General features: G+C 46.1%; 1 long non-coding RNA gene across 1 annotated transcript; it reads right to left on the reverse strand.

Annotated features, from left to right (window-relative positions):
* Window positions 1–24700: 24700 nt before the first annotated feature.
* Window positions 24701–117910, reverse strand: LOC138481689 (uncharacterized). Its single transcript, XR_011274334.1, has 3 exons — window positions 117846–117910; window positions 105830–105892; window positions 24701–26234 (listed from the first exon to the last, which is right to left on the reverse strand). It is a non-coding gene; the product is annotated as an uncharacterized lncRNA (long non-coding RNA).
* Between the last annotated feature and the right edge of the window lie 26269 nt (window positions 117911–144179).

The following is a 144179-nucleotide window of genomic DNA, read 5'->3' on the forward strand; positions in this document are numbered from 1 at the left end:
GGCCGTTTGTCTCGCCATAGGCGATATTTTTGGGGGGGATAATTTGTGGGAGCGGGGGTTGCGGGGGTGTCCCCCGCAGGGTCCATGGGTCAATATTGCCGCTAAAATATGGTGATATTTTTGTATAGCGATATATTTGCGGGGATATTAACACATGGAACCCCTGCCGTTTCATGCCTTGAAACACTTGTGTATAGGCGCGTTATGAATGCCATATCATATCATGCATCTAGATGTTTTGCCCACCAGACCAATTCTTTTGCAAACCGGGACCCATTCAGCATAACCTGGCCCTTCACGCGATGCCTGAATTTTTAGTCTCTGAAGACCCTTGTAATGCAGGGGCACAGGAAAACATGGTCTGAATGGAGGATGACAGTAGAGAAATCAGGCATGCTAGATGCCTGACGGAAATGACAGTACGACTATAAGCCCTCCTGAAGAATCTCTTAAGGAGATTTCATGGTAGGAAGCCCAAGGGTAAATGCTCTGGAATCTATTGGAAACACCAGAAACTGAATCTTCTGGTACCGGAAACGATCTGATTTCTGAAAATGTTTAACAAATTCCAGGGTCTGAAAGCAGATCCACCATCAAATGAGCATGGGAATAGGTGCTATTCTCTGAAGTTCTCATAATTATAATGTCCTATAATGTAAAAAAAACTAAATCATTTAAAAAAATAAAAATTTTTTTTAAAATGTCCTCCAAATAGATAGTCAGGTCCACCTCACAGGACCTGGGATATTCTGGGATATTCTGCCACTGGCCTGAGCAGCTGGGTAGAGCACCAGGGTGTGGATGACAGCCCAAATGGAAGAACTGAAAACTGGTAAAATCGCCCCTCCAAACAAACAGCAAGGAACATCTGCGAGGCTTGAAGATGGGAACTGTGAGGAAGGCGTTTTTTGGACCAACCTCACAAACCAGACTCCTAGCATCAACACATCTTTCAAAGGGGCAATCATTTCCACCAGGAAATGATGATAAACCACAGTGATTATGCTCTCTGAGATTTGTAACTGGTCGGAAACCCCTTTTCTGTTTATTCAACAAGAAACCCACTGTGGTGGACAAACATCCTCCCCACCACCGTTTTGCCAACAGGTCCCTGATTTCTTGGTGAAGCAGACCCCAATCCTCACTTGATTGAAAAACCACCCATCTTGGATTCCGCTGAACGGGAGGAAAAGCAAATTCCAAATGAAATCTCTGTGTAGTCTGCAAGACCGATGGATCTCCAGAAACAAGCAGCCGGTTTCTTGCAAAGAATCTCAAACGTCCGCCTTCTGGACCCTGCAAAACACATTGGGAATACACTCTTACCATGGGCAAAGGCATCTATTCTGCAACCACCTCTATAACTAAACTCTGCCTCCCTAAGCTCTCCGTGGGAAGAAATTCTGCTTGGGTCTCTGAGGGACGGTCAAGGCCTCAGCCTTTCTGCTGACTGTAGGACCTGCTGACCGGGGAATCTCCGCTTGACACATAGCCCGTGCTCCAACTGACCCAAAGAGAGACCCACCGGGAGAACATTTTCTTTAAGGATGACTGTGCTTTGTCAAGAGACATGAAAGCGCCAATATAGCTACCTAAGCTACCTAATTTCTTCATGACATTGTCTTCAAACAACAAATAGCCCAAGGCCTGAGCCCACTTTGTATTTGCTAGCCCCTATCTCCACTTTGGTACTAATCTTTCTTGTAAGATTGTGGCATTTGCGTCTCCCAAAAAAAGGATCACCCTCTAGGTCTAGCTGCTAACCTCCACCAGAGTCTCTCCCCAGCAGCCTTACCCTCCTCAGCTAGATCAAGGATCTTGTCTAGCAGGCTTAAGTTTTTAATCTGGCCTGGAAAGACAGCCCATCCCTATGCACTCCTTTCGAGATATCCGACCTGTACCTTGAAAGGAAGGACCACCTTGGGCTCTATGATAGGTGTGGACACCCTACTATGGGGAAGGGAGGATTGTGGACTCTATACCTTCATTCTGCTCCTGGCTGCCAGTTTCCATTTATATCTACTACAAAACATGGCATAATCCCCTGCTGATTGTGAAGGGACCTTGTCCGAGAAATTAGGGAGTGAAATGCCACGAAACATCAGGGGAAAACATGGGATTTCCGCCCAGCATTTTAGGAACCTCAAGGACCCTCCCTGGTTCCAGCGGATTATTACCACCTCCACTGCGATCATCCCCAGCAAATCTATATCCATATTCATGGCAGAACCCGATCCTGAGTCTCCTGGTGACGGACCTAGAGCCACAAATGTAGCTCTCTTGGCCTGATTCTGCACCTGTTTCAGGGCTGAGCGTCTTGTGAGTGCCTGCAGAAACTCTACCATGGATGGTCCCAGTACCGTCGCTGCTCATGGATTACCAGGTTGATGAGAGTCATGCTTCCTCAGGGTGTTTCCTTTTACAATAGGCTTTGCCAAGCTTTAACCCCATTTTGCTATGCTCAGTCACTGATGCTTGTACAGTATGGAAAGTACTGGGATTGTCTGAGGTTTAAGCATGAGATACTGATATCTTAATGGCCTGCGAAAGAGAGGATATCTTTTACTATCTTCTTCTTCCGAGAGAAAGTCTAAGAAGGGCACCCCTTTCTCCCTGTCTTCCTGGGATATGCCTGCACAACTGATATTACACTCTTACTGAAGAAAACACACACTTCTGAACTTGAAACACAGACTTCACCATTTCCTGAGAGAATGTGTGCCCGCACCATAGGGTGCCTTCCTCTAACAAAGTGTTCATCGCACTAAAATTACAACGCTCCGTGGCTGGAGCATAACTTGCTGAGTGGGAATAATATTACCAAACATTAGGTATCTCTTTGCTCATCTTGAATGAGCGCAGAGCTCCCCTCATTTACCCCAATCCTCTGTATGGCAACCCAGACTACACCACCCATAAACTGCAAATTCCCGGCAAGATCATTGCCACCCTGCCTTGGAGCAGAGCACAGGTAATTAATTTATGATTACGGGGCAGTAAGAAAGAGAACAGACTTCTTCACGTGAGTGACTTATATCAGAGGACATTTGCGGGACGGAAGTTGGGAGAAAAGTATTATGGTCTTAGTAGTTCTTTTTTCAATTCTATTTCTTACTGCTGTGGGGCAAAATAAAAAGTTTGTAATGCATAATAGGTAGCCCCAGGACATGCCTTAGAATTGCTATATTGCAGCCTATGGTGTTGCGGGCCGTACCAGGGAAAATACTCAAGTTAACACTATAGCATGTTTTCCCCTCAGAATCATGCTCTTGACGATGCCAGGTGGGTCACAAATTACAAAATCGAGATGATGCCCTACTGATCCTGAACGATCCAGCTAACTATAGATTGTTAGCCTTTTTGGACATCCGCAGTAAATGTTTTGCTGCGTTCCTGTGACAAACAACTCAAGACCTGGGTGGATAAAGAGAAGCGTCTGAGTCCCATTCAGACAGGCTTTAGGATTGGCTGTTTGACGGTCCATCATGTACTTGGATGAAACACCTTAATTCAGACCGCCCGTCTGAAGGGTTATCCCCCTCTGTATGCCCTGTTCGTCGACTTTTGAGGTGCGTTTGACAGAAGGCAGTTATGGGCAAAGCTTATGCACAAGGGCATTTCTGACCTCTTGTTATATTATTTGGTCCAAAACCACTCTGAAACAAGAGTGCAAGTGGGTGTGAGTAACCATGGCCAAGTATCACAGGAAATTCCAACATTGAAAGGGGTAAAGCAGGGGTGTGTTCTAGCGACCGTGACTGCCTATTGACAGTGGCAAATTTCTCTCCTGGAATTGGGCATTTGGCTCGCTTATGCTGACGATGTAATCATCCTGAATCACACCTATATTGGCAAAAAGCGAACTGCCACTAAATTATGCCAGTTGCACTCGATTTCTTATTATTAAAGTCTGACTTTCTCTTTATCCTTTCATTTGTCTCTTTTCCTAGCTGCAGTTCCACTGATGGCTCCTAGAGGTTGTAGGGGAGGATTGGTCCAAAAGACCCCCCTCGCCTACATCCCCTCCCCCGGTGAGGGCCATGGCTCGTCAGGCGTCCCCTCCTTACCACCAGGGCCCAGGTGGTGGATGGCTCACCTGCTGAAGACATTGCCCAAACCTATTGAATTTAGCTAGGCCTCAGAAACCATTTTGTCTAATAAAGATGGTGTGAGCTCGGCGCACTGCAGCGCGGCCCCCACCTTTAGAGAGTTTCAATTATCCCTGTGGCCGCAGCTCCCTGGCAGATCTGCTGTGAGCCCGTTCCCACGAACAAGACGGACATGAGCTAGTGTAAGATACCAACACTGTAACATTTCACCTTCCGCAGTGTATCGCTGCTCCCAGCATGACCTGGCCAGCAGAGCCTGGGTGGAAAGAGAACTGTAAAATGGCCCTCGGATAAAAGCAAAAGTTCCCAAATACTAATGACAAAACTACCTGCGATGGACGCATTTTCTCCACAAACCTCTTTGACTAAAAAACCTGTAAAATGTATAGATATGGCAGAATGCATGTTCATATGGCATTAGCAATGAAGCACCCACACCACTACAAATAGCAAAAGCGTCCCGGGGGGTTATTTTTTTATGCGTATCATTGAAAAGTTTACACCCCACGGTCCCACGCCATAACCGAACTAATGCTGCTAGAGTGCAGAGAAAGACAAATGCAACCATATTGAGGGCTCATGTAAAGGTTTCACCTAAAATCGGCAACACATGAGGAAGATACCTTTGTGAGTATATGCAAGGCCGTTCCCCCTCCCTCCTAGCAAAGCCTGCCAGACGAGAGAGCAGAGGCCTGCGCCGCGCTGCTCTACCTCCCCCAACCAGGCTGGAGCCGCTTCAAAGATTTGTAGTTCCCTCTGCAGCACCCAAGGCCACGGCCCGCCACCTGTATTATTTACTGCCCAGCCGTAAACCTCTGCCTGAAAACACAAATCCAGAGGCACCCTCTCTTAAGCCCCACAACCCACCGGATCACCTTAGGTTAATGGCCCCTGTAAAATTAGGACACCCAATATTATGACAACATTACAGCAACACATTCATAATGACTTCTAACAAGATAGGATGACATGTACCGCCTGTCCCATGCCCTGAGACCCAGCCCCACGACCTATGGTACCCAGTCAACAGGACACTGGTAACCATATACTGATGAATCGCCATCAAACCCCTCTCGAGGTGCATTCCTCCTGTGTTGCATTAACCTGTAGAATAACCTATTGGAAGATTTACTAAAGAAGATAATATTGCAAATGACTGAATGACTGCGGTGTGCATGGCCTAGGGCAAAGAAGTCAGGAAAAGACATTAATCTCTGACACAGGCCACAGTGGCACAACGACACCGCCCGGATGAACCCAGCTGACCTGCCAGGCCCAGCCCAACCCACGAGGCTGACCAGTGACGTCCTCCAGCCAAGGCCAACCACATCACAGCAGCACCTATAGCTAGTCGTCGCCACCCAATCCCATTGAACTTGTGCCCCCTATAGTATGTAGGTTCTGATGACGTTTTTTGTAAATATATACGCCTGTCTTTGCTATTGTCAGACAGAGCGCTCTCGGAGTTTGCAGAGTTCTTTGCATGCCCTATTCTGATTGATAAACTCCCATTTACGCTCACCCGCACTTTGTCTTGGCCTTATTCCCATCCTGGGAGAGTCCATCATTGTCTCTCATTGCGGGGTGGATCGTGCTGGTTGGGGACGCTTGCCTTCAGTGGTGACCCCGAAAGCGTGATTATTATTTTCTCCCAACATATCCCTACCGTCCCCTTTGCAACGAAAAGGGATACGCACGGTGCGCCGGCTCCGGGAGGCTGCCCGCCAACGGCGACCGGTACGCTCAGAAGTGCGCACTCAAAAGAGAGGGGGTACGGGATCCCGGTTGAAAAATCCCCTTTGAGTACCGCTCGCCGGGGCTGACTGTTGAGCGTACGGCAGCACTGCCTGGACAGACCCAGTTTCGGAGTCTCTCGGTTCAAGACGGGCACGTGAGTATTGAGTGCGAGCGATCATAAAGGGAGTAGAGGAGGAAATTTAGGACAGGGAACGAGGCGGGGTGAAAAGGGGCACGTTGGGTCTACTAAGGACCATCTTAAACTTTCTTTGCTTTTTCTTTGCATATGGCCATTAGGATTAAGAGGTGAATAAGAGATAAAAGTGACGGGAACCTAGCTCCGAGAGGGGGTGGAAGGCGGCGCCGCATAGTGCTATCTTGACTAGTACTGGGAATATATGAAGAAGTGGAAAATAAGATAAAGGTGTCTGGCAAAGGGAGACACGGAGAATACATTAGTGACTGCTATTCTTTCTATTCTTTTCTTTTAGGGTTACGGGAAAAATAAAAGTTGGTTAGTACAAAACCAAAGAGATAAACTAAAGAGACAAAGAGTTTTACTCTAAAATTGAAGATCAAACCCATATATATATATACATATATCTGAATAAGACGGACAGGGACAGCCGGCTAGGGAGGAAAGGGAGGACAAACTGAACTGTGAATAGAGTGCTACATAGGGGTGTGTGAACATCGTATGTGTCAGGAGATAATTTGGTATAATGGTTGTGTAAAAGTGGTCAGAAATGTATAGCCATTGAGTGGTCATGGTAAGTGTGACCAGACAAAGTATCATAAAGACAAGAGTAATGTGGTGAAGTGAGTGTGTACCTTTTTGATTTGTGGGGTAACATTGTTGAGATTACTGACGGTTTGCTCTTGTACGTGCCCCCAAAGAGGACAAAATACAGGCTGTGCGCAGCCGTTCTTACGGTGTGCAGGCGGAGGGAGAAACACAAAGGTCCCCACGATTCAGTAAGACATAAAATACGCGAACTCACATGGTGACACGTTTATATTAAGATATCGAGATATATAGAGATACATAAGTACCAGGTGGGCACAAAGTATGGGGGCAGAAACACCCTTATCACATATTTGCAAGAACCTACCTGGGTACGCGGAATGGATTAAGAAATATCATGACCAATGGATCACGGAGTTGAAGGGGGAGGGGTTGCCTCAGATATGGCCCGAAGGGGGTTCATTTGACAAGAGTGTCCTAGATATGGTAGCCACATGCATTTGTTTGAAATACAAGGGGAAGCAGTTGCATAATAGGAGAGAAATATTAGACCTCTGGAGGCTGTTTGAAGAGATACCGCCGCCTAAGGCAACGGAATTAGATCCTGATCTACCATCTACCACTGATAATCCACTAATGATACAAAACGATGATAAGGTATTGCCAGAAGAAGAGCCACCGATAGAGGTAACTAGGTTGTACCCAATACCAAACAAGCCAGTGCCCGCAGAGGGATACAGTGACCCTACTTAGGTGCCCCCACCGACAACTATCACAACTCAAGGGCCAACAGCACCCCCTCCATACGAGAGTCATAGGGAGCGAGCTCAGGTGAGCACACCAAGGGTGGACATAGAAAAATTAACAGATGATCTAGAATCAAGGCTCTCTATAGCCAAAGATGAGCTCTCGAGGATAAAAAGCATATGTGAGCGGACTGCACTTAATGCAGCCAGATCAGAGCATGCGTCCAGGGCGCAGAGCGAGAGTAGAACATTTGAAGAAGGGTGGAAAAAAAGGCGAGATACTGTTCAGAATACAGGAAGAACCAACACGAATAATTGAACTAGAGGAAAGAGAGGGATGTACTGACAATGAAGAGAGGCCCTTAGGAGACAGGGAGGAGCTACTATGTGATATAAGGGATGATTTGGAAGAAAGAGAGAGATTAAGTATGGCAATGGGAGGGGGAAGCGAAGGGTTGGATGGTGCATGCTCAATGAGGACAGTGGATGATGAGTGGACGGGGCGATTAAGGAACCGGGTGGGGAAAATGGCGTCATTAGGAAAATCAGGAATGAAGGTGAGTACAGATACGACGACAAAGGAAAAGTTGCAGCTCCCGCTAATACACAGGGGAGGAGGGAGGCCGAATTACATACCCTGGGCTCAGATGGATAAGGCCAACTTATTAAAGTTATTGCCCCCGTTATCAGGAGGGGCGAGCAAGTGGATATATGCCTTTGAGAAACACACAGCCGGGGTACCCCTAGCAATAGGGGATGTGAAAAGCTTGCTAGTATCAGCAGTCGGGGATCAGGCTGACAGAGTATGGGTCAAAGCTGGTTTCCCGGGAGTAACGTTAGACTGTGATCGCTATGATGGTGATTCCTTCAATACAGTGCGTGCAAGGGTATGGGATGCTTTGCGGGAAACGTTTCCAGATACCCCAGACTTGCAGTCAGTAATGCAATGTACAATGAATGACGGGGAAGATGCTATGGATTACATTTTTCGGGTCCACGAGATGTGGAGAGCAGAAACGGGCACGCCCTGGTATCAATCGACATCGTTATTTTACTTTATTATAAAGAGGGGGCTCCCAAAAGAGGTGCAAAAGGCGCTCGACAAGATAGCAGGTATTGAAGCGAAAGGATGGCCTGAGATTCAGAGCATAATAGTGCACCACTGTAAGCGAATAAAAGAGAGGGAGAAGGAGGTGGTGCAGAGAAGATTGGCAGACGAAGCGAAACTAGTACAAACAAAGTTGGTGAAGGTCGCAGTAGCCGCGCTCCCACACAGCAGGGAGGGAGATGAGGAAGAGGAGGGGCTGGTAGCAATACAAGGAAGGATGGCAACTAATTGGGCAGGAGCAGGACAGCGGCAGTGGAACGAGCAGGAGCAGGGCGGAGGTCCGCAGTGGCAAGAGTGGGCCCCTCGCGGGGGACGAGGTGGGTACAGGGGCAGAAGAGGAGGTGGACAAGGGTACGGGGGAATGGGAGGAAATGGATGGCAGGGTCCCAGAGGTGCGCAAGGGAGTTGTTGGAACTGCGGGAGGTGGGGACATTACTCTAGGGAGTGCAGAAGCAGACAAAACAGCAGATTTCCAGAGGTAGAACACTATGGCCATCCCCATCCGGGGAGCCCATATGGTCTCCCAATGGGACAACAACAAAGGAACCCAGGGCAGGGGTACAATATGCAACAGCAGGGACACCAATGCAGAACACAGAATCACCCACAAAACAATGACACTATGCACTACACGCCAGGCAACCCTTTTGCGACAACAGCAAACGGAGCCCCAGCACCAGCCCCTATAGTGGCGTGTCAGTGGTTTCAGGGAGTGTGTTCAACCAAGGGGGGGCAATGAGACACCCCGCATAGGACAGCCCACAGAGAACACTTGCGTGTCCAGTTCTATCTACCACCTACGATGCAGCAGAGGAACCATTGGTAGGGGCGCAGATAGGAGACAAGCAGTTCATATTCATGGTGGATTCGGGAGCGGAGAAATTATGTATTATGGAGGGCCGGTTCCCATTATCTAACCGGAGGTTAGAGACGCAGGGGTTCTCTGGGGCTGTAATTGAAGTTCCTTACACAGAAGCATTGTATGTGACGGTAGGGGGTAAAACTGTAAAAACACCCTTACTGTATTATGAACATTTGCCAATAAATTTACTAGGGAGGGATCTTCTTAGCAAACTCAACATGACGATATCATTCACTGAGAGAGGTATAGTGTGTTCAACACCAGGAATATGCCCATTGCGTGTAATGCTGGTAGTACAGGCTCACACAACCGCACCAGAAATACGTGGTTTGCCAGTGGGCGAGAGAATGTTTATTGAAGGACTAAAGACGCTGGCCCTCATAGTTCCTGAACTGAAAAGAATGGATTGGAGAATACCGGCAGAGTTCCTCTTCCGCCCAATAGTGCACCCTGACATAGCACCAGGATCAGTGGTATCATTAGACTTGCATGCTGTACAGGTATCCGCAAAAAGGATCTCTGTGATTGGAATGGACATAGACGGATGTGAGTGGCGCACAGTACTGTGTACCAATGCCAATATTGCCCTACGAGACTTAACTGATGAAGATCTCTTTTCAGATTTAGAAGGCGATGACGAAATAGTAATGGAAATAGCAATGCCCTGTGACATTTTGATTCAGGCTAGAGAGATTCCTGTCCAGCTGATGGCGGTGGTGGGAGCACCACCGTCATTTTTCGATGATGACATGAGACTAGTACCAAATAATTTGTGGACAACAGGCCCCCATGACGTAGGATTGTTGCACGGAGTACAACCAGTGATAATAAAGCTCAAACAAGGAGCGATTCTACCCCGAGTGAAACAATATCCATTGTCCCGTGAAGCTGAAGAAGGGATAAAAGAGACAATAAATGCACTACTAGCACAAGGGATAATAGTGCCTTCAAACTCCCCATGTAACACATGCATTAACCCGATTAAAAAAGCAAAGGGAGGGTCTTGGAGGATGATCCAGGATTTACGCCCCCTAAATGATGTAATACAGAAAGAGTTCCCTTTGGTCCCGAACCCTGCATCAATATTATGCAGCATCCCAAAAACGGCATTACATTTCACAGTGGTCGATTTGAAAAACGCATTTTTCTCCATCCCCTTGGCTGAAGAGAGCAGATACCTGACAGCATTTACACTAGGGGGGAAGAGATATGAACATTGTAGATTACCACAGGGATACTGTGAGAGCCCAAGCATATTCAACCGCATACTACATGAAGACTTAGGAAACTTATCAGTTGAAAGCACAATCATTCAGTACGTAGACGATTTACTCGTCTGTGCACAGGATGAAGAAACATGCCAAAAAGATTCGATAACACTCCTGACCCTGTTGGCTAATAAGGGGTACAAAGTAGACAAAGAAAAGCTACAATATTGTCTGACAGAAGTCCTATACTTGGGACAGCTAATATCAAAAGATGGAAAAAGAATAATCCCCGACAGGGTAGAAGCAATAAGATCAGTAAGAGAACCCACAACAGTGAAGGAGATGCAGAAATTCTTGGGAATGTGCAACTATTGTAGAGCATGGATATTAGATTATGCAGCATACACCAGACCCTTACTGCAAGCGCTCAAGGAGGCCCAACAAGAGAACAAGAAAATAGAATGGTCAGAAGAAATGAGCGCCTCATTCAAATCATTAAAAGAGTTGATTTCGAGTGCTCCAGTACTCGCTAACCCTGATTATGAACGCAAATTTTATCTGTTCTCACACTGCAAGGGGACACTCATGACAGCTGTACTGACACAAAAGACGTCCCTAGGACACAAACCATTGGCTTACTAAAGTGGCACTTTGGATGCTGTGATGCAAGGACATTTCGCGTGCGAGCAATCGCTCGCTGCAGCCGCGTTCGCAATTGAGAAAAGTGCCACAATAGTAATGGGATGCCCTGTGACATTGTTTATGGAGCATTTATTATTTGCAATACTCGAGAGGTCAAAGAGTACACTGACCACACAGCGGGCAACAGCCTATGAAATAATATTGTCAAGCGCCAATATCCATGTGGTGCGATGCAGGACAGTGAATCCAGCAACATTCATTACAGAAGCGTGCACACTAGAGGACATGCAGGAACACGATTGTGCAACTTACACAGGAGAAAGAGGGGAGGACACAGTGGTGTGCGAGAATGCCCTGAGCGAGGGGGAAGTGTACTTTGTAGACGGGTCAGCATCAATTGACATGGACACAGAGAAAAACATGTGGGTATGGCAGTGGTGAGATTAGAAGACGGTGAGTATGAGACACTAGTGCAGTACCGCCTTCCATCACATTTCTCAGCACAAGCAGCAGAACTCATTGCCCTAATAAAAGCATTACATGCAGCTAAAGGGTATGCAGTGACAATTTACACAGATTCAGCTTACATGACGACAACAGTACATGGAGGTCTGGCCAGATGGGGGTGGAGGGGGTTTCGACGAGCAGATGGGACTCCAGTGCAACATGCAGACTTACTGAAGGAGTTAATTGAAGCCCTACGAGACCCCACAGTGGTAGCAATAGTGAAATTCCAAGCTCATACGTCAAACACAGACGTTGTGTCTTTAGGAAACGCGGCAGCGGACGGGGCGGCCAAAGAAGCCTCATACTTTGAGAAATATGAAGCAGGTGAGTACATGCTGCAGCACAAGACAAATGAGGAGCTTCCAGAAGGGTACAATACAATGCCTGTATCACAAATACTAGAGTTACAGGAAGGAGCAAGTGCAGATGAAAAGATGATGTGGGTGAAACGAGGGTGCAGCCAATCAGCAACAGACTTACTCTGGCGACAGAATAACTCAGGAAAAGTGGTAATGCCAGTAAAGTTACTAGAAATAGCGTTTCAACAACTACACTTCCCAGCACACAACACGAAACAACACATTGCAGCAGAGATACAGGAAGAGTGGTTCGTGCCCTGTCTTCAGGAGCACTTATCTAGATTGACACTGGAGTGCACAACATGCCAGATATACAGTTCAGGAATGACATTACGTACACTCAGGGGAACAATTCCAAAACCGATTGGGCCATTCAGAGAACTACACATTGACTACGCGGACATGGGAGAAAGGTGTAATGGGGCACGTTACATGATTGTGGTTGTGTGCCCATTTTCAAGATGGGTGGAAGCAGGCCCATGTGCACGACCTGATGCTAAAAGCGCTGCAAAGTTCCTAGTGAGAGAAGTATTTCCGCGCTGGGGAATTTGTGACGTGATTCGCTCATACAACGTCACTCAACTTTTTGAACGAACTCTTCGAGGAAGTAACGACACTGTTGGGAATAAAGCATAAACTGTGCTCGATTTATCATCCTCAAAGTAATGGCGTGGTAGAAAAAATGAACAGCCTGTTAAAAGGAAGATTATCGAAACTATGCTTCTCATTAAAAAATAACTGGATTTACTGTTTGCCCCTTGCGCTGTTTGAGCTGAGAAATCAGCCAAGCCAGGACCACCATTTGTCCCCGCACGAAATTGTGACTGGGAGATGAATGCACACAGCACACTCCCCACTGCGCGAACACTCAGATGCACACAGAAGCGCTGCGATATTGGGAGATGAGTTCACAGACTACTTGAAAAAATTAACAAGGGCAGCGCGCGCAATATCTAAGCAGCTTTCACCACCATTCACGAGAGAAGAGGGGAACACAACAGGGTCCGTTACGGAGCCTGAAACACAGGTACAACTGATGCCGGGTGAATTCATTTATGTCCGGAGCTTTGTGCGCCGGTGGAATGCACCATGGTTGCATGGCCCATACGAAGTTGTGTTTTGCACGCCTACGGCTGTAAAAGTGAAGGGCCTAAAATATTGGATACATCTAACGGATGTACGAAGAGCATATAATAGTGTGCAGGAAGAGGTGGACGAGGGGGCACAGACAACAGCAAACAATGCAAATGAAAATAATGAGTGAATATGAACATGTGTGTGGCGGAAATGCAGCTGATTGAGAAAGTTGTTGATCAGAATAATTACGTTTAAGAAAATAAATAAATAAATAAATGTGAACTTATATGTAAATAATAACGTGATAAAAATGTATAATGTCTGTTCCCTTGTCTGTACATCCCCAACCCTACTGCCCTACCCACTTCCATTCCCTTTCAATATATCTTGGCACTGGTAGTGCCAACAAAATGTTTACATGCATGCACTTAATGCACTTTTATATCTCAAACAGGAGCTACCATGGCATCTAACGGGCAGCCTGTAACGGATAGGTTTATTAGATATAGAGAATTGTTAGCTGAGAGATGTAGATATTCGTATGAGTGTGGTTTATCTGTGTGCATTACATTGTTTTTTACAATCATGTTTTGCCTGGTTACGTATTGGTTCATAGCGCTCATCTCTATTGAGATGAACGAGGGGGGAGGGATTAACAGCACTAATGTGACTAATGCAACAGCAAGTGTAAATACTAAAGAAGGTGATTTTTTGGTATGGGATGGAACTAAACTTGTATGGGGATATTGTACGACACCATCCAATGCTGTCATCTCGAAAAATGAAGGTCTGCGGGAAAAAATGCAAAACAACACAGCGTCCTCGCCAAAAATATCTAATTACAATGCCCGCAGTCTAAATGATCGAAACCCCTCCGCCATATCCTGGTTGTATAACACCCCCACCAGCCAGCCTGCCCCCGTAACCAAGAACACACTGTTAGATAACATAAAGGAAGAAAATGAAAAAATGACATCAACATATGAAATATTATATGATGATTGGGCAAAAGGGGGCGGGAAGGAGAAAGGGGGGCCCACCTTCTCCATCGCCAATGAAGCCGGGAAGTACATTAGGCAAAGAAATAACAGACGAAAAAGGGAGGCGGGGAGGAGGAAGTATGATGAGTATTATGGGTTAGGACTAGACAAAATGGAAGACCCGCGACACCCCCACCAGACAAATAAATGGTATGCGGATATGAGTGCAACAGCCAAGCAAACAACAAATGAGAGCTGTTATGTCTGCTCCCTCATTCCCCATGCTTCAGGCACGCCCAAAGTATTGTTGCCCAAAGAGTTGCCTATTGTAGATGCCCAATGTCTCCTTCATCTCACGTTGTGCAGAATTAAGAACACCTTCCAGGCACATGAAGTGACTTTTAGAATGCTGAAAAACGAGAAAACCTGCTATCCAAAGACAGTAGGAGTGGTATGTCTGGAAGAGCCATTTTCTATAATACAAGGGACACTTTTTTCAGACAACAAGTGGAAGGACGAAGAAGTAACGTGTAAAGCTGAAGCACTGAGGGGTGTGGCACCAGAGAAATTGCAATGGATAGAAGAATCGTGCACAGCAGTATGGAAGGAACACATCTCAAAACTAACTTGGGTAACAGCCATTGAAAAACCCTTCAAGCTGCAGAAGGAAATAGACTATGAACTGTGTTTTAAAGGAGAGGGGAAAGCCTCCATGGGGACAAACAAGAACTGTAACAAGACCCTCACCATCCCAGATTTAAGAAAAGGGACAGCGGCCCTCATGGACACGTATTGGGTATGTTACAACCAGGCATACCTGCACCTCCCACAATCATGGAGTGGCAGCTGCTCGATGGCCACTCTACACTCAGCACTAATGGTAATCCCGGAAAGCCACATTGATGGGAGCAAAAGGACGCGAGAAAACACCCAACATAGTGCGGCCCAGCCAACTGCAGAGTCACAAGTCTATGTCCTGTCTTCCGGGAACAAGGAAGAGGTGCTGTCCCGAAACAGACGATCATCGAACTACATATCAAAGGCATCGTCAGAATTGCTGGCACAGATCCCAGACAGGTATCGATTATTCAGCTCTGCAGAAAGATTCTTCGCCTCACTCATCCCAAGTATCCAGGCGCGAGCAAATGCAAAATGGATCCAAATAACACGTTGGGAGCTGATCCAGCTGGCAAATGACACTGAAGAAGGGTTCAACGTAATAAAAGTGGAACTAAGAGCATTACGGCTGATGACCATGCAAAACAGGTATGTCTTGGACCTGTTGACAGCGATGGATGGAGGTGTTTGCCGAAAAATCGGAAGTGCCTGCTGCACTTTTGTACCTTCCAAAGACGCAGACAACGGCTCCCTGTCCCATGTGATCGAAGCAGTACATAACCTAGGAGAAAGAATGAGAATGGAAGGTGGAGCGGAAGAAAGCACATGGTTCGACAATATCTTCTCCTGGGTTCCATCGTGGCTGAGAATGACTGTGAAATTTTTGATGCCGGCTGTGGTGTTCCTCCTCTTTATTTTTTGCCTAATGGTGCAATGATGATGGTGACAATGGGCAACACCCCTGGTACAATACAAGCCATGCAGGAAGTGCAGGTACAAACAGGAACAGATGACACACCGAGATATCAGCTAGTGTCTAGGTATCACAACAAGGATATAGTAGATAAATTGTGGCATACTACCATTAGAGAGCCTCGTATGCTAGAATGGTACGAGGAGGTATGGGTAGACTTGGATGCAGGGAGCGGATGTATATACCTGACTTGTACCCCAGATGAATATGCTAGGAGAGGTGAGAGCTTGAGGGGGGTGTGCAGAGCATGGATGCCCATAAAAGGCACACCTGCATGGGATGACGCAATAATTGACGAGGAAGAGTGCAGGAGATTGGAGGATTTAAAGAATTCGTTACTTAAGTAACGAAAGGGGGGAAATGTAGGGGAGGATTGGTCCAAAATACCCCCCTCGCCTACATCCCCTCCCCCGGTGAGGGCCATGGCTCGTCAGGCGTCCCCTCCTTACCACCAGGGCCCAGGTGGTGGATGGCTCACCTGCTGAAGACATTGCCCAAACCTATTGAATTTAGCTAGGCTTCAGAAACCATTTTGTCTAATAAAGATGGTGTGAGCTCGGCGCACTGCAGCGCGGCCCCCACCTTTGGAGAGTTTCAATTATCCCTGTGGCCGCAGCTCCCTGGCAGATCCGCTGTGAGCCCGTTCCCACGAACAAGAGCTAGTGTAAGATACCAACACTGTAACATTTCACCTTCCGCAGTGTATCGCTGCTCCCAGCATGACCTGGCCAGCAGAGCCTGGGTGGAAAGAGAACTGTAAAATGGCCCTCGGATAAAAGCAAAAGTTCCCAAATACTAATGACAAAACTACCTGCGATGGACGCATTTTCTCCACAAACCTCTTGGACTAAAAAACCTGTAAAATGTATAGATATGGCAGAATGCATGTTCATATGGCATTAGCAATGAAGCACCCACACCACTACAAATAGCAAAAGCGTCCCGGGGGTTATTTGTTATGCGTATCATTGAAAAGTTTACACCCCACGGTCCCGTGCCATAACCGAACTAATGCTGCTAGAGTGCAGAGAAAGACAAATGCAACCATATTGAGGGCTCATGTAAAGCGTGCACGAAAATGCACCCTTCATGTGTGTATGTCCAAGCCCCTTATGTGCTACTACCGTCACGTACAATGGCGAATCATTTCTATGCGCTCCACCAACCTCACTACTACCTCACTTATTGCAAATGTATATGCATATAACAAAATGTTGTAGTTGTTAAAACATAGTGTACAAATAATGTGCCCGGACTGGCTATATTTGAGAGGCATCAGCAATGTTAAAATGTGAGCTTTGGAATGACTCAATTAGTATTGTATATTATTTGAATGTTTATGATGCTTTCACCTAAAATCGGCAACACACGAGGAAGATACCTTTGTGTGTATATGCAAGGCTGTTCCCCCTCCCTCCCAGCGAAGCCTGCCAGACGAGAGAGCAGAGGCCCGCGCCGCGCTGCTTTACCTCCCCCAACCAGGCTGGAGCCGCTTCAAAGATTTGTAGTTCCCTCTGCTGCACCCAAGGCCACGGCCCGCCACCTGTATTATTTACTGCCCAGCCGTAAACCTCCGCCTGAAAACACAAATCCAGAGGCGCCCTCTCTTAAGCCCCACGACCCACCGGATCACCTTAGGTTAATGGCCCCAGTAAAATTAGGACACCCAATATTATGGCAACATTACAGCAACACATTCATAATGACTTCTAACAAGACAGGATGACATGTACCGCCTGTCCCATGCCCTGAGACCCAGCCCCACGACCTATGGTACCCGGTCAACAGGACACTGGTAACCATGTACTGATGAATCGCCATCAAACCCCTCTCGAGGTGCATTCCTCCTGTGTTGCATTAACCTGTAGAATAACCTATTGGAAGATTTACTAAAGAAGATAATATTGCAAATGACTGAATGTCTGCGGTGTGCATGGCCTAGGGCAAAGAAGTCAGGAAAAGACATTCATCTCTGACACAGGCCACAGTGGCACAACGACACCGCCCGGATAAACCCAGCTGACCTGCCAGGCCCAGCCCAACCCACGAGGCTGACCAGTGACGTCCTCCAGCCAAGGCCAACCACATCACAGCAGCACCTATAGCTAGTCGTCGCCACCCAATCCCATTTAACTTGTGCCCCCTATAGTATGTAGGTTCTGATGACGTTTTTTGTAAATATATACGCCTGTCTTTGCTATTTTCAGACAGAGTGCTCTCGGAGTTTGCAGAGTTCTTTGCATGCCCTATTCTGATTGATAAACTCCCATTTACGCTCACCCGCACTTTGTCTTGGCCTTATTCCCATCCTGGGAGAGTCCATCATTGTCTCTCATTGCGGGGAGGATCGTGCTGGTTGGGGACGCTTGCCTTCAAGGTCCTTGCAGCAGGCTTAACATTAATTATTGGTACCTGCAGTTCCACTGATGGCTCCTAGAGGTCCTCTCAGTAGGCTTAACAGCAATTCTTGGTACCTGCAGTTCCACTGATGGCTCCTAGAGGTTCTCCCTACAGGCTTAACAGCAGTTCTTGGTACCTGCAGTTCCACTGATAGCTTCAAGAGGCCCTCCCAACCCGGGCCTTTCCTTTCTCTACATTTGGGAAGTGAGATCAGCTTTTGCAGCTTCCCGATCTCCCGGTGCTCCTACAAACTCAGCTGTCAGTTATCAGCTGTTCATGGAGTTTCTCCTTTCACGGACCTCACATTTCCGATCAATGTTTCTTCCTCTAACTATTTTTAAAAAACTATTTAACTGAAGATCATTTTCAGGGCTACTTTCTAGTAAGCCCAGGCATAACTGCTCTCTCTTTCTTCCTCTGTAACCTGGAAACCAGAACACACAGAAGACTAGCTTAGATAAAAGCACCTACAAAGTTAATCTCTTTTCCCATTCGCCAGTTAAAATGTCCTTTATCATGTATATGCCTGCCCTCGTCCACTCATTCCTTCATATTCAGAATAATGCTGTGAGGTGCTGTGAGGCCGGATGTTATCAGATAACATCCCCTGGTTTCATATACTTCAACCCCTCACGTGATTGACCCTTTCACAGATCCCCCTCCTGAGCCCTTACGTTCGGGAAGGGCATGAGTGTGTGAAAAGAAGTCAGCCTGTTTTAGCAAGCGACCTGGCCGATGTATAGTTTGAAAAGAGTAAGGGTGCAAAGACAGAAATCATCTTAATGTCCTTGGATTGGTATCCTTATTCCTTGATAGCCATACTAATGGTGCATGATCTGTTAACATCTGCTCTACTCTTCAATTTCTGATACGCTTGATGCTCTTGCCCCTGTCATGAGGATCCGTTTGAAGTCCAAAGCCAAGTGCAAATCCTGGTATGACTCTGACCTAGCTACACTTAAAGTTAGGTGTAGGGCAACTGAGAGGAAATGGAGGACTTCCTGTTCATCCTCTGACAAACTGGCCTGTCACCTGCTACAAAGGCAATACTGACTCTGTCCTCACCAAGAAGAGAGTCCACATTCAAGCTCGTTTCTCTGCGGCATCTAACAACTCAGCCAAACTCTTTAAAATCAGCAAGGAGCTGGCCAACCCTGCTGCAGTCTCTACCCCTCCTGTTGCCTCCCAGGCTCTTTGCAATGCCCTTGCCTCTCACTTCATTTAAGAGAAAACAGGACATCCTGTCCACCCTCTCCACCCACACCCCTCCTCTTCCCTCTCCATCTGTGCTTGCTGACCCTCCTTTAGCCACCCTCCCACCATCCTTCTCGTCCTTTCCTCTTTTCACCCCTGACAAGGTCGCTAGACAAGTCCGATCTATGAAAGCCTCTTCAAAACAGGTTCATCCCTGTTCCTCTAAAACCATCAAGGACCACATTGACACCCTCGCTCTGGCCCTTGTGATTTTTGCAACCACTCCTTTGCCTCCGGATCCTTCCCCTTCCCTCTGAAGCACTCCTTTGTGCATCCTCTTCTCAGGAAATCCACAGCTGATCCTTGTTGTCCAGCTAACTATCGCCCAATTTCCATTACCCCCTTTCTTGGCAAACTCCTGGAAAAGTTGGCCATCTTTCAGCTTAACCTTCATTCCAATTCTGTTGGCTGTCTCCATGACCACCAGTCTGTCTTCAGAGCTGCCAGAAGCACGGAAACTGCTCTCCTGAACATCCGTGAAGATCTGCTCTCCAACCTTGACTCTAACATTCCCTCTGTCCTCATCCTCCTCGATCTCTCTTCTGCCTTCGACATGGTCAACCATACCACCCTTCTCAACCATCTCTGTGAAAACCTGGGTATCACTGATCAGACTCTGGCCTGGCTGACCTCTTTCCTCTCAGATCGACTCTCCCAGGTCCAACTTGGGTCCTTCCTTTCATCTATCTTCCTCTCTACCTGTGGTGTTCCCCAGGGGTCTAACCTCTCGCCCTGGCTTTTCAACCAATACCTGGCAACTCTCGCCCACTGCATTGCCACTTTCTGCTCAAATTTCCAGTGCTATGCTGATGACATTCAACTCATTTTCAGGCTGCCCTCTGCCACCTCATCTCCCTCTCTCATCTCTGATTGCCTAACTGCCATTCAAGATTGGTGTGCCGCCAATGATCTTTGTCTGAATGCCAGCAAGACGGAGATCCTCCTCATCGGCACACCTTCACCATCCTTTCCCCTCACTCTCTGGCCGGCCTCCCTTGGCCCTCCTCCTACCTCCAGCTGTGAGGCTAAGAACCTCGGGGTCATCTTTGACTCCACCCTTTCCTTCTCCGCCCACATCACTGAGGTCTCTAAAAAGTCAAATTTCCAACTGCACCTCCTCAGAGGTACTCTGCCTTTCCTCTCCTTCCCCCAGAAGCTCATGGTATCCCAAGCTCTGGTTCTCTCTAGCTTGGACTATTGTAACAGTCTCTTTCTAAATCTACCTGCCTCTACTCTCCCTCTGCAACTAATCCAGAACAGGACTGCAAGACTTGTCCTTGGCCTCAAGGCCTGGGATCGTATCTCTCCAGCTCTGAAATCTCTCCACTGGCTCCCAGTGGATGCAAGGATTACATTCAAAACCCTCTGCATTGTCCACAAGGCTAAAGCCTTGGGGCTCGGGTCCAAAATACCTTCAGCTATCCCTCCGCAAATACCTCCCCTCTCAAGCTCTTCGCTCCTCTACCTCCAACTCCCTCAGGGTCAGTCGTTATTCAAAGAAACAAGCTGGGGGTAGATCTTTGTCTTCGGCTGGGGCCTCCTTCTGGAACAGCCTCCCTGCCACTCTAAAACTGGAGTAGAACCATCTCCAGTTCCGGGAGCACCTCAAGACCTTCCTCTTTTCTTCTGCCTTCGCTCCCCCTCCCCCTGCTGATCTGTTCTCTCTTGGCACCGTGCACCTGGCCACCCTCTGTCCTTCGGGCCCAGGTACCTGCTCACCCTGCTACCCTACCGCACTGCCTCCGGGCCACCCCTTGCACTGGGGTCTGTATCTGTACCCATAATGCCCCCCCTTTTTCTTCCTGCACTTATCAGACCTACCCTGTCTGCTGCCTTAAACCTAGCACTTGCAAATTGCTGCCTGCATTACCACTGTTTGTTGCCTTTATTATTTATTTATTGTTATTTATCTGTTTCTTCTCTGCTTCCCACTTTCCACTTCTCCCCCCTTCCATGCACTTTTTCCCTCCCCCCTCTCCCATGCACTTGCGCGTTCTCCTAGTAAGATTGCTGTTTTGATCTCCGACTGTTCCCCTCCCTTGCCTTGTCGCGCTCTGAAACACTTGTGTATGAGCGCGATAGAAATAAAATATCAATCAATCAAAAACCAGTGTGAAACTCCTCCCCAGTAGATAATATCTGAGTGCTTCTATAGCCCATTTGACGGCTAAGAATTCCTTTTCAATAGTTGCATAACCTAATTCATGAGGGAGTAACTTCCTGCTGATAAACAATATGAGCCTTTCTTCATCACCCCTACTTTGAAATAATACTGCTCCCAATCCTGTTCCTGAAGCGTCTTTATGTAAAAAGAAAGGTGCTGTAAAATCAGGACATTGAAGCATGGCTTTGTCAGACAGTGCATTCTTGAGGGCATTAAAGGCTCCTTCTGTTTCTTCATTTTTCCATTCCCTTATTGGAGGGGCTGATGATCTTAACAAGTTGGTTAGAGGTGTTTCCATAGTAGAGAAGTGTGGGATGAACCTTCAGTAGTACCCCACAAAGCCTAAGAAAGCTCAAACCTTTCTAGTGTTAGCAGGGAACTGTAACCTTTGTAAGCTTCCATCTTTTCTTTTCGTGGTCTGATAATACCTTACCCCACAAAATATCCTAGGTATTTAGTATGAAAATTGACCACATGTGTTTTTTAGGACTGATATGTAAGCCTGCCTGTTGTAGGGTCATCAATACTCGCTCTAAATGTGTCAGGTGTTCTACCCAAGACTGACTATAAACAACAATATCATCTAAGTAGGCTCCTACATATTGCTCATGTCCTTTGATTAAGGAGTTCATTAACCTTTGAAAGGTAGTTGATGCGCCATGGAGCCCAAAGGGGAGAACTGTGAATTGATAAAGGCCTGTTGGCGTCGCAAAGGCTGTCTTCTCTTTATCCGAAGGCAAAAGACGAATTTGCCAGTATCCCTTCGTAAGGTCGATGGCATTTAAGAATTTTGCTTTCCCCAATTTATCCAACAAGTCTTCAATTCGTGGCATTGGAAATGCGTCAAACTTAGACACTTCATTGAATTTCCTGAAATCCATACAGAATCTTGAACTCCCATCCGGTTTAGGGACTAATCCCATGGGGGAACACCAAGCACTGTGTGAAGGTTCAATGACTCCCAACTTAAGCATTTCTTTTACTTCCACATCAAAGGTTTGTATCCGAGCTTCAGGTATCCTATAAGGTCGAAGACGTACTGTAACTCCTCGAGAAGTATTTATGTGATATGTTAAAGTGGTTCTCCCAGGAATGGATGAAAATATTTCAGCGTATTTGTCAATTAACTTGGAAAGATCTGATTTTTGCAGTAGAGACAATTCTTGGTTGATCTTTAAGGCTTCTTTCCCCACTTCTTCTGATGCTTGTGGTAAGTGTTCAGTTGACACCTCTTCAGTATTAATCATGGAAAATATAGGTAAAGGTTTGATCCACTTCTTTAACAGGTTCATGTGGTAAGTTTGTAGAGGCATTCTCCTAGCTGATTGGCGTATTTTATAGGTCACTGGTCCTAGTACTTCTTCCACCATATAGGGGCCTCTCCATGTGGCCCACATTTTATTCTCAGAAGTTGGAAGAAGAACCAGTACTTTGTCCCCTACTTGAAACTTCTGCATTCGGGAATGCTGATTATAATATCTTTCTTGATTCCCTTGAGCTTGTAACAGGTTATCTTGGGCTATCGAGCAGAGATTTTCTACTCTCTCTCTTAGTTGCGAAGCATATTCAGTCAGACTTATTTCTTGATCTGGTTGTTCCTCCCATCCTTCCTTTAATATATCAAGCAGTGTACGGAGTGGTCTATCAAAAAGAAGTTCAAAAGGGGCAAAGCCTGTTGACGACTGTGGTGTATTTCTGAGAGTCATCAAAATCCAAGGTATTAACCGATCCCAATTTCTTTCTCCTAGAGTGGTAGTTTTTCTTAACATTTGTTTAATTGTTTGATTATATCTCTCAACTAATCTATCCATCTGTGGGTGATAGACGGCGGTCTTGAGATGTTCAATCTAATGTTTCACACACCTGTTTCATCACTGCTGACATAAAATTACTTCCTCTATCAGTCACAATTTCTTTGGGGATTCCCACTCGAGCAATGAAGGGAACTAACACATCACATATCTGTTGTGCGTTGGTAGACCTCAACGGAAAAGCCTCAGGATAGCGGGTGGTCTAGTCAACTAATACTAATATGTATTTGTGCCCTCGACTAGTAGGATACAAAGGGCCAACTATATCCATACCTATTTGATGGAATGGTTCCACAATTAAAGGCATAGTTTGTAGTGGAGCCTTTACGACTACTGTCTTATTCTTCTTCTGGCATTCAGTACATTGTTGACAAAATCTGGTCACTTGTCCGTATACCCCGGGCCAGAAGAATCGTGCTAATATCTTTTGCGTTGTTTTCTCTGTTCCCAAGTGACCTTCTCCCACTTGAGCCACTTCTAATATGGTCCTATAATACTTACTGGGAATTAACAGTTGTCTAAGTGTTTCACCCCCTTCATTTTGTGTGACCCGGTAGTATAGACCTTTGTCCTTAATGAAGCTCGGGCTCTTCCCTTCCTGGCGTCCTCCTACACATTCTCGTGCATTTTTCAAGACCGGATCTGTAGGGTATTTTGTATAGATTTGGGGCCTAGCAGTATTTTCTTACCGCCAAAATGAAAATAATTCAGTAATAATCACTCTTCGCATTCAGATTAGATTTGGTATATAGTACTACAGTATACATACATTATTTCAGCACACTGATACATTTAGTGGTATACATTATGTTGGTATGCGTTATTGGTGGTATATTTCTGGTGAGCATAATTCCTTTGTTTTATATGTGGCCCCAATATCCAGAACCCCTTATTTTTGTTTAGTTTGTTCGTGTGATCACTAGAGAGGCCTCAGGCTTACATTTCAGGAACACCACATTTTCAATTGGAGTGCCACCATGGGCTGTCCTCGCTGTCTTATCTACGGCAGCGAGCTAACATGCGGTATTTATCACCAACTTATCTACATCGGTGAACTATGTCCAGGGCCTCTCTTTCTGCTGACTCATGTACCTCCAGCAGTAGTCTATTTCATTATATTATTATTATGTTCCGTTCAGAAAACATACACTTATATACTGAATGGAATCATGCACACAGCTACCGCTAAGTCTTATTTTTAGCTAGCTTAAAAATGACAATTGCACTGTCTAAACCTCTCCCCATATTATCAGTACTGTAATGGTAGATGCACAAATAAAAGAGAAAAATAAAACACACTATCCGTCTGCTTTCCAATATTTTTGTGTATTATAACAAATTGCATTTCAACACGATCTTACTCTTTTTACAGAAATAAATGGAAATTGCACAGTAACAACCTTATCTGTAACAAAATGAAAAGAGAGCGGCAAGAACATTTTCAATTCGCAACATTAAACCTGTTGATAAAACACTGGAGTTCCCTCTTCCACGCTGACTGAATAGTTTTGCACACATACACACTGCCCCCACACTCTGTAATATAATTACCAGGCCTGTCCAGCATGTGAAGTTCGTCGGCTGGTCGCTTTCTGGAAGTGGTTCAATGAATTCTTCTTAAATCACCCCAGCAAGGACGAGCATCTGCGATCACTCAAACCGGGGCTTATTGACTGGAATTCCCAGTCTCTGGAGCAGTGCACTGGGATCTGCTTTTTCAATCAGGAAAATACCCAGCCACCAGCCAGGTCTTTCTCCCAGCTGTGTAAAAAGTCTTCTCCTCTCCTTTTTCCCGAGATTCATTAGCAAAGCTCTGTTACAGCCTGTCAAACGAGTTCAACCAATGAAATTCTATCATGTCCTACCCTCCTTCTCATTAACAATGGCTTGGCTTACACAGTTGCAACTGTAACCAAACTGATTTCCTGCTTATTCGAGTCTTTGCTTCCTGCAAATACTGTGGACAGAGCGCAGATAGAAGCAAAGAAAAAAAAATCTGGATGCACGTTTAAAATGACTTTCAGAGCCTGTCATTTTCCATTTCATTTTGCACTGGAGAACACATTATATTATTAATGAGTTAGAATCATTAGTATTGTTAATAAGGTTAGTTCATTAATTCTCAAATGTGTCTCCTGCAACAGAGGAATTTAAGGTGGAGAAAAAAAATATATGCTTTTAACTGTGAAAAAACAATTATTTGCATTTTAAATGTAGAAATCGTTTTTGACTGAATAGCCTGTTTTTATTTACATGTCCATGTCACACTGGCAATACATGCCTTGCTGTACCGCATTATAGCAATACACCAAACCCATGCAGTGGTGCTGCATGAAAAAAATGCTAAATACTCTTACATATTTCCTCCTTTTTTCTGAGAATTTGGCAGTCCAAGCCATAATTAGAGGAAAATCAACTTGCTCCCTTCCTTCTTTTAAAATATAGCAATCCAACAAAATGAATATTCACGTGCAAAAACGAAAAAGTTGAAAAACCACTGTCCAATCAACATAATATCAAAATTCATCTTTGGGTCCATATGTTCCTTCCCAATGGAAGTGTCCATAGTTCAGTGCTTCAATTTTATACTTGAAGTCAATCAAAAACAATAAGATAAAACAAATAACTAAAACAAAGAATTAACATAACAGATTAAAATAATTAATTAAAATAATAAATACAAGGAACGCCATACGCCAGGACACTTTTCTGTCACTGATATGTCCCGACCAGCAATGTCACATCATTTGGCTCATTCGGGTGTTCTTCCATCTTGGTACTCTTGGATCCTTTTCTATAGAAGTCATCTTTTCTTTGGCATTCAGGTTATTTTGTCTTCACCTCCACCCGGAGGCAGGCATCATTCGATCTTCATCCAGGGGACTCCAGGACTCCATCATCTCCCGTGACCTCCGGTACAGATATGTTAATATTCTAAATTAAATAGAAAAGAAACAGATTAAGAATATAGCACAATACTAACTTCACCCTTTTGCCAAAAATAAAACATGCTTTGTAAAATATTTCGCCCTTTTTCTTTCGCCTTCTGAAATTAAGCACAGGTTATAGAGAACAAGCATACATAAAACAACATTCAATATTTAATGCATTTTCATTCTGCACACCGGCTCCATAAACTTCAGCTTCTTTTTTATATTAAATATATATTTACATATATTACAGTGTTTATGTGCCATTATAATCAACCATCTTTATTTAACTTCTCTGTCACTGCCTCCTGACTGTACTCATTTATTTTACCTTCTTGTGTTCAAGGGACTTTGTCTGTTTCTACACGCTCCAGATTTTTTATCTCATGTCTTGGATGACATGGCTTGATTTGGTTTACATGCACAAACTGTTCTATTGCTGTTTCACCTTCAGTCTTTAAAATTTTGTAAACTACAGGAGAGACTTTATCTATAATTCGGAATGGCCCCTGCCAGGCTGCTAGGAATTTGGATTTTTTCTGTTTACTTTTTCCAAAATGGAATTTATACACCTGATCCCCTACACAATATTCCTTTACTGTTGACTTTTTATCATAATATGTTTTAGCACCATCAGCAGCCCTTTCCAGATTTCTCTGTACAAAAGCAAATGCATGTTGTAAATGCTTCCTCAGCGCATCAATGTATTCATGAACTGTAGATGCGCTTACAAGTGTTTGCCAATGTGTTCTGTATAGTAGGTGTTGCGGCAACACCATTTTCCTACCTGTCAAGACCTCATGTGGGCTAATACCTGTTGCTTTGGCAGGAGTTGATCTGATTGCCATCAAAACCATCGGTAAACGTAAATCCCAGCTGGAACCTGCTTCAGCTACAAATTTCTTTAAAATGTCCACAACAGACCTATAACCCCGTTCAACTCCACCTGAAGAAGCCGCCCGATATGCAATATGTAGTTTCCTTTTCACACCCAGTATTTGCCATACCTTGCTCATTAGAGCACTTGTGAAATGACTTCCTCTGTCTGACTCAATTCTTTGTGGCAACCCAAACCTTGAGAACACATGATTCACTAGCAATGTGGCTGCTGTTTGCGCACTACAATCTGGTGCAGGAATACATTCAATCCACTTCAACATCAAACATACCACACTCAAAATATAACGGTTTCCTCTGCCCGACCTTTTTAAAGGCCCTACATAGTCTATTTGCAAATCTGACCATGGAAGGGTTAGGCCTCTCTTCATTAGTGGAGCTCTGTGCATTGGTGAAGCAGGTTTAAATTGGGCACATACTAGACATCCTCTAGTATATAATTCTACATCTTGGGACATATGTGGCCAATAAGCATAATCTTTTAGTATTTCCAATGTTTTTTGTGAACCTTTGTGGCCTGCAGTTATGGCATCATGTGCATGGTGTAGCATTAGCCCTCTAAATGAAAGGGGTACCACCCATTGTATCTGTCCTATTATGGACTCTCTAACCATGAGTCCATACTGTAGTCTAATTCATTTTTTATTCTTTAATAGCACCCTCAATTCCTCTTTTCCCACACAATCATCTTCTGTTAAAGGGTTTTGTCCAGGATCTATCAAATGGTTATAATAGATTCCCAAAATTCGATCATTCTTTTGTGCCTCAATCAAATCTTGGTTTGGAGTGTTGTAACTCCATTGTACCACTTATTGTTCTGTCTCCTTTGGTGTTTTAGAACGTGTTACTGCATCAATCTATATTTCACCCAGTAAATGTTCAATAGGTAGCAATTCTCCCATCACAGCCCCAATTTTAGCCAGGTGGTCTGCTTTATCATTCCCCTCTTTATCCTCTCCTGGAGTTTTTAAATGCCCACAACTTTTTCTCCAGTATATTGTCAAATTATTTTCTGACACTAATTTGTCTATGGCTTGTATCATTTTTCCATGTTTAAGTGGCTTTTTGTTGTATGTAATCATGCCTCTCGCTTTCCAGCCAGGTAGATATTCCACAAAGCTGTTTCGTGCATAGTCAGAATCAGTCACCAGGACAATTTCACTGAATTTATTATCAATTGCAGTAGCAATGGCTTTAAAAATGGCTGCCAATTCCGCTACTTGACTGCTCCTAGCTCCAATTCTCATCCCTATGCTGGGGATACCTTCACATTTCAACAAGACATTTCCTATTCCTGACACTAATTGTTTATTACTGTCATTTTCAATGTGAAAAGCACAACCATCGACATATACAGTTGGCAAGTCCTTGCATGTTTTTTCATCAAAAGCTTTGTGTGGTGATTGTTCAAACTCCTGTAAATTAGGTTCTATTTCCATTTCGTTTGATGCTTGTTCAGCTGCACAGTTGTGTAAATCTGCTAAACTTTGAGCAATTGGGCTCTTTTTATTTTGGCCATATCTCACTTCTACAGGAAAACCTTGTAATGCTAGCGTCCATGAAGTGATTCTGGACTGCGCTAGATTACCTGACCTAATTCTTTTACTCTCTAAGAATTGCAAAGGTTGATGATTTGTTTCAATAATCACCTTTTCTCCCTGAACAATAGGGCGGAAATGTTGTAGCGCCCACACAGTGATTAATAGGGCCTTTTCACATTCATTGAATTTCATTTCAACTTGGGAAAATGCTTTACTTGCATAGGCAATGGTTTTGTGATTCACATCATGTTTTTGTGATAACACTGCTGACATACAATGTTCAGAGAAACCTATTTCTATAAAGAAATCCCTATCCTTTATGGGGTATGCTAGACATGGTGCCTTTACAAGACATTCCTTCAATTTGGCTACTGCCTCAGACTGCTCTTTCTCCCATTTCCAGGGCGTATTTAGTTTTAGCAGTTTAGTCAATGGTTGAGTGATCTCAGCATAATTTTCAATGAACTTTCTGTTATAGCCTGTCATTCCTAATAAACTTTTCACCCCTTTCACATTTGTAGGGTCTTTTAGTTTTTGTATGGCCTCTATTTTCTTCTTTTGTGGATTTAGTCCATGTTCAGTTACTTCAGGGCCTAGAAAATTCACTTTTTTCTTGCACCATTGTGCTTTTTGTAAAGACACTTTGGCGCCTGCTTTCTGCAATTGGCCAAGCACATGCCTTATTTCATCAAAATGGTTTTTTAAGCTTTCATTTTTTTATCAGAACATCATCCACATAAACTATGGTTCCTCTTTCCGCTGCATCAGGCATGGCCTTCCTCAAAAATATTCCAAATTCACTCCCGCTATTAACGTACCCGAACGGAGTTCTAACCCATGCATATTGAGTCCTGTCAAATGTAAAGGAAAATAAATTCTGTATCTCCTCTGCCATTGGCACGCACCAATATCCAGAGGTGAGATCTAATGTGGTAAACACTTTTGAACCATGTACCTGAGCTAGGCCCTGATCAATGAATGGCAGTGGCCATCTGGACACTGGTACTCTTTTATTTAACTCCCTCAAATCTGCACAAAGCCGCCATTGACCATTTGGCTTTAACACACCTAAAATGGGCGTGTTGGATGTGCTATGGATAGGCCTGATGATTCCTCACAATTCTAAATTTTTAATAATCTCTGCCAATGATTCTAAACATGCCAGCGGTGGTCTATACTGGCGTACAAATACTGGACTTCTGCTACACCCTTCCGGAAGTGTGGCCACATGTAAATTAGTTAACCCGCAATCATAGGCATCTTTTGCAAATACATCTTTGAATTCCATAAATAGCTTCCTCAATTCGTTTCTATCCTCATCGTTGTCACACGCATCCGCTAAGGAGATCTGCTCTTCTACCATTTTGGAAAATTCCGGAAAATGTTCTGGTAGTGGAATCTTGGCACTTTCCTCTAGCTGTGTGGCTGTGTCTCTTTGAAAAGCTGCCACTTTTAAATGTTTTGTCATGTCAGCTTCCATTTCAATGGGCTGATTTTCCATTTCATTTTCACTTAAATCAAATGTTATACAACTCTCTTCATAACAGCACACTGTCTCACTTGAATCATAAGGGTACACAGAATGAATTTTAAATATTCCTTTGGGCTGAGAGTACAGGTATTCTGGCAACTCACCCTTGGCATCTACATACTTTTCAGGGATATTTCCAATCACCATGTTATTTAGATCTGCAGTATAATGTGATTTTTGTATGGCCATTCCTAATGGGGAGTTTTCCTCTAAGTGAATATCTTGACAACCCTTATTATTTACCATAATTCTTACAGGCCCTTCACCAATATCTACCAATGGAATGTATTCATAATCCAGGCCTTGCTGTTTTATGGATTCATTCAGGCACACAAATGCATCAGAGTCTTTCATCTGTTGTCCATTTTTGCATTTCAGTGTTATTGCAAACTGTTTTGTAAATGCAGGAATAATAGTATCTTTCCTCATTTGTAATTCGATTGCATAAGGAACCAGTTGTGCACAATGATAAACCCGTCTTTTGTCTTCAAATTCAGGTGCCGGCCCACCTAGGCGTGACCATATTTTTTGATTAAGGAAATCTAACACGATACACATTCTGTGCATGATGTCATTGCCCATGTAAAAATCATTTTGTGCTCCACTCACTACCCATACATTGTGGTAAATTGTTTTCTGCCCAATGCTAATTTTAAGCATGCATCTGCCTGCAATTCGGTTTTCAAAGTCTGGACTGTCCAACCCAGAAACATATTGGTTTTTAATCCTAAATTTCGGGATTTCCTCCCTCTCCATTATTTTTTGCAACAATTTCTCATTAATGAAGCTCCTCTCCTGTTCAAGCACTAAAGTGGCTTTTATTGTTTTAAAACAGTCATTTATACCAACATGAACCCATGGTTGCTCATCTTTCATGTGTATTTCAGCAAGAGTGGTAATGTGTTTTTCTGAATCTGCTTTAGGAGTAATATTTTGTTTGCATATCTTTTCTTTTAAATAAAAACGTAATGTGTGCTCATCTATGGCGGTCTGCCAATTTTTCCTTGGGTCCAAGTATATTTGTACAGATAGTTTTTCATTGTCGCGCTGCATTTTGTCTTGACACATTAATATAACAGTGACACTAGGTATGCAACTATTCTGGAGATATACCTCCACAGCATCATTTGTTTTGGCAACAGTGTGACATTCATTTATGTTGCTGTTTTGTGATTTTAGTTTCTTAGGTCTCAATGATTTTTTGGTTAAGGACCACAGCACTCCATTCACCCCATCTATGAGGGGAGACAATCTTTTCAGGCAATCTGTCGCCATCAGAAATGGAATGTCACAAATAGATGTGATCAATACCTCTTGTTTCATTCTGTGCTTTCCTATTTTTATGTCAACCTCGGTTACACCTATGATGGGCACCTCTTCCCCATTAAAGTTATGCACTGGACCTTCATTTTCCTTCACTGTGATATGATTCTGTGGGGATCTCCCTTCATTGATACTCTTTACCAGCTCCTTGGACATAATTGTAGCCTGTGCGCCAGTGTCAATCATTGCAAATGTTTGGCATTTTTCTTCTACATTGATGTGAGCATAATACCTGTCCTCAACTTCCTCTAATACACATAAGAAGTGTGAATTCTTACTGATTTCAGGACTCACCTTTCTCAGGCCTTTTTCACTTTTGGCTAAGCACATTGGTAAATGGAAAGACATTTTTGCCTCCTTTTTACCCATTTCTGCGCGAGAGACTTTATTCATTTCTCCATGTTCAGAGGTTTTTTGGAGTGTGGCCACTGTTCGCCTATCCATCCAGGTATCATCACAGGCCACATTACAACCCTCCAACTGAACATGTGTAACAGCATCATTCAACAATCTGTCATTGTTTAATTCTGTGCATTTGTGATCATTTAGTGTGGTACCAGCCCTTTCAGCCTCTTCAAAAATACGTGGCTCAAAGAATTCTTCAGGTGATTGGCATGTACCCTCACTTGGAGTATTTCCTTTTTCTGCCTGTGTTTGGTCATTGTTTTGACTGCCCAGGGAAGAAATCATAGCATCCCCACTTACTCCCTGTTTACTGGTATTCCCCATGCATGAGTCATTTTTCTTAAATCTGTCTCTTTGTTCTCTTGGAGTTTCAGGTTTTCTTATTTCATTTGTACAAATCTCCAATGTTTGATTTAGCTCTAGGTTAAACCGTACCTCTCTTTTAGAAGTATTTGCACTTTCTGTTACATGTTCATTTACTGGCATTTTCAGTTTTAAATCATTAGACATCTCAGAGTCATTATGCGAAATTACATCAGAGCAATTTGTCTTTTCGGCGCTGTAGGTATCATGAGTACTTAGTCACTTTTCAGAAGAAGCCCCCGGTCATTGCTATGGCCATCAGCCCCCTCCTTTGATGACTGTTTTTGTGATGTACAAAGCTTCCCTATTTGTTCAGCTAACATTTTCACTTGGGCCTCAAGGCACTGGAACCTTTCCATCTCTCTAGAATCCTCCCTCTGTGGCCTAGATCGATATTGGTTGCTTTCTCCCTGATTGGATCTATTCTGATACCTCTCAGGTGAGTGATTTCTATTGGGATAGTTTCTGAACTCTTGATTCATTTGTGGAGGGAAGCGGGGTGCACCCAACCTTTGGTTGTAGTCCCCTGGTGGGGAATCATTGTACTGACGTGGAGTGTAATTCCTGTTCTGTCTCATGTTCTGTCTCTCATGTTGTGGGTACTGACCCCTATGTTGATTCCCATTATCAGCAAATCGATCCACATATCGGGGTCTATCCTGATTACCATATATCATGGTGTTGGGATCAAATTTGCTCTGTGTCCCCAATGTCTGGTAGGGACCATCATTTCTTTGATCTTGATTTTGTCTCTGATTATAGTTCATACCTGACATATCAGGCCGATAGCCTGCCCGGGGCCTATCTCTTAAATACCTAGGACTGATGTAGCTCTCCGTATTACTAGGATCATGTGATTGAAACATTGGTGCAGAGTGTGATGACCTTTGTTGATTAACCCTTTGTTCAGGTGCCGAATTATTTTTACCTGGACTTTGAGCAGACTCAAGGGACATTTTGGCTGACCTGATTTCCATCACTGTTGCTGAGGGTTCTTTAGATTTAGGTCTAGTATCTTTCATTTTATCACTTTCTCTACCCTGACAATAGAGTACCTCATATAGTTTTGTGCTTTGATGCACAATCCACTCAAGGGACTTGTCACGATCAAATTCACGAACCAATTGGGATATGATGTCTTTCTGTAGCCCATAGAAGTAGGCGGTTTTAAATTCATTAGAATTGGGGTCAAAAGATACATCAAAGCGAGAAAATGCTCTTGTTAAGTCTTGTAAAAACTGGCGAGGGGATGTATTAGGCCCAGCAGTAAGTGTGTAAGCAACTTTCTTTGCCTCCTGTAATGACTGGAAAGGAGAAAAATTGCGCCTAATTTCTGTTTCAAACTCCACCCATGTCATATTCTGCTGTTCATTTAGTCCCCTTATGATGCTGGCCGTCGGAGCATCTAAAGTTAAATGAAAATATTGTCTGTACTGTTCCTTAGGTATCTGGAGTGCTTTAAAAATGTCATGAACCGCTTCTAAGTGATCCTCAATGCAGCATTCCCCTCCTTTTTTAAATTGTTTGATCAGAGCTTTAATAGATTTCATTATTTTTATGGGGCTACTTGTTGCAATGCATGGAATTGCACTACTTGGTGACTCAATCCTGGTTCCAGGTGTATGGGATTGGTGGCTGCCCCCTATGGGAGTATCAAATCCCCCAAGGGCGCTGCAACCAAGTTCAGTCACAGGCCCAGTCACTGGAGCACTAGCTCTTTGGGCAGAACTAGAATTCACCTCCACTCCATTGAATGTAGTACCCTGCCGCCTCTCCTGGGACCTGGGAATGCACATTTGTTGTTCTAAGTCTGCACTTTTTAAGGAGCCTGCGTGCTTCATTTTGCAGATAGTTGTTTTCATCACTCCTTTTATTTATTACCTCCTGCATGTCGCACATTTGCATTTGGCATTCATTGAATTCTTTGTTTCTCTTGTCTCTTTCTTGAATCATTTTAACCATTTCTTGCTCTGCACCTTGGAGATCACTTTCTTTTTCAAAATTTTCTTTTTTTGTAAAATCTGCATTTCTGAAACAATCTCATCTTTATCCTGTCTAATGTGATCCACTAAGGCTTTTAAGTGTACCAATTCTTGCTCACTGTCTTCAAACTGTTTCTTGCTTTTGGACAACTGAATATCAAAATCTCTGCATTTTAATTGCATGTCTTTCTGACATCCTTCTAATTCTGTTCTTAACATCTCCTCTTTTTTACTTGCCCCATCTAAGTCAGTCTTTAACCTGTTAATTAGCTGGGTATCATTTTCTTGCATTCGCAGGGACCTATTCAAAATAAACCATATTTTGTTGCATAGCCGTATTAAACAGTCTTTCTATGCACTTTTATCGGCTGCATTCAATAACCTTGTAAAGTAGACCTGAACTATGCTGCCTTCTGCAAAAATATTGTCTAGTTTTTCTTTCTGCAACTCACCCTGAATGCGGTCATGCCATTCTGAGGTACTGTTCGATGACCACGTCCCATGTGCAAACAACTTTGCCTCGAAATATTGCACTAAGTCTGAGAATGTGGTTTCCCTTTGTGACATTCTGAAATTTGTTTTTGGTGACACACTGTTATTATGAAATGGGTTCCCTTTAATGTACAGATGGCAGTGTGAGACACACTTGCCACGCCCAGTAGGTGCTCTATGATCACTTTCCCGGCCTGCAACGCACCATAAATATGTAGGGTATTTTGTTTAAATTTGGGGCCTAGCGGTATTTTCTTACCGCCAAAATGAAAATAATTCAGTAATAATCACTCTTCGCATTCAGATTAGACTTGGTATATAGTACTACAGTATACATACATTATTTCAGCACACTGATACATTTAGTGGTATACATTATGTTGGTATGCGTTATTGGTGGTATTTCTGGTGAGCATAATTCCTTTGTTTTATATGTGGCCCCAATATCCAGAACCCCTTATTTTTGCTTAGTTTGTTCGTGTGATCACTAGAGAGGCCTCAGGCTTACATTTCAGGAACACCACATTTTCAATTGGAGTGCCACCATGGGCTGTCCTCGCTGTCTTATCTATGGCAGCGAGCTAACATGCGGTATTTATCACCAACTTATCTACATCGGTGAACTATGTCCAGGGCCTCTCTTTCTGCTGACTCATGTACCTCCAGCAGTAGTCTATTTAATTATATTATTATTATGTTCCGTTCAGAAAACATACACTTATATACTGAATGGAATCATGCACACAGCTACCGCTAAGTCTTATTTTTAGCTAGCTTAAAAATGACAATTGCACTGTCTAAACCTCTCCCCATATTATCAGTACTGTAATGGTAGATGCACAAATAAAAGAGAAAAATAAAACACACTATCTGTCTGCTTTCCAATATTTTTGTGTATTATAAAAAATTGCATTTCAACACGATCTTACTCTTTTTACAGAAATAAATGGAAAATGCACAGTAACAACCTTATCTGTAACAAAATGAAAAGAGAGCGGCAAGAACATTTTCAATTCGGAACATTAAACTTGTTGATAAAACACTGGAGTTCCCTCTTCCACGCTGACTGAATAGTTTAGCACACAAACACACTGCCCCCACACTCTGTAATATAATTACCAGGCCTGTCCAGCATGTGAAGTTCGTCGGCTGGTCGCCTTCTGGAAGTGGTTCAATGAATTCTTCTTAAATCACCCCAGCAAGGACGAGCATCTGCCGTCACTCAAACCGGGGCTTATTGACTGGCATTCCCAGTCTCTGGAGCAGTGCACTGGGATCTGCTTTTTCAATCAGGAAAATACCCAGCCACCAGCCAGGTCTTTCTCCCAGCTGTGTAAAAAGTCTTCTCCTCTCCTTTTTCCCGAGATTCATTAGCAAAGCTCTGTTACAGCCTGTCAAATGAGTTCAACCAATGAAATTCTATCATGTCCTACCCTCCTTCTCATGTGGACAGAGCGCAGATAGAAGCAAAGAAAAAAAAATCTGGATGCACGTTTAAAATTACTTTCAGAGCCTGTCATTTTCCATTTCATTTTGCACTGGAGAACACATTATATTATTAATGAGTTAGAATCATTAGTATTGTTAATAAGGTTAGTTCATTAATCCTCAAATGTGTCTCCTGCAACAGAGAAATTTCAGGTGGAGAAAAAAAATATATGCTTTTAACTGTGAAAAAAAAATTATTTGCATTTTAAATGTAGAAATCATTGTTGACTGAATAGCCTGTTTTCATTTACATGTCCATGTCACACTGGCAACACATGCCTTGCTGTACCGCATTATAGCAATGCACCAAACCCATGCAGTGGTGCTGCATGAAAAAAATGCTAAATACTCTTACAGATCCAATTCTTGTGTCATCTGGAAACTGTCCCCCTGCTCGTCGAGCCTATTCTGCTCGAGCCACTCTTTCTTTTCGTTCCAACATTTGGTTCTGCCTTTCTGTTCCTTTGTGGAAGTGGTCACAATTTCTTGCTCATAGAAGGAGGCAGTCTTCAACCACTCTTTCTCGATGTTTCGTATTAGTTGTGGCAGATCGGGAAAACCCGATCTAACTAATAGGGGTTCTCGTAACATCGGCATCACATCAGCTCTTACCCCAATTTGCTCCCCCGCCACCTTAATCCTGATCTCCTTAGTGGGATACCTTTTCACATCCCCATGCACACACCTTATAGGGATGCTAACACTTGACTCAGGCACTTCACCTAACAGATCAGCTGTAACTGCTGTTTGCAGGCTCCCGGAATCAATCATTACTCGGGTTGGGCGGCCCTCCACTTCATCTTCACAGGTATAAACATATGACGATTTGATAAGCTGGTGTTCTTCATTATCCTCAGTTTCTTTTGAAATTTCAAAAGTGCCAACGTCCATCGGCTCGGACTTGCTTCGCTTAGGACAGAGTCGTGCTAGATGTCCCCACTCACCACATTCGAAACATTGGGGACCTTTGAAGGATTGACTAGCGGGTCTTGTCATAACAGTTCCTGGAATACCTTCACTGCCAGGTCGGGTTCATGAACCTTCCCACTCAGATCTGCGTATCATTGAATTTGGCCACCTTGACACATTTGTTGACCTATTGACGGTGGTCGAGGGTCCATTGACCATTCTGTTGGGCGCTGCATACTTCATCATTTTACTTTGACCTGCCTTTTAGTATGCCGATGCAATGTTCACTGCTTCCATCAGACTAGGACGGTGGTGCTGTCTAACCCATTGTATCGCAGGTGGTAGCGCATCTATAAATTGTTCTAATACAATCTTCTCGGCCATTTCTTGAGTTCAGGTGGTTGAGGTTTGTAGCCACTTGTCGCCTAATTCTTTAACCCAATAGAATAATTGTCTTGGGGTTTCCTCACTTTGTAATTTGATTTCTCTAAATGTAATCCGGTATGCCTCCTCATCATGTCCCAACCTTTCAAGTAATACTCTTTTCATGTCGACATAATTGGTGTCACCTGTCGGATTGGCAACCTGATATGCACTTTGCATCTCCCCCGTCATCAGGGGAGCAATGAAATTACACCATCGTTCAGCTGGCCACTGGGCATTTCTCGCCACCCTCTCAAAACTTTCAAAGAAATGGGCTGGATCTTCTGCGGGGCTATATTTTTGTAGTACAGAGGCTGGTACCTGAGCATGTCTTCTTAGGTTAGTAGCGTCAATTAGTTGTGCCTGTTGAAGTTGTAGTGCTTGTTGGAATGCCTGGCGGTCTGCTTGTTCCTGTTGACTCTGTAACTGCAGTGCTTGTTGTGAGCTGACCCTCACTTAAAGTCTTTATTAGAGCTTACATTGCATTGTGCCTTATCCCACTGCTGCCACCAAATGTCAAGTTTCAAAATGGGAATAAAGGCAATCACTCTAGATAGTCTGTACAAACTGTCAACTTTTATTCAAACTGAACACAAACTTTTAACTGCAGGAAAGATTCTCTGCAGTTGTTTAGAAAACTAGCTTCTCTTCACTGCTGAAGTGATATTTCTTTAAATTCTTCCAGAAGCTGTGCCAGAATCAGTCTCTCAACTTGTCACTTACACAGAACTTTTCTTATCTACTAAATTTAACTTAACGTTCTCCAGCCACTTTAAATCACATTTTAAAAGGCTTTGCATTCTTTCTTTTCTTGTTTATTGTTCTCTCCTTCCACTTTGCACTCTATTTCCTATTATTAAAGTCTGACTTTCTCTTTATCCTTTCATTCCTCTCTTTTCCTAGCTGCAGTTCCACTGATGGCTCCTAGAGGTCCTTGCAGCAGGCTTAACATTAATTCTTGGTACCTGCAGTTCCACTGGTGGCTCCTAGAGGTCCTTGCAGCAGGCTTAACAGCAATTCTTGGTACCTGCAATTCCACTGATGGCTCCAAGAGGTCCTTGCTACAGGCTTAACAGCAATTCTTAGTACCTGCAGTTCCATTGATGGCTCCAAAAGGTCCTTGCTACAGGCTTAACAGCAATTCTTAGTACCTGCAGTTCCACTGATGGCTCTTAGAGGCCCTTGCAACCCAGGCCTTTCCTTTCTCTACATTAGGGAAGTGAGATCAGCTGTTTCAGCTTCCCTGATCTCAGCTTCACTTCTCTCCACTTCACTTCTCTCAGTGCTCCTGCAAACTCAGCTGTCAGTTATCAGCTGTTCATGGAGCTTCACACTCCGATCAATGTTTCTTCCTCTAACTATTTTTAAAAAACTATTTAACTGAAGATCGTTTTCAGGGCTACTTTCTAGTAAGCCCAGGCATAACTGCTCTCTCTTTCTTCCTGTGTAACCTGGCAACCAGAACACACAGGAGACTAGGTTAGATAAAAGCACCTACAAAGTTAATCTCTTTTCCCATTTGCCAGTTAAAATGTCCTTTATCATGTTTATGTCCCGCCCTTGTTCACTCATTCCTTCATATTCAGAATAATGCTGTGAGGTACTGTGAGGCCAGATGTTATCAGATAACATCCCCTGGTTTCATATACTTCAACCCCTCATGTGATTGACCCTTTCACAGGGAAGTGATGGAACACGACCTTTCACCCCTTGACAAAACAGTAAGTGGCATCACATAGCATTTTTCCTAAGTACACTGCAAAAAAAATGGTTATGATATCAATATAATGTAATATACATTTCATACAAGAATGGATCGTCATATGTATCGATAAGATCAGTGTGTATAGGCCCATATTACCAAATTACTATGAATGCAAGCAGACGTCCATGCCAAAAGATGTTTTATTATATAGCACTTACGCTTAAATGCTTTATATAGAAAAAATATACATACAATATCACCCAACTTGTGTTGGTACTCATTTATCGACTTCAGAAGGATGAAAGGTTAAGTTGAGGTGTTTAAGAACAGACTAAATCAGTGACTCCCACCCTGAAGTGTGCCTGAAATATACCTTTAATGAGTCTAGCAATTATTGTATAGAATTCCAGAAAGACACATTATTTGGTATTGCTATTCTTTCTTATTTAGGTTCACAGCTGAAAGTGTTAGACTTGTGGAAACCCTGTTCTTTTTTTTCTCTTTTTTTAAGAGGCCTGAACAAGAGAGCCAGCCCCTCCAGAAGCAAAGAGCCACATGGCGTTTGCCACAGATCCAGGAACTTGTATTAAAAACATATTTTTAGCAAGGGAGACCAAAGGGGTAGCAAGGGAGACCCCTAAATGACGTCCCTGCCCACACGTGACACATCTTGGCACCATGCCGTGCATGTGAATAACTATATGAACCACATTTGTCTCAGATTCTAAACACAAGAGAACGTATCCAGGAAGATCCATTTTGGATGCGTTGCCTTGAAACATGCACCTGTCTCTCATGCTTGCCCTTTCGAGGCTCTGGGTAATTATAAGTAAAGAGCTGGGTAAACTAGTTTCCAAGGTGGTGGATGGAGTATTACGGTCGTGTCCCCCAGAAGGGAACATCTTAACTATCAATCCACTGTGAACACGTATACGTTAATGTTTGACCAGGTGAACTTACCTTTGTAACATTCGTTGATTTTATTGTTTTTATTATGCTGCTTGATACACACACTTTTGTTTATGATGTAATGAGCAATTTTGTAATATTCAAATTTGCTGTCCATTGTATATAATTAGATGGCATTTAATCGGGTTGCATTATAACAGGCATGTTTAGATGAATTATGGATTTATACAATCTATAATGTATCTTTTTTTGCAAAGTTTGAAAAGGTAATGAACTGTGACACATTGTAATAATAAAACATTGAAAATATGAGATAGTGGCCTCTAGCCAAACCACGCGGTCTCCGCAGATCCTGAGAGGTTGCAAATATGGCTTTACATCGTTTGATTCGTGGTGGTAGCATCCAAAATAGAAGGCACTGGGCCTCATTAGGACCCAGGCGGTAAGGGGTTTACGCCGGCGTAAACCATGGCGCCCCTTACCGCCTGAGTACGAGTTCCCGTAGCGCCATGGTGATTTTTACGCCTGCTTTTTGCAGGCGGAAAAATCCATGGCGCTAAGGGACTTGTTGTTAATTACGCCACCGTAATTTACGGTGGCGTAATTAACGCCTTCCCCACTCCCATTATGCCCTATGGGGCAAAAATGGGAATGGGGAAGGGTAAATGGGGATTGGGGATTTACCGCCCCGCCAAGGTCGGAATGGGGTGGTAAGTCCGCCAACCCCCATGGCGGAGTTGGCAGCTTAGCGCCATGGACCATGGTGCTAATAGCGCCATGGTCCTCCGCCAAGGTCCTAATGAGGGCCACTGTGTGTAAGGGTCATGTGACTGCATCTCCTGTTTGGCCATCTACTACTGGTGTGAAGAGGAAATGGGCTCTGACTGCATTTGCCTGCAGGTTTTAATTGCGGCCAAAGAACACAACCCAACCCTAACAAGCTGACTTACCTTGTGAATGCTGGTGACAGGGCACATACAGGTGAAAGGTCATTTCATTGCTAATGTTCAAGCACATATTCTGCGCTGAGTGTAATGAGACTCGCCAGAAACTTGGTCTCATTCTAAGTGTTGCGGTCTGGAAATAAGGGTGCCGGGCGCACTGTACCGGCACACTTTCCGGACCCCCACACTCCAACTATGCCTTCCAGGGCTGTTGCGCCTGGCAGGTCTGACCTGCCTGCCGCAGTGGCCCACACAGCAGAGTAGTCACGGAAGCACCAGCACCTTTAACAACAGTGCCGGTGCTTCCGTGAACCCATTCCTGTGTGGGGCCTTCTCAAATCCACCGCCTGATATCCCGGGCCGCCGGGACTTGTACTGTCCCGGTGGCACCGGGATATCAGGCGGTGGATTCGGTGTGACGAGGACTGCAGCAACCTGGCAGTAGCATCGGCGGGTTACCACAGTCCACTTAATGAGGCCCACTGTGTTTTTCTCTGTTTGCAATAAATTAAGGTCATGAATGCTGCCTCCTGATTTTGAAGCACCAAAAGACACCAATGGGTGCATTGACATGCTTTATAATTTAGAGCTGGGCTGATCCCTTAGGAGCATGGTCTTACTGCAAGAACCTTTTTACAAAAAAAAAAGAAATATAATTTAACCAATAAGAATCATTTTTTCTTCACAGTCTTTTCTCACGTTAAGCATATCCCTCTCATTATGGGTGTCCAAACATAACGGGCTCAGTAGTTTAGGCTTAATATGTTGGTTTCTTCAGCACAAACAATATAGCTTGCATAGCAATGGAAAAGGGACTGCAGGGTAACCATAAGCACCGCCACCTGTTCACTCTCTGGCAGGGAGTAACTTTAATTCCTGTGGAGTCAGAGGTGCTTCCACTAGATATAGTTTCTGCCAATTATACAAACAGCTGGGTAAAGCTCCCCATAGAAGTAAAATGCCAGATCATATAAATCAGAGAGTGGGGTTTTCCTTGTGTAGAAAGACAATACACTGACCGCCTCCCGAAACAAACACCATGCAGGTTTTTTACGATAAAACCTCTCACCAGTTGCTTTCTTTTAGAAAAGTCATTGATCAATGAATAGTCCTAAATCTGTTCTCTAATCTTAATAGTTCGTTTTTTTGTGGTGGAGTGAGCACCATTAGAATTTCTGCCCCGGCAGCAATGACACAGGGGGATGCAATAGCTCAATGGGTACAACATGGATCCACCATTGGTAAAGTGGAGTGTTCCAGTCCCCAATTCTAAACCAAATAAATGTTGTTGAGAAAACATTGTGCCTAATCACACAATGTCGTCCCTTCTCCCCAAAGGGGAGACCCTTTCCACGAGGACCGGGCGATGAGGCCACTACCCGATAGTAACCCTGTGGGTGGCACTCAGTGGGCAGATCTCATGGGGAGGGATTCCCCCGCTGGGTTACAGGGAGGAGATTGTGGGATAATGTGGTACAATACATACTCACCCCATCTTCTTTACTTTTCCCTGACTATATTCGTTCCCCTATGTATTTATGCTATAGCAGTGATACCAATACTAGTGGGGCAAGGGAGATTAGAGCTGACTCCACTGAGCTGTCCCCTCAAGGTACTGAGACGAGGAAGACCAGGACTTATTCCACTGAGATATCCCCTCAAAGTACTGAGATGAGGAGGATACACAGAGACCTAAACAGCCTCTCAGAGACCCAGATTGAATATTCTAGTTGTCAAATCTCAGGTAGCTTAAAGATGGATGTTAGGAAGAATTTACATTTTTGCGCCAATTCCCTTTAACCTTGGAGACCCTAGCTCTTTTGCTGGGCTCAGACCTTTTTAATTTGTACTCCTGAGTGAGTGGGACGTTTTCTCACTCTCTCATGTGTTTTCCTGACTATGATTTTCTATGTCCCTTACTGTTTTATGGAGTCTGGAAAACTCTGTAGGCATCTGCTTTTGCATTATGACACACAACACCTTTTGTGCAGTGCCACAGAGAAGTCTCTTGGACTTCTCTTATTGTTAACTACATTTTATTGGGAGAACTACTGTTCCCAAGAATAGTAAGATGACCCCTGTCTTACCTTTACTTTATGGGTCTAGCACAAACCACCCTATGTGGAGTGCTGGGGTAGTAACCTAGCAATTCCTTTAACCCATTCCTCATGTAACATGTTGTTATACTAACTTACTTGAATGGCTGGTGGCAGTAGTTTCTTTTTTACTACCTAGTGACATGTATCTGCAGGCTGATATCCCAGCTGCAGTGCTGCACCAAAGGGTGACCATTTTCTCAAAAAGGCCCCAGTCTTCTTTTTTCACCATTTCTTGTTAGTTAGTTTCTTCATGGCTTTTACTCAGTTGTTTGCATCAGGCTTGAGTCCTTTGTGTGAATTGCCTTTGGCGGGCTTCAGCCCTAAAGCCCGCTCTGGCTCCAGTGTGTCTGGAAAGTCAGGCAGTGAAGGATGGTCCCAAAACATCCCTGTCCTTTGTCTCTAGGTGTGCCTAAGTGAAACCAGTTCCAGTTGGCCGTTTTCACTGTTCTGTGTGATTGACAGCCTAGGGCTGTGAATTGATGGGAACTTGCAAAAAAAGCGGGGTTTTTGGGACTAAGATTAGAGTCAACCACTGGAGGACAACATCCGAAGCAGAAGACGTGAGAAGGCGCCAGCAGCACACTCTTGGACCACAACGTCCCTGGTGAAGCCCTGCAGCTGTGCTGACCCCGTTTTTTAATCAACAGGGAAGACCCGTAAAGGATGACTTCCTCCCTTAGGCTGGTGGGACCAACTAGCCTCGAGACAAACTCTATTTTGGCATAACCCCAACTTGTTGCGACTTTCCAAGGCTGCAGAAGCCCAATACATGGGGTACTTTGACCACTTGTGAGTGGATTGTCTTCCAAAGTCCGAATTCGGCCAGGGGACCATACAAAAGCAAGAAATCCGCATTCAGAGTCCCCTCACCAGAGTCCAGAACCGAAGGATCAAGGAAATCCTAACCAGAGCTTTTCATCCTTCTTTGACGCTGAGAAAAAGGCACCAAAACCACAAAGAGCTGCTGAATTGATGGAAATCCATTGCTGCCGAGTCCCTCTCTCGAGTGCTGCTGCAGGAGCCCATCAGACATCCTCCCTTTTGTCACCACAACCAAGGACCAGGAGCAAGGGTCTACTGCATTGCATCGTGAAGGCAACCAGCTGGAACACCTCTTCATTTCAAAGGTACTGTAGGGCTTGGGGTGCTTTATCCTTTTGCCATTTGGAGTGCTTATTGTCTTTGGGAGTGCGATTTAACCCTACACTAAGTTGACCTCAACAAACCTGCACTGGTCTTACAACCTGCGCTTTCAAAAGGTGACTCCTCTTGATTTACTATGATTTCTATTTTGAACTCTGACTATTTAGGAACAATTTTCTAAGAAGACGAGCATCAGTACTTTGACTTTGTCCATTGACTTTGGCTGTGCTGGCTCCCTAAAGGCCTCCTTCTGAACCTATTGGCGTGGGCGGTGCTTGTTCCCTTACAGGTTTTAAATGTTGAACACTTTAATGCTGGGATAATTGACTGTGAGCATTCCTTTGTGAGAATCTCACTGTTCTTGTAGCCTGTCAGTCTGTTCTGATCTAACCCTAATCTTTCCTTCCGAAAAACTCAATAATGCAAAGGTGATACTATATAAATGCTAAACTGACCTCAAATGACATCCCCTCTGGGTGCTGGAACATTTGTAACATTTAATGAATTACTCACTTGCATTATTATTCACTTTTCTAATTGAATCCTACCTTGGGATTAATGTTACAGCTAATTCTGTTTTTTAAGGAATGCTTTAAATATCTTTGTGTATAAATACGTAATTAATTTATTATAACTTTAAGTGTGTAAGTGTTCACTTGGATACTTGCGTTTACTGATTTCATTGTACAGCTCTACAGTTCTCATTACCCCTATTAAGATAAACCTGGCTGCTCAGTCACACTACCAACTTGTGTAGTACAGGGCTATATTAAAAGGTGGGTTACCTAATACCAAGATATAAGTCTTGTGTAGCCCCAAACCAGTTGGACTACAGTAATTCTTACCTAACAATGGAAGAGGGACTAACATTGTTGTCAGTCCCTCCTCTGGGGCACCACAAGCAGAGGTCCTTTCCTGCACCAGGAAGAGCAACGCCTGCAGCTGCTGACCAGGACATAATGGGGAGAGTTCCGGAGTTCCTACCTACTTCACTGAAGACCAAGGTACTGGGAACAGGCAAGCCAGAAGTACCGGGCGCACAACGCAGGCAAGCAGGTACGCGCAGCATGGCTCCATCGAAGTGTTCCATGTAGTCCAGCATGAAAACAGGAAGGAATGAAGGAGAGCTGTCAGAAGATGCACAGAGACCCGAGGAGACAAATGACCAGGAAACAGAAAGGAGCACTGTCAGAAGATAGAGAGAGACCCGAGAAGGAGGCGAACAACCAGGAGGTCCGAAAGAAGGTACAGAGGCTGCCCAGGGACTGTACTAATATCACAGAGGCGTATAATGTGATTACTTATATGTTTATTGGGAGAGCCCTCGGAGTGTATGACCACTAGGCATCTTCACACTACAATGGTTCTGGAATGGCTACATTCCAGAACCATACATACATACGTAACTATTGGAACATAAAGAATACACTATAACGTCCCCCTCCCTTATATTATGAAAATATAACCAATGAATAAAATACAATGAAACATAATAAAACAAAACAAATAACAAAAGAACAGTATGGCATTACTGCTGTAAAAAGGATACATCTGTGTTCCTGAGTATCCGAATGCCTCTCAATAATAAATATAGTCATTGTTAAAGTTCTGGATCATCCTGTGGTTTCTCTTGGATAATACGCCTCCTGAAACATCATTCCTACTTCCCGCTTCATTGTCTCTTCTGTCAGAACTGCTATCCTGTATTCTCCTGTTTGTATGATCAGTCGCCACTAAAGTATTTGACTTACTGGTACTTGGCATATGAGTACTTGACTTACTGGTACTTGGCATATTGGAATCTCTTTCCACCCTTACAACATCATTGCATGACCACTTTTTTGCTTGTTTCTCTTTCACCCTTCTTATAACTTGCTCAGTGTAAAAAAATGTCCTTTATTTGTGTCTATGAACATTCATGCGGGTCTCAAACGGTTGGATGCTACTCTACCACGCATCATGGTAAAGGCTCTACATCTGTGGTGGAATGCGGGGTTGTTCTATAAGTACAAAGAGCTTACTTAAGAGGATCTCTCCATGGAAGTGAGTTGGCTACAGCCAGTTGGATTACACTCTTCACAAATGTGTTAATTCTTTTAACAAGACCGTTTGCCATGGGATGATAGAGTGATATAGTTATATGTTCAATTGCCCTATCCTTTAAGAAGAATTGAAATTCATGTGAGGTAAGCTGAGCTCCATTGTCAGAAACAATTATTTTTGGGATCACCTTCCCTATTAAAAATCTCATTGAAAAATTTAAATATTTTCTCAGTGACGACATTCCCTTCCACAGCTCCCCTCAACCCACTTTGAGGTATAGTCCAATAAAACTACAATGTAGATTTTGACAGTATCTAGGTTTTCGTACAGTCCCATGACATCAATCGCCAGTTTGGACCACACCTTATCAGGAATCTCCACTGGTTGTAGAGGTGTTTTCCTTACAGTTTTCACTTTATTGCTTGCTGCACATGTAATACAGGTATTGACACTTTCTTCCATGCCCCTCCATATTCCTGGCCACCAGTAATTACTCCTCACTCTTCTCTTGGTTAAACTTCTGCCCAAATGTCATTCATGGGCCAACAACATTATCATTCAACTCAAATTTGTGGGAGGGATGAAATGTGTGTGGAGTTCATAGATATCTCATCTTTTATTTGAGCATATGCTCCCAAGCTTTGATAATAGTCTTTCCATTCACTGTTTATGGCTTCTCTGAGGGCTAGCTGTTCCGGGTTGACTCCAGCTGTATCTTTCCACTCTTCTTTTGTTATGCTTGGGTTTATTGTGGCTATGTTGTCATCAGGCTCAGACTGTTACGCTCACCTGGTATCCACGGGGACACCACCTATCCCTGGTTGGATGATTTGCACTCTCGAACCCTCTCCCGGTCCCTTGGTAAGGACTCTGGTTAAAGATGGGTCTGCAACATAGGAGAGCTGGATGCAATACCATATTGTCTTTATGTTTTCCCACCTCCCTTGGCCTCAGCTCCTTCCTCCCCCTTGGGCCCTCTCCTCCCCTTAATATTGTAAAAGGTGGATTCTCCGTCCTGCTCCTCATGGCAGGGGCACGTAGATGTGGGGGGTGAGCAGTGACTAAATTACTTCACTGGTGCAAGCCCCCTGTGGGAATCCAGGCCCGCTGCGACTCCGTAGGTTTGCTTCTTTACAGTCTTTATATGCAGTTCTTATGTTCCTCTTAGTTCAAATAATAATGTCTTGCTGCTTTCCTTTTAGGTATGGAAAGGTATTTTGGTGTTGTCATGCAGTTTGAAGATGAGCATGGGCCGGTAGGCGAAAGCGCAGTGTGCGTGATGCTGTCCGGTGAGTAATGCGCGATGCGCGGCGCTGTTTCGCCTTTTATATTGCTAACCTGTGTCTTATCTCTCCTTGCAGGTTGTGATGTTCCTCGCCGAGCACCGTAATGTTCCAGCAATGATACTGACCAGGAGATGAGTAACCAGGTAAGAATTGGTTGGCTTTCTTAATTCAAGAGGAAACGTGAGTAAATGCTTACTAAAGCTGTCTTTCTTTCTCCTCTTTCCAGGTTATGGTATTCCAGGATGCATGCAGTGCCGGATGATGGAGTTCGTACCTTCAGGTGAGTGGAACTGAAGTCGGCGATGGATTGAAGACAGGATAAAGTTCTAGGTAAGTTTCATAGTGTTCTTTCTCTCTCTGCAGGTCCTTGGTTTCAGGTAAGCTGGCATCAAAGAACTGGACACAGTGAGTGTTACGCTGGCCACAGCAGAATAACACAAAGCATGTTGTGCTGTTTGGGTGGGGTTTAAATAGGTTGGTAAAGTAGTCCAGGTAAAATAGTCCCAGGCCTGCCACACCCAAAGTAGTCCAGGTAAAGTAGTCCCAGGCCTGCCACACCCAAAAGACTAGACCGCATAGCTCAGTTCCTTGTAACTGAGCTATGTGTGTGCCTCCATGTTGGCTGAACCCCCCCCCCCCCCCCCAAGTTAAATAATCCCAAGTAAATAGTCCCTTTCTAATGTTGGTCTTCATGATGGTTATGAGCGTGGCACCAAAGGCGCCAGGACTGACTCCAAGAGAGTCTTGGATGAGGTTTTAAGCCTTTGACCTGGCCCTAACTGGAAGGCTGACTTGCCAGTGAGGGCCAGGGTCATGACAGCACTCCCCCCCAAGGCCCCTCTCACGGTGGCACTTCTCTCCGATCCTGGTTTGGCTGGGTAATTCTGATGGAACTTTTTAATTAAGCGAGGTGCATGGATGTATTCACTAGGTTCTCATGATCTGTCTTGAGGGCCGTATCCCTTCCAATCAACTAAGTAGTATAGTTTGGATCTGGTGTATCTTGAGTCTAGGATATCCTTTACTTGAAACTCTGGTTCTCCATCAACTAATACTGGTTTTGGTGGTGAGTACCGGGTTGTACCGGTTTCAGGAGTGCTACATGAAACACAGGATGAATCTGCATATTGGGTGGTAGGACTAATTTAACTGCCACTGGATTTATTATGGATTCAATAGAATAAGGTCCCAGATATCGGAGACGAAAGGTCCGAGTCCCTTTTATGGGCACATATTTTGATGCTAACCAGACCTTGTCTCTAATTTGATAGTCGGGGGCTTTACTACGATGTTGGTCAGCAAATTTCTTTTGTCTGTTCTTGGCTTGGAGTAAATTTTCTGCTGCTTCTTTGAAGGCCTGGAAAATAGTCGTATGTAGGGTTTTACCCGCTGGCATTTCCAAAGGGGTTGGGAAATCCAATTCTGAAGTACGTGGATGTCTACCATATATAATGTAGAAAGGGGTTTGTCCAGTGCTGGTGTGTAATGAATTATTATAGGCATATTCAGCTAACCATAACGGTCCTTCCAATTTCTTTCCACTTGATGTAACATGCAATGTAAGTATTGCTCGAGGGTTTGGTTTGTTCTTTCTGTTTGGCCATCTGTTTGAGGATGGTGACTTGTGGATAGTCGAATGTCAATTTAGGCCATTGAACAGCATTTCCTCCAGAAGTTGGATACAAACTGACTACCTCGATCTGAGATCAAGACTGATGGAAAGCCATGTACCCATACGATTTCCTCCAGGAATACTTTTGCTAAATTGAATGCATTTGGAAGACCCTTAAAATGAATAAAGTGTGCCATTTTAGAGAACATGTCTACAACTACTAAGATGGTGTTGAATCCTTGACTGGGAGGTAGATCTGTAATGAAATCAAGGGACAGTGTGTGCCATGGTGCGGGGGTAATTTACAATGGTAGGAGAAGACCAGCTGGTTTCTGCTTTTGGGACTTGGTTTGTGCACACACACTGAAAGATTGGATAAATTGTATGATGTCTTTACGCATTTGGGCTACCAATAGTTTCGTTTTACTTTAGCTAGAGTTTTGGCAATTCCTGGATGACCTTCAATCAGGGAGTCGTGATAACCCGAAATAACCTGCTCTTGTAAATCTTTACTTGGCAAGTATAGATGATTCCTAAAATATGGTAACTGGTCTTTAATAGTGTAATGTTCTCCTTGAGTACACCACTCTTGCGAGAAAGTGGGATCCTTTAAGAGTTGGATCTTGTTTTGGAGTTCACCCTGTGTCAATGTTGTCGTAAGACCCAGGAGTTTGTCTTCTGGAATGATGGCTACTGGATCTGAGTTATGTATACCTTTTCATCAACACTCATGCGTGACAAAACATCAGCCTTTCCGTTTCGGACTCCTGGCCGGTAGGTAATCACATAGTCATATTCAGCGAAGAAAAGAGTCCACCGCAGTTGACGGGATGATTGAGCCTTTGCTGTTTTTAGGTATTGCAGGTTTCGATGATCAGTTATGACCGTGACAGTATGTCTAGCACCAAGGAGATAGTGCCGCCATCCCCTGAAAGCTGACTTTATAGCCAAGAGTTCTTTGTATGTGATAGCATAGTTGAGTTTGGGAGGTGAGAATTTTCGTGACCAGAAGGCCACAGGCTGTAAGTGGCCAGTTCCTGGGTCCCTTTGTGAGAGAACAGCTCCCATAGCCATGCTAGAGGCATCTGTTTCAACTATCTAAGGGAGATCTGGGCGAGGATGCCGTAGAACTGGAGCAGAAGTTAATTTTTTCTTAAGTTCTTGAAAGGCCTTCTCTGCTTCTTCGGTCCAGTGGAACTTTTTATTGTTTTTTCTCAATAGTGATGCAATTGGATGCACTATTTGGGAAAAATCTGGGATGAATTGGCAGTAAAAGTTTGCAAAGCCCAACATGTTCTGGATTCCTTTAAATGAAGTTGGTGACGGCCAGTTGAGAATGGCATCTACCTTGTGCCTATCCATTCTGATACCTTTTGGTGTGAGGATAAAACCGAGGAACTCCACTTCGGTGACATGAAAAGAGCATTTCTCAAGTTTTGCATACAGTTTATGTTGGCATAGTTTAGTAAGGACGGAGCGGACATGATTGACATGGGGCGTCATTATGACCCGGGCAGTAAGGGATTACCGGTACCGGTAAGGGCAGTGGTGCCGGTAATCCCTTACCACCTAATTACGAGGTCCCTTTACGGGTACCTACCATAACGGCTGGTTTTACCAGCCGTTACGGAAGGGACCCGCAAAGGGACCTCGGAGGTAATTATGATACCGCAATTTGCGGTGCCGTAATTACCGCCTTTCCCATTTCCATTGAGCCCTATGTGGGCAAGAATGGGAATGGGGAAGGGCCAATGGTGAATGGGGAATTATCGCCCCGCCAACCTTGGAATGGGGCGGTAATTCCGCCATTCACCATGGCGGAATCTGGCGTCAACCATGGCGCTAATAGGGCCATGGTTAACGCCTGGGTCGTAATGAGGCCCATGGTCTTCTTTTGTAGCAGAATACACTAAGATGTCGTCAATGTAAACCAGGGCGCAAACGTCGATTAACCCCCGCAAAACATAATTCATAAAGTACTGGAATGCAGCAGGAACGTTGCTAAGTCCAAAAGGCATTACCTGGTATTCATACAAGCCATATTTGGTACAAAAGGCGGTTTTCCATTCGTCTCCTTTCTTCACTCGAACAAGATGGTACACCCCCCTAAGGTCCAGTTCGGTATAGATTTGGGCATCTTTGAGTTGATCCAATAATTCAGAAATAAGGGGCAGTGGATAACATTTTTTTACTGTGATCTGGTTTAATGAGCGATAGTCGATGCAAGTCCTCAAATCTCCTTCCTTCTTTGGTATGAAGAATAAGAGACTGGCTGCCGGTGATTTAGATGGGCGGATAAATCCATTTGCCAGGTACTGATCAAGATAAGATTTCAAATGGAGGTTTTCTGCTTCAGTAAGTGCATAGAATTGACCACAAGGAATTTGCGCGCCAGGTATGAGATCGATCTGACAATCGTAGGGCCTGTGCGGTGGTAGAGTATTGGCTTGTTCTTTCTGGAACACGTCTTGAAAATCTTGGTATTCATTTGGTAGAGTACTAGTCACACCTAGTACAATCGCCACCGTACTGGGAGTAGCAGATGTACATAAGTCTGTTTTCCCCTTTTCTTGGGAATAACAGGTGCGAGCACAGTCATCGGAAAAGGCCAACTTCTTGGCACGCCAATCTATTAGAGGGTTGTGAGTTACCAACCATGGCATCCCTAAGATTAGTCGAAACTGAGGAGCTTTGATGAGATCGAATGTAATAGATTTTCGGTGTCCATCCTGGCACAGTAGGGTTAGTGCTGCTGTGCATTGGGTTACTGGTCGAGAAGCTATTTCTGTCCCATCAACAGTAGTAAACTTTTCAGTAGTCAACTTAGAGCATAAGGGAAACCCCATCTCTGCTGCTAGATCTTGGTCTACATAATTCCAAACTGCTCCACTGTCTATGTATGCTTCGACAGCATGCATCCAAGACGGTTGTTGGTGATTGATCAAAATTACTGGTAATGCAAAGTGTGAGGTCTGTGGCTCATCCTTCTCGCTCGACAAGCAGACCTCTACGCTTGCTGGGCTTGGTAGTTTTCCGACTCCTAGTTATTATCTTCCTTCTCTGTGGCTCCAACAGTTCTCCTTGGTGGTTTCACTGGACATTCTTTGAGGAAGTGGCCTGATTTTCCACAATATAAGCATAATTGATGTTGCCTTCTCTTGTCTCTTTCAGTTTTAGTTAAAGGGGGCCGTACACCTCCGATTTGCATGGGTTCTACCATGTTTCTCCAATGTACGTGGAACATTATCCTTTGACCGGACATACACAGTTCGAGTGTCTAATCTTATCCGGTCCGCTTTTCGGTCTTGTAATCTGTGATCTAATTGCACCACAAGGTTGATGAATTCTCCACAGTATTTAGGTGGGTTAACCACTTGAGCAAGGACTTAGTTCTCTCGTAGACCCTGATGAAATAGTGTGGTCCTTTTTTCCTCAGGCCACCCAGCTTCAAAGACTAGTCTGTTAAATGTTGCTATATATGTAAGTAAGTCTTGACTTCCTTGACGCAGTGACAAAAGTTTGTTGTCTAATACTTGGCCTTGGGTATGACGAGCAAAGAGTTTTTCCATTTCCTTCTGGAAACCCCCAAAGTGATGTAACAACGGGTTATCCTGACTTACCAATGGTACCGACCAATCCGCAGCACTGCCACTCAGATACGACAAGACAAAAGCAACCCGCGCTTGGTCGTTAGGAAAAGCCAAAGTCTGCAAAGGAAATGAAGACGACACTGGTTCATGAACGTTGTGTACTTCTTGGGGGGCCCCTGTAAATCGTTCAGGTGGAGCTAAAGGAATTGCCCCAGGAAGGGTTATTTGTACTGGATTGGTGGAAGAAGTTGGTACTGGTGCTGGCAGAATGTTACCAGGCAATGGGGTCTGTCCTGCCTGTGATTGGAGCAATTGCCTACTTATTTCATCGGTACGATCCTTAGTAACAATCAAATCCCTCCTTAGAGCGTTGGTTTCTTGCCTGGCTGAATGTACTTCAGCACGTAATTGTCCCAACAACTGAACTAACTGGTCAGTCTCTGAACTCTCCATGACGCCTAGGTGGATAATATTATTGAGGCTTTGTGGTCTGTTACGCTCACTTGGTATCCACGGGGACGCCACCCAGCCCTGGTTGGATGATTTGCACTCTCGAACCCTCTCCCGGTCCCTTGGTAAGGCTTCTGGTTAAAGATGGGTCTGCAATATAGGAGAGCTGGATTCAATACCAGATTGTCTTTATGTTTTCCCACCTCCCTTGGCCTCAACTCCTTCCTGCCCTCTCCTCACCTTAATATTGTAAAAGGTGGATTCTCCATCCTGCTCCTCGTGGCAGGGGTGTGTAGATGTGAGGGGGGGGGCGAGCAGCGATCAACTTACTTCACAGTTGCAAGCCTCCCTGTGGGAATCCAGGCCTGCTGCGACTCCGTAGGTTTGCTGCTTTACAGTCTTTATATGCAGTTCTTATGTTCCTCTTAGTTCGAATAATAATGTCTTGCTGCTTTCCTTTTAGGTATGGAAAGGTATTTTGGTGCTGTCATGCAGTTTGAAGATGAGCCTGGGCCGGTAGGCGAAAGCACAGTGTGTGCGATGCTGTCCGGTGAGTAATGCGCGGTGCTGTTTCACCTTTTATATTGCTAACCTGTGTCTTTTCTCTCCTTGCAAGTTGCGATGCTCCTTGCCGATCACCGTAATGTTCCAGCAATGATACTGACCAGGAGATGACTAACCAGGTAAGAATTGTGTGGCTTTCTTCACTCGGGAGGAAACGTGAGTAAACGCTTACTAATGCTGTCTTTCTTTCTCCTCTTTCCAGGTTATGGTATTCCAGGATGCATGCGGTGCCGGATGATGGAGTTCGTACCTTCAGGTGAGTGGAACTGAAGTCGGCAATGGATTGAAGACAGGATACTGTTCTAGGTAAGTTTCGTAGTGTTCTTTCTCTCGCTGCAGGTCTTTGGTTCAGGTAAACTGGCATCAAAGAACTGGACACGGTGAGCGTCACGCTGCCCTCTGCAGAATAACACAAAGCATGTTCTGCTGTTTGGGTGCGGTTTAAATAGTCTCAGGTAAAGTAGTCTAGGTAAAATAGTGCCAGGCCTGCCACACCCAAAGTAGTCCAGGTAAAGTAGTCCCAGGCCTGCCACACCCAAAAGACTAGACCGCATAGCTCAGTTTCTTGTAACTGAGCTATGTGTGTGCCTCCATGTTGGCTGATCTCCCCCGCCCCCCAAAATTAAATAATCCCAAGTAAATAGTCCCATTCTAATGTTGGTCTTCATGATGGTTATGAGCCTGGCGCCAAAGGTGCCAGGACTGACTCCAAGAGAGTCCTGGATGAGGTTTTAAGTCCTTTGACCTGGCCCTAACTGGAAGGCTGATTTGCCAGTGAGGGCCAGGGGCAAGGGTCATGACACAGACATCCTCCTTGACTCAGTGTCTGCGTTCTCACAATCCCATGGCAATCTGGAGAAACAGTCGGCAACTAAATTTAGTTTACCTGGAGTATAGCATATGCATATTTTGTATTGCATTATCTCTAGAATCCAACACCTAATCCTTGGTGATATTAAATGTGGAGCTTTGGATTGTAACATGTGTACTAATGGTTTATGATCAGTTTTGAGAAGGATGGGCACCCCCCACACTAGATTACTAAATTGTTCCAAAATCCATTTCACTCCCAAAGCTTCTCTCTCGATTGTGGAATAGTTTAGTTCTGCACCCTTCAGGATTCTTGATGCAAACGCAATCATCACTAATCCTTTGTCTTGAAATTGCTCTAATACTCCCCCTAAACCAATCTTGCTGGCATCCACAGATATCATAGTTTTTGCCTTGCAGTCAAACATTCCTAAAGTAGGGGCATCATTGATTGCAGTTGTTATCTGTTTGAATTCCTGTTTGCAACATCTGAGCAAAGAAATGTTGTGAATTTTTTCATTAATTCTCTCATATATTTGGTCTTGTTTGTGTAATCCCCCACAAATTTAGAGTAGTACTCTGTCATACCCGGAAAACCTCTGAATTTGTCCTTGTTGTCTGGCTCAGGAATGTTCATAATAGAGTTCATCAACTCTTTCCTGGGGCTAATACCATCAGCATTAATGGAATGGCCCAAATATGATACTTTGTCACACTTAATCTTACACTGTTCCAACTTTAAGGTGAGTCCACTTTTTTGAATCACTTGTAATACTCCTGTCAGTTTAGCATTGTGCTCCTCTTCCGTTTCAGCAGATATTAAAATGTCATCTTGGAAGCAATATACTCCTTCGAGGCATCCAAACAAATGCAACATTAGTATCTGGAAGACTGCAGCAGCCGAAGCAAGTTCAAATGGTATCCTCTTAAACATAAAAGCAATGAGTGGAGTGATAAACAATGTCAAAAACTTGGATTCTTCTTCCAGCACTATCTGATGGTATGACGAGAATAGGTCTAATGTGGTGAAATATTTGGCTGGCTTCATGGTTGTCAATAATTCCCCTATGTTTGGAAGGAGATATCTATCTATCCAGATATTTTTGTTAAGATCTCTCAAATCTACGCACATTCTTATGGCCCCATCTGGTTTCTTCACTAATATTATAGGGGCTAACCATTCCGAGCTTTCTATAGGCTCAATTATACGTTGTTCACACAATCGAGAGAGTTATTTTTCTAATGCCTCTTTCATGCCGATAGGAACACACCTTACTCTATGTGTTATAGGTATTGCTCCTTTTTTAAGAATTATCTTATGATGAAACCCTTTCAGAAGTCCAATCTTTTCATTAAACACTTTGGGAAACTATTTGGCAAGCACACCTTTAATGCCATTATTATCTTTCAAAACACTTAAGATGGGAACTTCCTCACCAGGGTGAATCCTACTGCGCAGAGTGGCTTGTTCTTCCCATCCCACTACAGATGAACCATTCTTGGCTACATATAGCTTGCAGTATGTTTCTCTGTCACGGAAACGCAACTTCATCCAAGTGCATCCAATAATATCTATGGTGGTTTTACCGTATCCTGTTGCTCTCACTCCAGTGCATCGTATCTCCTGAAGGTTGCCAGATAGTACTTTGACAAATGTGTCGACATCCACCATGGTGTATAGGGACCCAGTGTCAACCATGATAGGTATGGATACTCCTTTATTTGCATATTCACCCAAGGTCCTTTATTCTCTTCTATCGAAGTGACTGTGACGATTTGTACATGTTGCGTGTTTTCACTGCTGATGGCTAACATGTTGTCTGGTCCATAGTTTTCTTCAACAACTCTTGCCTCGCCATGTTTTGTGATGGTCTGTTCATGGAATATCTACTGAATCTGCCCCCTCTTCCTCGAACATTCTTACACACTTTAGCACAGTGTCCTATGTGTCCACATTTGTAGCATTCGACAGCTGCTGCAGGGCATTCCTTTTCAATATCACTGTGTTTATACCAGCCACACTTTTGGCAATGGCCTTGACTCTGATTCCTGTAGCTTATTTCTCTTTCTCTTATGGAGTTTGCCCTAGAATTACTAGTGGTCATTCTTCTCACTATTGCTACTAAAGACTCATCTTTCATACAACGATCGCCCAGCTCCATCGTTCTAGCGATCTCTAGTGCTTGTTCAAGCGATGGGTCTCTGGCTTGCCACAGTCTCTGTTGTATACGTGAATCTGCCACATTCAACACCAACTGATCTCTCAGATACTCCTCATCAACACCAGTGAATTTACATGTGGACATCAGTCCTCTTAGAGTTCAATGTACTGATTCACCCTTTAACTGACGTCTTGAAATAAATGTGTATCTTTCTAGCACTACATTGGTTTTGTTACCAAAGTGTTTGGCCAACTTTCCTAGGGCGCACTCAAATTTGAGATTGTTGTCGCCTGAACCATCTCCAGCACCATCCAGGTCAGGGAGTGCCCTAAAAATCCTCAAAGCTCCTGCTCACATGTAGTTTAGCAAAGTGGCCTCCTTCAAATCATCATTGTATTTGTTTCCACCAACCGCCCTTAAGTATACCTGGAATCCGTCAATCCACTGTTCGCATGGGCATGTGGGATTTCCAGGCTGCAGAAGAAACTGTATTGGTGCTATAACATGCTGCATGATGACAGGTAAGTGTCTTAAGTTTGCAGAGAAACGTCTGTATGCTTTAACTTTCCTTTTTATTTTGAGTAAGTGTTCAATGCAGCCTTTTTGTTATCACGTGACTGCTAGAGATTACTGTTCCTTAATTTACATATACAGTTGTATGACATCCTTTTTAAACGTGTTTGCAACTCTTTTCTTTTCACAGTTGTGGCTTATAATTGCCCCGTAATGATGTTGCCTTGGAAACAGTACTTAAAAACAATTAGTCCTGTAAAATGGCTGCCACGTTTTGGCACGCCTTTGGGTTCCTTCTTCTAATTGCTGTGCCATCGTTGCAGGAGCATTTGTAAAATGCGTGCACCCGCGCGGCACTAAACTAATATGGTCCCTTATATAAATGAGAATTTGTCCAAAATCAGCTCACTGCGGTATGCCAAAACGTGGGGCGTTGCTGTAATTTATCCAGTGTACAGCAGCTTTTTCCTTCAATGCAGGTGCTGGCAGGTTCCTTCACCCTCTCAGCGGGTCGCACAACTGCTTTCTGGTATTCTGCAAATTTTTGTTTCTCTGGGGGTTCTATAGAGAGGTAAGTTACTGCTTCTCCTCGTTGCTATATGTAGTAATATCACAGAGACGTATAATGTGATTATTTATAGGTTTATTGGGAGAGCCCCCGGAGTGTATGACCACTGGGCATCTTCACACTACAATGGTTCTGGAATGACTACATTCCAGAACCATACAGACATATGTAACTATTGGAACATAAAAAATACACTAGAACCGGGACCTCTGGGACTCATAAGAAACCTGTACAAGGGGATCTGGGAACCCCATTTAAGAAACCAATATGAAGGGGTCTGGGACCCACATTTAAGAAACCTGTACAAGGGGTTCTGGGACCCCCATTTAAGAAACCAATACAAGGAGGTCTGGGACCCACATAAGAGAAAGGCAGTTCATAGAAGGGGATTACACCAGGGCTGTCCATTGACTGCCAAAAGATGCCTGAGAAAGGCCTGGGGAAGGGAGAGATTCCACCAAACCACAGTGAATCGCCAAGAGAAACCTGAGAAAGGCCTGGGGGAGGGAGACATTCCAACAATCACAGTGAATCGCTAAGAGAAGCCTGAGAAAGGCCTGGGGAAGGGAGACATTCACCCAACCACAGTGGATCGCCAAGAGAAGCCTGAGAAAAGTCTGGGGAATGAAGACATTTCTCCAACCACAGTGAATCGCCAAGAGAAGCCCAGGAAAGGCCTGGGGAAGGGAGACATTCCCCTTACTCTGCAAACCATACCATCCCGAAGAAGGGAGTCATTCTTCTGGACCTTGAAGAGATGAATCCAGTTTAGTTTTGTTATAAGTATGAGGGTTACATGTAGGATTCTGATACAGAACAGTGGACTTCTTAGTTACAGACATTATGACATTTCCTTAGTTTTAGTTGATACAGGGAAAACCCTCTTAGAATTAGGGATAGCTAGGTTTGTTTCTTTCTTTTCGTATAAATAAAAGTCTATACGGAGTTCGGTGCAGAGTTCAGTCTGCCCCAGTCCCCGCTTGACGTGTGTATCCAGAGAGGAGCTGCAGCAACGTTATCATCTGGTGCTGGTGACTGCTGGAGACTGTGCCTTTAATTCTAAAGCCAGCCCATAAAAGTGAACTTCCTACACGGAGCGTGGCGCGGAGTTCGGTGCAGAGTTCAGTCTGCCCCAGTCCGCCCAACAAAGCAATCTGGCGATGAAGCGGTCCACTGCAGGAAGCGTGGGCTCTCAAGGTCCCCAAACGCGAAATAAAGCACTTCAATACTGCCAAAAATTGGAAAATGGAATGCGATTAGAGGTAAGCACACATCTGATGCACTCTGACAGACACGTTGTTGGTTCTGGCGGCAGTGACCGCAGTGTGCCCTCACTAGCCTCATTAGCGTTAATAACCCTAAATATACGGACAGAGGGCAACGAGAAAAGTTGTGATGACACGCCAACAATAAACGTAGAATGTGTCAGTATTCTTACCGATTCATCAGCTGTGCTAAATGAACAAAGACCACTGCCATCCTCAGTTTATTTAGATGCATGCAATGCGCACTTTGATTTTGACATAATAGACAGTACAGATTCAGTTTTGTTAGAGATACAGCTACCACTTGATACAGAGCCGTTGGAAAACAAGTCTCCAGCAGATGTCACCACAGCTGAAACAAATATTCCTCAAGTGCCAGTGGGAGTGAAAATGAAACAACAGATAACACTTAAAATCACCCCCTCTCCCTCCCTGGCGCAGATTGTAATTTCACCATGTAAAAAGATTCATCCATGCACACCAAAGTAGGTGGACCACAGAAATAAAATACTACGCCTAGGGGCTGATGAAAATTCAGAATGGGTGGATATTCATGATCAGTTCCAAGAAATTGAATTAATTAATTCTGTGGAAGTTGCGAATGATGAAGCAAAAGAAACAAAAGAAATAAAACAAAAAAACACTACGTGTGAAAGAGGGGCCGGTTTGCCTACAGCTGACAGGATACCTAGTTATTCCACAGTAATTGATGTAGCGGCCCGGAAGCCCGCTTGACAGAAAGACTGAAAGCTGACTTTCTTTCAATGTGAGAGCGTTTAAACGCCATCTACACACAAAAATATGCAAATACGCCAGAAAAAGGAAACAAAGACATTTCAGCAAAATTAGACAAACATCCAGCAAACAGAAGTATGCCACTGATAAATGCCAGGCCATCACTTGCAGTGCATGTAAATTTAGGTTCACCAAACTGCAGACAAAATGAGAAAACGAGAGTTGAAACAAATCGATGCCAACCTGAAAAAGCACATGTTAAGAGTGTTAAAGAACATAAAATAATGAGCCCACAAACTTCTTCAAATCAAGGTGAGGCTGAAAACGAGCCAAACAACAAAGGAAATCTGTCAATAGCTGCTGGATTACAGATCCCTAATAATGTACTAGCATCTACTTCCATCGCCCTTTTACCCTTTATGAAGCTTTATGAGTCGATTAACGACTCAGTACGTGATCAAGGGTCCCTACTGGTAACAGCAAATAACAAGCTCCTGGTGCTGGAAAATTTCACTGAATACCTAATTCAAAGGCTAGATAACGAAGCCGAAATATCACGAAAATGGCAATCTCTGCTTTTTGAGGTTACAAGATACAAAGAAAGTGTAAAATCAGACCTGATTGACGCAGTGTTGGAATGCACAAAGTGGATGAGACACAACGTGTCAACAAGTCAGCGTTGTAGTCTTTGCATAAGGCAAACAAAACCCGGAACGGTTGGATGCCCAGTATCAGCACAGACACACAAACACCTTCGCCTACCTCTGATAATGCCCCTGAATCTCAAGGTCCTACATGCGACGGAGTTGCAAAAGTGCAGACAACCACTAGTTCAACAGTGCCGGTAGCAAATTTAGCAAGTGCTTCTGCTGTCAAAGGCATTTCCGTCATAAGTGAGATCATAACACTTCAGAAAGACCAAAAATTGTGTTTGACGGCAGAAATGAGAATCAAGCCAGCATGCCTAGGAAAGATGATAATCACAAAGCAACACTTAAAATCTCAAAATTAAATCCTAAACTAACGGAAGCACAAACATTTAAAAAAGAACATTTAACAGACGACTTTGAGAAAAAGTCGACATTGGAAGCCAGAAAGGGGCTGTGGAAATTGGAACTAGAAAATATTCTAGAGGAAAAGAATGACATGAATCTAAATAGGAACAATGTAATGAAGCTGTTGCATAGTATTCCGGTGCTACGTACAATTAGATCAGATGATATCGCAACTGTGGAATACAAGTCTGAAAGTCACTCAGATTGGTTGCTTTTGCACATGAAATCTAAGTTCATTGCTAAATCCTTAATTGAGGCAGAAGAAGACCTGATATTCTTTGGTTTTGACCTGGCTCCATATGATGAGTCACCTGTACGCCAAGAGTCATTACACAATTCGCAAATTGAACAAGCTGCAAACGAGCAAAGAAGATCGGAGCTATGGGAGCAATTTAAAGCAAATTCAGATTCTGCTCTGGCTAATCACCAAAAGGGAACAAAGCCCTACAAGGCTCAGCCAACACTAAACCAGCAAAAATATTACAACTAGCATAGAAATGGCGATATTGAAGCCACCCATTTGCTGACTTCATGGAACACTCGAGGCTTCGTCCATTTATTTCAAGACGATTGTCAATTAAATAAGAACTTTATAATTTGTCTCCAAGAAACCTGGCTTCGGGAAATTCCAATACGTGATGGCTATTCAATTTACTTAAATTCTGCTGGAAAAAATCTATTTGGATGACCGTTTTCAGGATTAATCACGATGATCAAACATAACTGTTGCTGGAAGGTAATAAGTTATTTAAATCCAAATCTGTTTGTACAGGCGACCATCTTACAATACAGTCATAAAAACCTCCTGATACGGAAACAGTTAATGATCATAAATACATATTGGAACCCTGCAATGATTTCTCAATCAAAATGTATTTCATCAGAAACATTACAAATCGACAACTGCTTATTAGCCTTCGATGACCCATTCATCTTAGTGTGTGGGGACCTAAATTATTCCTGATTTAATGAGTCAAAGGATCTCATTACTTTAAATGATCAAAATAATCCTGTTCTTCGGTCTGACCGTGGTTGGCTATGGGCAAACGAGCTGGTTCTGAGACAATGCGAAATGCGAAATGTTAAATGGTTGTACTAAGGGTGACATGCTGGCAGCAGACACTTGGCACCAAGTTTCAAGTAAGAAGACGCCGGATTACATCTGGGCCTCAAGGAACCTGCTAAGCAAAATCTCTGAACTTACAACGCCGAAGACGACAAAGAGCGATCATGATGTGTTGGTGTTGTCCTGGCTTTGGGTATATGAAGTCATTTACGCAAGTTACAACACAAGCTTTTCCATTAACAGCGGAAAAACAGACTTCGGATAAATGCAAACCAAAAGTAAATTAACATAAAATTTCATCCAAGCAGAGGATTCTGATGTTCAGGTCAACTATACTCCACTGCTGATGCAATTCAAAACGCGACAACATGGTGACAAAATTGAAATAATAGGATACAAACATCCCTAGAGCATGTCAGTAGGAGAAGTGAAGAAGTCACTACTAAGAGACTTGCGGCTTATAAAGAATTCTCAAACCAAAAACTGTGTGGAGTTGGCAAAAAAACGGCGCCAGCGTTATTGAAATTGGCAAAAATCCTTTAAATCAATTTGTGATCAAGAACAGGCCGAAAAAATGTTAAGTTTGATTATGCGAATTACGCTATTTAAACTCTTTATTTCAGATTTACCCATGGCATTAAAACAACCCAGGACCTTCCCGCCAAGAGCAAACTGTCGGCTGCTTAGCTGGGTCATCTATGTCGATGACATTGTGCTCTGGGACTCCACACAAATAGGTTTACAATTATTACTCACAGCCCTACATGGATATCTCGAGCAAAATGAACTGGAAATAAATGTAAAAAAATCAAAGATAATATCCTTGGGTCCAACATCTCATAAACATAACAAGAACTTTACCTGGCAGGTGAATAATGAATGTCTCGAACTCTCAGACAGAATACGTTATCTAGGTGTTATGTTTAACACCTCAATACCCAAATGGAGTTGGATGCAGGATCTTTCTTCACGAATGCAGATGTTTGCACCACAAGGGGAAAAATTACACGCCATGAATGGTAAATTTACACTAATACCGGGTCTCACATTTTATCTGCAAGAAGTGGTGCCTGCAATAACTTTTGGTAGCGAAGCAGGGTGGAATATTGATGCAAGATTTTGGTGCCAACTTGAAGGGAAGTTCAGGCGAAAGGTGCTTAAACTCCCTCAAAATGTGTCTATAACTGCAATTCGCTATGAATTATGCATAGAATCTTTATATGGCACAGTTTTGTGGAAATCAATAACAGCATTGCACAAAATGCGCTTGGTTCCAACTGTGAAACCATACAAGATACTAAGCGTACAGAGTAATCACACTTCTGCTGAACTATTTGCAATCTTGGAGGCAAAATTAATAACGATACTAAATGCTGCAGATACATCATTTGAACAAGTACGGCAAATGCTGCAGATTGCAAAAAACAATTTCGTTGGTGGAACTGGATATTAAACAATGAAAAACGCAAGAAACTGGCCACAGGTTAGATTTTGGAACCCCCATGCATGAAGTTGGTGTACTTCCAAAACATCTATCAAAATTTCCATCACGATACCATTGTGATCAGTTCATAAGACTACGTTTGAATCTTTACAAGACCAAAGAGAGTCTGATGATGAAGCATGACAGTAAAACTCTAAATAATCATTGCCGCTATTATACGAAAGCAGTTCAATCGGTAAAACATCTAGTAACTGAATGTACAGAAATGTCATCTTTGCGTTCGCTACACTTAGCAAAATTTGCTCCGAAAAATGGCAACATGGAGGAATGGTGGAACTATTTAATCTCTGGCATAAATTTGCAATTGACCTGCCGAGTGATATATTTTATGGCCAGAACAGTGATCGATTCATAATGTTTGTATTTGATCATTTTAGTTTGATGGGTGGATGAACTTGTAGAGATACAATGATGTGACAAAAAGTTTGTTTTCATTCTCCAAACTAATGTTACAATAAAAAAATAAAAATAAAATGTCTACACACAAAACATTGTTAATTATTAATAATGCCTAATTGAATAACTGCTGGAAATCCTAGGTCCCCTGTACAGCATGGGCTTCTTTCCTAGACTAGTGTTTTTCCACGATTGTTGAGATGGATTTCTGAACTCTGACCTGGTGGGCAGAGGTTCAGAACCCCAGCCTAGTTTCTTGGAACAGGGTAACCTTCTGGACAAGCCAGACCAATCAAGGCAGCATTGGTGGCTGTCAATACTAGGTCTCAGAAGGGGTGGGGGTGATCGAAAAGCCCACAATGAGCACACAAAGTAAATGGCACTAAAATTCCTCTCAGTCAGGTGTATATATCAAAAATAAATGTACATTTATTAAAGGCCTTTTAAATCATACACAAAGAAAATCCCAGCTGTAATAACTAAACCAACACAACACTACTATTAAACACATATACAGTCACCAATGGCCTAAAGGAATTGTACACAGTAAGGGTCCACAACCTGTAAAGAAAGGGAGCATACAGTGCAAATATCATTTAGGCAGTCCTTCACTATTTAAACCCTAACTGAGAAGCAGTCCAATTCCTAAAATGGGTGGAGTCTTGTGCTCAAAAGTACTTTTGATGATGGTGCATGCGATCGTGCGGTTGCACCAAAACGGGGTCGCTTGCAGGGGCTGTAGCGACACAGGAAGGTGGGTGAGGCAGTGAATAATAAGTTCCCACTATTCAAGGAGGGTCTCCCCAAGAGGCCATAACAGGATCCAAGAGTTGGGAATAGCTCGGTAGCACAGGCTCGATAAAGAAGAGTGGCCCTCGGGGGACACTCATGCGTAAAAATGGATAGATGCGTCAGGGGCCACCGGTAAGGGTTGCAATTACTCACTGACCCTCGGCACACTCTGGACCAAACTTTGGCAGTCGAGTCCACTTTGGTCACAGGTTCAAATCCTGCAGTTGCATGGCTCTGCGGCTTTCAGGGGATGCATTCCAGGAATTATTCTGTGGCGGGACAGTGGTGATTCTCTGCTCCTGGTGAAGGGATCAGGCCAATTCAGCTGCAGCGAGTCTGAGAGCAGAGGGGGGCACAGCAGCAAGGCACCAACGAAGTTCCTCACCACGGCTAGGTGACACAGTGAGTGCGTATGCCCGAGTTCAGGTGTACTCTCCTAATTCCAGACTTAGGAATTCTAGATGTACGAAACTCAGCGGGAGAGTGCCTCATACCCAGAGTTTACAGTCTCCAAATGCTCAAGTGTCAAATGACGGTTCCGGGGCAAAGGTCCTGTGCAAGCTGGTCAGTTCACTTGTTGGCCCCGGATCACTAGAGAGAAGGCTCGCTTACAGTATAAGTTGGAGGTGCAAGGAATGATTAGTCCCACTATTCCAATGTGTCAAAGCGCCTTTGCCGACCTTCTAGGTTTCGATCATCAGAAACAGGGGTCCAACGGGATGACAGCATCCTCAGGGTGCCAAACCTTCCTGTGGGTCACCAGCGGTTCCTCGGCTCTGCTTCTTGGTTTCAGGATAGTTGGCTCCTTTCCTAAGTTCAGTGTGAACTCAACAGATCAACCTGGAATCGGTGTAAGATGCCCTCTCTTATCCAGAATCTCCTTCACACCAAAACAAAGAGGACCCAGTGAGAGATCTGCTCACATACAGCCATCCCAGACGTGGACCAATCACAGACCACAGTGGTCACAGTCATTCTCAGCAAACCCGACATCCTGGCACCCAGGATGTGTATTGGAACAAGACATTCCGCCCCCATCCTGGGCGCACACAAACAAGGCATGCATAAGCCTGCGAAGCTTTGTTTTGCGTGGGGGTCTGCATGACCAAATAAGTTATTTCCCGGGTCTGCTCGACCTGGGGGAGGAAAAGGGAAAAGATGGCCAAAGGACAAAACAAAGGACCTCGTGGCATGGCCATTTCAAGCACCGGCCACTGTCCTGGGCCAAATGGGGTAAATGCGGTATGGACCATAGAAAAGGGTTAAAAATACATGAAAAGTAACAGCTGCCATCAGCTCTGTCCAAGGCACATCTGTACATTCACCGAAAAATCCTTTGAGGGTGTCTAGGGCCTTACAAATGCAAGGAAGACCCCAGCGCACCGTACTGTAAGGTACTTTGTGCACTGATAACATGTTGCTAAAGAATAGCATCATAGTTAAAGACTAAGGGAAACAAAGTCTACCAGCACTGTCTGTCTTAAGGGCATGTAAGTTTTCCCATAACAAAATGAGTAAAAGCCCAGCGGAGTACAGCAGAAGACTGGGCTCCACAGGAAAGAGTCAGGCTATGATGGGCAGACAAGAGCAAAAAGTTGGGGGGTTCACAACTGGAGGGAAAATGACACATAAATGGAAATCTTTCCTAACACCGATCATACAGGAATTCCTGCTCCGGGAAACAAGCCTTGCCCTAGGATATGCTGCTATGAGTAATTGTTCCTCCTATCAGAGATTTCCAGGTTAGGACTCATTACGACTCCAAGTATAAGAACTCTTATATTTCAGTAGTGCTCTGTATGATCTACACTGGCTACCTACTCAACAAGTACACCTGGTACATCAAGAGTCGGTGTAATGTGAGAAACCTAAGGGTGTTCTCACTCCTATTCCCCATAGATCTTCTGCGCAGGTGGCCAGGAAAAGGCCATCACTTTTGGATCCTGACCCTGGGGGTGGACAAGTGAAGGAGGATCACCTGGGTGGAGGGTCCTTGGGGACGGGGAGCGGGGTGCCCTTGGCTGAGACATGGTATCCCCTATTCCTAATAACAACCCACCCAATCCTTCTCCAACCTTTATGAGTTATTGTAAACCAGCTTCCCTTATTTTGTCTCATGCCATTCAAGTTCTGAGTCGAGGAAGAGACGACTAGGAGTCATACACACCAACATACAACCACACCACTCTGGTATTGAGATGAGGAAGAGACAACTAGGAGTCATACACACCAACATACAACCTCACTGTCTCTAGAGCTTTGGTTCTCTCTAGGCTGGACTATTGCAACAGCCTCTTTCTAAATCTGCCTGCTTCTACTCTCCGCCCTCTGCAACTTATCCAGAACAGGACTGCAAGACTTGTCCTTGGCCTCAAGCCCAGGGATCGTATCTCTCCAGGACTGAAACCTCTGCACTGGCTCCCAGTGGCTGCGAGGATTAAGTTCAAAACCCTGTGCATCATCCACAAGGCCTTCTGGGGCCTGTGGCCTCAATACCTTCAACTCTCTCTTCCTAAATATCTTCCTTCTCGAGCTTTCCGCTCATCCACCTCCAACTCCCTCAGGATTAGTCGCTTCTACAAGCAACAAGTTGATGGTAGATCTCTTTCTTCGGCCGGGGCCTCCCTCTGGGACAGCCTCCCTGCCCCCCTCAAACTCGAGGAAAACCATCTCCGGTTCCGGAAGCACCTCAAAACCTTTCTCTTTGCTTCCGCTTTTTCTACTCCTCTTCTCTGCTGACCTCCTCGCTGTTACCGGAACTGCACTGGCGTCCTGGACACCCTCTGATCTCGGGCCCAGGTATCCCCCACCCCCCACCAGCGTCACATACCTGCACTTCCCACCTGGCAACCCTCGCACTAGGGGACTGTTTCTGTATCCCAACAGTTCCCCTACCAGCCCTTGACACCTGATGTATGCACTTACCATTGCACTTGCCACTTGTTGGCTGTACTTATTATTTTTATCATCTTTCTCATGTACTGCACTGTCCCTGCCCCCTTCAATGACTTGCGCAATCTGAATGACACATGGCCTAGTAGGATTGTTGTCCGTCCTCCCTTTGTTCTCCTCCCTTGCCTCGTCGCGCCTTGAAACACTTGTGTATAGGCACGTTATAAATGCCATATCATATCATCATAACCACACCACTCTGGCACTGAGACAAGGAAGAGATCCGTAGAGGAATACCACTACAAAGGCTAGTCATGCCTCACTATTAAGCCTAACTATATTCAGGCAATTGATAGAGAGGACTCACAGCTGCGGCTCATTAACGCACCACGGATGTATAAAAGGTGGGAAGCCAAAAGAGCACAGAGCGGAGGGAGAGAAAAGGTGAGACACTGCTGTGAGCCGTTGGATGCAGAGCTGCCATTTGACAAGGGTCGGAATACCAGGGACTGCAGAGGCTGCCGGTCCGAACTAGGACGGCGTGAGAACAGGAGTTCTCTGGCGTAACTGCAAGGCAAGAGAAGGCAGCATGCTGAGGGGCCAGCCTTCTTTTTTTAAAACTTTTGTTTATTGGCAGAAAGAGAAGACAGGTACAGTACATCTTACACAGAGGAAAACAGAAATCACATTGTTACATTTGGGCATTACATCATGCCTATAGCTCAGGACGTTTCGGAATGGGGGAGTCTTGACCACATTAGGGGGGCCAGGCGTTCAGTACTTATGGAGATGGGTTGGGCAGGCCCGACGGAGGGGTGGAGCTCCAATCAACCTCATCTTTATTGTTCAAATAGCTGCAAAAATCTGTACACACATTTTTGGGCGGGACGACGCGGGCAGGGATCCAATATACTCCTCCTCACACATTTGTACCCAAGTGAGGGCCCTCAGCCACATCTCGAGGGTAGGCGGGGAGCGGCGCTTCCAAGTCTGTAATATACATCTTTTAGCAACGATTGCACTTACATTTAAAAATTTCGACATTTTTTTCGCATTTTCTCCAGACCACATTCCAAACAGCAGGGCCAGCGGGTCAGGGTCTATTGGAGACCCAAGTATTTCTGAGAGTGCCTTTGTCACCTCTAGCCAGAACGTATTCAGTGCAGCACAGGACCAAAACATATGCACGTGATCTGACTCCCTAGAGTTACATTTTGGGCAAGTGTGGGACGGGGTGTGTGTGAATTTCACTACTCTGTGTGGCGTGTAGTAGAGTCTGTTGAGAAATTTATATTCTATACATCGGAATCTAGCGCTGAGGGAGACTTTTCGCGTGTGCGCACACATTTTGTTCCACAACTCTTCAGTGATTTCCATTTCTAGCTCCCTAGCCCAAGCCTCCCGTGGTTTATGGGATGTATTCACCCGTTTTTCCAGTTGCATTTTGTACAAGGAGGATATTATGCCCCTGCCACCTGTAGAGTTTGCTATATATTGGAGTTTGGGTGCGTCTGGGGGCTCGTCTGGGTAGGAGGGCCACCTTGCACGGATCGCAGCCCCCAGCCTGAAGTATTGCAGTAGCTCAAGCGCTGAGTTGGAGTGTCCGGGCCTCCACGTTTGGGGGGTAAGGAATTTACCGTCTGGGTATAGATCGGTTAGTGCTCGATATCCCAGAGCCTCCCAGTGTCGCACAAGATGATGGTCATGCGTGGGGGAAAGTCCCGGGAATTGCCCTATGGGAAGCCATTTATAATATGGATGTTGGCCACAGGGTCTGCCGGGGCGTTTGTCTGAAATGTGTGATGTAATACTAGGGTCATGATGTTGGTCCCATCCCCTGCCAGCTTCTCTAATTTGACGTGAGGGGGCGGGTTCAAATGTGCGTACCAGTGCGTAGCATGTTGGGCCTGTGCCGCTATCCAATACAGGGTCAGATCTGGGGCCGCGAAGCCCCCTTTATCGTAGGGAGGGGTCATGTGTTGCCAATTCTTGCGGACGGCTCCGGAATGCAAGAGGAATTGGGCACACGCCAAGTGGAGTTTATTGAAATATTGCTTTCCGGGCCACACTGTCACATTGGCAAAAATGTAGAGAAGCTTGGGGACCGCGATCATCTTTACTAGGGACAGTCTGCCCGCCAGGGATAGAGGGAGGTTGCGCCATTTAAGCATCTTGGATTCAATGAGCTGCGCCGTTATCTCGTAGTTGTCGGCCAGTAAAGAGGCTTTTGAGAGCGACACCTGTACCCCCAAGTACTTGATGCCTCCTGGGGACCAGCGTAGGGGGTATTCGCATGATGATTGTTGGGTTGCCGCAGTTAGGGGGAATATTTCAGTATTTAATGGTAAAGCCAGAGTACGTGCCTATTTTAGTTATGTCTCGGATGATCGGGTCCAAGTGTGTGGAAGGGTTCCTGACATAAAGGAGTACATCGTCGGCGTACAGGGAGATGATTTCCGGTGTATCCTGTAGGTGAATACCTGACATGGTCCGCCATGGGCTCAATAGTGAGCGCAAAGAGGATGGGGGAGAACGGACATCCCTGGTGGGTACCCCTGTGTAACTCAAAGGGAGAGGAGGCGATGGAGTTGACTAGTACTCTGGCCATTGGTCCTGTGTACAGCAGTTTTATATAGGAGATCATGTTTGGTCCCACTCCCATTTTCTCCAACACAGCCCATAAGTATTGCCATGAAACCATGTCAAATGCCTTTTGGACGTCTAAAGTGACCGCCACTGCGTCCGCCTTCGGGTCAATTCTGGACATTACATTGAACAATCGGCGGATATTAAGTGCCGTAGAGCGGCCATGGACAAATCCACTTTGGTCTGCATGGACCAAATGGGGCATGAATGGAAGGAACCTGTTTGCAATTATTTTAGCAAATATTTTCGTGTCCGTGTTGATGAATGATAAGGGCCTGTAGGAGCCACATTCATCTGGAGGTTTCCCAGGTTTGGGGAGGACGGTAGGGAGGGGGGGAGGGTGGCTAAACGGAGTGATTCGGTCCAGACCCCATACAATACTGGAGCTAGGATGGCAACATGTTCCCTGTAGAACTCAGATGTGAGCCCGGGGCTTTGTTCTTCGGAAGGTCGGAAATTACCTGGACTATCTCCTCCAGGGTGAACGGGGCATCGAGTTGCTCCCTAGTGCTTTGGGAGATAAGCGTCATAGGGATGCGTTCTAACAGGTCGTCCAGGTCATGGACATTGTGTTCCAGCTGAGGGCCGTATAGGCTGGCATAAAAGCTAGCAAAAGTGTCAATGATGGCTTGATCAGACCAGTGTCGTAGGCCCTGTTCATCTAGAATGCAATCTATCCGGGATCTACCCCCCTCTGCGCGTACTAATTTGGCCAGGGTTCTACCAGGTCTGTCTCCCTCCCCAGACCTGCGGGCAGCCACGGGGCGAGCAAGGTACCACACCTTGCTCAGGGCGTGGGATTCAAAGAGTTCTAGTTCTGTCCTGATTTTCGCTAGGGTTGCCAGAGCTGATGCGGAGGCATGCTCTTGTTCTAGAGTTTTGAGTTTCATTTCAGAGCTAGTTAGGGCCTGCCTTATGGCTTTGAGGACCCCCGCCTCCCTTGAGATGCACATTCCTCTAATGTATAGTTTGAAAGCCTCCCAGCGGGTCCCCTCGGGTGTGTCTTGCGCGTTATTATTCTCAAAGAAAGTGTTTATGTCAGACAGGATTTCCGCTTTAAAGACAATGGGCCTCATTACAACCTGCCAGTCCGGGACCGTGCAAAATCCGTGACGGCGGTAAAAACGTTTCCGTGTCCGCAAGGTTGCGGAAAAACCGTCCGATTACACGCTGTCGGTCGCGCGCACCACACAGACTCAGAAACGTTGTTACCGCCGTCACGGAAAACCCCACGGAAATGGAAATAACGAAGCCACAAGTGGCGCAAAACCCGTTTCCGCCTCCGCCACCACGGACACGGAACCGGAAATACCATGATCGCCAAAACAGGAAACAGAGAGGCGGCCATCATATAAAAGCACAATCCATTGCCATCCAGAGCCAGCACAAGCACAATCCTAACTCTGAGAAGCCAAAAGGGACCACCAGCATGTCTGCCAGGATTCCTGCTCAGAGGCAGCGCAAACAGCGCTTCAGCGAGGCAGAGCTAACCGTCTTGGTGGAGCACATTGTGGACAATGCTGAGATGCTGTTCAGCGCCGACCAACGGCGTGCCACACAGCAGCGGAGGAAGGAGGTGGGGGCCGAAGCTGCACGCAAGTGCACCGCCGTGGGCGTGGCAGTGATTAGCGTGAAGGACTGCCACAAGCGTTGGGACGACCTGAGGCTGAGGGTACGCAACCTCATTTCCACGCACCGCCAACGCAGCAGTGGGACAGGCGGAGGACCCCCTTCCCCACTGAGGCTGCAAGCATGGGAGGAGCGTTGCAGCAGCGTCCTCCACCTAGAGGGAATCCATGGGATCGGGCAGGCTGAGGCAGGAGTGAGCCCACCTGCAGATGCCGGTAAGTGCCCAAATATGAATGCCACATGTAAATATGCAGTTGTGAGTACTGGGCCAAAGGACCCATTAACAACCCCCCCCCCCCCAGGCAGTGTGTGTGTGGGCCAAAGGACCCATTAACAACCCCCCCAAGGCAGTGCATGTGTGGGCCAAAGGACCCATTAACAACCCCCCCCCCAGGCAGTGCATGTGTGGGCCAAAGGACCCATTAACAACCCCCCCAGGCAGTGCATGTGTGGGCCAAAGGACCCATTAACAACCCCCCCCCCCCAGGCAGTGCATGTGTGGGCCAAAGGACCCATTAACAACCCCTCCCCCCCAGGCAGTACATGTGTGGGCCAAAGGACCCATTAACAACCCCCTCTCCCCCAGGCAGTGCATGTGTGGGCCAAAGGACCCATCATGATCCGTATGGCAACCAATATCACTGAATGCAGACACCAGCAATCAAATGCATGTGACAAACACTATTCAATGTACAATCTTAATGACGCATGTGATGCACCCATCTGCCACCACAACAACACTAATTGCATGCCCTTTGTGTCCCCACAGCCGTTTCAAGTGACAGTGATACTGCACAACAGGCCAGCCAATCTGCATCGGCAAGTACACTAGCCACCGCCACCACACAGGAGGATGCTGCCGGCAGTTCTGCACCTCTGGCCACATTACCAGCCACTACAGATGTGCGGCACACCACCACCACCGACATCCCCACCGTCTCCACACTGGCTGAGTCTAGACAGGTGCCACGGGAACCTATCATGGACACCCAACACAACGCCGAAGGCAGCAGCACTGCAGAGGGGGCGGCCTGCAGTGATAACAGTGCCCCGCAAGAGCACTCGGAAACGGGGCCACAGGGGGAGATGCCCACATTGGAAGACCTGGGCTCCTTCCATGAGCTGGGGTTCAGCCCCACTTCACTGGGGAGTCCCATGAGGTCGCCCACCCCATCCATGGCCGAACTGAATGCCCGCATGCAGCGGATGGAGGACCAGCAGGCTACCCTCACCCAGCTGGTGGAGAGGCAGCTAGAGGAATCCAGGCTGCAGAGGGAGAGCTACAGCGCCTCAGTGCGTCGCCTGTCGAGGTCCATTGGACGCTTTGCGAGCACCATAGTGACCCTTGCACGCCATGTGCGGGAGGGCAACGACCACACCTCCAGGCTTGTAGAGGCCATGTTGGTTGGCCAACAGGCAAATCTGGCACGGATGCCCTCAATCCCAGATTCTGGCCCATCAAACACTACCACCCCATCCAGCTCCACTACTGCCAGTCCAAGGAGGCGCTCGAGTAGGCTAACGGGTCCTTCGGGCAAGGTTGCACAGGCACAGAAGCGCACACGGAATGATGGCATGTGTGTGGGGCAGTGCAGGACACATGTGGACTACAAGGGTGTGAGAGGGGTGGGCACGTTTGGGTGGTGGGGTAGGTAGTTTTGGGGGTTTGGACAATGGGCTCTGGGTGGGGGTGGGCACGTTTGGGTGGTGGGGTAGGTAGTTTTGGGGGTTTGGACAATGGGCTCTGGGTGGGGGTGGGCACGTTTGGGTGGTGGGTGGCCCCGGGTGTACAGCTTCCCTAACCAATGCACCTTCTTCCCTGTTGTTATCACATCAATACATCACCATTTCAAATCAAGACATACATGTGTGGACATTGATCATTTATTTTGCAGTGCAACTATTAATTCATTGTCGTCACCATGTTTGTGCATTTCTGTGAATGTGCTGTGACTCAAAAGTAAATGCGAATCAGGGCATCCCGTGCTCTCTGGCCATCATGTGGACCCATCTCTGGCCATCCCATCCCCATCTCCATCCCCATCCCCATCCCCATCTCCATCCCCACCCCCATCTTCCTCATCTGCGTCTGGTGGCATTGGGATGTTCCTGCGCAGGCATATATTGTGCAGCATGGCACATACGAGCGTGATTTTGCCCGTCTTCACTGGGCTGTACAGCGGTGATCCGCCAGATCTGCTCAGACAGCGGAAACGGGCCTTCAGCAGTCCAAATGTCCTCTCAATCATTCCACGTGTGCGTATATGTGCCCTATTGTATGCCTCTTCATGCCTGTTCCTTGGTCTCCGTACAGGTGTCATCATCCATGGCGTGAGTGCATATCCCGCATCACCTACATGGGATGTAGATGGGGGAACATGTCAGTGTTTGTGGCATCATGTCATCTGCTGCTGTGCATTCGTGTATCATCATTCATTCATGCATATGTACCATGCAGTGTATGGAGGTATGTCCTGGGCATCACGAGGTATGTCGCTGACTGCATATGGGCCTACACATTAACTTGCATGTTTACTGTGCCCTGCGGGTGACATTTGATTGTGTGCATGTCATGGTGCAGTGCTGTCCACACATGGCAGAGTGACTCCACTGTACGGAAGTAGTAAATACACGTCGTCTCATTTACACGCCTCTCATGCTTTTTGGGGCAGTGTTTCAATTGAGGGTGGGTGTCTGCAGTGGCACAGGGTTCATGGGACAGTGACGGGATTGGCTGTGGCAGCGTGTGCACGGGCACATTGTGGTGCCCTGTCATGTCTTCCTTCATGATGTTTGGCATCCGCTGTGCATTTGGTAGATGGAAGGGGGGTGATGCATGTGCGGTCACAGCGGCACACTCACAATGCTCATTGGCCTGGACACACACACACCACTCAGACAGGGTTGTAGCATCGTCAGCTGTACTCACCCAATAGCCATGTGCTTTGTCCGGCATAGCGTTCCATGTACCGTGGCAACGTGGAATTCCGCAGTACCATTGAGTCATGTGATGAGCCTGGGAAACGTGCGCAGCAGTGTGTAATCAGTTGCATGGCATCACAAACCATCTGGACATTCAAAGAGTGATACTGTTTCCTATTGCGGAACACCGCCTCAATTGCATGTGGTACTGTCAGCTCGACGTGGGTGCAGTCAACTGCGCCTATGCAATTTGGCATGCCTGCTATGGCATGAAGGCCAACTTGGTGGCAATGACCTCGGGGAGGGTGCGGGGTAGGGCTATGTGTTCCGACACATGGCGCAACAGGGCATCCAGTACCTGTACCAGGATTTTTGAGAAACACGGTTGTGATATGCTGTGCAGCTCACCAACCGTGTGTTGATAGGTGCCAGTGCCAAGGAAATGCAGAACTGAGACAACCTTCAAGAGGGGGGGATGGCGGTGGGGGTGTCAATTAGGCTGCTGATGTTGTCCACAATCATGGCGGTGATGTGCAGGATTGTTGCGCGGTCCAGCCGGTATAGGGTGTGGATCTGTCCTGGGGTGAGGTTCCAGGGTGAGGCCCTGATGCGTGGTATTGGTGGCTGGCGGCGGGGTCGGGCTGGCTGGGCAATGGGGTTTGCCATAGCTGCAGGGTTGGCTGGTTGCCGCCTGCGCCTCCTCCGCCTACGCCTCCTCCTCTGCGCCATTACTGCCACCATGTGCAGTGCTGCCTGTTGGTTGAGTAGGCCCAGTCCCAGTGCTACTAGACCTGCTGCCTGCATGGTTCTGTGTTGTGTTGGGCTGGGTGTGGCCCTTTTGTAGTCTCCCAGTGGCCTGCTAGGTCCAGCTGGGCTGATTTGGTGCACCTGTGCCCTGATTCAGTTCAGCAGGCAGTGTATAACGCCATGTTCACGGTGGCGGCGGTTCCGCCACCGTGATCACGGTATTTACGCCATTTTTTTGCCGGTATTTCCGTGTCCGCGCTAGTTGTGATGCTCACGGTGTTTCGTGTTGACGGTAACGGAGGGGTTTCCGTGCAGACGGACTTAACGGGAACCCTATTTCCGCAGTGGCGGTTTAGGGTGGTGCTATTACCGGGGCCGCGGGTCATGATTGCGCGGACATGGAAACGGTGCCGGTATGGTTTTACCGGCAGTGTTAATTCCGGACCGGAGTACTTGTAATGAGGCCCAATGTCGGACAGGGCCTCGGATTTAAAGCGCCAGGCGAGACGGGGGGTCAGAGTGTTTCCAAGTTGGATCTGTAGTAGCACGGGGGAGTGGTCAGAGAGCATGCACAGGAGTATCTTGACATCTGTAACCCTACCCACCAGGCACCCAGACAGGAGAAACACATCTATTCTTGAAGAGCTGTCATGTACCGAGGAATAGAAGGTGTAATCTCTATCTTGGGGGTGGAGCGTTCTTCACACGTCATGTAGATTAAGGGAGTTCATGTGTGCGAGGAGTCTTTTGGCGGCTTGAAGCGTGACCCTACTGGTCATGGACGTTCTGTCCAAGACATTTTCAAGTATGAGATTCATGTCTCCCCCCATAAAATGGGAACCTCCACATATCTCATTAGGATAGCGGCCACAGCATCAATGAATTCAGGGGAGTCAGTGTTGGAGCCGTATGAGTTCACGAGCAAACATTCCTCGTTAGCTAGAGTGCAATGGAGAATAACATATCTGCCCTCTGTGTCAATGTGGGATGTGTGGAGTGCAAATTTCACCGATTTGTGGATGAGGGTCAAGACCCCTCTGGATTGAGTGGAGAATTGGGTGTAGAATCTGTTAGGGCCCCAGGACTGTGCAAGGTTGGATGATAGGTGTTTCAGAGCATGTGTCTCTTGCAATAGGAGTATATTAGTCTTTGTGCATATGCCGTAATCCTGCGGGACTTTGTAAAATTTGTCAATCCCCGAATATTCCATGTCATCATTTTAATAGCCAACTGACAATTATGGGACATCCCAACTAAAGAATCTGTCTCTGTTCAAACACCTGTGTACAGCGGTGGCGTGGGTGCACCTCTCAACAAAACCAGTCATTCCCTTCCTGCCGATTTTTTGATAACATTCCCCAACTTACCCACCCCCCACCCTCACCGCCCAAACCAAACTAGCAGTGTAGAGGTTCCCACCCCTGGAGTGACCAACTGCGTGCCATACCCAATTTGGCATCGCTTGACTCATAGCCCAACAGGGGCTTAACCGTAAACCCTCCGCCTTCGAAGGCATTGCAGCTGCAGTGGGGGCTACCGCTGCCGTTGACCCACATTTGTTGATACATATCAGATAGTACATCATTCATCTTTGAAGGGCTAACATGTCTGAGGCTTACGAGATAGCAAATACGTTCTTAGGTAATGAGGACTGAACAAACATTGGCCCAGGCCGGCGCCTAACAGTAAGGCTTAGGTATCGAGGTATGGGCCCAGTGTGTGCCATTCTGGTCAGGGTATTGAGGAATGTACCCCCTCCAAAGAAAACACTCTTGAATACAGTCGTTGGGGCTATATTGGGCCCAGGATAGAGTAGAGGAGATGGGACAGGGGGGGGGGCAAACCTTAGGTGTAGCACAGCTGGCGGGGGCACCCATAGAACCATGAAATCCCTGATCCTAGTCGTCGTTTACTGGTTCATCCGTGGGATCCACTAGTGGGATCTGTGCCTCAATGAATTTGACTGCTTCATCTGGGACCGTGAAGAAGTACAGCTTGTGGCGGTGTGTACATTTCAGGCGGGCTGGGAAGAGCATCGCATACTCGATTTTCCTTTCCCTCAGCATCTTTTTAACGCCTCCAAATTGGCGTTGTTCCATCTGTACCCCTACAGAAAAGTCAGGGAAAATCCTAATGATTTGTGAGTCTAGCCTTAGCTCCCCTTTCTCTCTGGCCAGGCGAAGTATATGGTCTCTGTCTTTGTAGCTGAGCAGTTTTGCAATTATTGGTCTGGGGAAGTCTCCTGGTTTAGGCCGGGGCGCAAGTGAGCGATGTGCTCTCTCCACTGTGAAGAACAGCGACAGCTCAAGGTTATCCAGGAGGTCTCTAAGAAGTTGTTAGACTGCGAGTTCCATGTGACCCTTTAGAGCAGATTCAGGAACCCCCACTATGCGAATGTTGTTTCTTCGCAACCTCGATTCGAGGTCGTCGCACTTAGCTTTAACCTGTTTCATGTCGCGGACGAATTCTGTGACTGTGTTTTGCAGGGTATGGACGTTGTCCTCGTTAGTGCCAATTCTCTGTTCTGCCTCTATGATTCTGGCTCCATGTTGGTCTAGTTTAGCTCTCAGGGAGGCCACATTCGCGTTGATATCATCTAATTTTTCATGGAAGGCTGCAAAGTTTTTGGCCAAGGACTCCATCATCGTAGATAAGTCAGGCTGGGGGGTTTCGGGGAGGATATCACCCTCCTCCCCTTGTACTGTGGAGGAGGATGCTTGGTCCGCTCTGGGCGCTGCCCTGGTAAACTTATCCATGGCACCCACATTGTTGGCTCCACGTGCTCTGTTGTTCATTGCTGTGATGGGAAGGAGCCCCTAGGTAGGCGGTGGAGATGATGACCGTGGGACAGGAGCCCTATAGTGGGAATGGTAGCTGGCCGGTTGTTCGGCATGCGGCAATTCTCGCCTGGTAATGTTAGCTACAACAGGTCAAGAGCGGGCCGATCCAGGCCAGGGAGCGGCGCTGGGCGCGCCGCAGAGCAAGAATATCCAGGTGGCTGGATGCTGGTGGGCTTAGCAGGTGCTGGCCTCAGGAACTGCGGGTGAAGGCAGTTGCAGGAAATCAGGAGGGTCCCGGTGTAGCCCGCCTCACTTCAGGTTGCATTTAAGCTCACTGGGCAGAAGTACAGCTGGTGGGTATGGGGGGTCCACTGGGCTAAGAAGCGTGGTTGCTTTAGAGCGGAAGCGCTGGTGTGGCGGGGTGCATTCACCCTTTATGGTGCCTTGAGTAGCCCAGTTCCTCAGCGGTAGTTTCCCAGCAAGTGGGGGGAAAAGCAGTCCGTTGTGGGGGCAGCCCCCTGTAGTGACCATAGAACACTATGCAGGATTGTAGCGCTGCCCGCAGTATTCGTTGCACTTTCCCCTTTATTGTTTTCCCTTTTTTCTTAAGGTGCCCAGGATCGGGCTGCCAGTGCCTCCGCACCGCACCAACCGGCGCTCGGATGTAACAATCGTCCCACGGCTGGTCTAAGAACACACCGCCCGCGGAAGGCAGTGAGCGCCGCAGGGGTGGGAGTGCCGGTCGCGGCGAGTGTCCCAAGGAGACGTTGGTCCCAGGAGTGTTGTTTGCGCTGGTGGGGGGCAGGAGGCGAGCCGCAATCACCCGATGGGTGACGCAGGGCCGGGGAGGGCCCGGCGGGGGCACAATGGGGGCGGTAGCACCGCTCGTACACCCCCGGGATGGCACCTACCGTTGCCGCCCGCCGTCGGCAGGGCCCGCGGCGGCAAAGTGTGAGGAGTTCCAGATGGCATCACAGGGCGGCAGTGGGGTCCTCGTCCCCCCACAACGGGGCCACTCCGGCAGCACTTCAGAGGGCCCGCTGTCAGGATTCTCTCTGTCAGCGGCGGCGTTCACATCAGCGCCGCTCCCCTGTCTCAGGAGACATGCCCAGCGGGTGTATACGGCCGGCAGTCCAGACCGGCCGTATCTCGGCCGCAGTTGAACCGCAGCCGGCGGTTTTCGCACAGTGTGTGCTCCGTGCTTAGGGGATCAGCCCAGCGTAGTCTTTGAGGTCAAGAGTAGCAGGATTCCGCCGTTGTTTGCAGATGGTAATCTGTGGGTCATGGAGCTATGAAGCTAAGCGGCCATCTTGCTGGCTGCTCAACAGCGCCCCCGAGGGGCCAGCCTTCTAATGAAGAGGCAAAGTGCTTGTTCTTCCGTCGCGGTGCAAGAGCGCAGGAGTGTCTCAGGGGCAGAAGAGGAAACCCTAGAGGCAACCAAGCTGAAGTGAGTACAGCATGATCTGCAAGAAGCCTGCAAAGGAAGCCAGTGAGTTTCTGAGGCCAGGAAACCCGGTGTGAAACTGACCGCAAGAGCTGTGAAGGAATCAGTGATTGTGCAAGTATACAGTGTAGCAGAGTGGTCGTGTGGGTCTTAAAAGGAGCAAGTTCTCGAAAGTCTCTGTCTGAACTGTCATTGAATTAACTATTACGTAAAGTGTTAAAGGGACCATACACCACCTTGAGAAAAGGGAAGAGGCAGCCCTGAAATTCTCTAAATACTGGATTGAATACAGGTCAACCACCTGGGGCCAGATTACAGAAACTTTGCACTGGTATTAGCAGTGGCGTCGCCAGGAATCAAATTTAGGAGGGGCACAGAGGGGGCCAAAGACAAATGTAGGGGGCGCACAGACAAAAGTAGGGGGAAAACATGGTCACTGCTCGTCTTAGGTAGTGGGGGCACAAGGGGGGGGCACAGGCCTCCCCTAGCTATGCCACTGGGTATTAGCACAAGGGCAAAGTTAGCCCTATTTTTAAAACCACTGGGACACATTAAAAAACCATTGCATCTCAACAAGAGCAGTTAGGCATATTAAAAGCACCATGGCAAAAATTGCCCTAGTGCTAAAAGATCAATTTTTGATGCATTTTGCATCAGGGCAAAGTTAGTGCTAATACCATTCCGCATTAGCACTAGGGAAAACGTTGCCCTGGTGCAAAAATGTAGTGAAAATGCATCTTTTTGACACTAGGGTAATTTTTTCCCTGGTGCTTTTAATATGCCAATCTGCATTTACCGAGGTGCAATGTTTTTTTAATGTGTCTCAGTGTTTTTAAAAATAGGACAAACTTTGCCCTAGTGCTAATACCATGCAAACTTTGCACTTGCACTGGTGAAAACTTTGTGTGATCTGGCCCCAGAATGTAAAAACCAGAAATTGTGAGTCTTTTGAATATACTTCTACTGTGAATTATTTTGAAGTTAGGGAAGGGAACCTCAGTATTTCTACTGTGAATTATTTTGAACTTGGGAAGGAACCCTAGTACATCTACTGCAAATTATTTTTTTACTTGGGTAAGGGAACCCCACTGATTCTACTGTGAACGGTTTTGAACTTGGGGAAGGGAACACCAGTATCTCTACTGTGATCTATTTTGATCTTGGGGAAGGGAACCTCAGTGCTTCTGTTGTGAACTGCCTTAAACCTGGGGAAGGAACCCCTTCAAACTATTTTCCCTTTTTGTCTACAGAGGCTAATTTTGAGACTGTGTTACTAAACTAGTTCACACTTGCAGAAGGGACAGTCTTTTGGGTTAAATACTGTTTTCTTTTGGTTGCTGATATCCCTACACATTTATAGAGTTAGTTGTGATGGCAAGTATAGGTTTTGGACACAGACAGATTCTTCAGTTGAACTCTTTGACTCAGACATTCCTTAGTTTTCTTTAATGTGTTTATCTTGAGATTTGAATCTGTTGTCCGTGTCCTTCTTCATGATGCCTTCACAGTACATATTAATAACCCTCTACTGTGGCCCCCACCCCGTCTTGCCCCGGTAATGCGTGTGCTTTCCCCCATCCTGCTCTTGCCCCCATGATGCACGTGCTTTCCACCACCCCCCTCTTGCCCCCGTAATGCGTGTGCTGTGCCCCACCCCCCCTCTTTCCCCTGTGATGCATATGCTGTGCCCCCACCCCCCTCTTGCCCCCGTGATATGTGTGCTGTGACCCCACCCCCCTCTTGCCCCTGTGATGCATATACTGTGCCCCCACCCCCCACTTGCCCCTGTGATGCATGTGCTGTGCCCCCACTGCCCTCTTGCCCTGTGATGTGTGTACTTTCCCCCCACCCCCCTCTGCCCCATGATGCGTGTACTGTGCCCCCCACGCCCCTCTTGACTCTGTGATGCTTGTGCTTTCCCCCACCCCCTCTTGCCCCTGTGATGTGTGTGCTGTGCCCCCACCCCCTCTTGCCCCTGCAATGTGTGTGCTGTGCCCCCACACCACCTCTTGCCCCTGTGATGCGTGTGCTGTGCCCCCACCCTCTTGCCCCTGCGATGCGTGAGCTGTGCCTCCAACCCCCTCTTGCCCCGCGATGTGTGTGCTTTCCCCCACCCCCCTCTTGCCCCCGTGATGTGTGCTGTGCCCACCACCCCCTCTTGCCCCTGTGATGCGTACGTTGCCCCCACCCCCTCTTCCCCTGTGATGCGTGTGCTGTGCCCCCACCCCCCTCTTGCCCCTGTGATGCGTGTGCTGTGCCCACCACCCCCTCTTGCCCCTGTGATGCGTTCATTGCCCTCCCCACCCCCTCTTGCCCCTGTGATGCATGTGTTGCCCTCCCCACCCCCTCTTGCCCCTGTGATGCGTGTGCTGTGCCCCCCACCCCTCTTTCCCCTGTGAAGCGTGTGCTGTGCACACCACCCCCCTTGCACCCATGATGTGTGTGTTGCCCCCACCCCCTTTTGCCCCTGTGATGCGTGTGCTGTGCCCCCAGCCCCCTCTTGCCCTGTGATGCGTGTGCTGTGCCCCCACCCCCTCTTGCCCCGTGATGCGTGTGCTGTGCCCCCACCCCCTATTGCCCCCATGATGCATGTGCTGTGCCCCCTCCCCCACTCCCCTTGAGCCCCTGTGATGTGTGTGCTGTGCCCCCACCCTCTCTTGCCCCTGCAATGGATGTGCTGTGCCACCCACCCCCTCTTGCCCCTGCGATTTCTGTGCTGTGCCCCCCACGCCCCCTCTTGCCCCCGTCATGCGTGTGCTGTGCCCCCACCCTCTCTTGCCCCTGCGATGCATGAGCTGTGCCCCACCCCCCTCTTGCCCCCGCGATGTGTGTGCTGTGCCCCCCACCCCCTCTTGCCCCCATAATGTGTATGCTTTCCCCCACCCCCCTCTTGCCCCCGTGATTTGTGTGCTGTGCCCACCACCCCCTCTTGCCCCTGTGATGCGTACGTTGCCCCCCACCCCCTCTTCCCCTGTGATGCGTGTACTGTGCCCCCACCCCCCTCTTGCCCCTGTGATGCGTGCGTTGCCCCACCACCCCCCTCTTGCCACCGTGATGCATGTGTTGCCCTCCGCACCCCCCTCTTGCCCCTGTGATGCATGTGCTGTGCACACCACCCCCCTCTTGCACCCATGATGTGTGTGTTGCCCCCACCCCCTTTTGCCCCTGTGATGCGTGTGCTGTGCCCCCCAGCTCCCTCTTGCCCCGTGATGCGTGTGATGTGCCCCCACCCCCTCTTGCCCCCGCGATGCGTGGCCTGTGCTCCCCACCTCCCTCTTGCCCCCATGATGCGTGTGCTGTGCCCCCTCCCCCACTCCCCTTGTGCCCCTGTGATGCATGTGCTTGCCCCCTCCCCCCTCATGCCCCCTTGATGCGTGTGTTGCATCCCCCGACCCCTTCCTGGCCCCTTGATGCATGTGCTGTGCCGCAGCCCCTCTCCCTTTGTGCCCTGCTGCCTTGAGATGTCTTCCCACTTAAGTCACTCCTTTCTGTCCCACCCTTCCCGCTCCCCCTCCTTTCACTGTATCCTTTGCATTTAAGCTATTCAGTAAGGTATGATAGCTGCCTGTTTTGTCCGCCCCCCCTGCAATTTGTTTTCTCCTACCTATCCCCCTCCAGCACTATCTGAATTGTCATCAGGCTTAGTACGGTAGTCGCTTGTTTTGTTCTTCTCCTCCTCCCTGTACCCCTGCCCCCCCCCTACATCTTGTTACATTCCAGCACTACCTCAATTGTCATCAGGCATAGTAAAGTAGCCGCTTGTCTGTCTCATTCCCCTGCCTAACTCCTCTACCCTCCTTGTCATTGTCTAATAGCTCTTACTCTATCACTTATGTCTCCCGACCGGTTTGATAGCAGCTTGTTTGTTTTTCCCCTCCCACCTCATCTGTCCCCACCAGCACTATCAGAAATGTCGTCAGGACTAGTACGATTGTCGCTTGTTCTGTTCTTCTCCTTCTCTCCAACCCCTTGCACCCCCCTCCCTCCTTTTGTTAAATTCCGGCACTACCTCAATTGTCGTCAGGCATAGTTATGTAGCCGTTTGTCTGTCTCATTCTCCCTCCCCGCTTCTTATCATTTGTTTATACCACTTGCACTATCTGAAATGTCACCAGGCTGATTATGGTAGTTAATTTCTTTTCACCTTCTGATTGTATCAAGGACTTGTAAGAATGTCACTATTTTCTCCCATGTTCTCTCCTTGCCTTGAAGCGCTTTGAAACACATTGTGTATAGGCGCTATATAAATAAACAATCAATCAATCAATTAGATGTGGTGGTCAGGTACACTGGGGAAATTCTCTTATGTGTGAAGACAAGCTGTATTCCCTCTAAGGATTAAAGTAGGGAATGGGTTACAATCCAGCTAATATTCTCCACCTATAGATTCTTGCCTCATACTATCAAGGTTTGGTATGCAGTAGATATGGAGGAAGCATTTGGAGGTACTGTGGTCTATTGAATCAGAGGTTGGGACCTCAATATGGTATTTGTTCTGAATGAGCAAGACACTGTTTCAATGATATGAATGGATCAGATGGCTCCTTCTTAGCAATGCATTTTATAGCAGGGTGATGTCACTTGTTTTGTTAAATATGAATTTCCTGACGCTGAGCCATCTCCAGTCGCGTACTTTGTTGATCTATTGGACAGACACATATCATTCATCTTCCAGATGATGCCAAAATTAACACTGTTTCTTTAACAAGATTGCTTTAGCGTAGATAACATTGACTGTTCCTCGCATAGTTGGGACTGAATATCAGTGCTGTACACAAATGGGTTGGCAAGGTATGTGTGATCCTTGCATTGTGTGTGCTTGGGTCCCATCTAAAGTATGGATGGATTCCCAACTAGTGTCCCTCCTTCGTGGGGGTGAAGCAAGATTTCCAGTATGGCTAGTAATGGTTGATGTTCCCTAGTCCAGCTTCCATGCAATAAAAGAGGGCACTCTCTCTTGGTACTTTTTCCACCCTGTAAGGAGTATTGTAGGGTTCTTTTATGGCTGGAGGCTGCCTTCTGTCATATCTCCCAACATGGTATATGTTACTTCTATTTATATGTTGTGCTGTGTTGCTGTCCTTTGGTGCTGAGCCAATTAACGATCATTGTGGGTCAAAGCAACAATTCAGTGTCCATACAACATTTTCTGATAAGAGGTCCCAATCTATGGTACCCCATTTTCAAGCAGAGTGTGACATGTTCACCTTCAGAGAGGTTTTGTGCATTACGTTTGTTGTCTTTTGTTATACATAGTCCTTGAGTACTGGCAAGCGCAGCATGGATCAGCAAGCGACAACCTTTCCTCTCGCAGTGTTTGCTTCTCTCTTTCAGGTCTACTTGATGCAGGCAGAAGGTGTTGCTATACCAGGCTTGGTTGTTCAAGGCGTGTTGACATGCCTCAACTCGTAAGCTGTCAAGATAAGTACTGTCCATGTTGTGTCTATGCTTTGTCCAGGGCCGGTTAGATTATCTATATGAATGTGCTACTTTCTCTCCTCCTCCCTCCTGCACATTTAGCTGACCCACAACCTGACACAGCCCTCTCTAACCTTCATCTCTCTTCCTCTCGCACTCTGGATGTCCTTGCTCCTGTCATAAGGATCCACTTGAAGCCCAAATCCAAGTGCAACTCTTGGTACAATTCTGACCTTGCCGCCCTTAAACGCAAGGGTATGGCGGTGGAGAAGAAGTGGAGGTACTCAGGTGCACCCCTGACAAACTGGCCTGCCGCCTGCTCCAAAGGCAGTACAGACTCTCTGTCCTCTCTAAGAAGAGAGCCTACATCCAAGCCCACATCTCTGCGGCACCCAGCAAATCGGACGAATGTTTCAAAATCTGCAAGGAGCTAGCCAATCCTGCTGCAGTCTCTACCTCTCCGGTTCCCTCCCAGGCCCTGTGCATGGCCTTGGCCTCTCATTTCACTACTAAAACTCAGGACATCCTGCCCCCCCCTCTCTTCCTCTACCTCCTCTTCCTCCTCCTCTACCACTCCTGGACCATCTGGAGCTGTCAATCCTCTTCCTTTCTCCTCCTTTCCCTCTTTCACCCCTGACAATGGTGCTAGACAAGTCTGATCTATGAAAGTCTCATCAAAGCAGGTTTTCCTCTGCTCATCCAGAACTATCAAGGACCACATTGGCACCCTTTCTCCAGCCTTGGCCGATTTCTGCAATCACTCCTTTGCCACTGGAACTTTCCTCTCCCTTCCTTAAACACTTTCTTGTGCACCCCTTCTATAGAAGCCATCGGCCGATCCTTCCACTCCGGCTAACTATCGCCTGATCTCCATCACTCCTTTCCTAGGAAAACTCTTGGAAAAGCTGGCCATCTGCCAGCTTAATTAACATACTGAATCTGTTGGTTGCCTCCATGCCCACCAGCCTGGCTTCAGAGCTGAAAAGGGAAAAGGCTCCCCTGAACACCCATGAAGACTTGCTCTCCAATCTTGACTCTAATCTCCCTTCTGTCCTCATTCTCCTTGATCTATCCTCTGCTTTTGACACGGTCAATCATGCCATCCTGCTCAATCGTCTCTGGGACAACCTTGGTATTACTGATCAGACCCTGGCCTGGTTGACCTCCTTTCTCACCGACTGACACTCTCAGGTCAAACTGGGGTCTTTCCTCTCTTCTATCCCTCTCTCTACTTGTGGTGTTCCCCAAGGGTCTAACCTCTCTCCCCGGCTCTTCAACCACTACCTGGCACCTCTTGCGCACCACATTGCTTCTTTCTGCTCCAATTTTCTATGTTATGTGGATGACACTCAGCTCTCTGCCTTAATGCCAGTAAGACTGAGATCCTCAGGGGGTGGGGGGGGGGGTGGCCAACTGCGCAATGCAGTAGATGTGTGCCTCTGGAGCTCCCGCTGCTGCGGCTTAACATCCTGTTATAAACGACTACTGAAGGACATCTGGTGACCCCAAAAATACGCTCTCCGGTGCATGATACCCCAGGGCACATCTGGGGCGAATTCCAGCCTGAAAAGTGCCGGGGTTGCAGAGGTGGGAGCCCAGGAAGGAGATGCCGGTGCGGCCCGATGACGAACCAAGATGGCCGCCGGAGTGCTGGGCGCGCTTTGAGCGGGGACCAGACCATCCACACACCCTGCGGTGGCTGCCAGCTTGAGTCGGGGACGGAGGGCCAGAGAACTGGTGGGGGCCGGGAGTGGAGGCGAGGCCCTGTGGGACCCCGACTGGAGGAATCAGTGTGCCGGACTCTGAGGCGCCCCGCCCAGATGAGGAGAGACGGGCCCGGCCAGTTGGTCGCCACGGCGAAGACCCGTACACAGCGGTGAGTGCCCGGCAAAGGACATGGGGAAAGACAAAACTAGAAGGCCCACCATGCAAAACAGAATCCAACAGTACACGATTCCTCCATCGCAACCCCCCCGATTCCCAACCGTTGCCGTCGGTAGAGGAGGACTCGGCACCCGGACTCTCCTTGAGGGACATCATGGCGGCTATAGCAGACTCCCACACATCGATGGAGCAGAAGATGGACGGAATCAGCCTGGATGTGTCCCTCATCCGACACGACTTGCAGAAATTGTCAGCATGAACGGGTGAGGCGGAACAGCGTATTTCCAAAACGGAGGACGGGTTGCACGCGGTGCAACAACAGCTTCAAGGAGTCTCTGCCAAACTCTGGAAGCCAGAGTCGAAGAAGGGGTGGGCAGGTCCAGGCGCAGCAACATTCGAATTCTAGTTATTCCAGAGAAGGCTGAAGGCACCTGTATAGGGCTCTTCTTGGAGCAGTGGCTGATGGACCTGTTCGACCAGCAATCCTTTTCCAAATTATTTTCTATAGAGAGGGCACACTGAATGCCCACTGGTAGACCAGTGCCTGGTGCTCCCCCGTGAACGGTGATAGCAAGACTATTGAACTATTGGGATCGAGACACACTGTTGCACCTTGCATGAACCAAAGGCACAATCACCTTCAACGGCTCCAAGACAGCCTTCTTCCCAGACTACACGTGGGAGGTCCAGAAGGCAAGGCAATCCTTTGAAAAACTTAAGACAGTTGCAAGCGATGGGAGTCAAATACGGCCTGCTCTTCCCGGCTCAGCTGAAAATCTATCACAAGGGCACAACGGTCCACTTCAATGACCCAAGGGAGGCCTGGCAATGGGCAGAGCAGCATATTGAGGGAGACTGGTCGGCATCTCGAACCAACAGGGACAGAAATCCCAGACCACCGGAGGCTGGGGACTGACTCTGGCGGGCCCCCCGCTGTGGGGTCTGATCCCACAAGCGGGTGTAAGACCGAATTGATACTACTGACTATGCTGGGTGGTGCCAAGAAAATGTTGTAAATCGTTTACGTCATTAATACTGTGGCTAGCGGTGGCGTACCTCCATCGCACCTGGGAGAAGGCTACGGGGGCCCCCCCCACCCCCTCACTTCTTTAGTTTTAACCTAAACTAGGGTTCACAAGGTTGACACCCTACCTTTTTTGAGTGTCAGCGATGTTGGGGCTACAGGTACTTCGTGTTGGGGTGGAGTATGTGGAGGGGGAGGGAAGGGAAAGTAATAGGGAGTTTTTTGTTACCCTGGGAGCAACGCGTCACTGCAAACTCCAAGGTTTGTTAAGGTTCATGGTAAGACAAGGCTACAGATGGTCCAGAAAGTTTAATACTCTTTACTCCGGGCAAGCACCGCAATACATCACCATTGATGGGGATACCCTCCTCGTGAAACACCCGCCCAACCCTTTATCCCGATTCTTGGATGGCATCCGTACAACCCCAGTCGATCCCGACTGAACGCCCCAAGTCTTTTAAGGTGCTCACCTGGAATGTAAATGGGATGGGCTCCGTGATCAAAAGGCGCTTGATTAAGCAACTACTCGGTAGACACTCCCCCGACGTGGCCCTGCTATCCGTAACACACCTAGCGGGATCAAAATGTGCTCATTTCCAACGCACAAACTACAGGGCTGCCTTCTATGCGAGATACACAATGGGATCCAGGGGTACTCATTCTTATACACAAGCGCATTCCTTTTGCCATTCAAAGCCTGGAACAGGATCCTAGGGGCCGTTATGTGCTGATCCTGGGAACGCTTTGGAGTGAGAGGGTCGCTTTTGCTTCAGTGTACTCCCCACCGGTACTGGGGTAGGAACTGCTGGAGGATTTGACTGCACTCATAGGTAAACACAAACCTGATAGGCTGTTTCTGGGGGGAGATTTTAATGATGTCATGTGCAATACCACTGACCGTACACATCTCAGACAACGCAACCCGGACACTCCTACGAAGCTGTTTAACTTTGCATCCGCCTTGGGTTTGGGTGATGTATGGCGAGAGTTACACCCAGACACCAAGGGGTACTCCTTCCACTCTGGAGCCCACAGCTCCCTCTCCAGGATTGACTATCTTTTGTCCCACACACAGATCTCTACAGAGCACGGGCGGCCGACTTCCTTCCCCGGGGCATCTCAGACCACTCACCTCTACTTGTGGAAATTTGCACATAGGGTCCCCCCCCCCCATAGAACATGGAGATTAAACAATTACTACCTGGGTTTCCCCGAGCTAGTTGACCATCTTACGGAAGTCTCCACCGAGTACTTTAATGACAACGGAGAACAGGACCCGGTGGTGGTCTGGGAGGCCTATAAGACAGTCTTACGGGGCGCTTTAATCTCCTGGGTGGCGAACAGGAGGCGGAAGAGACTCCAAGACATAGCAAAAGCGGAGGGCAAACTGACCCAACGCGAGAACAAACACATCCTTGACCCATCCCCACAGACCCAGCTCTCCCTTAAACGAGCCACTGAGCGACTCCGAAACCTCTTATTGGACAATGCTAAACAAGCCCATTGGGACTCTCGAGCCAGAATCTATGAACATGGGGATAAAGCCGGCAGAATGCTAGCTTGGCTGGAAAAAAGGGATGAGGGACAACGCTGCGTTCGTGAGATTGTCACCTCACGGGGTGAAAGGTGCACATCGGATGCAGAGATAGCCGAGGCCTTTGCCCAATTCTATGAAACACTCTATCGGGCTCCGACCCAACGGCTGGACCCAACCCTCCTTAATGACATACTATTCCCAACTCTCTCAGTACAGCAAAGGTCGAGTCTGGACTCTGCCCTCTCGGAGACCGAGGTGGCCGAAGCACTAGCCCAACTGCAGACTGGGAAAACACCGGGTCCGAATGGGTTCCCAGTTGAAACCTGGCGGAAGCTGGGGGGGCAACATTACATCTTCCCTCGATAAAATCATCTTCTTGGCCTGGCTGGGAACAGGGCACCCTCCCGCAGGACCTCTGTAAGGCCACCATCGTGGTCATCCCTAAATCTGATAAGCCCCAGGAGCAATGTGCCTCCTATAGGCCAATCTCGCTAATCAATGGCGGGGCTAAGGTCCTCGCCAAACTCCTAGCCAACAGGTTACAACCGGTAGCTGATGCCCTAATACACCCGGATCAATGTGGCTTTATGCCACACAAATCGACCCGTATGAATCTGCGTCGACTTCACTTGGCGCTAGAGAGGGCACCCACCATTAACAACCCGCTTGCTCTTCTAGCGATCGACTTTGAGAAGGCCTTCGATTTGGTCCGATGGGATGGCCTCTGGGAGATCATGGAATGCATGGGCTTCGGGGAGGGTTTCCTGGGATGGGTGAAACTGCTGTACACAAATATCCAGGCGGAGGGCAGGTTGAATGGGTGGACCTCTCGCTCTTTCCGATTGGGCAGGGGTACACGGCAGGAGTGCCCTCTTTCCCCCCTTCTCTTCGCTCTCGCGATAGAGCCGTTGACAATATGGCTTCACCAGAGGACATCCTGGATGGGATTCAGATGGCCAGAGGGACACGAAGACCGGATATCCCTATACGCGGACGACCTCCTGATATACCTGGTAGAGCCTGTCCAAACCTGCCCCATAGTGACCCGGATGCTTGTCCAATACGGGGAATTTAGCGGTCTAAAGATCAATTGGAAGAAATCCGTTTTCTTCCCGGTGAAAGGAGGGGGTTAGCCCGACCCATCTGATTGCCCATAACACATAGAACAGTTTGGCTTCTGATACCTTGGGATCTGGATAACAACAGATCTTACCAGTTATACCATGCACAATCTTAAACCGATCATGGACCGATTCTCCAATGATGTACAACATTGGAAGCTTCTCCCCCTAACCCTCATGGGTAGAGCCGCCCTTTTCAAAATGTTAGCTCTCCCGCGATTCCTTTATGTCCTTCAAAACACCCCATTGCAGATCCTGGGGGCTGAATTTGGCCGGGTGGAAACCCTCCTTAGAGAGCTCCTATGGGGCAGAGGACAAACACGTATAGCCCTGGTCACACTTCAGAGGTCGTTCTGGGAGGGTGGGATTGGATTGCCCTGCCTTCGGACCTACTATTGGGCCTCCCAACTGGTGGTGGTCAATGACCTACTGCATGGAGACCGGGAACTACCCCAAATCAAAGCCGAGGTGGGAACTATGCATGACACTGATCCATTGCAGCTATTGTACCAAACCCCCCCATAGATCCTCCCCACTAACCATGAAGGCACAGATTATTACCACCTAAAGGAACGTACACAGGTTGTGGGGTGGGGGAACAAAATATCAGCGGCGCAACCCCTATGGCGAAACGCCAATCTGAAGGAAATTGCGAAACTCAAGCCTTGGCCTTGCTGGGCGACGGCTGGGATCCAGAAGGTGGGGGATGTCTTGAAAGATGGGAATCTTGCCCTGTTTGCGGACCTACAACGCAGGTTCCAGTTCCCAGACACTGAGAGATACCATCACATGCAAATGTCCCACGCCCTGAGAGTCCACATATCGACAGAGGAAAATGTCCCGGAATGCTCACTTATTGAACGCAACATTTTGCCTGAATATATCCCCTCCAAATGCACATCCATTCTCTATAATGCCATCACTTCCTTCGCGACCCCTGTGTTTACCAGTCTAAAGGCCAAGTGGGAAATAGATGTAGGGGAGATCGACCCTGAGGACTGGATCCGGGTACTAATGCACCCACGGGAAGCGCCATCTCCTCGAGACTCAGACTGATGCAACTTAAAATACTGCATAGAGTGTACTATCCTAGATATGCACTTTTTGGGTGGGGGAAAGCAACGGACCGAACTGTCTCGGATGTGGGGATGAGATGGGGACCTTCCTTCACATTCTGTGGTCCGGTCCCCGCATCTGAACCTTCTGGGAGGCCTGTTGTCGGGAACTGGCCCAGATACTCTCCAAAACAATAGAAATGGACCCGAAGGTCCTAATCCTGGGAGCACCGGGGGAGCACGAATTGAATAAATGGGAAGAACTGCTATTGCATGTGGCGGCCGCCCTAATCAAGCACAATATTGCACAAAAATGGGGAGCCCCGGACTCTCCGACACTGGAGCAATGGGCATTGGATATGGACACATGTGCTATGATCGAAAGAAGGATCTATAACGCAAGAGGCTGTCCCAACAAAGCCTCTAAAATATGGGCGGCATGGGAGGAGGAAGGGCCCTGATGTATATGGACTCGGGGGATGTTACTCTGAACACTTATAAGGTGAACTGTAATCGTATTCCACGAGAATGCTGATGCAAGACAAATTACTACTGTAAGACCGGCCGTTTCGGCCCCATTGGATGTAGCTGCCTCGTCTCTCTCTTGTTCCTCCCCCCCTTTGGTTTTGGTTGTTTTGTTTATGTTGTAATCAAATGATAATAAAAAATGTTTTATAAAAATAAAAGACTGAGATCCTCCTCACTGGGACACCCACTCCCTTTTTTTTTCTCTCTCCCCCCCCCCCCCCATCTCCATCCCACACTCTGGGACCTCTTCCTGCTCCTTCCTGTAAGGCTAAGAACCTTGGTGTCATCTTCGACTCCACCCTCTCCTTCTCTCCTCAAATCTCTGCACCCCCTCAGTGGCATTCCTTTTCTCACTTTCCCCCAGAAGCTCACTGTCCCCAGATCTCTGGTCCTCTCTAGGCTGGACTATTGCAACAGCCTCTTTCTGCCTCTACTCTTCGACCTTTACAACTTATCCAGAACAGGACTGCTAGACTTGTTCTTGGCCTCAAGACAGACTCTCCATGGCTGCAAGGATCAACTTGAAGACCCTCCGCATTGTCCTCAAGGCTTTCTGGGGCTTGTGACCACTCTACCTCCAACTTTCTCTTCCAAAACATCTTCCTTCTCAAGCTCTGTGCTCATCCACCTCTAACTCTCAGATGGTCAGACGCTTCTCCAAGCAGAGAGGTGGGGACAGATCTATCTCCTCGGCTGGGGCATGCACCTGGAACAACCTCCTTGACTCTCTCAAACTTGAGAAGAACCACCTTCCTTTTCACTTCCGCTTTCTCTCTTCCTCTCCCCTGCTGATGTACCTGACTGCTCCGCACACTGGTGACCCTCTGAACTTGGTCCCAGGCTCCTGCATGTCCAGTTGCCCTTGCACCGCCTCTGGGATCCCCAGCACTTAAGGGTCTGCATCTGCAACCCTACAGTCCCTTCTCTCTGCACTTATGAGCCACCTGCTGGCTGCACTTGTGAGTTAACTGCACTTCCCCCTTCCCCTCCCCCTGGCACTTCTCCCCTTCTCTCTTCCCCGCACTTGCCCGATCTGAATGACACAAGGCCTATTAAGATTGTTATTTTGTCCTCCCTGTTTCCCCGCCCTTGTCTTGTCGCGCCTAGAAACACTTGTCTACAGGCGTGTTATAATTGCCACATCATATCATATAAATGTGATTTCTAATGCCTGTAACAGGTTCAATTTCCTCCTGTCAACCATTCTGACATTTCTCTCGTCTTATGCTACACGACTTCTGCCACTAATTATATGGAAAGTGTGTGGGTTACCCAGAGTGGCTAATGTCTTATATCCGTTGTTTTTGTTTTCATACTGCTGCGTTAATGATATTCGTTCAGAAATGCATACAGCTGGGATGTTCTGAATGTTTTGCTTGATGACCCATGGTGACTCTTCAAATACATATGCATGTAGTAAGTACTTTCCAACTGTCATGTGTAAACTCATCCTGGGCAATGCTAATTGCATACTCACAAACCCATCTAACAGCATGCATGGGTAGATCCTAAAATGCTAGGGTCGCTCATTCATCGTGCAGACCCTTCATACGTTACTTTTTTCATATATTTATTTATTTATGTCAATTCTTAAAACACGCCACATCACCCAAAGGCCTCAAGGGGCACAAGAAACATAACAAATGTTAAAAAAACAAACAATGAACAAACAAGCAGCAGGGCATCAGAAGGAAGTGAACTAGCCAAAAGCCAATAAGCAGGCTAGGTAGCCTTAAACAACAAGGTTTTTAAATTTATTTTTAAAATCGGCCAGTGATGTGGCAGATTTCAGACCCAATGGAATGGGATTCCAAGTGGCAGGAGCCAAGATATCAAAAATTGTTTTTCCAAACTTGACTGATCGAAACCTGGGTTGGCACAATTGAGCCTGATCTAAGGACCTCAGGGATTGTGTAGCAACGGACCTGTGGATGCGTTCACAGAGATGGCTGGGCGCCGTCTGGGTAAGGCACATGAAGATGAGTGTGAGGATTTTGAAGGAGAAACGCTGTTTGACTGGCAGCCAGTGCAGATTCCCTCTGGCAGCAGTAATAGATTGCCTGTTGGAAATACCCAGTACTGCTCTGACCGCCCCATCCTGCGTCACTTGTAGTGCTGAGAGGTTAGATTGAGCAGATCCTGCCAGCAGGCTGTTGCAATAGTCTAGCCTCGAATTGACTAGCGCGGCAGCTAGAATGGACATATTGTTAACAGTTAGCTATGGGCATAAGTGAGCAATCAGATTATTAATCCAACCACATGAAGCACGCGTCTTGGCAACATGTCATGTGGCCTCATCGTCAACTCAGAGTCCAACGTGACGTCCAAGGTCTTAACAGTCTTAGCCACACGAACCAAGATGTAAGAAATTGCAAAAGAAACATATTCTGGAGAGAGATTTTTTTGCATGTGACTCGAGGCCGCAATGAGTAGCTCGGTCTGTATTAAGGGCCACAGAGTTTTCCACCATCCAAAAATGAGTAAGTACCAGAGAGTTGCAGGATGCCCTGGGTGTCGTCAGCATAATTGGTATACATGATACCCAGGTCATCGAGATGAAGAAGAAGAGGAAGCATATTGATGTTAAAAAGAGTAGGCGACAGAAGAGCCCTGTGGAAACCTTGTGTGAGCAGAGTAGGGCAAGAGGAAGCATCATGAAGTGCAAGTCTAGAGATACGTGGACCCAAAAAGGAGACAAGCCATTGCATTGCTAGATCAGAGCAGCCCACCAAGGATTGTAACCGAGTAGCCAAAAGCTTGTTGTCGACAGCATGAGGAGTGCAGGAAGACTGCGATCGACAATGGCTTTCAGATTTGCCTTCAGATCGAGCATGACAGTCTCGGTCCTGTGACATGCCCGATAGCCCGATTGACGGGGCCCTAGGATAGAATTATCTTGTAGCAGTCCATACGGCCCTGCCTCCTCTTCCCCCTGGGCTTGTCTGCCTGTTTCATAAAAACACAGAGGACAAAAAGGGACAGGGTTTTATACTTCCCCTTGGGAGTAGGGGAACATTCTGGAACGTCATTGTTTCTGTCTGGCAGGGAGCCTACATTTAGTAAGAACTGTGACAAGACAGGTGGACTGGGAATAATGAGGATGCCCATATGCAATTGGCAATTAACAGGCAGGAGCATCACATGGAGCGTGGCAGAGGACAGAAGCCTGACCTGCCCATATCATTCCACCCCCCACCCAGCCCCCATGCTGCAGCCAAAGATTTAGCTGGTGATTTGCACTTCCAGTGGATCACTAGCACTTTCTTTCTTTTTTTTTTTTAACTTATGTTTATTGATTTTACATAAATAACACAAAAGAGATAAACATTGCAACTTAAAACTTTCCCTTCCCCCCCCTCTTCCCTCCCCTTGGATCGGATGAAATCATATTGTCCCGGGTTCCCATTATGCATTGAAAATATCTGAAACTTTAATGTTGTGGGGGCACCACTGTTCCATAAAGTCTGACTGGAGATATTGTAGGATCCCTTCCCACTCTTTTACAAACTTGTCTCCAGTTCCTTGGGTTTTGTGGGTGATTTTCTCCATTGTTATATGGGACCATACCTTCTGTAGCCATGTAAATGTCAATGGGGTATTCTTATTTTTCCAATTTTGTGCTATGGTGGTCCATGCTGCTATAAGTAGTCCCGTAAAGCTTCTCCATTGTGATGTACAATATTGTCTTGCTGTGTCATCTCTGATTCCGCAGAGCCACACCTCCTCCCCCATCAAACCCACATCTGGGAAAATTTTGCCCATTTCGTTTTTCACTTCTTCCCAGAATGGTTGTATGCCTTTACAGTCCCACCATATGTGTCTCCACGTTCCCACTTCATCGCATCCTCTCCAGCATAGGTTTGGTGTGTTTGGGTACATCGAGTGAAGCTTCTCTGGGGTATAATGCCACTGTGTCATGATCTTGACCCACATCTCCCTGGTTTGTGCCGATCTGGTCATTCTGGGGATCTGTTTCCATAGGTCTGCCCATTGTCTGTCCGATGGTTCATTCCCCAGTGTTCTGCCCCATTTTATTCTGTATGCCCATTTAATGTTTTCCCCTTGTGAGTTTATGTATTTGTACAGAGTTGATACCCACTTATTTTCCCCTGTGTTGGAAATGATATGTGTCTCCAACCCTGTAAGATCCCTGGTTGCTGCCTCTGTGATCATCGGGGAGTTCAGCCAGTGTTTTAGCTGCTCGTATCTAAATCTATCCCTTCTGGGTATATTCTCGCCTGCGAAGCAGTATTCAAGGGATATGATTTCTTTATCTGCGAACATCTCACCTATTTTAGTGATACCCACCTTCTCCCAGCTATCATATGCCCCCTGTTCCATCCCTGGTGGAAATAGTGGATTTCTGCAGGTGGGTGTAAAGGGTCCTATCGCTGTGGACAATATGCCTTTTCTTGTTTGGGAATCCCATGCTTCCAGCGTGGTTTTCATAATTTCACTTATTCCTAAGTTCGCATGTCTGTGCTGCCTCTGTTTCCAGAGGAGTTCTACCAGTGGGGTCCTCGCGACTGCTCTGTCTTGTTTGACCCATATCTGCTGTGGGTTCTCCCCCACCCACTCCCTCAGGACTTTCAGCTGTGCTGCCTGATAGAATTTTTTAAAATGGGGGAGCGCCAACCCCCCTTCTCTGGTTGGGGCTGTAAGGACCATCCTGGCTATTCTAGGCGTTTTCCCCTTCCATACAAAGGACGATACCAGTTTTATTAATGATTTAAAGAACGAGTCTGGGACACCCACCGGGAGAGCCTGAAAATAATACAGTACCCTTGGGAGGACGGTCATCTTGACAGCTTGTATTCTACCCCACCAGGAAATCTGCAGTGGGTTCCATCTGCATAGCTCCTTTTGGATGTTTATGAGAAGCGGTGGGTAGTTTTCCCCATAGAATTGCACTATTTTTTGAGGTACAATTATCCCCAGATATTTTATACCTTTCAGTACTATCTTAAGGTCCAGTAGTTTTGCTTCCCTTTCTATATTTGCTCTGTCCCCTGCCAGGATTAGTATCTCTGATTTTTTCCTATTTATTTTTAGGCCTGAGATGGCCCCATAATTTTCTAGTTCTCTGACTGCAGCTGATAACGTGGATTCTGGGTCCTCTAGGGTTATTAACATGTCATCTGCGTAGGCAATCACTTTGTGTTGCTGACCTGCCATTTCTATCCCTTTAATGTGTCCTGATTCACGTATTTTAATTAGGAGGGGTTCTAAGAACAGAGCGTACAGCAACGGTGAAAGGGGGCATCCCTGTTTCGTTCCTCTCGATATCCTCACCGTGTTCGTAACCTCGCCATTAATGACTATTCTACTGGATGGGGAATTGTAGTTTGCTCTTATGCTCGCAATATACTGTTCCCCAAACCCCATGCGCTCCAGTATTTTGAACAGTATTGACCACTCCACCCTATCAAAAGCCTTTTCGGCATCTACCGACAGCAATATCGCTGGGGTGTGATTTATACCAATTTTTTCCACTAAATGGGCTAGCCTCCTAGTGTTGTCATGGGTTTGTCTGCCGGGAAAAAAACCTGATTGATCTTCACTTATCAGTTTAGGGAGAAGCGGGGATAGCCTTGTTGCTAGGATCTTCGTATAGATTTTTGCATCTAGATTAATTAGGGAAATTGGCCTATATGATGCAGGGTTTTTTGGATCTTTACCTTGTTTGTGAAATAGCAGAACCTTCGCTTCATTCATAGTGGGGGTCACATTACCTCTGTCTTTAAAGGAGTTTAGGAGCCTCGTAAGGATCGGGGTCAATATGTCTGCATATTTTTTATAGAATGAGGCCGTAAACCCATCTGGGCCTGGGGCTTTGTTACTTGGGAGTCCTTTTATGGATTTACTGACTTCCTCTTCACTGATAGGTGTCTCTAGTGACTGCTTGTCGTCTTCTGATATTTTCGGGAAGTTTATGGCTTCTAAGTATGAATCTTGGGCGTTTGTGTCAGGGAATTCAGTGGAGTAGAGAGTTTGGTAGTAATGCCTCAAAGTTTCCCCCATGTCTTGTGTGCATGTTTGGGGGTCTCCATTGGTGTCATATATGGCTTTAATCGTTGTTTCTTTCTGTTTTGCCCTCAATTGTCTCGCCAGGAGTCGGTCTGCTTTGTTTGCTCTAATATAATATCTTTGCTTCAGATAGAGTAGGTTCTTCTCTGCGCCTTTCGTGCGGAGCATCTCTAGTTGGCCCTGTGTATGTTTCAGTGATTTTTTTAATATCTTTGTGGGGTGTGTCAGAAGTTTCTCTTGGATATCTTCGATTGTTTTTTCCAGCTCTTTTTCCCACCGAAACCTTTGTTTATCTCTTGTGATTTTGAACGCAATTATTTTCCCCCTCAACACTGCTTTAAACGCGTCCCAGACTGCTTGCAGCGCTACCTCCCCTGTGTCATTTTGTATAAAGTATTCCTCTATCATTTCCCTTATGGACTCCCCTGTAATTGGGTCCTGGATCAGCTCCTGCGGTAGTTTCCACCTCCATAGCCCATTCTTCCTCCCTGGGAGAGTCACATCCAGCCATAGCGGGGCATGGTCCGAGAGGGCTATTGTGCCCTTATCCAGCCCCTGGATTTTTCCCAGTAGTCCCACTGAGACCCAGAAATAGTCAATTCTTGACATGGTATTGTGGACATGTGAGAAATAAGTGTACCCCCTCTGTTCACCCTTCAGTTCCCTCCAAACATCATTCAGGGCCATTTGGTCCATTTGCTGCCTCAGACGTTTTGATGGTGCCCCCTGGCCATGTGCGTTCCCCGTACTCCTATCTATATGTGGATTCCATGCCATATTGAGATCTCCCCCCATGATCACTTCCCCTTTAGCATAGTTTTCCAGTTTCGATAGAACATCTCTAAGAAAGCCGTCCTGTCCCTGATTGGGCGCGTATATTGAGGCGAGTGTCATGTAAAGTCCTTCAATTACCACATTGACGAAGGCAAATCTCCCTTCTCTATCTAGGCATGTATTTAGTAGTTTAGTGTCCATTCCTTCTTTTACTGCAATCAGTACCCCAGCTTTTTTCTCTGTTGTCGTTGCCCGAGCCCATATTTTGTATCCTTTTATCCGCATTTTCTGCTTATCCCTCGTTCTGATATGGGTTTCCTGGAGAAGTAGTATGTCCGCCTTCCCCTTTTAAACTGCTTTTCCAGTTTAGCCCTTTTTGTTGGGTGATTCATGCCCCTTATATTGTATGTCACAATGTGTAACATCCCCATTGTGTTATATTTGTTTGTCGTCGCCTCGTGTACCCTTCTGTTCTTGTTTCATTTCTTTGGTTCCTCCGATCCCTTCCCCTCACTAGCACTTTCTGAAACTAAACATCCCCAGAATTGTTCACCTTGGACCAAGTGGGACAATTTCCCCATAGAGACCCTGGCCAGTTGTGGAGTGTTTGTGGCTTAAGTAGGGCTAAACGTGAAGGGGTAGAGAAGGGAAAATAATGGTAACAAAAATGAATGAGAAGAAAAGGGAAGACAACCACAATGAGAAGATAGGTCTAAAGAAAGCAGGAACATGTAAAATTAAATGATTTTACTTTTGTTTTTTGTTGCTGACGTAAACATAGGGCCCACACACAAGGGGTACTTGAATTTAATCCCTGGTCCTTCAGCTAATCACATATAACAAATGTAACACAACGGGCCACTGGATAGGAGGATGACAATAAACCCTTATTCACCAAATTCTGTCATAACATAATTTATATGTATTTTATTACAACAATTATTTCTAAAAACTACAAAATGACAATCACATAATTCATTACAAAAAATTAGAAAATTCAAAATATGCAATACTTTGAGGTCATGTAGCTGGTGGCAAGGCTCCTTTTCTCTTCCATTAACATATTTAGGGTGATCATAAGAGGGACTCCGGAACATCCAGACCGCACTTCTCCAAAAGTGAGTTTCTTTCCAAAATCATTGCTTTCTGGTACATTGCTCGAATTTAAACCAACAAAGTGGTGTCCTGTGCGTTCAGAGTCAGAATGTTTGGGCAAGTAGGGAAAGCACAATATTTTCGAGCCGGCATGTTTGCCGTTGCTTTTCAAGTTTTAGGCAAAGTGGCCACAATAGAAACTGAAGTGTTTGCGCTAAATGGAATGACTGCCGCTGTTTGGTGGAGTAGGGGGGGGGGGTAGTGTGTGTGTTGTGTGTGTGTGTGTGTGTGTGTGTGTGCGTGCATGCGTGCGTGCCTGCGTGCGTGGGGGGTATGGGTCGCAAAGCTAAGGAACCTCTTGTATTTATTCTCCTCCATTGTATATTAAAATATAGTGTATGTATCAGAGTGTGTCCCTTTAATTCTGCTGATGCAACGTATGGCAAGAAAGGCAGCGAAAGGCAGCGTCTGGACCGTAGAGGCGGCCGGGAGTGTTGGGTTAAGTTGGAAAATTCTTGTTTGCTCCTTACATCAAAATGCTTGTGTTAAGTGCCATTTACTTCTTGTACTAGCTGCAGTTTTATGCTGCTCCGGTTGACAGTGGTGCACCCCTCCTCCCCCAACCCCCAGCTGCTTCACAGTCTCTTTAAAAGTACAAGGGATACACACAGAAAACAAGAATTATTCAGTCGTCCGGCCTCAGAAGAAATCAGTATTTCTTATGTGTGTGGGATCTTTGGGTAAAGTGCAAGCCACACAACCAGTTGCTGGTGAGACACTGGAAACTTTTGCTTGGTATTTTGGGCCTGTAGTCACTTTCTACTGCCTCAAAGTTCCCCAATGACCTACCAAGACAAGCCCCTACACTTTTGTTCATCAATTGTTCTCAGGTCAGTTTGGGGCGGCGAGTCTACATATATATATCAAGGGTTATCCAGACTAGAGTGTACCAACTGATGAAAACCTGTGCATTTTTAAGTAAAGGCACAATTGGGGGTCAGCATGCTGTCACATGGAGGAGTAGTGGGTGACCACTTGTGACCCCACTTGCAGCCCCCCATTTTATAACTGCCCTTCAGCACTCAGAAAATGTTAGGGCATGAATCCACCCTTGGAAAGCAGCTCTGCCCTCCTCTATACCTGATCGCCTGAGTGCAAAATATGTTCTTTCTCCCAAACTGACCATCCCACGGAGCCATCTGCCCCCCACCCCTCTCAATAATCTGTCTCTGTAAACCTCCCAGGCCCCTAGAAGCAGCTTCACAGAGATATCTGAACATTTAAATAAAATAGCTTCTTCCACAGGGTTGCTCATCCTGCAATGCCCTGCCTGCACATGTAGGACTCAAATGAGGCTCCATCATGTTTCTGGAAGGTTTGAGCCCCCATTCCTTCCACTCTTCCTGCATCAGTCGTAGCTTGCTGCTCACTCTTACCCACCACTGTTTTCAGCTTCCACTGGTCCTATTACTCATCCCGCCGGATGGGAGCCTAAACTGCATTAAGAAACTGTTCTGTTCATAGGTACAGTGGGTTTCCCATCCATGCAGTAACAAGGACCCACCCTGCTTAGCTTTAAAGTGAGGAAGGGACCAGCCCTTTCAGGCCATGTTGCCTAATAAATGAGCCCACCTTACAAGACCACTTAGAGCGGCATGGCCTGAGGGGGTTGGATACTTCGTTGCTTTGAAACTAAGCAGGATCTGCCCACGTTACTGCATGGATGAGAGACACTCCACAGATTTGAATGTCGTGTGTTTTCCTAGTTTTAAATATCTCATAACACATGGCATCCACGCCATTTTTTTTATATCGTGCTACTGTCAGTCTTTGAAAGTTCTGCACTCAAGAGACCATTTGCTTACCTTTTGCTGAATTGCATTCTGGTATTTGTAGTCTGCCACTCAAGATGGGGGGAGGGGGGTAATGCCACAATGGTACACATTTTGCCTAACACAGGTCTATAAGGATGTATATATTTGAGTGACACTGTGGTATGTGTCATTTTCAAGTTATCTTTATAAAGCAGTGTATTGTTTAAGGTCAGACATGGGGGTGGGAGGGGAAATGATGAGAGGGCAAGCCTGTCATGAGTATTTGCCCATGGTCCGGCAAGAGGTTTTGCAATTGTGGACATGGATGCAGTTATTTTGCTCTAATTGTGGCTGCTTTTCAGGGCACAAGTAAAGGACATATATGGGTGAAGATCGTAACTTTTCTTCAGAGGGCGGATACAACACCTCAGTTGTTTTGAGGTTGGCAGGTTTGCTCAAGTTTTTGGCTACCAGGATTTTACTCGGGTTGTCATGCTCCAAGTGCAGACGCTTACCCAGAAGACCACAAGCACTTGTTTTGTATTGGGACTTTGTTTACTAGGGAATCTTTCATGACAGATTGCTGGGTTTAAAAAGGTGAGCACCTATTATACTTTTCCAGCATATTTATTGGAACATTTCCTCTCTCAGGTTATTTTTCTGGTGTTCATTTCTTTTTTATAAGGTTTAATGCTTTTTTGTGTGGAGTACTTTCTTGCAAGGGGAAACTCAAATGAACTACATTGGTATATTTCACTTTAATATATATGTTCACTTACTGTCGTATATTCTAGTTATGGGTGCAAATAGTACCTGGGCATATGTTGTTCTTGCAGTCGGTCATTTTGTTTGCTGTTTCAGTGTTGCTTGAATGTGGTTAGTTGGGGTTGTGCGATGTATCACAAGTGTCACCAAGACACCGGCCATAAAACAAGGGGCTTGGAGCACGCTGCTTAACCAAGTGTGTGGCCCATGGCAAATTATTTAATCTCACTGTGCATTGCCTAAAAACATTGTGAGTTCTCAAAGCCTGCAATCTTTTATACATAGCATTACCACTGTCACAACAGGAAAAAATCAGTTTGTGGTTGATGAACGTCTTTGAGCGATGGGTTGCAGGTGTTTTAAAATTTAGAGTGGCCATACCCACCGGCCATGGCCAATGGCCATGGCTAGTGGTCTGGTAGCTTTTTAAAATGCACAATGGGCACGGCCAACTGACCACGGCAGATGACCATGAGGCTAGTGGTTTGGAAGTGTTCTAAACATCTATGGAATAACAAAACCCTTGATATTCAAGGAATAAACTTTTAGTTGCAGGGACGTTAAGGTGAGCAATACATTGTAGCAGAATCATTGAAATTCAAGGAAAAAACTTTAGTTGCAGGCACCTTAAGGTGCGAGCTTAATGCAACAAAACCCCTGAAATTCAGCTAAAACCTCCTTAACTTCGCGCCCCCTGTTGCGCAGCCTATGACCACAATGATGACATCATGGATCACACCGCTATTTACTTGTTGTATGAGAACACTGACGACATTACAAATCACATCACTGATGCCATCACTGGTGACAACACTAATTACATTGTATATAACTGATTACATCAATAATGCAATTAGACATAACATAATTTATAAGTAGCTCATGAAACCTTTTATTACCTTAATAACAATTTAGGCCGATGACTTGGCCATGACAAAGGCTGGGGACACTGGACAGCACCAAAGGCCATAGCTAGTGGTTGGTTAGTGTTCACAAATACCAATGTGCATGGTTAAAAGACATGCTTAATAGTTAATCACTGTTTTAAAATATACAGTGTGCAACGTTGAAAACTGTAGTCAGTGGCCATAGCTAGTGCCCATTCATATGTTAGAATATACAGTCGGCACAGCCAAAGGCTGTGGCCACTGGCTAGTATTGTGTTGAAGACCAAGGGACACCTTTCGACGTGCCCCTCCCCATTTAATCCCATATTTGAGAATTCCCGGGAAAGGGTATATTTAATCAATGGCGAAAACAAGAATGCCTCAAGATAATGGCCCCCAAAATACCTTGCTATATTAAAGCATCCCACAGGAACACTGGGAAGAACTATGCAGGAATATTCCGAAATTGACTAGGTCCAAACAATTAAGAGAGATGTGGTACAAGATGATGACACAATGGCATTACACACCCCAAAGGCTACATAAAATGCACACTACAATAATGCAAAACTGCTGGAGGTGATGCAACCAGAAAGGGGACTGGAGACACATCTGGTGGGACTGCTCAAAGATCAAGGGATTCTGGGATGACGTTGAATCACAAATTAAAAATAGGCATCCAGGAATACGCTCTCTCTCTCATTGGGAGGAAGTCTATGTGGGCTTCTTGGACCACGAATCACGCTTCATCCCGAAACCGCTAAAAATAGCCCCAATGATCCTGCTAATAGCTGCGTAGTTGGGGAGAGCCAGAAACTGGAAACGTATAGACCTTCAGACCCCACCCCCTGATGGTAACACACTGGCTACATAAGCTGTGGGAGATATTATCAATGGAATGGATAACATACATGAGTCAGGGGTAGGCTAAGTTTAGAGGCGACAGGGGGAAATGTTGTACTATCTGAAAAGCAACTTTATGATACAATGGTGTCCGCAAAACATTCGGATATTGGAGATGTGAAGACCTGAGGATATTTACATGGCCAATGTGCTGTCTAGATCATTTGGCTACCTTTGTTGATCTATGCTCAAAGTCACTGTGATCCGGGGGGGAGGGTTTCTTTGTTTTGTATGGATTAAAGAAAATGGCAATAAAAATACTTTAAAAAGAGACATCACATGCAAGTATCATGTTGGTGTGCACACAAACATTGCTGTATTGCACAGTCTATTCAGCTGCATTTGTGTCAGCAAATCTAACTTTTTAAGTACTACTTGGTAGATTCTCTGAAGTACCTCCAAATCAAGTGTTCTAGTTTCTACAAATGTCCAGAAATGTATTCAGTGCTTTCATTTTCCACTTCCTACAAAAAGCAATTTCAAAACAAGATTCTTTTTAAAATTTATGTCAATTTATTTCAGTATAGAGTTTAGGAAATTGTCATTAACTTATGTGCGTACGTGGCCAAGATAACGACACACACAGAATTTAAAAGAAGTGTTTTAGCGCCAATTAAGAGTAACTGCATTTCTGTCTTCTATGAAAAAGGGAATCCACATTCCATTATGGGTCCCTCTGCAGAAGAAATACTGTGTTTTTTGGTACCATGACTCAGCTGACTAAATTGAGCTGCGATTGGCTTTGGAATGAACTGTTTAGGGGTAATCCTTCAATTACTCTTGCTCTCATACGATTTTTAAAATAACATTTATGTTGCATTAGGGACATGTCTATTTATAGTTTTACATGAATTTTGGAAAAGTCTCGGAAGAACTTGGATATGTATGATTTTGTGATGAAGTGAACATGTTATTGTATTGTTGAATAATGTGTTTTTCTAATGTATTAACGTTTTGTATACTAAGGACACAATAAAAAAGATACACAGATACTGTGACATTTTTCCAAATTAACAAGCAATGTAAGTGGTAGTTTAGATTGGATGCAAACAGGTCTATCTGAGATGGCCGTTTTAGCTGCAATAGGGTAAGGAACATTGTGCGGTTCAAGCACCAGTTGGTGGAGTTCCTGAGATACTTACAAATTGCAGTTTATCATTTGGCTGACAAGTTCAGGAAGGTATTCTGTAGTTAAGATGAAGACCCTGTGTAAATGAAGTATTAAAAAAAGCTTAGAATTTAAGAACAACAGTTTGGAAGTTGAAGTATATATTGAAAAATGTTGTCATTAACTTCTTATGTGTGTAGGTGGCCCAAAGAAAGACGCACACAGATTAAACTTTGTACTGAAAAGACATTTCTAAGATAGTCACTGAAGCATGTACTAAATGTCCATAGGTTTAAATGTAAGGTACTCTTTACCGTATCTATTATTTAAATAATAACATGGCTATCTAATAAAAAGGTTTCTACAATGTACAATGTTGGCATGGCACTATATTTGTTTGTAAAACTGATGACATAGTTAGGTTATGTGTCTCGGTTTCCTTGTTAAGGTTGCATAAAGTACTCGGCAAATTTTAAATGTATAATAATAAAAGAAAGTGTGTACAGACATGATGCATTGTCTTTGTGTATATACTTAATTGTATGATGTTCTTACTCTACATCTCTTATGTAAAAATTATGATTTGTTTGTAAAGCGGGGTTTTAAAATTGGGACCACTTTTCATAAGGTTTGTCTATATTATTACCTTTGCCAGGTGTACGAACCAATGACATTGTTGAAAATCTATTTGGAATTTGCTAATGCAAGACCAGGTTCGTAGTGGCCCAAGGGCTTAGAACAGTCACTCTACCCCAAGAGTGTTTTCTTCTTTCTTTTAATGACTCTTGCCCATAAAGGACCCCTTACAAACCACTGCTCATTCTAAATGCAACATTCCTAACATTAACTACAGTTAAATCTAGGGTATATTGGTTTCTCAATCTCTGATATAAAAATGGAAGTAGAGGTACTTTTGAATGCCTAGCCTTCTTTTTCATGGCAACACTGCCTTTCTCAAGTCGCTGCTGTAAACATAGCTGCTCTAGCAAGAGATATTAGAGTTTTTAGAGTTCACTTTAGGATGCCAATTCCAATAATTGCACATTCTGTGTGCTACATTTATCCAGAAGCTGCAGGAAGAACTGAAGTTAGGCTCATCCCTTTGCTTGGGCCTGCAATGTGTGCCCCATGTTTTAAATGGTCAATGCAGCCATATCATGTGGATGTATTACAAAATTAACATCCTCAGAGGATGTGGGATTCACTGTGGTTCCTGCAAACGTCGATTAAAATTAAATGTGGGCGTGTGTGTGCAATATATATATATTGTCTAAGGCAACCAGAAATCCAACCCCCGCCTGTGCAAGAAGCGTTTCTCTGATGAGGAACTTAACATGTTGGCAGACACGCTTGCTGCCCATGCTGAGGAGATAAACACCCATAACCTCAAAAAGGAGGCGCAGCAGAGGAAGAAGGAGATATGGGAGGAGGTAGCCCGCAAGGTATCTGCAGTTGGCACCACCCCACGGACAATCAAAGACTGCAAGAAAAGGTGGGATGACCTCCACCTTAGGGTCCGCAACATCCTGGCCAGCAATCGGAGGGAGGCCATGGCCACAGGCGGGGGTGCCCACTCCCCGACCAAACTGATGCACTGGGAGGAGACATGTAGTACTTTCATCCAGACGGAGTCTATCGAGGGCTTCAGGGAGATGGAGACGGGTACCGCAACATCTGGAGATGGAGGTGCGTGACCCTGCAGGCACTGATGGAGAAGATGGCAGTGAAGATCCAGCCACAAGGGCATCCACGTCCCGGGCCAAAACAACTGCCACTGGCAAAACCACCTCCGGGGCAGCCTCGCAGCCCACACTACAAGCCAGGGCGAGTGCACAGGCCAAGCCGGCACATGAGTGCCCCACAGCTACGGATGACACCAGAACCACAGAGCTGCCAACCCCAGCGGAAGGGGAGGCCAGTGGCCGTTCTGCTGCAACAAGTTCCATGGGCGAGGCAGCAGCCACAGCCCCACTGAGCGATATCGACATTGGAGCGGAGGAGAATGAGGTCCAGGAAGGCCTAATCAATGTGGCATGTCCACACACCCCACACCCCCTGTCCAACCCCAACCCCACATTCAGGCCACAACCTCCAGCACCATTGCGGATCCTGCACTCCACAGTTCTGACCTCAGCACCACCCCCGAGGCCAGCCCCGCAATTGAACGCCTGTTGCATGGCACCCCTGTGAGGGGCCATGGTACCTTCCACGGTGTTGTGTGGTCACATGGTTACCCATGTGACCGACCCAATAAAAGGTCCGAGCCGCTTCCGGCTCGGCAGTCAAGAGTGAACCTGACTCTGCGTGTGTGTGCTGTGCTGGTGCCAGGATGGCGCCTCGCCACGTGTGCTGGGCCCAAGGACGGTGCCCCTGCCTGGCAAAGCCGTCCCAGTGTGTCCCCAACCATGTGAGGCGGGTTGGGAATGCGACCCCGGCCTGGGTGCCCCCAGAGCCGGGGCTGAGGTGGCCAGGTGGACCTGTCCACGTGTGTGGAGCTCCGGTGTCCCCGGAGCGGGTGAGGTGACCCCCACCCATGTGTACTTGCAGTGTGCCCGCTGCACCGAAGTGCGCTGTCAGATGTTCCCCGACAGGAGCACGGGGCTTCCCGGTGATCCGGAGCAGCCCCCAACAATGGCGACGAGGAAGTCGTCCCCGTGTGCCCAAAGAACGCATGCGGTGGCGGGCCCGTCTCCAACTGGGCCTGCAATGGAAGGCTGGCAGGCTGCCCTCCCCGTCCCCCGAGGGAGACGGAACAGGTCGGCGGCTGTGCCGCATGGGGGGATGCGGGCCCATTTCTAACGGGGCCCGCCAAGAGGAGTTTGCTGCCGGGCGACAAAAATGGGAGGTGGCCCCGAGAGGAGAAGCTGTTGTTTCCCCGTGGGGAGGAGGATGTGCGGTGGTGGCCGCGTGAGCTGCCCCCTCCTCCCATCTGGGGGGAGGACTGGCCCAAGGAAGGGAGAGGTCCGCGGCATCGCTGCATATCGAGGAAGGCTGTCTTTTCCCCTCCCCCCAAAAAGGGGAGTGACAGTATCCTGCGGCGTCGGCCGCACAGAGAAGGAGGCGGGCCCAACACCAGCTGGGCCCGCAAGGAAAACATGGTGGGCGAGCGGCCCGCCCGTCCCCTGAGGGAGACGGAAGATGTTCGCGGCATTGGCCGCGTGGGTGGCTGCACCCCTCCCCCACCACCAACAGGAAGGGAATTGCCGGCGGCGTCGGCCGCACCGGGCTGGCGGAGCCAACCGCCTGAGCTGCCCCCTCGCCCATCTGGGGGAGGAATGCCCGCGGCCTGGGAGGAAACAAGGGAGAGGGCGCCCGCGAGCAGTGCAGCGGAGGACCAGCACACGCGGTGTCGGATGGAGAGGTGAGCGGCCCCTCCCCCAGCATGCCAGCTGACCGCCCACCACAGCGCGGCTGCCCCCATCGGCCCACGGTAGAGGGACACATGAGGCGGGCCCAAAACCAACTGGGCCTGCGCGAGGAAAAAAAAAAAAAAGAGATGTTGCAGGCCCGAATCCAACGGGGCCTGCAAATGAAAAGAACAAAGGAAGGCGGCCTGTGTGCGAGCCCCGCACGTTTCCTATCCTGGGGTGGGAGCTGCCTGCCCCCACTCCCCGCGGGGAGGATGAAGATTGCCCCGGCCGCAACTGTGCGGGGGAGAGGGGTGCTGCCCCGTGCCTGCCAGCATCACTTGTGGAGCCACGGAGGGCAGCGGGAGCCGTGCGGCGGAGTCTCTGCCCACATACACCCCCCTGGAAAATGAGACAATGACGTGGGCCCGCCACCATCTGGGCCCGTAGAAAAAAAAGGGGACAAAGGAGGCGGGCCCAGCACCAGCTGGGCTCGCAAGAAAGATGGAGTGCTCGCTCTGAGAAGCGGGCAGAGGAGCTGCCTGCCCCGCCCCTACAGGCAATGAAGCAGCATCTGCCCAAATGGGGGGGTGTCGGCGTCCCCGCTTCCATCTGGGGGGGTGGGGTAGTGGCGGCAGTAGCCGCAACAACGAAGGGGGCTGCCTGCCTTCCCCAACGGCAAATAAAGGGCAGGCATGAAGGAGAGGACTGGGGGCGCAGCAGGTGCTGGTGATGAGTGTGTTGGGAGGGGCCTGCAGCTAGGGCACCCTACCACCGGTGTTTGCCTGCCGCCTGCCCCCAGAGAGGAAAGGAGGCGTACGGAGGGGGCCTCCCCCGAAGACCGTGGACTTGGCCGATGTGGCCCCTGGGCATACCCAGGTGCGGCTTTGCCGGTTTGTTTGCTGTGAACTGTGAATGTCCTGAGCAAACTCTGGTGAGGGTGCGAGCTGGTTTCCGGCGACTCCATGCGCACGGTGGACATCATAATTGCCATTCCCTGGAAGACTGAGCCTGCAGACACGGACTTGCTTAAAATGGCCCGGCTAGTGGGCAATGTTGTGTGGTGCACACCTGTAGACTCGGAGTGCTTTATGTGGTGCCAGTAGCCCTCACTGGTGCCGTTCAGGGACATGAGAGCCACTCACCCACGTTAATAAAGGGTGTGTAAAGTAGTAGAATGGCTCAGGTAGTAGTAGTGGTAGTTATGGTGGGATGTTGGGGTTTTGTGTTTTGCTATGAAAAAGGAGGAGTGTTGCATGGCACCCCTGTGAGGGGCCATGGTACCTTCCATGGTGTTGTGTGGTCACATGGTTACCCATGTGACCGACCCAATAAAAGGTCAGAACCGCTTTCGGCTCGGCAGTCAAGAGTGAACCTGACTCCGCGTGTGTGTGCTGTGCTGGTGCCAGGATGGCGCCTCGCCACGTGTGCTGGGCCCAAGGACGGGGCCCAGCTTGAGGACGGTGCCCCTGCCGGGCAACGCCGTCCGGACGGTGCCCCTGCCGGGCAACGCCATCCCAGTGTGTCCCCAACCATGTGAGGCGGGTTGGGAATGCGACCCCGGCCTGGGTGCCCCCAGAGCCGGGGCCGAGGTGGCCAGGTGGACCTGCCCACGTGTGCGGAGCTCCGGTGTCCCCGGAGCGGGTGAGGTGACCCCCACCCGTGTGTACTTGCAGCGTGCCTGCTGCACCGAAGTGCGCTGTCGGATGTTCCCCGACAGGAGCACGGGGCTGCCCGGTGATCCGGAGCAGCCCCCAACAACGCCCAGCTGCAGCACCCTCAACCTCTGCTACTTCCACTGACTTTGGGGCACGGCTATCAAGGGTGGACGCAAGGCAGGACTCCATGCTGGAATTTGTTTGGCAATATGTAGCTGAGGGAGAGGACACAAGGCGAGAGATTGCGCAGGCCATTGCAGGGAACACTGCCGCCATAAATGCCTCTGCGGTCATGATGAGCGACAGTCTGGGGGCCGTCACGCAGGTCTTGACTGCAATACTACAACACATGCAGCAGCAACAACCGGCACCAGCGATGCCAATCACTACGGCATCCACCACATCTGCATCCTCTGCTCCTCCAGCCTTGTGCGACACACAAGGCGAAGTGCGAGGCAGTCGGAAATGCTGCCCCCGGACACACATAAAGCACGAAAATAGTGTGGGACAACAATGGGAGTGGGGGAGGTGGTGTCGGTGGTGTGTAGGGGAATAAGGGGGTGTTCATGGGGGGCATGGGGAGTTCATTGGGGGTATGGGGAGTTTTGGTGTGTTGGGGGGAGGTGGGAGGGTGGAGGGCATGCGAGTGGTGGAGGGGTGAGGCACTTTTCTGTAGTTTACATTAATACACCCGTTGTGTACAAAATCATTCAATGTCTGGACATTGTTCATTTTGTGTGTATTCATTTTATTCGTGACAGTGCACAGTGCCCAACTCCCCACATTCCCTGTGTGCATGTCCACATGGACCCAGTGTTCAGTGTATTACTGACGCATATCCATCAACGTCCCTGTGGGTCAGAAGTATTTTTCAATCAGTGATTGGCGTACAGCACGGCCATCTTGTTCATCACGTACTGGCAGGGGTGCTGCTTCTCCTCCATCTTCATCCTCATCATCATCATCCTCACCCGGTGCATGCATGTCAATGTCAGGTGGCAGTGGTACATTTCTCCGGACGCACATGTTGTGCAGCATGATATAGGCCATGGTGATCTTTATAACCTTCTCAGGCCTATAAAGGAGTGCTCCACCAGACCTGCTTAGGCAGCGGAATCGCGCCTTCAACAGGCCAAAGGTCTGCTCAATCACAACACTGGTACGGGTATGAACCTGATTGTACTACTCTTCATGGCTTTTACGCGGGTTCCGCACGGGGGTAAGTAGCCACGGCTTCAAGGAATATCCTCCATCACTTGCATGGGAGTACAGAGAGGTCTGAATGAGTCATTCTGAGCTGCCACCTTCAGGATTCACAGCCATGACCGTAGCTATGTGTGTTGACATGCACGTGTCCCTGTACGTATGCACAAAGATTATTTGGATGCATTGTGTACTGCAATATGGTCTGCTAGTCTGGATGGCGTTGTACAGATGATGCAGGGTGTTAACTTGCATGCTGATGCGGATGTACTGTGGATGCGGAATGATGTCTTGCCTCCCATGATTGCAGTGTATGATACACTGTGCCTAATCACACAAGCCTGATTGGCACAGTTGTAATCATGTTCAGTCATACATCGCTTGACATACCCATGGTGGCCTGGTTGTGCATCTTACATGTTGTCATTGATGTACGGCATTGGTCCAATGTGTGGCAGTGATGTGTCATGTTCGGGTTGGGCGGTTCAGGTCAGAAGTGTTTAGCTCTGAGTGCATTGTCCACTCACTGCCCATTCCCACCCAGGGGGAGTATATATCCCCTCGACATTCCCACCCAGGTGGAGTATGCATCCGCCCACATCACGACTCCGATGCACTGCCATGGGCCAGTCAGGCAACTCACCAAGCAGCCAGGCACGCCATGTCGCTCCATTTGACCGGGTAGTGTGGAGTTACGCAGCACCATGGAATGTGTGAAGATCTTGCTGGAGTCACATACCATCTGCACATTGATGGAGTGGTATTGCTTGTGATTGCGGTACACTGCCTCTATGGCACGAGGGACTACCAATTCAACATGGGTGCAGTCGAGAGCACCGACGCAATCGGGCATGCCTGCCAGTGCATGGAAGCCTACTTTGGTGTCCGCAATCTCCTGGGCGGTCCGTGGTAGGGATATGTGGGTGCTAGCATGCTTCAGGACAGCATCCATCACTTGGGTCAGCATGCGTGAAAAGAGTGGTTGTGATATACCATGCAGATGGCCCACTGTGTGCTGGTAGGTGCCTGTGACCAGGAAGTGGAGCACAGACACCACCTTTAGTATCGGGGGGATGGCAGTGCGTATTTCAATGAGGCTGACGATGTCGTCATGTATCATGTCCACAATGGTGGTGATGGTGGCCCGGTCCAACCGGTACAGGGTGTGGATCTGCTCAGGGGTTAGATTGAATGGACTAAGTCTGATGCGAGGGATTGTTGGCTGCCTACAAGGTACTACTGGCTGCACTGGTGGTAATTGCTGGGCCTGTGTCACCCTCCTTCTCCTCCTGCGTCTCCTCTGTGCTGCCTGTTGCTGCTGTAGTTGTTGTAGTTGCTGGTGTTGCTGTGGTTGTAGTAGTACAGGCATTTCCTCCAGCCCCATGATTGCAACAGCTAGTGGTATCATTTTGGTGTGGGAACGGGTGTGGTGTGTGGGTGTACTCCTTTTATGCTGAGGCAGGCTCCATTGACTCCACCTGTGGTGATTGTGTGCACCTTTGGCAGTTGCCTTCACTGCAGGTTGCTATTTACGAGTGGTCCGCAATGCCTGTATTAACGCCGTCATGCAGGCCCTATTTGCCACCTTTGGAATGCCGGTAAGTGCATGCCCGCGTTACTTGTGATGTCCTCCTATTACCGGCATCCCGGTATTTGCTGCGCGAAGGGGCGCGTGTATGTGCACAAGCCGGTATGAAGGGGCACGGTACGGGCAGTGGCGGTTTTGGCAGGTTGTCGGGTCGTAATGGCCTGGACCCGTTAACGATGCTGGTAATACCATTCCGCTTTCCTATTTTCATTACCTCCATTCTCGTAATGAGGCCCATAGACTCCATCTACTTTATATTTCTCAGTAAAGTACATAGACTCAATAAGACTTTCCAACATTTCCATTTGCATTTTGTGTTATGCTAATGGAAATATTGGGGCGTTCATCCTCTGTTCCAGGGACTGGAACGGTGGATACCGGCCCAGCAGCCCAAGTTATAAGCCCAAGTGAAGCGAGGGTGGAAAATGAGGTCTCTGGACCATTAGCCCCCCATGCCAGCCCCTGAAATGGGGGATGAAGGCCATTAGCAGCCTAGGTTCCCAAAGCAGGAACCCCGGGTGCTAAAAAATCGGATTTTTCTTCCTACACCGGGACGCCTACGGCGTCCCAGTGTCGGAAGGAAAATCCTTTTCCAAGATGACCACCATGGAAAGGGAAGGCAGGGGTTCCATACTGGGCCCCTCTTTGCTTTCCATGGCAACTGGCAGAAGGCAAAACGAGAACCCTATGACCATATTACAACAAGCACATTTTTCTTCCCTTTCAAATCTATCCTAATTTCGAATAACTTTACCACAAAGCCAGTCCCAGGTGGACATGGCCACTTTAATCCTATGTTTTGTCCCTTGTGGTCATGGCCAGTAGCCAGATTGTCCAGAGCATGACCTTATTCCATGACCCAGACAATCTGGCCACTGCCCATGGCCAGAGGCTACCCCTCAGCCACTAAAGATATACCGCTATTTTTGTAGCTACATTATGACACTTGTCAAAAATAAAACACTGGCACATTTCCAAAACCATGCTTGTAGGTCCTTGCCAATGCTCCTTACGCAGGTTTGCTGGAAATCCACCCATGTTTTATTTTTCAAAAGTGTCAAATGTATGCACATACAATCGTCATATAACCTAGCCCCACTTGGCAAAATCCATTCAGACTTTACGAAAACATTTATATCTAGATCTATAATCTTTTTGCAAACCTTTGTGTAGATTTGTGAACTTGCACCACATTTACAATATTTTGGGACCCACCCTCTGATTTTGCTCCCTCTCGACAGAATCCCATCAAACTTTGCAAAAACATTTATATCTAGATCTATTATCAGTTTGCCAAATTAAGTGTAGGTTCGTCAAATGGCACCTTATTTATAAGCCATTACATTATTTTGGGAACCCCCCATCTAATTTTGCCCCCTCATGACAGAACCCCACCAAACTTTGTAGACTCATTCGGAATCAGGTCAGAAATATACATGCAAAATTTCATGCAGTTCTATTAAGTGGCGCCAAGGTTATAAGCCATTCAAGAACTGCATTTCACCAACCCTGTAATGCTGTGGTGTCCGCAAACTTTTCAGGACTGTTTGTGAACATCTGTGCAAAAAACACCAGTTTTTTTGCTTCTTGCAGCCATATCCCATCCCATCCTCATCACCCCTCACCTCCCCAGAGATTATTTGATAAGTTTCACAAGTGCAATGTTGTGTTTTTTAATATGTTTTGTACCGCGATGTTCGCGGACACCGGCAGATGTCCGCGAATCCAAGATGGTGGGTGTTTGCAAAAATCTGACGCACTTCACGCTCTTCACCATCCAATCAGAGAACAAGTCGCATGTCTGCGGACATGACGCAAGCCGATGGACCAATCGGTGACCTACCCGCGGATCGAACAGGGAAGTGTGTCCGCGGAGCAGACATAGATATCATTAATTTTTTTAGGCCTACTTTTTGGTAATTTTTTTAAAAACTACTGGACGGATATTTACTAAACTTACAAAAGCTCGCTTTCAGGACCAAGCCGCTGCTCCTGTCGATTTGGTGAAAATCCGTCCAGCGCTTTGGGCTGTAGGCGTGAGCAAAGCTTTTCCCCATTCAGTCTATGGAAAAAAAGACATTTTGGACCCCCCCCCTATAACTTTGCCCTTCCTGGACCAAACCTCACTGAGTGGGCCATATTCATTTTTTGCAATGTTTGGTGAGGATTCGTCCAGGGGGAGCGAAGTTATAAGCCGCCCAAAAAGTGCTCTTCCTATGAGTAAGCAACTTAACCATAACTACATGGCCACTACCGCAGGCCATGTAATATATATATATATATATATATATATATATATTCAGTAAACAACATTTAAAAGGACGTTATGGTTACAAGCAAAATCGAAAAACACCTGAAATTTGCCAGTTATGGTAAGCTAAGCAACCATAACTCGTGCCACCACCGTGCACTCCTAAAACTAACACCCAGGACAAAGATGACATCACAAATATCATTGATGACATCACGGATGACATCACATGTCTAGCGCCTTCTTTTTTGTTCACTGCCATATCTAGGCCAGGTGGGTTTATTTACTGACAGTCAGAAACTTAACTTTCAAAAGGTATTACATTTATAGATATTGCTATTCTCACATGTTCTTACACTACTTTCCTTAGAATTTAATTGCATCGTATGATGTACCTATATAGGGGATGAAGCAGGCCTGAAACGCAGCAATCATTTTTGTATGTGAATACAATCATGTAGATTAAACACAGTTGCTAATGATACTGCCGCTTGTTTGCTTACTTTACTCTCCATATAATCCATATATAAGCCCCAAATGTGTATGCCTTGTAGTCTATTTATGTTTTGTGTGTGCTAGTAGAAATATGATAACTATGTAAATTTGTGGAAACAAAAAGCCCCCAAGGTGGGTATGCGCACTTCACAAGGAAAGAAAAGAGGTCTGAGGTATGTATGTATTGTGAACTGTCTGCAGCTGTGTGGTGAGTTAGGCGATTTTCCACTACCGCCTATGTAGTAAACATATGGGGAAAAGTACTCACCTCACAGACTGCACACTACCATCCAATCATATCTATACATTTGACCATTCAAATGATAATTAATTTCTCAACAATCCAAAACTGTGGTAAGAAATGATTCTGGGATCAGAGTAGTTATTTGAACTTCTGTATTATACCTCATACAGATGAATCATGTCCAGTACATATGGCTTATAGATATGATTCAATTACACTTCTGTATTCTTGTTTATACAGTTAGTATGGGAATATATATACATGCATCATGCCTCATAAAATTGTTATGGGTAAAAATAACATTTGCATCACGCCGACACGTGTTTCAACCCTACAAAAGGTCGTCCTCAGGGCGCATCGCAAGAACCTAACAAATTCTATGACAATTGTTGATCTAGACCTAAGGTTTGTTAAAACATTTCAGGAAATGATACCCCTATTGATGTAAGAAGGGAGACAAAAACAGGGGGGGCCGGAGAAAGCAAGGTAAGGGAAAAGAGAAAAAACAAAAGAGAAAAAACAAGGTTAGATATATCCCATTTTTGGTTTGATATGATTGCACATAGGTGGCTAATTCTGTCACTTATAGTTCATAAAGAATATGGTTGATAACATAGTTAGTGATTATAATAATACCAACCGTTTGTCCTACGGAGTTCAGCAAAGGTAGGTTTTCACATGGAGAAAATTAGGTGTAAATTGTCCATGAGTGCGGTTTTGCGCCTCTAAATAGCCAAGAGAAGATTCCACCATTTTGTTTTATGCTAATATTCGACAATCTGGTTGGTCAATGGTAACATTTAGGCAAGAAACAAAACATAATTTGTAATTACCTATGTATGCGATTAGTTATGATGGTTTGCAAAAAATTCCACGTATTATTTTTTGTCTTTAAGGTTCGCCGCTATAAGATACATCAAAAGATACAGAAAACTGCATTAAGTCTTAAGTTTGTTAAACATTAGCAATATTATTGTCCAGTTGATATATTATTAATAATATGGTTATTGCATTGTAACTGTATGCTATTTTAGCTGTGGACACAAATCATCCGCTTCATGGAAGCAGAAGTTCCCGGCAGGTTTCCCTCTAATGTATATTGTAGCTGTAATCTGCAGGGGTGATAGTCAGAAACAGAAGAAAAAAAAAACAAGAAAGATGCCTAATCAATCTCTGGTTACATGTATCAGAATGCCATCCAAATGAGCTTGTTGGACGCTTAGGAGTTATATCCTTATGTTGTTTTTTTTTAAAAAGCACTCACCGGCTTGTATCTGCAAATGCTCGCGCACAATGGCGAACGCTGATAGTCAGAGCGGCTCAATCGGTAGAAGCAACGGTAGTTTAGCAACATAAAGAAGGGTCCGGTCAGGTGACTGAACACATGACCCTTGTTGCTAAGTAACCGGAAAGTTTCTCGGAAGAGGTTGGCTCGACAGCACAGTTTTTAAGGTGTATGCGGCAGCGCGAATAGTAATGTTTAAACACTCACTATTGTAAACCGCATTATGATGTGTAAATAATCATCTGGCATATCTGATATGATGCCTTAGTGCTAACTTTGGTGGAAGAATAAATATATATATATTCGAACGATCGGCTCAAAATTTATTGACAGACATTTTTTAAAAGAAAGAGATGTTCCACGAGTGACTGCACCAGTCTTTGTCAATATAAAACTCAACATTTGAGACTATTGTATAACACTTGAGTATATTTATGACACGTGGTGTCTTGTGCTTCAGTGGTTCATCGGTCAAGTACTAGTTAGGGTGTACTAGTTTATCTGTGATTACCGATACTTGCTGACTCCGTGTGACAAGCACATAGTCCCATATTTTTAGTGCCCTATCATGGTATTCCAGGCACTACATTTCTCCATATTTAAAGCTGGATAACAGAGGATGTATATATCACATTAATTATTCAGGATTATAAATCAACAGTAACATAGAAGATTATTTCCTTATACTTGTCAACATTTCTGAGACTCCTATTCGGTGTTTATAGAAACACATTGAGTTCATGCTCCTGGTTTAAACCCAGAGAGAGACAGCGTAGTTTGCAGATTAATCTAGCTTCTTGTTGGCATAGTATCTTTTCTCTGTCACCACCTCTCGGATGTGGTTGGATGTGTTTGAGTCCAATGAATTTGATGTCTTTGGCGTGGTCTAGCTGGTGATATTGTTGCCAGTGGGATGCCAACGGTAGTTTCAGGTCTTGACTGTTAAGGTTGTTCAAGTGTTCACGAATTCGGAAGCGTACCTCCCGGATTGTACTACCAATGTACATTTTCTTACAAACACACTGGATGCCGTAAATAACAAATTTAGTGTGACAGTTAATAAAGTCATGAATTGTAACTTTAAGTCCTCCATGGCAGCTAAATGTTTTCGTTAGCGATAGCGCATATTGGCAAATGTTGCAAGAGCCACATTTGTAGAAGCCTGAGGGCTTGGTGCTTGCAGTAAGCCAATTATCCTGTCTGACTGGCTCAAGTTTGAGAAAAGAGGGACTCAAAAGGTTTTTCAGAGTAGTTGGTTTTGTGAATATAATATTCAGGCATTCTTCAATATATGTGGACAGATCCAGATCTAATAGCAGTATATGCCAATGTTTTTGTAATACATAATACAAGAATCTGCTGTTTTGTGAATATTTAATAATAAAATTGACATTCGCAGAGTAAGTATTCCGATCCAATATAATCTTGTCTTCCAGTAATTCAGTCCTGTTGATTGACTTGAGAGATTCAGTGGTTTGCTTAATAAGTTTATTAGAGTACCCTCTTTCCAGAAATCTGTTGCCAATTGACTTACATTCTGTTTTATAAATAGCCTCTTGGCTGCAATTTCTTTTCTGCAATTTCTTTTTGATCTTAGAAATTCTCCTCTTGGTATGTTTTGGATAACACTTCGTCTATGACTACTGTTAGCATGAAGTATAGAGTTGACTGCTGTAGCCTTTCTATGAGTACGGGTCTGAATAGTGTTCGGCAAAATATTAATTTGTAAATCCAAAAACACAATTTTAACTGCATCCATATGTGATGTAAATTGAATGCCAAAGGTATTATTGTTAAGGTAGAGGGTAAATGCCTCAAAGTCTTCCCTACTGCCTTCTGACTATCATCCCTGCAGATTAAGGCTAGAATATACATTAGAGGGAAACCTGCCGGGAACCTCTGCTTCCATGAAGCGGATGATATGTGTCCACAGCTAAAATAGCATACAGGTACAATGCAATACCCATATTATTAATAATATATCAACTGGGCAATAATATTGCTAATGTTTAACAAACTTAACACTTAATGCAGTTTTCTGTATCTTTTGATGTATCTTATAGCGGCGAACCTTAAAGACTAAAAATAATAAGTGGAACTTTTTGCAAACCATCATAACTAATCGCATACATAGGTAATTACAAATTATGTTTTGTTTCTTGTCTAAATGTTACCATTGACCAACCAGATTGTAGAATATTAGCATAAAACAAAATGGTGGAATCTTCTATTGGCTATTTAGAGGCGTAAAACCGCACTCATGGACAATTTACACCTAATTTTCTCCATGTGAAAACCTACCTTTGCTGAACTCCGTAGGACAAACAGTTGGCATTATTGTAATCACTAACTATGTTATCAACCATATTCTTTACGAACTATAAGTGACAGAATTAGCCACCTATGTGCAATCATATCAAACCAAAAATGGGATATATCTAACCTTGTTTTTTCTCTTTTGTTTTTTCTCTTTTCCCATACCTTACTTTCTCCACTCCCCCCCACCCCTGCCCTGTTTTTGTCTCCCTTCTTGCATCAATAGGGGTATCATTTCCTGAAATGTTTTAACAAACCTTAGGTCTAGACCAACAATTGTCATAGAATACAATTGCGCCCTGAGGACGACCTTTTGTAGGGTTGAAACATGTGTCGGTGTGATGCAAATGTCATTTATACCCATAACAATTGTATGAGGCATGATGCATGTGCTATATATTCCCATACTAACTGTATGAATAAGAATACTGAAGTGTAATTGATTCATATCTATAAGCCATGTGTACTGGGCATGATTAATCTGTATGAGGTATAATACAGAAGTTCAAATAACTACTCTGATCCCAGAATCATTTCTTACCACAGTTTTGGATTGTTGAGAAATTATCATTTGAATGGTCAAATTTATAGATATGATTGGATGGTAGTGCAGTCTGTGAGGTCAGTACTTTTCCCCATATGTTAGTAGAAATATGTAGTAAGTGATGCATTATTAGCTACTTAGTACATGTTTCACAGTACGGAAACGTCTGATACAGAAGCATTCCCCGTTTTATTATATAACTTTGGAAAATTACAAATATAGCACCTCTGTGGTGTATGCTGCAGCCAACACCGGCATTTCTGTATGAGTAGGTTCCTGTACTAGAAAGAACACTGCAATGTAATGTTCTTTAGAACACTACATTGCGTGATGAAGTATGTAGTTTATTACACATCTCCCGATAATCCCTGATACTTTTTTGCCAACATTACATTCACAACCCCTTGTATGAAAAGTAAATGCACATGTGATGTCATCAGTGATGTCATCAATGAAATTTGTGATGTCATCTTTGATGTACTGGGTGTTAGTCTTAGCAGTGCACAGTGGTGGCGTGAGTTATGGTTGCTTAGCTTACCATAACTGGTGAATTTCAGGGGTTTTTCGATTTTACTTGTAACCATAACATCCTTTTAACAACGTTTTTTACTGAATTTCATAGGTTTTTATTAGTGCATCTTAACCATAGCGTCCCTTTAACAAAGTTTTTTCATTGAATTTCATAGGTTTTTATGAGTCCAACTTAACCATAACGTCCCTTTAACAACGTTTTTTCAGTGAATTTCATGGGTTTTAACCAGTGCATGCTTTTTTCCTACAACTTACTAATATCATACTTACCAAATATAACAATATTTGTGTCCAATTTACAAAGTGTCACCTTAAAACTCTGCCATTTCCCACCTTCTAGAATACTTTTTAACACTTGCATACACTTTTTGCAACTATTTCAACTAGTTTTGCATCCGTAGACGTCTACGAACATCTGACTTCATTGCGGACCTTCCGGACAGTGCCACATGACCATACGCTGGCGCGCAGCATGATGACGTGTCCGAGAACCCGTCCACACTTCACGATAAGATCCATCCTTCGCGGACAGTTCGGGACTGTATTTTCTACTGATCTAGGAACTTTCAACTTCAAAATTTCCCTTGCACACCTACACCTTTTTGTACTCATTATCCATTACCAATCTAGTACACAGTACATACTTGGAAGAATTTTTATCAAAACTGCTATTCATCTTAAAAATGGCATCAGTAGTTACCATCCCTCCTCCCCAAGAGCCACCACCACCATCACCAGCTGGAGGACCTTCACAACAAAAAAAGCGCAGTACTTTCAAAGACAATGAAGAGGACCAAGAAGATGAGGTAGAGGAAGTGCCTACTTCTAGCACCTAGATCGAATCATGGGTGTGCCAGTTCTTTGCTACTGTTGGGAGTGTACCAAAAGCTAAAGCTACCAAAGTGAAATGCACTGTGTGCACTCAGTCGCAGACTACCTGGACAGTACTCCGATGGGACCAGCTCCATGCGCCACCACACCAAATCCAATGACCGCAATGCTCTCAGAAAGGTTGTTCCTTTCTCAGCAAGTAGTAAACTGTCTTCCTCCACCTCATCTTCCTCAACAAATACTGTAATCACACAGCCTGATGTCTGCGGGCATTGGTACGTTATAAATAAATAAATAAGGAGGGCTACGGACCATTATTAGTGTCCATTGCAGCCCCTGAAATGGGGGACAAAGGCCATTAGCACCCCTGGTTCCCAAAACAGGAACCCAGGGTGCTATAACATAGATTTTTCTTCCTATAGCGGGACACCTGCGGCGTCCTGCTGTAAGAAGGAAGGATTATTCTTCCTACAGCGGGACACCTGCGGCCTCTCGCTGTAGGAAGGAAAATCCTTTTAAAAGACAGCCAACATAGAAAGAGAAGGCGGGGCTCCGTACACAGCCCCTGTTCCCTTGCCATGGCAGCCTGCAAAACCCTATGAACATATTACGGCGTCCCAGTGTCGGAAGGAAAATCCTTTTCCAAGATGACCACCATGGAAAGGGAAGGCAGGGGTTCCATACTGGGCCCCTCTTTGCTTTCCATGGCAACTGGCAGAAGGCAAAACGAGAACCCTATGACCATATTACAACAAGCACATTTTTCTTCCCTTTCAAACCTATCCTACCTTCGAATAACTTTACCACATAGCCGGTTCCAGGTAGACATAGCCACTTTAACACCATTTTTCGTCCATAGCGGTCATGCCCAGTAGCCAGATTGTCTGTGTCATGACCTTATGCCATGACCCAGACAATCTGGCTACTGCCCACAGCCACAGGCTATACCTCAGTCACCAAAGGTATATGACTATTTTTTTTACCTACATTATTACACTTGTAAAAAAATAAAACACGGGCACATTTGCAAAACCATGCTTTAATGTCCTTGCCAATGCTCCTCGCGAGTTTGCTCGAAATCCGCCCATGTTTTATTTTTTTTAAAGTGTCAAAATGTATGAACATACAATAGTCATATAACTTAGCCTCCACTTGACAAAATCCATTCCGTCTTTACACAAACATTAAAGGTTGGGTCTACAATCATTCTCAAAACTTTTGCCCCCATTTGTCAAATAGCAACAAAGTTATAAGCCATCTAAAAATGTTAAGACCCCCCCTCTAATTTTGCTCCCTCTTGAGAAAATCCCACCAAACTTTAGAAAACCATTTATATCTAGATCTAAAATCGTTTTGCCAAATGTTGTGCAGATTCGTCAAATGACACCACATTTATATGCCTTTACAATATTTTGGGACCCCCCCGTCTAATTTTGCCCCTCTTGACAGAATCCCATGTAACTTTGCAAATCCATTCAGGGTTAGTTCTAGAATAGAATTGCAAAATTACATGCAGTTTCATTGGATGGTGCAAAAGTTATAAGCCATCAAAAAACTGCTTTTCCCCAACCCTGTAATGCAGAAATAGGTACAGATGTCCCAGGACATCTGAAGTGTTTGCGGACTTTCTGGGGTTAAACAACCCGGTTTTTGGCTTCTTATGGCCATATCCAATCCAATTCTCATCCTCTCCCACATCCCCAGAGATTGTTTGTTGAGTTTGACAAGTGAAATGCTACTTTTAAAAAAATATGTTTTCACCGCGCTGCTCACGGACCCCAAAAAAGTCAGTGAATCCAAGATGGCGGGCGCTTCAGGAAAACCAACTAATTTCACATTTTCCCACCAGCCAATCAGCGGGTATGTCCCGTTGTCTGCGGACCACGCAAAAGTCAGTGAATTTTCTGGCCAATCGGAGGCCAGTCCGCGGACCGAACAGGGAAGTGAGTCCGCGGAGCGGACATAGATATCACAAATATTTTTGCCTCACGTTTTGGTCATTTAAAAATAAAACTACTGGACAGATTTACACCAAATTAACAAAAGCATGCTTTCTGTACCAAGCCGCTGCTCCTGACGCAATCCGTCCAGCGGTTGGTGAGAATCCGTCCAGCGGTTTGGGCTGTAGGCGTGAGCAAAGTTTTTTCCCATTATGTCAATGGGACAAAAAGAAGTTTTTGGATCCCCTATAACTTTGCCCCTTCTGGAACAAATCTCACCAGAGTGGGCCATATACTTTTTTTGCAAAGTTTGGTGAGGATTAGTCCAGAGGGAGCAAAATTATAAGCCACCCCAAAAGTGCTCTTGCTATGGGATTAGCAACTTAACCATAACTACACAGCTACCGTGGCTGTGTAATACACACATATATTAATCCTCTATTATTCCAACAACAGAGAACCAGAAAGGAAAACATAAAAGAAAAACTTAAAAAGAGCGTACATGCAGCATGGCATTAATTCAGGCAATTACATCTTTTCCATCCATGTCCCCTGCCTCCCCTCTGTGAAACGTGCAATCTTGTGATGTTCCCTCATCAGGTGCGCTCTTCAGAGCCAGGAACTGAGCCCATTCCTGTCCAAATATACCACCGGCTCCTAATCAATCCCGGTCCAAGGACCGCAACAAATAAATAGTGAACCAGCCCCACAGCATGCTTAGCCCAGATTTGCCTCCTCTCCTCCCTGATGCCACCAACGCCCCTCCCAATCACACATCGCAATCCGGTCACACTGTCACCTCATCTTACTGGCTGTCATGGGGCGCATTCTCTGTGGGTGCAAACATTGTTTGCGTCAGCATATTCCATGCAGCCACATTATCACTTCTCTCCCTCACCCTATATACATTGTGTGGTGCCATATCACGCTCTCTGCCTACGCCCATCGCTGCAGATACCCCCCATCATACCTCAATCCTGGGTCCTCCAAATGTCTTCCACGCTATCACTATCCTACGCTTCACCAAAGCATTTACATGGTATTTAATCCTGGTGAGGTGAGGAGAGCCTCCTCCGCCTGCGGGGAAACATGCCCAATAACCACTCTTCGGGTGTCCAGTCATGCATTTTGATCACCCTGACAACACCTTGTCTATGACTTTTTGCCAGAAAGTCCTGATCACTGGGCAAAACATATGCAACATACCAGCGCGTACGCATGCACACCTGGGGCAACACTGTTCTGCTGCACCTGGAAATCGTGAGATCGCCTGTGGGGCGAGGAAAGCCCTGTGCATGACTTAATTGCACCATTTTCAGCTTAGCGTTTCTAGACACCCTCTGCGCATATAGCAGCACCCTAGCCCATTCTCCCTCCGTGAATACTCGGTGTAGATCATCTTCCTACTGGGACCGTACCATGAGCTCTGAAGCTTTAAGTGTTTCCAGCAACATTTCTGGAGCCTAGAGATCACATGACCATCCTCCTATAAATCATAAAGAGAGTCCAGAACCATATCCACCTCCATGCCCCGTCTGAATTCCAGCCACCGGGCTTCTGCCACCCTGATCACCCTGTGATATGTTAAGAACTGACCCCTAAGAAGGCCATACCTTTCCTTCAGCTCCAGAAAGCTTGCCATGATGCGGTCTCTAAATAAATCCCCCAGGGTTATAATCCTGTTGGACTCCCAATGTCATCTGAAACTGCTAACCTCGCCATGGTCTCTCCCCCTATCACTAAGCGATAGGTTGTCAGAGTACGGGTCTTTCCTACCCACCAATCTCCACAATCTTTCCCGCACCCTCCACCCTAACCGCAATACCGCAGACTGTGCCTTATAGCACATGCCTCTCACCCAGAGGATCTCTTTCAGGTAGTAAGGGAGAACAGAGTCCTGCAGTAACTCCGTATCAAGCATGGCCTCATCTGCCAACCAAGTCATTACGAATTGCAGCTTTACCGCAAGATAATAGAATTCAAAGTGTGGCAGATTAACTCTGCCGTCCTTAAAATAAATCTCAACACACCGAGATCCTGCTCCTCTTTCCGCCCCAGATGAACCCTCTAATTGCAGAATCGAACTTGCGAGAAAATAGTCTGGGGATATTAAACGGTATGTTAACAAAGTGATACAAAAGCCACAGGAGCACTATCATTTTAAGGAGCGCCACCCTGCCAATCATGGACAGTTGAAGCATGCGCAAGAACTCCATGGACCTTTCTATTTCCTTCCATTCCGGTAGTGTGTTCATCTTGTGCTCCCGCCTGTGGTTGTGGTAAACATCTACCCCCAGGTACCGAAAAGGGTTATTTGCCGACTACAAATCTAGGTTCCGCAAAGAGTCCCGCCCAACAAGCTATAGGAAACAATCTCGACTTATCCCTACTCATTGTTATACCTGAGACGCGCACAAACCCATCCAGAACCTCCAGCATGTATGGCAGATTAACCACTAGGTTCTGCACATAGAGTAACATGTCATCCGCATACAGGGAGACCACATGCGTGCTTCCCCCAACCAGTATGCCAGCATCTTAAAGTCCAACCTAAGGAAGGCTGTCAAGTTTTGCAGAGCCAAAATAAACAGCATAGGGGAGAGTGGGCACCCCTGTTTACTCCCTTTGCACAGTTTACTCCCTTTGCACAATTCCCACCTGCCTGAAATATGCTTCCCCATCCTAATTCTAGCCAGTGGTTTCTCGTAAATCAGTTTCACCCATCTCAAGAATCTCAATATCACCCCAAATTGTTGCAGAGTAGCGTGTAGCCAATCCCACCACACTGAGTCAAAAACTTTTATTGCATCAAGCAAGACCGCTACCCAATCTCTCCTAGCACCGCTAGTTTCTTTCTATCACATGATGCAGTCTGCGTAAATTCCAGGACATGTTCCGACCCGGAACATATTCGGTTTGATCAGGTTGTACTAGAGTGCTGATCATGATGTGCAACCTATTTACCAGAAGCGCTGCAAGTATCTTGCAATCTTGATTGATCATCGAGAGTGGTCTCTAGGAGCTGCACTCCAGTGGGCACTTATTAGGTTTAAGTACTGACAAAAGTTTGTTCCCGCCGATTTCATGGAGTTTTTCTGTATATTTGGTGAAGTCATATTTCCCCAACCTCTCCCAGTCCGCGATGCATGCCTGCTGCAGCTCCATGAGCTTCTTCTCCCACCCCTCCATTGGTCCTGTCCCATCCAACAGGCCCTCAATCTCAGCCTCTCTGTCAGTGATGCTGTTTATTAGGTCCCTGCACGCATCGCCCCTCCTCTTGCCAATCACCTACCCCCCATCACTACCTTGAAGGATTCCCACAGAGTACCTGCACTATCCACGCTCCCTTCAGTGCAAAGGATTCCTCAATTTTGACACCCAAATTGGCTCTAAACAAACTTTCAAGCAGTGCTTCTGCTCTCAGTTGCCACTTTGGGATCGAGGCCTACTCTTGGTGTTCTGCCATGTGACTGCCAGAGGTGCATCACCCGAGAGCACTCTAGCTTTGTATTCGACTGTGATGAATTCGCCCAGGGACTCCAGACCAGTGATCATGTAGTCTATTTGTGTGTATCCCGCCGTGGGCTAGAGAAATAAGAGTACCCTCGCCTGTCCCCATGCAGCCTCCCTCCAGATATCTACCAATACCAAATCCTCTAAAAGGGCCCCCAATGTCTTTACTGGGGGCACCGGCCTGCTGTGTTTAATATCTGACCAATCCACCTTAGGGTCCAATGTGCAATAGAAATCTCCCACCCCCATATCCACATAGCCCCCCAATACGGTGCCAATCTGGCGTAGAAGGATCTGAAAAATGAGGCAGCATCGTGGCTCTGAGCGTATATATTGATTACTCAAACAATTTTGCCTAGTGCACACCTTTTAGCTTAAATTAGGTAAAAGTATTAAGATACTTAGCGGGGTGCAGGGGAGAATATCAACCCTGACACTGGGTTGTACCAAATTATGTGAAAACAGCAGGTGTCCACAACCTTTGTGGAACACTCCAGTTTTCAACTACAGGGTGTGCAAGGGACGGGAGTGTTCCACAAAGGTTGTGGACACCTGCTGTTTTCACGTATATATTGATTATGCAGATCTCGCACTGTTCCAAGAAGACGTGTACAATGGTCATTCGGCCCTCTTATCGCACCTGAACTCAAGCAGCTTAAATGGGTACAGAAAGGGCTACTCATATAAGTGTGCCCCTAATGTAAGCTGAAAAGGCAGATCCATACACGTGTCCCCGCCACCCCACTTCCTGCGGAGCGTGGCCTGTCCAGCCTACATGAGCTGTGTCTCTTACAGGAGAGCTATATGTATACCCTTGCTCTTCTTGTATGTATGCACTCGGTTGCGTTTGATGAAACTATTCAGCTCTCAGACATTCCAGGGAATCATCCTAATATCCCCCATCCCTGTTGTGCAATCTGCACCCATCTACTCATCCCACTCGCCTCTCCCCAGAACCTCCTACCCTCTCTCGAACAATCTCAACTCTCCCAGTGCGTAACCCTCAAGTCCCCCCACATCGCGGACTCCCCCTTTAACCAATTTACAACCCCATTCAGGTATACAGCCGAAGACTATCAGATCCAGAGGCAGAGGGACTGAGCCTTGTAGCATGCATTGAAAACAAACCCCAAACGCCCCCAAACCCAAAACATCCCCAACAATTGCCCAATGACAACTAACTCATTCAGGCGCAACCGCTTACCACGCACAACCAGGTTTCCTCAACCCAGGTTACGAGTAACGCACGCGTGCAGCAGTCAAGGAGCCACTCGCAAAGCAGCCACTAAGGTGGAACCGTACCGCCACCCCAGTGCTGTGTCCCCACTTGTCTCCTGCCATAAACCCTTTCCATCAGCCCCCGCCCCCCCCCCCCAGCAATCAGTTCTCTGCATCTGGACACCTTTGAAGTGGGCCAATCCCCACAATATCCATCCAAGCGTACACTCCTTCAGGATGATCAAAGAAGTGGGAAGTTACATTGTGGATGAAAATTAGTCTAGCCGAGTAGATCTGCATATGTTTCAGTCCAGCACCCCAGAGCCGCTCCTTCGTGGGGACCAAAAACCACCCTCTGCACCCTTAGTGTATAGTGCGGGTATATTGCTATCTTCGCCGACCCCCTCTTAATGACCCACTGCCCAGCTAGTCTGTTCCAAATCCTCCTTACCGGCTCGCTGAGCAAATGGGAGGCTGTGCATCAGAGTCCTCAGCCTGCCGGCCGCACTTGTCTGCACTGACTGCCTCACAGGGCACAGCCACGAGGTTTCTGCACTTGGAGCATTCCTCAGCTTTCTCCGCACTGATGCTGCCACTCCTACCGTGCACTCCCCCACAGAGGCATGTCTCAGTGCATGGCTGGCGGAGAGCCTGCTTCCCACCTCTGTGCAAGTCCCACTCGGAGGCTCACCTTGGGGATGCAGCGGGAGCCGTCGGCCACAACAATTCTTCCACTTAGGTCTGCTGTCAACTTGAGAGCCCCATGTGTGTCTGAGACCACCTATAAATTGGCTCCAGCGTCGCCAGTGCCACATTCCTCTCTGTGCTTCAGGCTGCGGGTGCCATGACAGTCTCCTTGCGCTCTGCAGTCAACCGTCACCCTCTCTGCCTCCCGAGCTGCGAAACTTCACCTACCTGCTGACAGATCATGCGAGAGATCACAGGAGACAGTCCCTACTACATGGCTGTTGGCCACTCCCCCCCCCCCCACCCCTTGTTTAGGAAGGAAAATCATGTATAGACAATGGATGTATTAGCAGTAGTTTCTATATATAGTAGTGATGTCATTTAGGAAATTTAGAATTAAATCATGAGTATTAATATTGTGTTAGATTATTAGTATTGTAAACATAGAAATCAGTTTTTATGTTAAAAGTTTAAATTAACCCCAGATTTGTTGGTGAGTAAGAAGACAAAATGGAGAAAAAAACATGAAGTTAGATAAGAAATAGTGCAAATACAGTTTGGTTTGAGAATGTTTTTAATTCATATTTTTCAAATTAAGTTATATATTTTCTAAAAAAAAGAGCAAAGAGAAAATGTCTAAACTATGGCATAACAAAACCCTTGAAATTCAGGGAAAACACTTTAGTTGCAGGCCTGTCAATGTGAAAATGTAATGCAACAAAAGCCCTGAAATTCAGTTAAAGCCACCTTAACGTCCCACCCCCTGTTGTGCAGCCTATGACCACAACGATGACATCCTTGATGACATCACTAGTGACATAACTAATTACATCATCTATGACATCACTGATGGAATCACCGATTACATCATAACGCTAACCGGCCATGGCCTTTTGCGGTGCCCACTGTATATTTTACAACAATAACCACATGTGCCATGGCCTTCAGCCATGCCTACTGTATATTTTAACATATAAAGGGGCTGCTAGCCATGGTCAGTGGCTATGTCATTCGGCTGTGCCCACTGTATATTTCATAACACTAACTAGCCACTAGTCATGCCCTTTGCCCATGCCCTTTGGCTGTCCCCCTGTATATTTTAACACATTAAGGGCCAGTGGCCATGGCCTTTGGCCGTTCTCACTGTATATTTTCAAACACTAACAGACCCCTAGCCATGGCCTTCGGCTGTGCCCACTGTATATGTGCAACATTAAATAGCTACTAGGCATGGCCAACACATTAAGGGGCCAATATCTATGGCCAGTGGCCATAGCCTTGGCCATGGCAAAGCCTGTGTCGTAAATTATGTAGTTAAAGCTTTTATTAACTACCTCAAAAATAAAATTGTCTGGTGCCTTCACAAATGTAATCAGTGGGGTTATATATGATTTAATTAGTGATGTCATCAGTGATATAATTATGGTCATAGGCTGTGCAACAGGGGTTGCAAAGTTAAAGTGGCTTTAGCTGAATTTCAGGTTTTTTGTTGAAAAAATGTTCACCTTCACGTCCCTGCAACTAACGTTTTTTTCCTTAATTGCAAAGGTTTTGTGACAATTGATTGCTCACCTTAACGTCCCTGCAACTAAAGTATGAGAGAGAGCATGAGAGAGAGAGACATTGAGGGAGAAAGAGAGAAAGAGAAAGAGAAAAATTTTCAGGAGACCTGGCTGGTAGAAAAACCCTACCTAGATGGCTACGAAGTCTCATTTCAACAGCACAAAAGGGAGAAAATGGTAGACCGACATCAGGGCTATTGATTGCACTTCGCTCTGGAATTGGTACACAATTCCTAAAAACTCTTAGTTCAAGCCTATTACTCCAAGTTTTACTTCTACATTGGAACAATTCAACTTTGACAGGGGATGACAAGGGGGGAGACTCAATGATAATAATAAAAACCTACTGGACCCCCAGGCAACGACCAACAAAGGTTTTTTGCTGATGATGGAAAGAGAGATTGACATGGCAAACATAGACCACCAAGTCAAATATCTATTGATTTGTGGGGACTTGAACGCATCATGTCTGGGAGGAGAAAGAGTTCTAAAAGGAGTGAGCAAAATGTCTCCAGCGCTAGAGAGGGGAAACCAATGAACATCACTAATGTCCTCTAGAGACCTCCACAACTTGCACTTGACATTAAATCAGAAAAAAACACCAATACCAACATGAGAGCAGGCAAGTGCTAAGGCATTTATTGACCATATTTTTGTGTCAAGAGACTTGCTTTCTTAAATAACTATCTTCGAAGTAATTAGGACTAAAAACTGTGATCATAATCTGTTAGTCTCATCGGAAACATCAAGGAATCCAAAATTAAAATGACGGCACAAGTTGAAGACTCCAACCATGGAGGCCGTCTGAGACTAACAGCAAACAATATAGAGATGCTGACAAAAAGATATCAGCTGATGGAACCACTCGACGATACAGACCTCGGAGGTCTAACTGTTGACAATCTATCGCCCTCTACTTACCATATGCCAAACAAAAAAGAAAAACGTTAAGAAAATCTCTAAATCCAACACTCATACTTATGATGGAACTTTGGTTGAAAAGAGACGGGAGGTTCGTAAAGCAAAGAGCAAAGCGATTTGACCAAACAGCCCGGTAGACCTTGAAAAAGCGGCATTGACAGCAAAGCAATACAAGTGCTGAGTCAAGGAGCACCATTTAAAAGTGTACCAGCAAGACTCTGAACAGATGCTTAGGACAATCTGTGACCGCAAATCAAGAGAACTTTGGTCGCTAATAGGAAGTGTAACAAACACAACGGCCGATGCCAAGCAAAACAACGTTGGGGAGAACAACTGGGCGAAATACTTTAAAGAACTCTTCAAACGACCAGTAACAGACAGCAAAACCAAAAAAAGAAGCAGATTTATTACACAGTCCAATAAACACCCTGACAAGTGTTTCGAGCAGTCCTTGCTCTTCCTCCGAGGCTTATAAATGAGGATGTGTTAACGTGGTCATATCAGGTAAGTAATGGGGTGGCTGAGTTACAATTCTTGGCAGTTGCAGCAAAAAATTATGAGACCCTCTGTGCTCGGGGGTCTGCTGGACGGCGTGGCTGGTTCCGGATCAGAGGAAGAGCAAGGACTCATGGCAAGCAGTACCCGATTGATTATTGTGTTGGCGCAGTGAGACTGGAAATCCCACTTTAGTACTGTTGTATCGTGTAGTGCCAGGGCAAGGCACCCATATCCTCTGGTCACCTGCTGCCTTCCAATCATTCACTCTAAGCAAGTGCAAGGTTCCAAAATTGACTTTTTGGTGCCCAATACCTGTTTTTGCCAAAAAAAGAAGCCCAGCAACATTTTGGGATGTTCCACACGACATTGAGACCATAGCAGAGATAATCCGGAAGCTGAAAACTTAGAGAGAACCAGGCCCGGACAGGATAACTACTATCGACCTTAAAGAACACCGAAAGGAATGGGCTTACTTCATACACCTGGTATTCAAATGGTGTGTTGAAACAAGAACACTTCCAACATCCTGGAAGATCTCTAGTCCCCAATCTTTAAAAAAGGAGGCAAAGAAAACCCTAAGAACTACCGACCAATTGCCTTATTAGACACTATTTACAAGATTTTCGGTTCAACATTACTGACTTGTTTTCAATCATGGGCTAGTACGGCTCCCTGCGCTGACTCCTTCCGAGCAAGATTTGTAAAAAATGTAGGGACTACAGCAAATATAAAGCTACTGAGCCGCTTAAAAGGAAAGATCATGGAAGGCAGCCCTAGGGTTTTCGTAGCATTCATCGACCTGGTCCAGGCTTTTTACCAGGTCAATTGCAAAACCCTATCGAAGAAGCTGACTACCTGGAAATGCCCCAAATCCATATTGTACCCAGTACGAGCACTCTATTCAGAAACATCAATGAGAGTGCGACTAAACCAGCAAGAAACATTATCAGCTGAGATTACAACAGAAAGACGGGCAAAGCAGGGATGCCCGTTAGCTCTAGCTCTGTTTATTGCATATCTGGGCGATTTCCAGACCGAAGAGAAGAAGATCAGATCATTTCCTCCAACAATAGGCGACACAAAATTAACTCGCTTATTATATGCAGATGATTTGATCCTTTTAGACTGCGGTCGGTCTACAACATCAGCTGGGCAACCTATCTGCATATATAAAAGAAAACGACCCGGAAACAAAAACATAAGAACAAAATAATGTGCCTGGAAAAATCGACTAAGAGAAGTGAAAAACTAAAATGGTTCTTAGACGGAAAGCAGGTAGAGTGAAAGAATTTAAATATCCGGGAGTAAATTTGAGTAACAACCACACAGAAATGGCGATCCAAAGAACTATTTTTGAAAAAACCAAAACATTGGCAGCACAAACAAAAGCTATGGACAAGACATTTGGAAGGTTCTCCTTCATACCCACTGTAAATTTCTACAAAGCAAAAGTCCATCTTTGACCTACGGAATTGAAGCAATGCCTAACATCCCTTCAAAAATATGGTTAAAAATAGAGGGCTTCTATTGTCGAAAAGTCCTGGACCTACCAAAATCAATTCCAATAAGAAGAGAACTGTCTTTGACGTCACTTCAGACTGTAATTGAACGAAACACCCTGATGTTATACAGAAAAAACTCCTCCCGACCGGACCGAAAATATTGTATATCATCAGCACTGAAATCAAGGAAGGTCATAACCAAATGTTAAAGAAGTGACAAATGAAAAACTAAACCCTTCTTAAAGAAATTTCCAGTACAGAAGAAATAAAGAACCATCCTAACCAGGTCAAAAAGAAAATAGAGGAATGGGATTGGATTAAGACATTGGACAATGCACTTAACAACAAATTAACTACTAATTTGCTGGCTAACACAAAAACTGTTAATGAACTCCTGGAATACATGAAAAAGTTCCCAAATAAAGTGCTATGAAACACCTTTGTGGATGCCCGCATAAACGTTTTGGCGACAAATGAAATCCTGGCCATAAGAGGCCTGTCGGCCTCGAACAAGTGTCGACATTGCGAAGATGGAGTTGAGATAGAAACAGTGAGACATCTGCTGCTCTCCTGTCCGGGAACAAAAATACTAAGGTCAACTTATTTGAGGCACCATTTTTTAAAGATGGAAACATTTGAGGAAGAAGACTGGTGGAGATGTTTAATGAGCAGAGAGAATATCTCATGGGTGATTGCAGTGACATTTATACTTCACAAGACTATGGTGTGCGAGAGAGACAGGAACAAAATGCAAAACCAAGTCAATAGGAACTTTGTGAGATAAAACTGAGACTGGAATGCTCAAATCAGTTTGAAACGAAATAGGAGGCGGCAATTATTAGTCTCAGAGAGAGAGAGATATATGCATAGTATCCTTAACTTTTGCATGCATGCATGCATGTGTGTTTGGGCCTAATTATTATTATTGTGGGGGATCAAGAGCAAGACTCTGGCACCGTAACAAGTTTCAAGTTGAAAGAAGGATATTCTTATCAAAACAAAAAGACGGTTTGGGTAAATCCTGCCTGTCCATCACTCTATTAGGGGTTTCCCAGCCTCAACAAAACAAATGAATGTCTGTGTCAGGATGTCTCAATCAAAAGAGTTCTCTGTCCTGTGTCCAAAAATCCTAAACAGACCCTCCCATATTAAACTCAATATAATGTGAACTGGGAATGTCTTTCAGCTGAATACTTGCAGCTTCCTTCCAACGTTCCAAACATAAAATCTTGAAAGTGAAGAAAAGAGAAGGGGATTAAGTTCCACTAGAGAAGGGGTCCTCCATTCCCCTAGAATTTTTGAAAATGACGTTTTTCTGATGTCTTACAATCCCAACGAGGATGCCTTTTCCCTTGGGTTAATCTTCTTTGGACTCTCTCTGTGTTTCTCCAAGTATTTACAATGTCACTTTTTTGTTATATTTAATAGATCCAAGGAGGATGCTGCTTCCATTGGCTTTCCTCAGTTTACACAAATATTTCACAATCCCCAAGTAGGATAGTTCTTCCCTTGGTTTGTCATGGTTTGTACAAACATCTCACAATGTCACTTTCTCTGGCTTTTACAGATAAGGGGTATAACTCTTCCCTTTTGATCCACACTTCCACAATCTCTGACAGGTTAGGGGGGTGGGTTCTCCACCCTAGTTCACCACTCCCTGGTTTAGACTCCTGCCAGGGTTTTCACTTTGCTACTTGGGTGCGGGTCCCAGACTCGCTGAGTGCCTGGTTAGCTCTCCTGCCAGGACTTGTTAAGCCTTTTCAATATACGAGTGCAAATACCAGGTTTGTTCTCTTCACTTGCATTTGCTAGCTTCTGTATCCAGGTAATTCTATTTCTTATATTTCACAGCACCAACCCTTCACCAGGTAAGTTTAATGGCCTGATTCCCTTGTATCTGCTTCTGCCTTCTGCTAATGGTATGCAGCATTCAGCCTGAAGTGCCCAGTATCCCATTCTCCTTCTATGGGCTTACCAGTAGTCTTTGACAGCTTCGGCGTCCTTCACATTTCTCCTTTTCCCCTGCGATCCGTTTGACTGCGAGCGCGTCTCATCAGCCTCTCGGTTCCCACCTTGTCCGCTCCTTCGCTTGGCAGTTCCTGCTGCTTTTGTTGGAAGTGCAGCGAACACTCCTCGGCCCAACCTCTCTGGACGCTGTCTCCTCACTCTGCTCTGCAGCTTCCATTTCTCCCGTGTCCCAAGCAGCGTTGGGAAGCTTGAATCTCTTTCTGCTCAGGTGTTTCATTTTTATTTTTTTCCCCCCGGCACCGGTCAGCAACTTCTGGCCAGAACGTGGCTTTGGTTTGCCACGCCTGGTGATCTTCCTCCCTCTTCCTTCCTCCCTCTCCTCGTCTCAGTGGTATAAAAAGGGGTTTGGGGGGCTGAGTACATAAGTGCTTGTTGTTTTAGCATTGTAAAGGGGTGATGAATATAAATAAGTTACAGTATGTATTGCCTTAGTATTATTAACAGAAGGGGAACATCCATAAGTCCAATCACTTGGTGTCTCAGTATTATAGAAGTGGGGGCGGGGGTGGGCAGAAGTCCCAGTATTTGTTAACATCTTCCAATGACTAGAACGTGGTGTTGGTCTCCCGCTTCCAGTGATATTAGTTCTTGTATCCCTCTCGTCTTATTGGTAAAGGGAAAGACATTCACACAAGGTTGGTGATCAGTGACTAATGGAGATTCTTTCTCCACACCGCAATATGCTGTACGGAAATGGGGAAGAGAAACAGTTTGTATTCGGGTAGAGAGTTATTTTGCTCTAATGTTCTTACTTTGCCTCCCTGGAGTTTATCTTCCCCCACGTGGTCCTCCTGCAGATAGCAACCCCCAGGGTCAAAGTCGGGTAGCGTCTGCCTGTACCTGGCAACGTAATTGAAACTTCCCTCCAGGGAGGCAGTGATGACATTGCTAGCTTCTGTGTGGAACACTATTACTTGAATGTCTCCTAGTGTTGTTAACTGTACCTACATGCCAAACCCCTATTCTCGTGCCTTACTGCTCAGGCTACGCTACCCAAAGAAAGTTTGGTAAAACCAAGTGTGAAAAGCTCTTGCTCATTCACTAGATTGGCTGGTCTGAACCCGCCGCAGAGTGGTTGGTCTGAAAATCCTTACCAACAGGATTACTTGCTGCCTTTAAAGGGGAAGTTCTCTCAAAATTGTTATGCTGTAAAAATGTTGCCCATAATGTAAAATGTATATGAAGATATTTTTACAAACGTTCCTATGCCGCACACACAGATCAGGAATCACGCAGCTCTTACGACAGATGCAGGCACGGTTTAGTTTCCATTCATTTGGCTATGCGTCTTGCTGCACAATGTTGTAGGCCACCTGCGACAGGTTGCTTGGAGTGAGGAGCCCGGCCTGCCTTTGCCTGCCTCCTGGTCGCCACGCGGTAATTCTAGGCAGTCCTACACGCCTGTAACCGTTTGGTCTCACGGAACTTCCTCTTTAACGTTCTGTGGTTTAAATCACTCTGTAAAAGTAATCTTTTCTCATTATTGCTTCGATCATGATTCAGCTGCATCTTTCGGGGATTGAGTATTCCCTGTTTTTACATTAGTGCTCCAAAATAGAGATTCTAAGCGGCTCGGCCCTTCAATCTCCAGAAGAGAAGGCGTGAGAATTGGGAGCCACTGAGCTTTACTAAAGTGCTTGGGTGCAGGAGTGACAAATACGTTGCAGCTGCTGCACCAATTGTGCAAGAAACATCTGCAACCCCACTACCTGAGCTATTGTGCCTTTGCCTCCTACACACCTGGAGAGACGTGCAGTCCCCAGGGGTGTTGCTAGGTCTGGAAAAGATCTGGAACTACGCTAATGTCAGGTCTCAGGGCCAGCTAGCATTTTGGTTGTAGCTCCTGAGCTTCTATCCAGGGCTATAACCAAAAGACCCGGGACCATAGCCCCCTCAGGCACCCCCCCACCAACAACGTCTCTGACCTGTGACACCCGTGACCTGCCCGTTGGGCATTACAAAATTGCACCGACCCTGGTCATGCCACCCATGTCTCCCCTGTTTTTAAAGATGCCAAGCTTGCCGATTGTAGGGGGGTGTTCCCACAAACAGGGTACTGTATACATAGGGACTTGGCTCCCTTAGCATTAAGGGACACCTTTGTTCCACCACCTCAATGTGGTCATTGAATAATGGTACCAAAAGAGGAGGCAAGATAACTCAGCATGCTAAGCGCTCACTTCACAATCCATTGATCACTCACAGCTTTGAATCTGCCCTGGGCACGCCAGCCTTTCATCCATCCAAGGTTGAAAGCCCGAGTGCTGCGAAGTTGGATACCATTTGTTGCACATTTCAAATGTTACAAAGTGCGTTGCTATGCTGAAGCAGGAGCTCGGCTCAGTCACCTGTTCTCTGCCGCAAGGGCAGAGAATGAAAAGAAGCAGATTAAAATGTTTATATCTGCCAAAATGGATGTCTCCCAGGTTCTTCAAAGCACATTTGCAGAAAGTTTTCCATAGGAACGTTTGTAAAAAATATCTTGATATAGATTTTTTTATTATGGGCAAAATGTTTAAAGCATAATGTTTTTGAGAGGCCTTCTCCTTTAATATATTGAGTTGTTCTTTCCTACATTGCATGATGTAGCCTCTTCCACTGGAGCACTAAAAACAGCTTCAGGGACCAGCCGGCTGAGGCAGCCTGCCGGTCATGTGCTTTCTACCGCCTGCACGGTGTGCACCTTAATTATACCCGGCTTACTAAATGCACAGTTATGAAGGAGGCAGCAAGTCACTAACAGACCTGGTGCCATTGTTGCTTAAGGACAGACACTCCCAAGCATTTCCGGCGATGACTCAACATTCCTAACTTCTGTGCTTTCTCTATTTCGCCATTTTGGATTATACTATGTGTTTTTAGTTGCTGTCTTGAAGTGCTATTTACCTTATTAATCTTGTAATACCTGTTTGGAGTTTCCCGTCTTTGCTCCGTGATGTTATGTTTAGATAAACTGCCAACTGCCAACACCGATATGGTCAATAAGGCATCAGGACACAAACGTGCTTCCAACAACCCTTTGTTACCTGTGACGTTGCAGAGGAAATGCATCTTAGCTTTGCTCCTCATCGTAAATTGCTTTCCTTGGTGCATTTTCCAGATGGGCAATGGTACTTTCTTTTGTGGGCTGACTGGGAAGTGGTCATCCAGGTAAATTAAGGTCAGTAGTGTGGGCAACTTTATAAAATGTTATCGCAGGGCACTTTAAGCTTGGGCGCGCACCCAAAGCAGTTCTATGCAGCATCATTTGCACCCCATAGATAACATTTGTGGAAAAGGGTATATATATACATATATATATATATACACACACACACACGTATGTGTACACACACACGCACACCCCACTCCCCTTCCCCCCCTGTAGGACATATGCATACAAGGTATCGACGGTTAGATTTTTCTCCAGGGGCTAACAAACCTGTCAAACCCAGCAAGGAGAGGCAACAGGTGCAGAAACCAGCAGGAGCTTCAAAACGCTGTGGGCAGCCCGCTGTTGGAGAACAGCAGAGGATGACTGGGAAGCGTGGAAGCAATTCTCCAGTTGAAGCTGATCTGAACGCAAAGCAGGAGAAAAAGCTGAGCAGTTTACCAGAGTGCTGAACCGCCACAGTGCTGCAGAACCGGAGAGAGAAGTCTGTTGCATCAGAGAGAAGAACCCCAGTCCTAGAAAGTCCCAGAGGCATGCAAAAATCCTTCAGAAAGGAACGGGAATGTGAGACACCCAAAGGGGACATGGGGGTGTAAGATAGATGGGTTGGTGTACCCTAACTTTGGGATACTCAGCATCCGAAAAGAGCTTCCCCATCGCAGTGGCCACCATAAGCCCACTGACCACCAGAGAAGGGCCAGAGACCATAAAGCAAGCATCTGAGGATATATTCCTCATCGTATGTGGTGACAGTAAGCCCGCTGACCACCGGAGACGTGTTAGAGACCCTAACTATTGGCAACTAAGCACCTGAGGAGAACTTCCTCATCACAGTCTGGGACCCCAACAAAAGGCAACCGAGCAAGTAAGGAGAACTTAGTCATTGCAGTGGCGACACTAAGCCCAGTAACCAACATTGTTAGATTTGGGACTTTGTTACCACCAAAACTAAGTGGCAAAGTGTACATCAAGCTGAAGATTGTGAGAGAGAACTTTTTAGACACCAGGAGAATGGAGTCATTGCGCCTGGCCCGGTTGTGGACTGCGCCAAGAAATACCAGGAGAAGGGAGTCATCCTCCTGGTCCTGAACTGGTAGTGTGTGCGAGAGACACCAGGAGAAGGGAGCCATTCTCCTGAATGTGGAATTGTATAGAGGCTATGTGAAACCCGCAAATAGGGGAAGTGAGTCATTCCCCCTGGCATTCGTGTTGCAAGAGAAGATTCTTTTAAACACTATCCGAGCATCAGGAGAAGGAAGATATTCTCCTGGAGAAGAAACTGTGAGATTATCTTCGAGTTGTAGTTTGAGGGGACATAGGTAGGTTGTGACACAGGGCGGTGGAGTTTAATTTGACAGACTTTCTGACGGACCCTTTCAGTATTGGTTTTGAGGCAGGGAAACCTATCTTAGAAGTTGGGGATAGTGAGGAACTTTTTATGCACAAATAAAGTCTACAACCATGCCACCTTTGTGTTAGCTTCCTTCTTCAACACCCTTACACCTGCTACACCAATGCACACACACATTCCAATTAAAGTCCAACACAACAGTCCACTAAACAACTAATTGCATGCAACATCATTCTTAGCAACTGCCACTCTGCATCTGCTCAGACAGATGAAATCAATTAACTCATTAGCACACACTTCCCAGATAAACTCTTCCTTACAGAAACATGGCTCAAACCCCACCACAGACCTATTATCCCTGACATGCTTCCTACGTACTCATCCACCACAGAGACAGCCCACACAAAACAAGGTGGTGGCATTACCATCCTATTGTATTTATTTAAAAGTAAATTACAGGGAAAACAATGCATTTTTGACATAAAAATGCTTACAAGACATTTTAACACGGATGCACAGGCCGGAGGACCAGTGTCCTTAAGAGTGGGTAAGAGGATGTGGAAATAAGGGTATTCATCATTCATTCATCGACAGTAATTACTTCATGGTAATTTACTACGAAGTAATGACTTCAAAATTACTTTTAGAAATATGGGTATTTAAGGGGTAAAAAGGGGTTGGGGAGGCATAGTAATGAAGGGGAGTGGGGCATATGGGCGTCCCCGCCACCAAAATGAAAAGAAAAAAACACAAAAGGAAAATTTCAAAGTCATTACTTCATACTAACTTACCACAAAGTAACTACTGTTGATGAAATGACATGGAACCGAAATAAGATCAGATGATGCAGGGAAGTAGAAACATGAACCAGGGTTGAGGGCAGTAGAGTAGGATATATAAACTGGATAGTGGAGGAAATGCTACTTTTTGGGATGAAGGGGTGAGGGATAATTGCTGGTAGGTTGTTGCAGAGAGATAGGGGGACGGGAGAACAGGGAGGTGTGGTGGCCTAAAATGCTATGCAAGTGGTTCTTAAGAAAGGAGGAGCTAGAAGGTTGAATTTAAAATGATATGGGTTAGGAGTAGTGCATCAAGGGACAACGTCACTCCCACTTAGCAACCCCACACACATCCTTTGAAGCACTCTCTCATTTGCTCCCCTCCATCACACCCAAGCTGTACCTTTCTTCAACTAATTTACACCCCCAACACACAATCTTAACTTCCATGCCGACTGGACAGTCTTCATCAATATCTACACCTTTGCTACATGAACCCTGGTAGTTCCCATCCAGAGAGCAACTTCATACCATACCCACCCACACACACACACACACACACGCCCCCACCCCCCCCACCCCCGTCTGTTGAAAATCGAATTGGGTGTGTGGACATACCAATTTGCTGTCCCATTCCTGTACACTCTACCACACCTCACACCATGATCATACGGGCACTTGACAAAATCGCCTGCCACAAAGCACAAAGCTCTGCAGGCACCACCATAAATCAATGCTCAACAGCTCCCTCCTCTTTTAAGCAGGAAGCTAGACACCTCGAAAGAGCCCAGCAAAAGAACCCATTCCTCAGCCACCAGAACACCACACAAACTCTGCCGCAACAAATGCAAAAAAAAGCAATAGACACTGCCAAAGCCATTCATTGCAGGAACTCCAATCCGCCACCAATTGGACACAGAAACTATTCAACATTGTCAAATCCTTCTGCAAGCCACTTTCCACTCCCCCATCCACTGCAGTATGCAACTCCCCCATGGGCTACTTCCACTCCAAAACACACATTAGGCAATCCCTCTCCTCTTTTGCTCTCCCACCCTCAACTCCTAAACATTCCATAACTTGGGACACCTTACACCCCATTGACAAAAACATCCTTGTCACCCTTACCACCAAATCAAAACCTGCACACTTCATGGATGATGCATGCCCACCTGAAGTCGAATCCAGTTACATCACCACCCTTGTTCCCCACTCGCTCAATATAACCAACTCCAATATCTCAATTAATATTATCCCCTCTACTCTCAAAACTGGAAAAAATCTCGCCCCTCCTCAAAAACCATCTATTCATCCCAATCCCCTCAAATAATTACCTGTCCATCACTATCCTGCCATACCTGGTCAGAATCACGGAACACTTAATCACTACCCAACTGCAACAATACATCAACACACACAACCTACTCAACCCCTTCCAATCTGGCTTTCAACCTAGACACAGCATTGAGACCGGTACCCTTCACATCCACTAACTCCACAACATCACTGACAAAGAACACACAGCAATACTCTTACTCCTTGACCTTTCTGCAGCCTTTGACACCATTGACTACACCATTCCACTTAACATCCTATCCCACTGGATGACCCACTCAGGCACAGTCCAAGACTGGTTAACCGCCTTCCTTAATTACAGGGCACACTTGGTCTCCATACCCCCCTTTTCAATCTGACCAAACCCTGGTCAAGTATGGGCACCCACAAGGCTCCTCCCTGTCTCCACTCGTCTTCAACTTATATGTTGAATCCCTTCAACAGACCCTTGGCAAACAACATCTATTTCCACCAATGAGCAGAGGACATGCAAATATACTTCCAAATCTCTTCGCCCTCACAACTCCACATCCCAAATAGATGTCTCTCCACCATCACCACCTGGATGGCCACCCACTTCCTGAAGCTCAACCCTTCCAAAACACAATGCTTCCTCGTCTGCCTCAACAGACACAAACCGGAACTCATCCCCTAGATCAAGGAAATCACCACAGACAACCCACATATATCCCTCTCCACACCGGTCAAGTCCCTTGGCTTCACCATCGACCGTCACCTTTCCTTCGCATAGCTGCGGTCACAAAATCATAAAATCTGCAACTACACTTCCTACAAAAGATCAGACACATCCTTCATCCCCACTTAAGCACCACAGTCCAAGCACTGGTTCTGTCCAGGTAGTTCAATGCTCTCTTCAATGGAATTCTCAGCAGCACCCTGCAAGCATTAGAAAACACAGGAGCTGGACTCGTCCTTCACCTGCCAAAACATTCACACATCACCCCACCTCTCGTCCAGCACCACATGTACCTTAAAGAATTGTCTTCAAAGGACTGTGCATGGTTTTCAAAACCATCCATCACAAAACTCCCTCTTACCTTCACGACAAACTCAAACCCATCACCCACACAAACACCAGACAATCAAACTAGCTTCTCCTACACATTCCACTCTGCAACCCAAACACGCACATAAAAGCAAGCATTTAGCCACTGGGCACGTAGGGCACAGAACATCCCACCTCCTCATATTCGCACTGCACCCTCCATCACCACTTTCAGGAAGAGCCTCACATACCCCCACCCAGCCATATCCCCTGCAACTACTTGTCTATCCTAGCCTGAAAACATTGCATAACTTCTGTTTCACCTTCCATCTTTGCACCTTGCAAGGCACTCCCAGACAGTCTGGGTAGGGCCAGCGCCTAAACATTCAAATAAAGTAAAATAAATAAAATAGCTTTATAGTCTAGCCAACCAACCATGAGAGCAGATTTTTTTTATAGATATAAATGCAAACTGAGTCCCCCAATTTTGGCAGATAAGTCAGTGGCCCTCATTACGACCCTGGCGGAAAGTGACTGACCGGACCGCCACAGCGTAAATAGCGTTTCCGCCATTGCACGAAGGAGCAAAGTGCGGCCCAT

Source organism: Ambystoma mexicanum, chromosome 5p (genome assembly GCF_040938575.1).
Source record: "Ambystoma mexicanum isolate Mex_15411 chromosome 5p, UKY_AmexF1_1, whole genome shotgun sequence".
NCBI lineage: Eukaryota > Metazoa > Chordata > Amphibia > Caudata > Ambystomatidae > Ambystoma > Ambystoma mexicanum.